Source organism: Miniopterus schreibersii (assembly GCF_964146895.1).
Source record: "Miniopterus schreibersii genome assembly, chromosome: X".
Classification (NCBI taxonomy): Eukaryota; Metazoa; Chordata; class Mammalia; order Chiroptera; family Miniopteridae; genus Miniopterus; species Miniopterus schreibersii.
Window position 1 is genome coordinate 57,302,577 of NC_138104.1, and position 111,748 is coordinate 57,414,324.

A 111,748-nucleotide genomic window follows, 5' to 3' on the forward strand; every position below is an offset into this window, starting at 1 on the left:
TCTTGGAACCTTCAATAGTCTCAGGCACCTGATCATTGATTGTCTGGACTATGTAAGTTGCCATTCAGCCATTCATTGTCCCCTGTCCATTGCTGCTTTTGTGGGAAGCTGAGGAAATATGTCAGAGGCTGGAAGTCCTGGTGTTTCTGCATGAACAGGGATGGGGGCTCTACTTTGGGATATTACCAGCTCCTCAAAGCACTACTAGGAGGCAGGGTCAAGAAACCCATAGTCCTCTCTCTCTTCCCTTTACCAGGGTGATAGAGGGTGGAATTAGAACAGATGGCCCACCTCTGCCGTGGCCACATGAGCTCTTAGAAATCAATGTCCTTTCTTTGCCTTCCAATCCATCCAAAGGCCAAGTCTTGGCTAGAGACAAGTGCTGACAGGTGCCAGACCTCCAAACAGGTCCTTCTTCCAGGCACATGGCAAGACTACACTTCCCGTCCCCAACGAAGTTAGGAGTGGCCGTGTGGCTTGCCTTGGCCAATGAAGCTTTAGGAGATAATGTGCAATTCATCTCGTTTTCATCCTACTGCTTCAGTGACCATGAGAGCATGAGCCAAGATAAGGCCACCAGCAGCCTGGGTCCTTGAGTGACTACTGTGAGCCAAGCTCTCGCTGACCATGTTGAACGGTCACTAATGTGAGTGGAAAATAAAGTTCTGTTTGGTTAACCCTCTGGAGCTGGGGGATTTTTTCATTATCACAGTATAGCCTTGTTTAGCCTACACTTACAAACTTGGGTCTTATCCGGAGCTCTCTCTCCTAATCAACCTCTTTATTCATGTGGCCACAAGCGGTGGAGCCTGAGCTTCCTCACTTCAGGCATGACCTTGCATAACATGGACTCTGGCCCCAGCCTCATGCCCTTTGCCTCACTTGACTCCAACTGACCTCTGCTTTCCCATGGTCTACTCTGGGACACTGTATCAGTGAGGATGCTTTTGGCTGCTAGTAAAACAAGTAAGTGATAAGAATTTGTATTCTGTCACTTCATAAATCCAGAGTGGTCCCACAGCTTATTCAGGAGCACAAAGACTGCATCAAGGACCCCAGACTTTTTCTATCCTTCAAGTTTGCTAAGCATGTTCACATTTATTCTCAGGTTTGTCACATCATAGCTATAAGATGGCTGCTTCATACAACCATGTTCAAAGACAAGAAGCTGGGGGGGGTGGAGGGGACACTTCTCACCAAGTTCTCTTTTAAAGCAGGAAACCCTTTCCCTGAAGCCATCCAGCCAATTTCTGCTTATGCATCATGATCCAGAACTCAGCTATTGTACATGGCTACTCCTACCTGCAAAGGAAGCTGGAAAAGTGAGTACCTGATGTTTCCAAGCTCTGTTGTGGGAGAAAGGCTCTTCCAGTGGGAAAGAAGGGGGGGAGCATGGATGTTAGGCAGACAACCAACAGTCTTCCAGAACCACCATCTGGATATCCTGCTCCTTCCCACACCAAAAGTGATCCCTTGATTCACTCTGAGTTGTGGATTTGCTTCTTCTGCTCCTTCCCACACTGCCAGTGAGATGACCACCTGGGGTATGGCACACTTGAAACACAAAATGGAGTGTGACAGTGTGACTTGTAGCTTAAACACCAGTTGAAGGTTGAATGGAAGTCCTTAGAGAATTTTGATTCCTCTAACTTTTGTGATTGTTGGAGGGCCTGGCATTCCTTTGAGGCAGACAAGAAAGATAGGGTTACTTTTAGGAGGTTTCCCACACACTTAGATGCAAAAGAGTTTTCAAAAGTGTCATGCAAAGCTTTGGTGAAGTACTTGCTTCTTACATGCAGGGATGGAAGAAGTGAGGGCCATACCTCTTGTAAGAAACTTGCTTCTCAGACTTAGCTTGGACAGAAAATTCCAGGTAGGAACTTGCTTCCCTCTTTCTCCCTCCAGCTCCTCCTGAGGGCTGTAGTAGTAATGTTCAAGAATAAACATGTCCTATTGGAGACCAGGGTGTCAGGAAGCCTTAGGAGGCAGGATACAAGCGAGGAGAGGAGAGAGACCCCAATATCTTCCTTTTGGTCAGAAACAGGGATAAATGTCACCCAATCAGAGGAGCTCAGCCCTCTGGCTCCGGGGGCTTGTGCAAGATAAAGAGCAAGCTTTCTCCATGAGGGTCTTTGCTAGTGGGTCCAGTCCAAGCTCCCAAGGGTATGAATGGCCAGTTCGCAGGATAGCTAGGGCTATTGGAAGTGGAAGGGTGTAGAGCAGGGCAACTGTTTCTTTGGAGGCCACCTAGCCCAGCAAATGAGTAGGATTTGTGTCAAGCCAGCATTTGAATCCTGACCCTGCCACTGATTTGCTGTGTGATCCTTTCTGAACCTCATTTTCCTCTCCTGCAAAATAATAATCCCTGTTATAGCAGCATTATTAACAATAGCCAAAAGGTGGAAGCAACCCCCAATGTCCACTGAGGGATAAATAGATAAAGTGTAGTATAGGTATACAACGGAATATTATTCAGCCTTAAAAAGGAAGGAAATCCTATCACATGAAGAACTTTGAAGACATTATACTATTGAAGTAAACCAGTCACAAAAAGACAAATATTGTATGATTCCACTTATATGAGGTCCCTGGAGTAATAAAATGCATAGAAACAGAGAGTAGAATGGTGGTTTCCAAGGGTTGGGGGTGGGGTGGGAGTTAGTGTAGAATGGGTACAGAGGTTCAGTTGAGGAAGATGAACAAAGTTCTGGAGGTGGATGGTGGTGATGGTTGCACAAACTTGCGAATATACTTAATGCCACTGAACTGTACAGGTAAAAATGGTTAAGATGTGAAACTTTATGTGCATTTTGCCAGTTTTAAAAATTGTATGCCAGCTACCAGAGTAAAAGCACTTAGATTAAAATACTAAGTGTCTAAATTAAATAACTCAAAACAAAGGCTCTGACCCCGTGTTGACATACGGTTCTTACTCCACCTTATATTTGTGGGGGAGAAGGCTGAGAGTCAGACATAAAATGTAACAAACAGTGTTTCTTCCTGATATTTATAATTATTCTAAATAATCTAGCACTTTAAAGTTTACAAAAAGCAGCTTCAAAGACATATCCCATTTTATCTTTTCAGTATACAAAGAAAGTTGTTTCTTTCTGAAATTATTTGGGATTTTGAGGTTAATGTGATGTTCTATATGTGAAAACTACATTGCCTATCATAAACATGTACCTATGATTCCTTGTCCCAAAAAAATGGTTAAAATGGTAAGTTTTATGTTAGGTATATTTGCCACAATTTTTAAAATGAAAAAACAAAACAAACAAACAAAACCCCAATAATGCCTGCCTGATTTATCTCCCCAGGGAGCTTGGGGGCTTCAGGAGACATGGGTAAGAAAGCCTTAGAAAAGACCCCATAGAGAAAGGAAGGAAGATTCCTTTTTGAAAGGTCCAACCTCAAAAAGGTTTAGTCCACCCTTTGTGAAGTCTCGAAAGAGTTAGCTTGAACCTCACATGTACATTTAATACTTTGGCACCAAAAGCATTGGCTCATCCTAAAGGCCAACTTCTCTGACTTCTCTGTCCATCAGAGAGTCAACAGGGCTGCCAAGACACCCCTCCCTCTGGCCACATTCTGGCCTTAGCAGTCATGGCAGGGTTGCTCCATCTTGCTGGGCCAGAAGAAAGTAGATGCCACTGACCAGTGGGTCAAGATCAAGGACTTTTCCCTTTTTTATTCAATAAACAACACCTTCTCTTTCTTCCTGACAACTCTTGGAAGCTCTCTGCTGGTTCCCTATGTTCCCCTAGCCCTGGCCCTATAGTCTTCGTCTGGGGCCTGAGGCTTTTGAACATCAGTGGCTCCAGAGATGCTTTCTGCTTTCTCTCTGCACCTCACACTTGCTGCATCCCCCCACCCCACCCCCGTAGGTAGCCAGAGTTGCTGACATTTCCACATTTGTTATTATCTCACTGAGATGGTCAAGAAGGTTAATTATTAATGTCAACATTACGAACTTTGTTACTACTCTTAAAGATAATGCTCATTAACAGCTGTATTTTGAAATTCTCACTGCTTCAACACTATTGTCTAGTGATTTTCCACTCTTGCTATGCATTACAATTACCTGGAGAGCTCTTGAAAACCATCCATATCCAGACACCCTCTGTGGCCTAATTAAATGAGAAGCATAGCACAGTCGTTACTCTCCATCAGACGTAATTACCTCTCCATGTCTTTGCACCAGTGGAGCCCAGTCCTTGACACACAAAAAGAATCAGCAGGAGAGTTTAGTCAATATTCATCCCGTCCTTCCCATCCTGAGGTGGGCTTGACAACTGTAGTACCTTTAAAATTTTCAAGAAGTTGTTTCTCCACCCTCATTCTTTCTAAAAGCTCATTTTTCTCAAATCATCATTTTTCAAAGTATGCCATGATAGTAGGGGTTGTATAGAAAATAAGGTAGTTAGTGACTGTGGTTGGCTGATAATGGCTCCCAGAGATCTATCCAGTCCTAAACCCTAGAGCCTGTAAATATTATCTTATTTGGAATATGGTCTTCACAAATATGATTAACTTAAAGATTTTGAGATGAGGAGACTATCCTGGATTATCTGGGGCGGGGGGGAGGGCTAAATGCCATCACAAGTGTCCTTATGAGAGAGAGGCAGAGGGAGAGTGGACACACAAAAGCAGGGCAGGGGGGTCATATGAAACTGGAGGCAGAAATTGGAGTGATATGGTCACAAGCAAGGCATGTCAGCCATCAATCACCAAAAGCTGGGAGAAGCAAAGAATGGATTCCCCTAGAGTTCCGGGGGGAGTGTGACCCAGCCAACACATTGATTTTGGACTTTGGGCCTTCAGAACTGTGAAAGAACAAATTTCTGTTGTTTAAACCACGCAGTATAGTAATTTGTTATGGCAGCCTTAGGAAGCTGACACAGTGACCAAATGAGTTTGGTAACTGTTATCTTTACAGCAGAACTTCCCAAAACCTTTTCTATGCTGACAGACATTGTTTCCCAAGCATAGGCCCTGGACAATTGCTCTCCAGACCCATCTGGTGCTAGGTCATATGCTAGTCAGAAGCTATGACCCAAATTCACAGCATTGAAAGTTGTATGCATACAAAACCTTTATGTATGAGAGTTACATATATATATGCCATGTATCTACTCCTTCAGAACCTACTACCAATTCCTTTATGAACTCATTCAGTAAATACTTATGAACACCTACTATGTATCAGAAATTATTCAAGGCATTGGGTATACAGTGATTTAAAAAACCAAAATCAGCCCAGCCAGGCATGGCTCAGGGGTTGAGCATCGACCTAGGATCCAGGCGATCGGGGTTTGATTCCTGGTCAGGGCACATGCCCGGGTTGTGGGCTGCAGCCGATCAATGACTCTCTCATCATTGATGTTTCTATCCCACTCTCTCCCCCGCCTTTCCTCTCTCTGAAGTCAATAAAGATATATTTTTTAAAAAAATAAAATAAAATAAAAAAATAAAAAACCAAAATCATATATCTTGTGAAAAGTATACTCTAATGGTGTATTCAATAAACAAATAAGCAAATAAAAAGCAGTTGATAAAGAATGCTCTGAAGAATATAAAACAAGCTGATGGGATAGAAATGGATGGGCAGGGGTGGCTACGTTAAAGTGAGTGTCAGAGAAGGTCAAGCATTGCACCAGGTGATTTACCTAAATTAATCTCATGTAATCCTTCCAACAACAATTTCATTCTTATCATGAGGTAGGTATTACCTCCACTTGGCAGATGAGGAAACTGAGGCTCAGAGAATCAAAGTAATTTGCCCAAATTATACAGCTACTAAGTGGCTAACATAGGAATGAAACCCAGGCCTGTCAGACACCAAACAAAGCCCATTTACTACAGCATGCTACACTGTTCCTGTACTCAGTTGGACTCCCATTGAGATCCTCCAGAGCCTGCCTTGGCCTTTCTATACTTGTTCAATGATTCCCAGTGGAATGAATGGTTCTGAGGGTAAGAAGGTTAGAGGCAGGAGATCATATGGCAAGAGATGCTTCTAGGCAGAAACTTGCCCTGCAGAATTACTTCAACCTATTTCTATGTTGGGAAGGTAGGCATAGGGTACTGAAACTTCCTGCTTCCTTCTCTGGGGCTTCTCACATCTCCTTTCTGTCCTGCCCCATCACCTGAGACCCTCAGAGCAGAGCCAGTCAGTGTTCAGCTAAAGGGACTTTTTTTGTCTTCATAGCTCAGAGCTGCACCTCTGAATCCTGAAGGGTGTATAGGACTCAGAATAGCCAAGCAGTGGAAACTTGGGGTATGCTTGCAACAGCATGTGGCCCAATTTGGCTGGAATCAAAAATGTGCAAAACAGAGTGGAGAATCAGGCTAGGCAGGAAGCTGGGGCCAGACCTTGGAAGGTTTTGAAGGCAGGCCAGGAAAACAGCCTCCATCCTCTGGGCTGGTATTTGCCAAAATGTGTCCTGCAAATAACTCATATTTTGGAATAATAACAGTAACAGGAAGGCAGGTTGTGTGAAAAGTAAAGGCTCTTTGTCAATAAATTGGAGTTGAAAGAAGCTAAACAGATCCCTTTTATGCCAGACTTCCCAGACCTGACATGAGGGCAGAGGGAGACCCAAGAGGCCACAGTGGATGCCATCCTCAGATTGAAGATAGATGGAGACACACTAGAGGCAGACTGGGCTGGGGGTAGCCCATCAGTGCTTTGAATTCCATCTCTAAATCACCTTCTCTCTCCCCTCCCTGCTATCCCAACCACCCCCATTTCAGCTAACCCTGCCCCTCCTTCTAACTTGTCTCCGTGCACCTACCTGGCCCCAAACTATCTGCCTTCTTCCAGCTCCTTCCTTCCATCCACCTCAACCATCCCATCCTGTGCCTCTCCATATACAAGCATTTCTCTAGATACACTACAAGTTGCATTAATTTATAAATACTTTGGATAGTTATATGAAAGATCACTATTCACTAGCAAATACACACACACACACACACAAATTCATCCAAGTTTCACAGAGGGTTTGTCCTAAACCATCCTCCAAAAACTCTAGAATCTTTAAAAATATAATTTGGGTTTGTTGTTTTTTTAGGTACAGGCAGGCTCAGCTTTGAGCTTTACTACACTGTTGGTTTCCATGGTAACTATCCCTAGTTCCTGACTCCAGTCCTTCCCAACTGTGGAATGCCTAAAGAGCTCCCTTGTTGCAGGAAGGGGCCCTGCCCCTGCACTCGCTTCGTCCAGGCGTGGGGATTTGCATAATGAGCAGCACACCCAGGCAGGGGCAGCTTCAGGCTCCTTTGTGCCTCTTAAATTCACACGATGGCCTTTTCAAATCCAGACAGTAGAGCAGGGTGGTTAAGAGTGTGGACTTTAAACCAGACTGCTTGGTTTGAACCAGACTCTGTCACGTATTAACTGTTTAACTGTGGGCAACTTACTTAACCTATTTGAGTCTGTCTCCTCATCTTTAAAGTAGGAATAAAAATAGAACCTATCTCAAAGACTTGTTAGGAGGATATGTATATGTAAAAGTGCTTCAAACAGCACCTGGCACATAGTGAGTGCTATGTAAGCTTTACAGATTAAGATTATAATTGTTGTTGCCCATTCGTCAGATCATCAACAGACATTTTGGCTGAGTCAGCAATCAATGTGGTATTCTATGAATGAGAAACTTGTGGGTATCACAGGGGAAAGCATGTTTTTAGTTCAGAGTCTCCTCAAGCTCTTATTAAGTCCAGCTTCTAGACCCAGTCCCTTTTGCACCTGCATGCAGAGTGCATAGCCCACCCAGCTGAGCTTGGTCCCACCCCATTAGCCCTGATGACTTGTGCACAGGACTCAAACTGGCATTCAGGCCCCACAGCCAAAGGCGGCAGTGTTTTGACCAATTCTGCGACTCAGATAGGGCCCAGGCTTAGGCTCTCCAGTTGAGGTGTGCTACCTCAGGGCAAGTGAAGCTGCCCCATGGGTGTGCCCAGTCTTGGGAGGGCCTCAGCAGCCACAGTGAGGAGGGTAGCTAACCATATAGAGCACTGACCACATGCCAGGCACTGTTCTAAGCGCTTTTACTTATACGGTGGATTGACTCTTTTCATCCCGAAAGAGAGAACAAAGCACAGAGTGATGACATCACCTGTGCACGATCACACAGCTAGTGACATTTCAGAGTCAGGAATGCTATATGGACAGCCTGATACAGAGTCCACGTGCTTCTCTGCTCTGCCTCACTGCTTCTCATGCGTGGGCCAGCTCAGCTCTGGCCAGAGAAGCAACTGTGCCTGCACCTGTACAATTGACTTAATGCCTAGTTGGGGAAATGTGGATTCAACATGAACAGGAGGTAAGGCTTGGCCATCGCAGCCCAGCTCAGGACACATGGACAAAGCCCCCAAGGCCAACACCACATGATGGTAGGATTTTAGGAAATTCCTTTGGCTGGCTGAGAAATTTTCAAAGAGGCCAGAGAGTCCAGGAAGGTAGACTGGAGTCAGGCCCATCACCAAGGGGCCTCATGCAGAGTCCCAGGAAGGCAGCTTAAAGCACAACTGGGTACCTCCCAAGGTAAGGACCCATAGAGGGACACTTTGCAGCACATTTTTCTCAGTGGAATACCTTTGGGATGGGCACTGTGGTTTCCAGGGTATGCCTTTTCTTTTTCATGGGAACCCAGCAGCAGCCAAAGACCCCAGTGCAGACTGCCTGCCCCTCAGGGAGAGCGACCTCCTGGCAGGGGCCTCCCCTGCTCTGCAGGCCCACTTCTGCCTGGAAAAAAGAACTCCAGGCGCTTAGCTGGTGACACCCTCTGAAGGACACAAGCCCCAATCCCTTCTCTTAAGCCAGTCTAGGCCAAGGATGGGGTCTCCCTGAGAGACTTGGGCACAGCCTATATTATCTCAGAAGTCCTGAGTGGCTCAGAGAAAGAGCTCTTGGGCTGCTAATGCCTTCTACCTGTTGAGCAGGCAGCGCCTTTCTTCCAGGTTCAAAGTTTGCAGGGAGAGTCAGAAGGAATTCAAGGCTGAGAGGTTGGAGGTAGCTAGAGAGTGGGAAAAGGAAATCAGCCCAGGAGTCCAGAAGCAAAGTGAGTCCACTGGGAGGAGAGGTGGGGACTGAATTGTCCCCAGAGACCACAGACAGGGACCATTTATTCCCAGGCAGCCTTAACCCCAGCTTCTTCTCGCAAGGTCTCTGAGCTGGTCCTGGGAATAACATCTGACAACAAGCCTATTGTGCATGAGAGATATTCTTTCAGTAACTTTTATTTTGATATAATTTCAAATTTGCAGGAAAGTTGCAAAAATAGTACAAAGAACTCCATTATACCCTTCCCCATATCACAAACTATTAGCATGTTTCCCCATTTGCTTTATCCTTTCTACACTCTCTCACTGCAGGTTTTCCAAGTCACATGAAAGTAAGTTGTCAATGTGATAGCCCTTTACCCCTAAATACCTCAGTGTGTATTTCCTACTAAGAAACACATTACCTTACGTTGTCAAAATTAGCAAAGTAGCCTGGCCGGTGTTGCTTAGTGGTTCAGTGTCAACCCATGACCCAGGAGATCGAGGTTCAGTTTCTTGGGTCAGGGCACATGCCTGGGTTTCGGGCTCAATCCCCAGTAGGGGGCATGCAGGAGGCAGCCAATTGATGATTCTCTCTCATCATTGATGTTTCTCTCTCTCTCTCTCTCTCTCCCTCTTTCTCTCTTTCTGAAATCAATAAAAACATATTTTTTTTAAATTTTTTAATTAGTAAAGTAGCATAGATATAAGGTTTTTATCTAATCCTCAGGCTATATTCAAATTTAATCAATTGTCCCAGGTTTTTTTAAAAGATTTTTTATTGATTTTTAGAGAAGGGAAGAGAGAGGGAGAGAGAGAAACATTGATATGAGAACAAAACATCAATCAGCTGCCTCCTGCATGCCTCCCCCGCCAGGGATCAACCCAGGCATGTGCCCTGACCAGGAATTGAACCAGTAACTGGTGCATGGGATGGACACACAACCAACTGAGCCACACAGGCCAGGGCTGTCCCAGTTTTTTAGCCTAATTTTAATTTCCTTTTTGATGGCTTTTTAATCACACAGCTAATACATAAATATAGTTTCCATGTAAAACATTACAGATAAGGGCAAAGTAGTCCTCTTTGAACACTACGCTCCATCCTGGTCCCTCTAACCTTAACAGGCATTACAGTGTACTGGGAAGAACATGAGATCTCTGCCACTTGCTGGCTGGGTGGCTTCTACTGAATTCCTTAAACCTTCTGTGTTTCTGTCATCTATAAAACAGGAATGAATGATAATAGTAACAAGTCATAGCCACTACATAGTTGTGGGTATTAAATGAATTCATCCCAGTAAAGTTCTTAGAATAGTGCCCAGCATGTAGTTATCAGTAAACGTCAGCTGTTATTATCCTGTTTGGCTTCACTCTGTGGGGCAACCCAAGGGAATGCAAGAAGCAAATGTTGGGCCTGACAATGACTTCATTTTAGCTGAGCAGTACAGGGGGACAGCCTCCACCTGATCACTGTGGGAGCAACTGGAACTCAAGAATCCATCAAGGTCAGGCTTCCATAATCAGATTTTTGTGCACTGGCAATGTTGCCACCTGCAACTCTGGAGAGTCTGGACAAGCCTGAGCCAAGGTGGACTCTCAGGTACAGGATGGAATGGGAACAGATGTGTGCCCACCCCAGAGGTGGGGGAATTCCCCAGCCAGGCCTTCAGGAACCAGCGTGCAATGAGCTGGAGACTGCTGGGAGCATTACAGACTCTCCTGGGGGCATTGCAAAAGGGTTCTGGCGCTTGGCAGAATTTTGCTTGGTCCTCCAGGACCCTTGTTCTAGAGATTCTAACATTTTTTTCTCCCTGGTAAGCAGGGAAGAGCAGGGATAGAAGGATGGGAATGCAGTGAGGTTTACCAAAGCTCTCCCTATGGCACAATGCTGGGTGAGCACCTGCCCTCACACAAGATGCCTAGTTGGGTCCTGTGGTGAGTCAGGCATGGCTCCTAAAAGAACCAGTCTTTGGGCCACAGTATTTTTGCAGGGAATGAGGCAGGTGTCTCCAACCCCAACAGTCAATATAGCACATTAGAAAGCAGCCTGGATAGGAATCTTCCCAGAAATCCTACTGGCTGACTAGCCTGGGAAAAGTCATTTCACCACTCTGAATCTCTATCTCCATTTTACAAAATGGATACAGTAACCTTTGCCTCCCCAGGTGGCTGGAGAGTTTAAAAGATACCATGTGTACAAAAGTTAAGGTTTGCTCAATGGAAGCTATTTTTTATTTAACAGTTTCCGGGCCCTTCTGAGGACAGAATGACAAGAAGGTCATAGTGCTTGGTGGCAGGGCTTGGGTCTTGAACTACTCTCCAATCCCCTCTACCCTCCTGCTCTCACATGTACCTTCTTTTCCAACAAGACTAGCTGCCCCTGCGATGACAAGCTGTTCCTTGCTTCCTTGCCTTGGCACCTGCTGGTCCCACAGCCTGAATTGCCTTGTCTCCCTTTGCCACCTAACAACATCTTCTTTCTCTGGTACCAAAAAGAATGAGTGCTTCATAGCTTGGGAACTCACCCTCATGGGCCTGGACTGGCTGGGCCCACCCCATGGCCCCAGCACTTAGAAAGGGCTTGTCTCCCAGTAGGGCTCAGAGCGTCAAGAAGAGGGGCAGAGGAGGGGGTGGTCCCCAGTCCCAGGGCCTTCCGTGACTTAAGCTCTCCTTCTCTTGGGAAATTCAGGGCAGGCAGAAGGAAGCCCAGAGTTCCATCACAGTCTGGGACAGACCCACCCTCCTTCTAGGGACTATGACTCTTGTTGATTTCATGAAAGAAAGGCTCTGCCTCAGCCTAGGCCACTGCCTGAGCCCCACGGAAGCTTAGGTCTCACTGAGCCTGCTTCTCTGACAGCCTGGAACTGATGGCTGAGTCCAAGTGTTTTTGGAGCAGGCTCCAAGAGGCATTCTGAGGTGCTACAAGAGAGGCTGTGAGGCAGCAGACACTGAGAGGGAGGAGGAGGAAATGGCCCCCTTCCCTGGCTGTTCTGGCAGACAGCTGTGGAGGCCCTCTTTCCTGTGAGGGACTGGGCCCAGGGCTCAGACCTCCTAGCCTCCTAGCCTCTCCCCAAACCACAGCCCAAAGGTGTGAACAAAAGAAAAAAAACAGGGGGAGGGGTTGCAGAGAAGAGACAGGTGCACATTTCACACCTTGACCACAGGTGGGGCCCGGAGCAGCTTCACTCTGACTAACTTCCTCCTCAAGCTTCCAGGCTGGCTGCTCCAGAGAACAGAAACAGGCAGCACCTCTACAGAACTCAGAGCGCAAGCCCCCAACTAGGGGTGTCTCCCCAAGGTCTGGGTCTGCCTTTGGCCTGGTCTGAGTGCTGCTTGGGACAGGAGAGGACCAAATTAGAGGGCCAGACAAGGGCTTGGCTCAGCACTGTGACACAGGCACCTTCCAAGGCACCTAGACTGTGAAAGACCACAGAAGCCCACCACACACCTGCCGTTTTGAGGCACGGGAGGGGAGGAAACTGCTGCTCACTGGGCACCTACCCTGTGCCAGACATGTTCCACCTGTATCACTTGCAGTCCACAGAGCAAGCCAATCACACACGTACTATCTCTTTCCCTTTTTTTTAGATGAGGAAACTGAGGCAAAGAGGTGAAATGATTTGCCTGAGATTACACAGCTGGGAAGCCAGAGCATTAGGCCAGGACTGGCCAAACACTCCCACCTAAGGGGCTGGGCAGCCTTTCTGGTGAAGTCACCCTCAGGTCAAACCCATGCCTGCCCGCCCCACAGAGTAGCACACTCCCTCCCAGGGATCCCCAACATGAAGGCTCCCAGTAACTCTAGGTCTATAGCCACTAGCCCTCCCACTCAGCATTCTCAACTGTGCACCTACGAAGTGCTGAGCCTTGTGCCAGGGGCCTTACTGCCTTGGTTATCTCAGTTTATCTTATAACAACCCTGCTGAGACCAGCTCAAAACAGTTATGTCATTTGTCCAAGGTCCCACAGCTCGAACAGGGTGGAGTCAGGGCTGGAGCCAGACAAGTTCAACCATCATGGCCACCCAAGGAACTGGGAGAGCAGCCCTCAGCACTCCCCAGGTTGGCCTATCAAGATGCGACATTGAAACTCAGAAAAGAAAGCTCTCTGCACCTTTGCAAAGTTCTTGCCTGATGTGCTCTGTTTCTCCTTCCCAGCAGTCTGGGAAGGTGGGGATCATTGTCCCCATGTGACAAATGTGGAGACTGGGGCACAGGAAGAAGACCAGTGGTCCCTAGACTGAAATTCCACATGGACCAGTAACATTCCAACATATATTTGGAGGACCCACAGTGGGTTGTCAACTTCTACCAACAGGAGATACTTCCAAAGCCATCAGTTATTTCCACCATAATCTCATAAAGAAAAAAATCCTTTTAATACCAAAAAGGTGACGAAGGACAAACTTGAAGAATAGAAGACCTTCCATTAAGTTGAACAAATAGAGCATTTTGTTGGCCTCATTTCTCTCATGTGTAGAAGCCCAGTGAACGGAAACTTCCTGTACCAGCATCAGGAAACTATGATCCTGGCTCCCACCTCTCCTCCTCACCTTACAGGCAGTCATTTGCCAAGTCCATCCTAACTTCCGTGGCTTCTGGAATCCTCCCAGTCCCCTCCACTTACATTGCTCCTGACCTCTTCCAGGCCCTCAGTTCCTTCTGGCCTGGATCCTGCAAGTGACAAGCTGCTTGGAGCAAGAATAGTCAAGTCTTCTGTCCACAGAAGGCAGGAAAAGGTCTTGGGGCTTCACAAGTGTGCATCTTGTCAATAACTGTGAACTGAATCCCAGGTCCTGGCTCTTGTGAAACGTTCTGCCTGAAAACTGGATCCTAAGACCATGGGCTAGCACTGACTCTGTCTCTCCTTTTCACCTGGGGGGAGAGAGAGAAAGAGGAAACTGCTTGGGAAAGGCAAGTTAAGGGCCACCTTTCCCCACTGTTCATGAGAACAGGGTGATAAGGAGGGGAGAGGAAGGCAGGGGAGAGCTGGGGGCAAAGTGGGAAGCAGAACTCCACACAGTGGGCAGCCAAAAAGGGACTGATTGATTCCACAAATGCTGTTTACAGCTTTTCCTTAAAATCGGGAGGTCCCCAGGCGCTCTTCCCCAACTCTATTTCCCTTCTTCTTGCCCCAGGAGCAACTGCTCTCATGAATTTGTGATATCTCCAGTCCCTCTTAAACTTTTAGAACAAATAGCTGTATCCAAAACAATATGGTATCTTTTTTTGTGTGTGGTTTTTAGAATTTACGTAAGTGATGGCAAACTATGCACACATTCTGTAACTTGCCTCTTCTACCACGTGGTCATTGGCTTTTCCAGATGCATCCATGTTAAAATATAGAGCTTTAGTTCACTTGCTTTTAACTGCATGAATACATCGTAGTTTCTCTATTTTTAAAAAAACAAAAAACTGAAGGCGGTGTGATTAGTGGTAAAAAGAAAGTCAGAGAGCCATAGGTCCAGCCTTAGCACCCACCCTTACTTGCTGTGTCTGCTGAAGACCTTTCTCCTTTCTGGATTAGTCATAAGGATAACCCCCACCTGAAGAGGGAGTTGTGTGGTTGGAATGAGGCAGTGACAGGGAAAGCACCTAAAGCAACATCTGGCACATAGCAAGTTCATACTAGTAATTCCCTTTCCTTGCCCCTGTTGATTAGCACGAACGTGCAATAGTAAAGGATTAGATTTAATGTAATGGATTTCTTTTAAGTATTTTGATTTTTTTAAAGAGGGTTAATCTTCTTTTATAGGCTCAAAACATTTAGCAATCCAGTCTACAATCAGGCAAAAATTGACTTCAACCCAGGCAAATGAGCACATGTTCTCATTTATTTGAACATTGACTACACCAGTGCAAGAGAAGCAGTTCTTTCCCTGGCAGCAGGCAGGGCTGTCCTGCACTTCCCACCTGCTCTGCTTCTCCTTTAGTCCTCTCCCCTCTGAGGACCTGCTTCTGCCCTTTCCTAGGACTCAGCCTTTCTGGCCCCAGGCTTGTGGTCAGCTCCTCCAGAGCAGCTTCCCTGGTCAGAAGAATGGTGTTGGGTCTAGGGAGTTCTGGTGTAGATAACCCCATGGAAGAGGAGGCGGTCGAGAACTGCATGAAACCCTCACTTCCTCTGTGTAGCACAGGCTTCCAACCACAAGCACCAAAGCAGAGGAGCAGGCAGCACGCGCCAAGCAGTCTGAGTACCAGCCAAGCCATGCTCCCTGAGGTAAGTGCTGCTGCCCAGCCAGGCCAGACTACTTTCAGTATGGAGAGCCCAGGACACTAGGGGACCAGCAGGGCTGGCCCATGAGCCAGTACCACCAGAGGGTTGGGTGAGTAGGTAGACAATGCAGGGGTTGTGTAGAAGGGGCACTGGATGGGGAATTCAGAACCCACCTTGGCCACTGACTTGTGAGAATGACCACTGGCGAGTCACATTCTCTCTCTGGCTGATGCCTCATCTGTAAAATGCAGGAGGTAGAGGCTCGCTCCTGAAAGCCAGCGAGGCTCCCTTCAGCTCTGACTTGGAACTTTGACTCTTCTGTCTTGGACTGAATTGGCACTGGGGAGGCCTGCAGCTCTGGGGTGGTTTGTAGGACAAGGGGGGAATGACTATTTCTGCTAAAGCTCGGTAGAGGAGCCCCTAGTGGGTGGCAGTCCTTGGTGTAAGGGCAGAAAAGAATGGCAAAAAGCATGCATATGGGGGCACAGTGATTTGTAGAGGGGCCCCATGGGAAGCAGGAAGTTGGGATCCCCAGACAAGGCTGAGGAGTGAAGAGGAGGGCCATTGACTGGGAGAGGGTAGGGTGGGGTGGTGCCTGGGGAGGAAGGTGGTAGAATTAGGCGTGGCCGGGATACTGAGAACAGCAAGCCTTAAAGGAAGAGAAAGGAGAGAGAGGAGAGGCGCAAGGAGGGTTTTGCGCAGGAGGAAAGCTTTCCGCCAGCCCACAACCCCTGGGCTAAAGGAATGGCCCCAAAAGGTGAGTGAGAATCAGCCTTTGAAAAGGAAAGTTACATTCCAGCGCCAAGGCTGGGCAGATGCAGTTCAGGAGGTGTGGCCTTGGAAGAAAGGTGGGGACAATTACAGGGTGTGGTCCAGGCCTCAAGGCCTGCCTTACAGTGGGGCTGCTCTGAGAGAAGCTCCTCAGACTAAATCTCGGAAGGAGTCTGTTTACAGGGTCTGTTCCTTCCTCCCCTCCCTCCCTCCACAGATCAGTGACTACCTAGAGCTCCTAGGCTCTGATTCTGCCTATCTCCTGGAAAACTATAACTCTTCCTTTGACTATGGAGGAGAAAATGAGAGCGACTTCTGCTATGACTCCCCACCCTGCCCACAAGACGTCAGCCTGAACTTTGACCGGGCCTTCATGCCAGCCCTCTATGGCCTCCTCTTTGTGCTGGGGCTACTGGGCAATGGTGCTGTGGCAGCTGTGCTGCTCAGCCAGCGGGCAGCCCTGAATAGCACCGACACCTTCCTGCTCCACCTGGCCATAGCTGATGCCCTGCTGGTGCTAACCCTCCCCCTCTGGGCAGTAGACGCTGCAGTCCAGTGGGTTTTTGGCTCTGGTCTCTGCAAAGTGGCAGGTGCCCTCTTCAACATCAACTTTTATGCAGGGGCCCTCCTGCTGGCCTGCATCAGCTTTGATCGATACCTGAGCATAGTGCATGCCACCCAGCTCTACCGCCGGGGGCCCCCAGCCCGTGTGACCCTCACTTGCGTAGTTGTCTGGGGGCTCTGTCTACTCTTTGCCCTCCCTGACTTCATTTTCCTGTCAGCCCACCAAGATGCACGCCTCAATGCCACCCACTGCCAGTACAAGTTCCCACAGTTGGGCCGCACGGCTCTGCGCCTACTGCAGCTGGTGGCTGGTTTCCTGCTGCCCCTGATGGTCATGGCCTACTGCTATGCTCGCATCCTAGCTGTGCTGCTGGTCTCCAGGGGCCAGCGGCGGCTGCGAGCCATGCGACTGGTGGTGGTGGTAGTGGTGGCCTTTGCCCTCTGCTGGACCCCCTACCACCTGGTGGTGATGGTGGACACCCTCATGGACATGGGGGCTTTGGCCCGCAACTGTAGCCGAGAAAGCCATGTGGACGTGGCCAAGTCCGTCACCTCAGGCTTGGGCTATATGCACTGCTGCCTCAACCCGCTGCTCTATGCCTTCGTAGGGGTCAAGTTCCGAGAGCGGATGTGGACGCTACTTCTGCGACTGGGCTGCCCCGGCCAAAGTGGGCACCAGCTGCAGCTTCTGTCTTCCCGCAGGGATTCGTCCTGGTCTGAGACGACAGAGGCCTCCTACTCAGGCTTGTGAGGCTGGGCTGAGGACAACCCTTTTGCCATGCAGCCTGACTCCCCCCACATTCCAGGCTCCTCCCTCCCTCTCTCCTGGGATGGCTCCCCAGATGTACACTCCTGGGATTTCCTGGCAGCCCCAGCACCACCATGTCTCCCACGGAACCACCCTCCTGGCTCTGGGGACTTTGCCATTGCTGCACCTTAGTTGCCAAACCCCATTCTGCCGATTCAGAGTTGGCTGCCTTCAGGCCCTTCTTCCCTTGGCTGTCCGGAGCCCCACTACACTCTTAATTCAGTAACTAGACCTTGGCCTTCCCCATCTACGAAGAGCATGAGGCAAACAGCATGGTGGAAGATGTCCCCCTGGGGCTTTAGCCCAGGCCTCCAGCCCAGCAGTGATTAGTTATGGTCCCCAACACCTCTGTATTTGCTCACTTTTATGTCTAAAATTCTGCTTAAAACCTTTCAATAAACAAGATAATGAGGACCAAGGTGTGGCAGTGGTGCATCATTCCAGCCAGCCCCACCCAGGCTCCAGGATGCACTTCCTGCTTCTCCTCGCCTGTCCGTGGGACTGAGCTAACTAATGCTGCCTGTTCATGTTTATGTCTGGCCTCCTCTCTGCCCTCCTGGGCACTCGTGTCACTTGCAGGGAAGCACCTAGGTACATGGGTGCAGGATAAGCAGTCAACTGGCTGGTTGGACATTGTATAGGTATACTTTGGAGAAGGGGCCGTCAGACATAAATAAGATGTAGTCTCTGTACTCCAGAAGCTTAGGCCAGCAGGGAAGATGTGGTGAGAGGTAACAATACCAAGCAGTCTAGGCCACGAGGCAAACGTGGCACACACAGTGAACCTGGGGCTCAGAGCACTATGGCTAGAGCCATTTGGGACGGCTTCCTGAAGACAGAAATGAGCAGACCCTAAAAGGCAAGTAGTATTTCCCAGGGCAAAGAGAAAGACAGTCTTTCCAGAAAGGGAGGGTAGAAGCAAAGATGAGAAGGCTGAAAATGGCAATGCTTAGTGGAGGAATTCTAACCGGTCCAAACTGGCTAGAGTTAAGGATTCAGGTAGGAGACAGGTTGAAAATAAGACTGAAAGTTAGTTTGGGGTCAGGTGATGGTATTCTAGAGACCAGTGAGAAGGCTGTCATGGTTAGTCAGGTGATACAGGCTTTTCATAATGAAATGGCAGTGGGATGGAAAACAAGGAACGAGATCAGATGATTAGCCAAGTCATTAGCACAAAGATCATCTAGAGGCAATGGGTGGGCTCTGAGGAGCTTTGTCCCATGGCCATTGCTAGGGTGGAAGTGAGTGGAAGAAATGACCAGGGCTCCCCCAAAAGGCAGGTGACAGGGTTACTGAGTTAAGGGAGAGGCCCAGACCCTCCCTTTGTAGGGGCAGAATCACTGCATTGTCAGCTCCCCCTAAGTCACCAGTGTGTCACGATCCAGTTTTATAGGCCAGCAGTGCCTTTAATGAGACCACAGATACAGCTGGAGGTGCAACTGGAGAGGAGGGATCCAAGGATACAGCTGGGGAAGCTCGTGCCATGCTGTGTACACACCCAATCCCATCTAAACTGGAGGCTAGGCTTCCATTTGTGGCCACTGAAAAAACACTAAGCACCTGCCAAATGAAGGAAGGATGGAAGGAGGGAAGATGACAGAACACATGCAGCTTCTAAACAACAGTAAGGCCAGACTAGTAAAGACATGTGTGGCAGGCTGAATAATGAGTTCCCAGAAATGGCCATACGCTAATCCCCAGAATTTGGGAATATGTTACCTTATGTGGCACAGGTTGTTAATCAGTTGACCTTAAAATAAGCTTTGGTATTATCCAGGTGGGCCTACTATCATCAGAGGGGTCCCTGAAAGTGAAAGAGGGAGGCAAAAGGGGAGAGAGTCAGAAAAGCAGACGTTGCTGGCTTTGAAGATGGAGGAAGGGGCCACGCAGCCCAGACTGCAGCAGCCTTTAGAAGCTGGGAAAGGCAAGGAAATGGGTTCCCCCTGGGGCCTCCAGAAAGGACTGCAGGCCTGCCCACACCTGGATTGCAGCTGAGTGAGGTCTGTGCCACGCTTCCAACCTACAGAGTTGTAAGATACTTGTCACTAAGCTTGTGGTAACTTGTTATAGCAGCAATCGGGAATGAATACAACATTGGCTCTATCTACATCCCAGTTAGCTCCCAGAGGTGGGGAGGCTGCTGGCATACTTCTGAGCAATCACAACAATCAGAAAAATCCAGAACAGAGAATGCTCTCTCCGGAACATCCCGGAGAGCTTCAGATGTCTGGGGGGCCTGGACAAAGACCTGAGGGCTTGTTCGGCTCTCAGCACAGGTTGTCAATGAACAGACTGCTAACAAGTGAATTGCCAAAAACATTTTATTTTTTTATTTTATGAGCAATTACATTGGCTCAGCTAGCAAGAGACACTAAATTCATGAAACATGTTTTTTATTTCTAGGTAGGCGTTACAGGTTACATCTGCCAGCAGCCCTCATTTTGAAATACTGGCTTTAAAACGTGTTCCCTTTCCAGCACTACTCACATCCTCTCCACTAGCCACTCTTGAAACTGTATTTTGCTTTTGCATTTCCTTCTACACGTCACAACTCTGGAGTGTAAGACACAAGGTGGGCCCAAAGGGCTTCGGAGCACTGTAAAGGGCACAACATGCTGGACAATAGAACCCTTGGTTAAAGAACAATCATCAACAGTATAAAAAGGATTTAAATTCTAATATTCATAACTTCATAGAAACAAAGATATTTTTCTAAAACTTCTTCACCAGTAGATGGCTCAGCTCACACAGCTACCCTCTCAGATAACCTTAATGGTTTTGCTTTTGTTTACAGATAAAATAATCCTTGCTGAGTGTTCTCATCACATCCCCGTGGGTTATGCCTGCAGTCTGCTGCCTAACTAATCCGTAATACTGCTTCACATACTTGGCAAAGGGTCCCACATGGGGCTTTATGGGGGACCCATCTTTCCGAGTTAATGGCAGCAGAACCAGAGGTCCCTTGCATTCGGCACAGACAAAGCGCTCGATGTTCAACGATCTGGTGTAGCGGCCAACCCTAAGGAGGAAAGGCATACCACACAATGAAGTCACTGTAACTCGGCCTCTTCTCTGTGCTGGCCTTGGGCCCAAAGCCAGGTCTTCTGGGGGTTCTCAGAGAGTGGGGCACCAAGCAGCGGCAGTGGTCAGGCCGGCTCAAAGTAGGGGAGATTGGAGAAAAGAGGACATGGAAAGGAGATGTTTTACTCCTCAAATCAGATAGCCATGTACTTACTAATTTAGTCACTAAAGAGCCACTTGGAGGCCATAGTAAAAACATAATTGGAAAAAGTCTGAGAAGGGTCTTACCTGGTTTTGCACCGAGAACACTCATAATAAATCTTGTAGTTAATCTTGTAGTTGTGGCAACGGGTGACCAAGGGCAGCTCTGGGTGCACCACATTACATTTTCTGGCATAATATCTCCATGCATCACCATGAGAATCACGGATGCCATCAAGCAGCCAGGAGGCTGCGTGGCATAGTTCATGGATCAAAGTATCCCGGATTCGGTCTTGGAAGAGGAATAAAAAGAAACCATGGGCACTTAAACCGAGTCTCTTCCAGTCACTACCCAATCAGCCCCACCACACAGAAAGCCATCTTATATAAGCATGTGCTGATGGGCGTGAGTGTGATCTTCCCCGGATTCTGAAAGTGAAATTTCTACCCACTTCAACCCAATGTGGCAAATGGCAGAGCCTTGAGTGAGTCTTTTCAGAGCAGCTTCAGCCTGCTCATCTTTTTGTGGGACTCTGCCAGAAATACATCTGGCCAAGACCTGGTTCCCGCCCTCCAGGAACATAAGTGGACAGAGTAGGGAGCAATCACCAAGACCATACGATGAGGTCAGGAGAAGCACCATGGAGAAACTGCTATCTGAGCAGGGCCCTTAACAATTGACTGGATTTGCAAAATTATAAAAGCCATTCTAGGTGTGAAAAATGTACCAAAGGTTGAGGCTAGGAAAGTGTGTGGTCCATTCTGAAAGCCAGTGGGAAGCCAGCCTTGCTGGAGCACAGGCTAGTGGTGGAGCAAGGGGAGCCAAGCCTGGCAGAGAGGCACAGGGGCAGACTATGACAGTCTTGAAAGCTGGGCTCTGGTACTGGCAAGCCCCAGGTTTCTTGGCAGGAAAGCAATGCAGTGGTGTGCAGGAGACTGAATGCAGCAGGAAGAAGAGTGAGGTGACAAGGGCCCATACCTGGGCAGAGGCAAAGATGGAGAAGAAATGATAGGAGAGTCATTATGAAGATTTGGTGATTGGCTAGATATCGGGAACCTTGAACCTCAGTTACTGGGAGAATGAAGATGCTGCTGCTGGCAATAGGAAGCTGCAGAGAGAAAGTTAGGCCTACTGGAAAGATGGACATGTAGGACTCTCAGGGATAGTGAGACATCCAATAATAATGTCCTCTAAGCAACACACTGTAGGCTTGTGCAGGGCTGACACAGGCTGCCAGAGAATACCAGCACCTAAGAGTAACTTAACAGGCACCGTGTCAGAAGAAAAGAGCCCACTGGGAAAGCTGCCATGCTCCTGCCATCACCTGCAGAGTCGCAGACTTTCAGAGAAATCTCAATCTTAGTGTAACGCTGCTTTGGGTAATGAAATAGGCCAGAGCTACACAAGCCAGCAGTTCTCAGCATTTTATTATTCCAGCGGATATCCAGTCTCTCTGGCATCTGAGAAAGCAAGGAGACAGTGAATCACAAAGCAGTTCTAAACATACCAGAAAATATTAACTCTAGAGTTTTTGCAAATCAAAACATTCTAGGGAGAATAAAAGGCAAGTTGAAGCTCAGGAAAAGGTGATTAGCAGGCCATCAGGATGCAAGGGAGGGAGATTGCTGAGACCCTGGCAGTGCAGGGTCTGTGCTCCCACGCATGGAGACCAAGTCAGGGGCAGCCACAAGAGAAGGACAAATGAGCTGAGGTAGACATGACCTGTGTGTGAGAGGAGTGAGACACAATTGAAAATGCAACTCAAAACTTAAGGTTCTGCTAATCAGTCATCTGATGTGACATCAGGAAGGGCATCAAAAAATGGGGAACCTTTAGAATGACAGAACTTTCCCTGCAGACAATAAGGTCTGAAAAACCTAATGGACAATGGGTCTCTCTGCCCCGAGATTCTCTCCAATTTAGTCAGTACTCCTGCTTCTGACAGATTCGTTTCTTTCAGCAACCACTTCATATCACATCCCTGTGCAGTGATGCCTACTGATTTCAATTTAGGCCCCCCAACCTGATTCCCAAGGCCCTCCTTTATCTAGTGCTATGCTATCAAAAAAAAGCTACCATGTATTGCTGACTATGCCATAAGTCCTGCTCTAGGCACTTCAGGTGTATTAACTTACCTAAAAGCCAGACAATAATTCCATGAAGTAGGAGGTACAGTACTATGATTGTCCCCATTTTACAGATAAGGAAACAGAGGCAAAGAGGGCTCAAGTAACATGCCCAAGGTCACCTTATTCTACATTAACCTCCTCTTCCAGATAGTCAAGCCTCAACACATGCTCTCACCCATCACTGATTTTTTTTCTCCACTTAGCATCCTTCAAGAACCAGAACAAGTCTCACTTCCTCCAGGCAATCCTATTTCCTGACCACTCAGGTCTCAGTGATTTCTCCCTCTCCTGGTCTCCTGTGGTAGTAACAGTCTGGACTGTATATTATAATCCACAAACATGCTCTGTTTCTTTCACATAAGCATGTCTCATCTCCCCATCTAAGCTGGTACTTCTCAAGGACAGAAAATACACTATTAGCACATCTGCACACCTCACAGCACCCAAGAGTGCTGGGCACACAGCAGGTATACTCAATCAGTGCTTCTTCACTGATTTTACCTTGTTCTCAAAGACAGTGTTGTTAATCAGGGTGTACAATTTCTGAATAAGTTCATCCTTATTTTTCTTGAAATTCCTTCCAGAATACTGCTTTAACTTTTCAACATCACGCAAGAAACATCCAGGTATATTGCAATCAATGTTCCTGCAAAAACAATTCAACTGAGTCTTGTGTAGCTAAACAAATAAATAGAAGAAATGCATCTATACAGGTCAAGAGAGACTTGGAAAACTTGCTGGCCCTTCTCTTTCCAGCTCCTTATATGAGGACATTTCCCGAGGTTCTATTCATAGCCTTTTTCTCTTCACTCCTTGCATATACTCAACAGGAGTGATCCCACACCTATATCTTCAGTCTCAATCTCTCTCCTGAAATCTAGTTCTGAGTTGACAATTAGTTGTCCAATGCAAATATCCAACTGACTGACATGAGCATGTCTCCAGCTCAATGTGTTTAATTATCCAACTTCTGTTATAACAAGCTAAAAACCTCAAAGACATTTCTTGATTCATTTCTCCCTTACCCTATATTCAGTTAGGCACAAAGACAGACCGCTATCTCCTTCCCACTCTTTTCCATCCTTTCCACCTTACTGTCACAACCCTAGATCAAGTCCCTGTTCTCCCCTTTATGCATGGATATTATAGCATCCCTGTGTTCCTTGCCTCCAGGCTCTTTTTCTTAATGTAACTCACAAATATACCTCCAAAATAATTTTCCTATGCCATATTTCAATTATGCCCCACTGACTTCTTCGCCCAGGTCAAGCTAGTCCTGACTTCTATTTCTTTCTTTCTTGTTTTTTTAATCCTCACCAGATGATATTTTTTCCATTGCTTTTCAGAGAGAGTGGGGGGGGGCATCGATCAGCTGCCTCTTGCATGCCCCCTACCAGGGATCAAGCCTGCAACCTAGGCATATGCCCTGATCAGGAATCCAACTGGCAACCTTTTGGTGCATGAGATGGCGCTCAACTGAGCCACACCAGCCAGGGCTCCTGACTTCTAACTGCGATTCTCACTCTGGCCAAAGTGAGCAACTTAAGCATTCCCTGGATAGAAGCTGTGATTTCCCACAGTTCATTCATGCCTCAGTACAGCCTATTTGCCCAGGCCTAGAATGACCACATCTCCACTGAGAACAGCCTCCCGTGTAGCGCTTTATAATTTGCCAAGAACTTCCTTTTGCATTATCATAGCTAATCCTCACAACCACCCTCCAAAGAAACTATTACCAGTCTTGTGATCTCCACTTTGCAGAAAAGGAAACTGAAGCTCAAAGGTTGCGACTTACCCAAAGTTCACAGAGACACTGAATCTTCTGACCTGAGTCACATGATCACTATTGCTGCCCCATCTTTCAAGGCCTAATTAAAATGCACAAAGAATAGTGCTGAACACATAAAGGACTCACACTTGTATTAATTACTTATTGAAACTAAAGCATTTTTATCTTGGCTGGAACAATCCACAAGTCCAGAGATGAGCCCACAGAGCTGGAAAGATAAAACAGGAGCAAACACAGGGAAGTGAGTTTCTGACTTCATAGGACAATCATTAACCCTTAAGTCACAAAATAAACCCTATGTAAGGTGACTGGGGTTAGGGAGAAGGAAAAAGTACCAGACCAGCCAAATGCAGCTAAAGTAAGGTTCTTTGCCCCAAAGCCTGATATGACTAGCATTTCTGCCTCAAATTACTTAGTTCTGAAAGCAAATTTGCATCAGAAAAGGTGGCAGATGAAGACCAGAACCATCTGCAGACCTCAGCGGAGAATGTGACTCTTGCATGTGTTTGTGCTCACAGCAAGCAGGCTTTGTGGCTTAGCATACCTTCACCTCAGTGCCTGTGCCATTCTACTGCAGGCTGTGTCTCCACATCAGAGGAGTTAACAAGATCGCAAATGGGAACCCAAATTAGATACCATGACCAGTAAGCAGCCTCCACAGGAACAATACTAAGCACAACAGGAAGCCTACAGACTGAAACAGGAAGTACCAAGGCAACGGTGAGGAGTCCAAACAGGCTAGCCTCCTATATATGAAGCAGAGGACAATGACAAAGCAGCAGCTTCTTTCTTCTTTTGTCACACTCTCCAGCAAAGCAACCTGGGAGTGACCAAAAACACCCATTTCTATAGGCAAAGCAGCTTAAATATGTATCTAGGAATCCAGAGAAGAAACTTTGCTGGAAGGGGAGCCTTTAAATAGAGAACAAGCCAGACTGTTGTCAGCTGCCTCACCCGGTGAGAAGTGTGGAAACAGAGTCTCTCTGCTCAGGCCCAAATTGCTGTGTTGCCCAGTGCCTGACACATCATTCCTCTTCTCCCCTTAAGATGCATTTACTGGCCCGGCCGGTGTGGCTCAGCAGTTGAGCACCGACCTATGATCCGGGAAACCGTGGTTTGATTCTTGGTCAGGGCACATGCCCGGGTTGTGGGCTGGATCCCTAGCAGGGGGTGTGCAGGAGGCATCCAATCAATGACTCATCATTGATGTTTCTGTCTCTTTCCCCCTCTTCCTTCCTCTCTCTGAAATCAATAAGAATATATATATATTTTTAAAGATGCATTTATTGCCCCAGAATACAGGTAAAAAAATAAACATACAATCCTTCAAATATATGCCTTCTACTGTAAGATAATTCAGATATAAGTGTGCATCACTCCTGAATGCAAGTAAAAAAAAAAACGAAGAGAATTATGCTTACTGCATCATATTATTAAGGAAAAAAGTGAGAATTTAAATGAGAAAATATATTCATTCTTTGTTTCCTTTAAGTATTAACATGTCTTTGGTCTAAATGGCCTGTTGTTTTTAGTATCAATTATATATAGCTCAATAAGAATAAAGGAACTATAAGCAACCTATTTCACCCTAATGTTTAATAAAGCTTGAAAATTTTGCAAGAATATATATAAGTAGTAAGAGTAACTGAGTTCATGAAAAACCTGGAAGATAATCTTGCCTGCCCTCCCTCCAATTCTAGTGGACTGGAACATGTCAATTCTGCCTTCTCACCATTTCCACTGTGTTTGCTTTGGTTTAGTGTAAACTGGTGGCCATGAGGCTGAAAAAAAAAAAGAGTATCTTCTTTGGTTACACACCATTCTTTCGTCTGAGCTAAAGGGTAAAGGAAACCTCAGAGGCCTGAGCTGCTGCAGGGCAAAAGGGCTCCAGTTGCCCGGGAAACTGCAGGGGTCTTTGCAGAGTGCCACCCCAGCTTTGTTGGGGGAAAGGGAGGAGGGGAGCAGCCACAGCCTTGGCCTCCTCCTCCTGCTTATGCCTTCCCAGTTCAAGGATGGAAACTTTGCCCCTCTCCTCCACCAGACTCCTTCACCCTCTTTTATTCCCCCACATATGCCCAGTGAGCTGCTTAACATCTGACAATCATGCAATCAATTCCTGGTTGGTTGAACATGAGTGGTACGTACCTAATCTCACACTTCTTAGATCTCACTGATATGAGTTTCTTCTTTGAAGACTGAACCCGCTTTTGTCCTCTAACAACTGAAAAGATAATAGTTCATTTGTACCCCCAAAATTGGCACCATCAAGCAACTGGCAGAAACTCAGGAGGACCCCCCAGAGCCAAGCCCAGAGCAACATCTATAAGCAACAACTGTCTGTCTGAAGCCTGCATACTGCTCTATCAGTCAGTATGAAATATTTTACAGATGTGACAGAGCTGCCCGCAGAATAAGCTGAGTAGGATTGTCACAGGTACTGAGACTTATAATGAGGTCACAGGAGCATGCGCTGAGGTTGAACTGTGAGGGCAACTGAGGTGTGAGCAGTACAAGGAGTGGCATGGCATATCTCACATACTTGCTCTGAGGAAAGTGGTTTATATCCTTATGTGAAAGCCAAATCTTTCCACCATTGTCTAGCACCCATACTGCTAGTGGCTCTCACCAGAGACTTAGTATCAGGAGTGTCATTCATTTATTTAAAATATTTATTAAGCATCTGTTATGTGCCAAACACCAGACCCTGGGAGAGACTGAAAGATGAGTAACAGTCTTCCAATCAACAGGCTCAGTGTCTACTGGGGGAACAGATGCAGATGTGAGTGCTTTAATAGAGACAGGGTCTAAGAACCAGGAGGGAGGAGCAACTGACTTACAGCTTCCTATAAGTGACAACTGGACTGGGTCCTAAGAAAACTGGGATATCTGCAGAACAAAAAGTTCAGGGAGAAAGCACTCCAGGCAGATAGAGTGGTAAATACTAAGACTTGGGCATTCCTCCCCCATTCCTAGAAAGATCCTCTTCATTGGGATGGTGGCCTCCCTTGACCACTAGGCAGCTGCTGAAATGGCACAGGGTTGGTAGGCAGGAAAGGCAGAACTGACAAGACACACATATCCAGGGGAAAGGGCAAGGCAGGCATGGCTGGCACACTGGGTGGGCTACTTGGGGGAACAGGGATACTTGGCTTGACTGGCTTACCAGGTGTCACACATATATTTTTGGTTTTACATTTCCTTTTCCTTGGTTGCTCCACCACAGGTACAAGCTCTCCATCAGTTGACATATTTATATCTGAAATCTCTACTTCAACCTCAGCATAATTTGGTAGTTGGCAGAGATTTTCACCAGTATTATCAGATGAATTGCACTGGGAGAGCGCAAACTGCTCCATCTCCTTTTCAACTGAGACAATTTGGACCTCATCAGTTGCATCCTCTTCTATTATCACAGGGCCCTCCACATTACTATCATCGTCATCATCACTGATAATTATTGGAAACTCCTGGATCATAAACTGCTCGTCAGTATCAGATAACACTTCCAGAATCTCATCTGAAATTCAAGAGGCACATACACATATAGCAGACTTTCTCCATCCCATGCCCCCACCCTCCCAACCCCTGGGGACACTCAGTTTCAGAGTATTGAGCGGAAATTAAACAAGCAGGAAATCAACATTATGAATCACAGTTAAGAACTGGTTATTCTAGATTATTTTCCTTCTATTACTTTTTTTTTAAATCCTCACCCAATGTTATTTTTTCCATTGCTTTTCAGAGAGTGTAAGGGAGAGAGAGAAAGAGAGAAAGATCGATGTGAGAGAGACATATGGATTGGTGGCCCCCTGCACGTGCCCCAACCAGGGCCAGGGATCGAGCTTATAATCAAGGTACTTGCCCTTGTCTGAAATCGAACCCAGGACCCTTCAAGTAAGCGGGTGGGTGCTCTAACCACTGAGTCAAACTAGCCAGGGCTCCCTGTATTACTTTTTTACTTCACAAAGAGCAGTGACAGATAAAACAGCAATCCAAGTACAGTGGTAATTTTCAAATCACTTTCTCTAAACAGCACAATGTAGGTGATCAGAGGTTCCCAAACACAGGTCAGTAGACCTGTATATTTTCACTGGTCCACAGAAAAATAAGAGACAACAGAATAATACAATGTGTTTTTTCCCATCAAGTTCAATTTCTATAATTTAAAGGACTGTCCTTTATTTTGAGATTATGTCCTCACTAAACTTACAGCACTTTTTACTTTATGAAATCATGGTGATGATAGATAGTAGTTGGACTGTATTTCCATCATCAGACAAATTAAAAATTGGCAATTCTATGCTTGCTACCAAAATTTATTTTTCTAACTAGTGCGTAAGTGGAAAGCTCTCAGAACCACTGACGTAGGAGTGAGGAGTTAAATTCTGATGGTAGCACTGAGAGGCCTTGGGAACAGTCAGAATGTCACTGCCCTCAGTTGAAGGGCGCCTGCACCTGAAAATGAGGGGCAGCACGTCTAATACCACATATGCTCTGGAGTCTGTTCAGAGCTCAGCTTCTAGGTTTCTATGATTCTGGATGTAAAAATGTAAACTAGAGCAGAGGAAAGATGTGAAAACATATTCATGGTGCAAAAACTCTTAATTGTCAAACTGCAGATTTGGGAGAATGTATATTGAGACACTCATCTATTATTTAATTACCAAACAATTTTTATATATGCAATAAGGAAAGAGAAAGGAGTGTTCCTATGGTAAAAAGTCATGCTTCCTGCCCAGCCAGTGTGGCTCAGCGGTTGAGCATGGACCTATGATCCAGGAGATCACAGTTCAATTCCCGATCAGGGGGTGTGCAGGAGGCAGCAGATCAATGACTCTCATCACTGATATTTCTATCTATCTCTCCCTCTCCCTTCCTTTCTCTGAAATCAATAGAAAATATATTAATTTTTAAAAAGTCATGCTTCCCAGAAAATTTAAAGGTTTCCCACCTGCAGGTGAAATTTTAAAAACAAAACAGTGGGGAAGCACTGCTCACAATCCATAAACATGAACCTGTCCATTGATAAAAGTTAGGAGTGAGGTTGGAAGTATGTGTTAAAGCTTCTCAGGCCTTTTTTTTCTGTAAAATTACCAAAATTCATGTGGAAAACAGTAGAGACAAACAAAAACAGTCCTTTGGAACCTTTTCATCCCTCCATGATGAAAATGGATATCCACAGTTACAGTCCACTGGTCAGAGAGCTAAGGGCAGCCTGTGTTGGAAGTTCACCCTCAAAAGACTATGGATCTTCTGACTCAAGGAGTCAACAGCTGGTGGCCTATGGTGATAAACTGGTTTCTGGCTCTGTCACTCACACTCTACGGCTACCTCCAGGGATCCCTTTGCATTATAGCACCTGGACCCCTGTCCTACTCGGGCGCATGCACTCGGAGCTGGAGAAAAGGAGGGAGAAAAGAAATTCAAGTAGATAGGTGATAAAATAGGAGACTAGGGTTCTAAGCCACCTCTCCTTTCCTGGCTCTCATATTCCAGGTTAGCTAGGAAACACTAGCCAACTGTAGCTTTTGGGTAGTTACCAAAGAAGTAACCAGTACTTTAAGTAGGCACCTATGCATTATGCCCTACACCTTGTACTAAGCAACAAAGATGAATAAAATACCATCCCTGATGCTTAAGAAGCTCCTAGTCTTCCTATGTTTCACACCCATTGAGCAGGTTCTGAGCTGGAAGTAAAGCTCCATGCCTACCGCAAGGTTCAAGGGCCTCTGAATCCAAAGACGCAAGAATCTGCTGTGGGATACAGTGAGAAAAACAGGAATCTCTAGAAAATATTAAGGGAATAGCAAAAGGCAAAGACAAACATCTAGATGAAGAAAGCACTTCCCCATGAAGTCACTGCCTGCTGGCCCACGATCATCGTCCACCCAAGTCTCCATCAGGCAGAAAGAAGGAGCCCATGCCTCTCTCTCACTCCTCTTTGTCACTCCCAAACAGAGAGAAGAAAGAAGGGAAGAGGGGGAGGAGCAGAACAGCCTTCATTCTTCTCAGTCCCTGCTCTTCATTTGCTTCCCTCTGCTCCCTTGATGTAGTGCTACTAGGTGAGAACTCTACTGAGAGAAACACCAGGGTCTAAGGCAGCAGCAGGAGCAGTTGCTGCTGCATTAGGTAATCTACCAAGGGATGTAGGGAATCCAGCCATCTCCACATTAGGCGCATAGGAGGAAAGAAATGGTGGCACTCACTACTAAGTGAGGCAGAATACACCTTTGGCTGACTTATCCTGAAATGCCTGTGTGTGATGAGCCTGCAGAGCACAGCTGCTTCTCTAAGTTTGTGGTATACTTGCCTTTGCCACTCATTTCAGAGATCTTACTTCGATTTTCCTCAGGGAAGTGTTCATCATCAGACTCCGAGTCAATCACCACACAGCTGAGTGATGAGATAGGGAAACACCAAAGAGAAGTGTGAATGCAACATTCTTTCCATGACATTTTCTACAATGAACAGGATCACTGTGAAATGTTGTGTTGGCCTGTTTCCTGCAGTAACTCTGTACCCCTTCTTTGGAACTACTCAGGCATTATTCCTAACTTTCCACCTTTCTACTCAATCTTTCCATCTGTCTCAATCCTTTCAAAATGAGCTATCTGTCAAGTACTGAGAGTGAAATGGGCTGTCAGAGAGTAAGTATTCAAACAGTTTGGGACGGGGGATTGTTTAGGGAAATGTTCAGTTAATTGCCATTTTACTTTATCAACATTGAAATCCAGTTGCCTGAGAAGGGTAGAAGGCCAGATGGAGAGAGGTAGCCTTAGAGCAGGGAGGTTTCTCCACAGTGCCCAGAGCCAGTACCACTCTCCCTAACTGACAGGCTGCTCTAGCAGGAGTCAACATCAGCAGTACCCCTGTGCCACCTAAGATACTGGTGCTGAGCACCCATCTGGGGCTCTCATTCTCAACTGGCCCTGGTATTTGGGTCAGAGGTTCCAGAAGGTTGAAGTTCACTACCTCTCTGTATTTCCCAAATAGTGTACAATAAGCCTGATATACCTGTATGAGAACAGTTAGAGAACTTGTCTGTACCTGTTACAGATACAAATCCATTAACCCGTTTCTACCATATTCACCACTTTTAAGCTGCCAAGTTGCTGGGCCTTTGCTATCCCATTGACCATTCCATCCTTAAAATTCTCTCTTTTCTTGATTTCCAGAATACTGTTCTGTTTCAGTTCTCTTCTCACCTTTCCATCCACTCCTTCTCACTCACTTCTCTCCCTCATCATATTGCCAGAGTTTAGTCACAGCTCTTTCCTGCAAATCTAATCAATTCCTTGGGATTGGGTAAGCATTATCTATCTGCCCACCCAATCCATTCTATCCAGTCCAACTTTGCCTCTGACTTCTATCTCCTCAATTCCAACTTCCTCCCTAGATGTCCTGTGTGTACAGCTGATTTTTAGTCTGCATGCATAGGAATAGCCTTCCTAACTTTTGATTGATAGTATCTGTTCTGACCACTCAGGCAGCCATCCTGACTATCCCTGTCTGTATTCTTTTGGTAGATAAACATTTTGAATATCAACCCTGCCTATTGGTCCCTTAATTTCAACATGCCCTAAACTGAACTCATCACTTTCCTCCCCAAATCCACCCTTCCTACAGTATCCCACAGAGAGAATCCACCTGGCACTGAACCAAGGTCTGTGGGCACTCCTGGAAGGCCCCTTAAAACAGATTTTCTTTACATATTTAGTCTAGTAGAGGCAAGAAGAAACCAATTTGAAAAATTGGTTACTTTTTAATTTATCAAATAAGGACTTTATTATGTATAATATTGCAAACCAGGCTACTTCTAAGGATCCATGATAAACCATTTAAAATGTAAATGACAGTGATAGCAATATTCTGCTTCTTTGACCATAGTGATGGTTACATCACAGTATATGAGTTTTGTCAAAATTCATCAAACTGTACATCTAAAAAGTGAATTTTGCTGTACATAAATCAAACCTCAATAAACCTGACTTAAGTATAAATAATAAAACCAATCATTTCCAATAAATAGCTTTATATAATGCGTTATTTGGTTCCAAAATTTCAGCTGACTGCAACTGCTGACTTTAAATCACTTTTCACACACTGGTGTCAGGCTTTATGGCTTACATGTTGCAAAATAATCAACAGAAATAAATCAGAGCTAGCTAGAGAAAATGTTCCTGCTTGACAGCGCTATTTGGGTCGGTGGGTGGGGGGGGGGCAGGAATGACCAATTCACATTTCTACAGAAATTTAAGGAGTTGATGTGGAAACCATACTCATCTAGCACTGTATTTCAGATTTATTCCAGTAATTGTTTTAGCATCTCCTATAGTTTGGCACCTGTGCAACACTGTTCATCTAGCTCTGGCTAGAGCAGAGGGCTCCTTAATAGAAATAGTAGAAGATAATGCTGAAAGATAGGAGAGGGTCAGACCACAGAGGACTTTAACTCTGGAGTAGACTTGATTTTCCTATGACAAGCAATTGAAATAGGGGATCAATATGGCCAAAGCAGTGCCTCTGGAGATGAATCTGGAAGTGGGATACAGACTAGATCAAGGAGGAAGAGATCAAGGGGAGGAGCCACTTAAAAAATACTCTTGCACTAACACAAGAGTGAAAACTGATCAGGGCCTGCATAGTTGAGACTGGAAGTTAAGAGATAATTCACAGAGACATTCTGAAGAAGAACATGACTAATTATATAATGGGCCAGAATTAAGTAATCTAATATTTTGAACTTGGTTGTGAGATCAAGCACTCATTATGACCCTGAATATGTTGTTCACAGAGGAAAAGTAGCATCTATTCTGAAATATTCTTACCGAGAACATTGTTCCTTAAAAAATGTCAAATTTGCCCTGGCTGGTGTGGCTCAGTTGGTTGGAGCGTCGTCCCATGTACCAAAAGGTTTCGGGTTCGACCCCCAGTCAGGGCACATAGCTAGGTTATGGGTTTGATCCCCAGTTGGGGTGCATGCAGGAGGCACCCCAATTCATGTTCCCTTTCACATCGATATCTGTCTGTCTCTCTCTCCCCTCTTCTCTGAAATCAATAAGCATATCCTTGGGTGAGGATTTTAAAAAATGTCAAATTCCACTAATTCTCCTACTTACCCCATGTTCCCATTCTGCCTGCTCATTCCGGCCACACCTAGATTAGAGAAAGAAAGAGGGCATCAGAAAGCATTTGAATCATGACAAAATCTGGTGACCCATGTTTTTAACTCCCTAAAACTAAAGTTCATAAATTGGAGCTGGTTAAAATTTATGGTGGACTCATCATTTCCCATGAGAGAAAGAGAGGAAATAAAAGCAAGGAAACATGGAATGAACAAGATAAAGGAAGCAAATTAGAAAAGGAGCACATAACAGCAAGGACATTAACTTTGTTTCCCCAATCTAGAGAGAGCCCTAGAAGAGATAAACCCAGGACCAGCTCAAACCCAATGTCCCAAATCACATTTCAGTCACCACTACAAAGACACTGTTAAAAACACTTTACAATGTAAATTACTGCTTTGAATTGACTGTACTTACAGCACTCAAATTCTTCATCACTGCTCGAGTCCACAATAAGAATGCTATCACAAAAATAAAATATATATTGTTTTAAAGGAAGGCTACCAATCAAATGTCAAAAATCACCAATGAAGAGAATTCCCCCCAATCATAGTTTCTGAAATGCAAATTGGTTCTAAAGGCTTATGAAATTAGGATCACAATAGGGGACTGAAGAAAAACTAGAAGCAACTCAGTCTTTACTGCAGAATCAAAGATAGGAGAAGAGTGTAGTTGAGTATCATTAGCTATCAGTGAGAAGCCTGTTTTCTGCCAAATGATTTCTTCCTATTCAAAGATATGAAAGTGAATTCTGAGAAAGGAGCCACAGGGGAAAGGACTTAAGGATGAAGAGAATACAGTTAAAAATGAAAAGGGCAAAATAGGACATCTCTTGGGGCTTTACTGCTTGAAGAGGGCCTGCTTATCAGGACTACCATCTAGGTAAACAGACAAATGCTGGAGTCCATTTCTTGGGGAGCAAACAATGGGTAATTTCTAAGCTGCAGCCATTCCCTGCCCTGAGCCATGATGGTAGGGCCTCTTGCTTCTCCACCTCACAATTTGCCAGGGCCCTCATCATATCCATTCTTCCCTGCTTTGTTGCAGCATGAGGTGAGGCCACAGCACATTCTGGCTCGAGATCTCTCAGCTCACCAGATAGCAGCTGACTGGATATCCCATCCTCAGCCATGTACCATGTAGATCCCAAATCCAGCTTGGAGAAGTCATGCTGCAATAAGCATCACTTCAGCGCTACATCCTAGGACCTAATCATAGGTCATCTTACCATTAGTTATTGTGACAGAGCTCACAGAGGATACCAAAAGTGCTAAAGAAGGTGGACATAATAGCTATAAGGGTTTACATATATTTATATGGTTTAACATAATATTTATAAGGTTTTACATAATAGTTACACAGTTTTACATATAAAAAGGTAGCCTTAACCACTTCTTGAGGACTTTTATTTTAGCCTTGAGGTTAATTACTGGGAAGATACATGCTGGCTCACTCCCTTGATTAAATTTCCTATTCATTTATCCATCACTATACACTGGACTTACTGAGTAGTAGGCTTCAAGTTGTTTTGTTTTGTTTTGTTTTTTAAATCAAGAAAGAAAATTCTTGCTAGGTGTAAGGTTACCCAGGAATAGGTCAAAATGTGGCCTTGGCTATCTTGACACCTATTATCAATAAATATCACTGTATACAAACTAAACTATACTTCATCTACTTTCTTACATGTTTTTTCATTACACACAGACATATACACATCTTTTTAGAAGTCAGGCAAAAGGAATAAGGGATTAGAAACATGACACAATTATACAACAGAGAGCACACTCTAATCCCTAAAGACAAAATACCAAATTCCAGGTTGGATAGTAACCAACAGAAAAGGATCCATGGTCCAAGGAATGAGCTTAAGAAGAAATAAGTGGTCAAAAAGGAGGCAGGTTTTGTTAGATACCTTTTCCAAGTAAAATGCACCACCAGGAGTATAATTCCATAGAAAATATTTCAAAGCTCCTGTCACTGTTATGAGAAAATCTATGCACCTAGGAAAGGCCAGTCGACTTAACCAGAACTCTATCATGAAAGGACTCATAAATCACATTAGAAGACTGAAAATACAACAAACCAAAACCCTCAAAAACTATAAAGTAAAGGATCCAAAGAATATCTCCCCTTTAAAGCTGAAGCCAAAATCCATAAACATTGTATTTGCTTTGATATGACTACAGAGAAAGATCTAGAAGAACCAACACCAAATTATTAATAATTATTATCTCGAACTCTGTGGTCTTGGTGTCTCTGGGCCCCACCAGGCCGCTCTAGGGAGGAGGAGGCGAGAAGATGGCAGATGACCCCAGTGCTGCTGACAGGAATGTGAAGATCTGGAAGATCAAGAAGCTGATTAAGAGCTTGGAGGTGGTCTGTGGAAATGGCACAAGCATGATATCATTGATCATTCCTCCCAGCCCAGCCGGGCGTGGCTCAGCGGTTGAGCATCAACCTAGGATCCAGGCGATTGGGGTTCGATTCCCGGTCAGGGCACATGCCCGGGTTGCGGGTTGCAGCCGATCAATGACTCTGTCATCATTGATCTTTCTATCTCTCTCTCCCTCTCCCTTCCTCTCTCTGAAATCAATAAAGATATATTTAAAAAAAAAAAAAAAGAGATCATTCCTCCCAAAGACCAGATTTCACAAGTGGGCAAAAATATTAGCAGATGAGTTTGAAACTGCATCTAACATTAAGTCACTAATAAACCGCCTTTCAGTCCTGGGAGCCATTTCATCTGTACAACAAAGACTCAAACTTTATAACAAAGTACCTCCAAATGGCCTGGTTGTTTACTGTGGTACAATTGTAACAGAAGAAGGAAAGGAAAAGAAAGTCAACATTGACTTTGAACCTTTCAAACCAATTAATACATCATTGTATTTTGTGTGACAACAAATTTCATACAGAGGCTCTTACAGCACTACTTTCAGATGATAACAAATTTGGCTTCATTGTAACAGATGGTAGTGGTGCACTTTTTGGCGCACTCCAAGGAAACACAAGAGAAGTCCTGCACAAATTCATTGTGGATCTCCCAAAGAAACATGGTAGAGGAGGTCAGTCAGCCTTGCGCTTTGCCCGTTTAAGAATGGAAAAGTGACGTAACTCTGTTCGGAAAGTAGCTGAGACTGCTGTGCAGCTGTTTTTTTCTGGGGACAAAGTGAATGTGGCTGGTCTTGTTTTAGTTGGATCTGCTGACTTTAAAACTGAACTAAGTCAGTCTGATATGTTTGATCAGAGGTTGCAACCAGAAGTTTTAAAATTAGTTGATATATCCTATGGTGGTGAAAATGGATTCAACCAAGCTATTGAGTTATCTACTGAAGTCCTCTCCAACGTGAAATTCATTCCAGAGAAGAAATTAATAGGACGATACTTTGATGAAATCAGCCAGGACACGGGCAAGTACTGTTTTGGAGATGAAGATACACTAAAGGCTTTAGAAATGGGAGCAGTAGAAATTCTAATAGTCTATGAAAATCTGGATACAATGAGATATGTTCTTCATTGCCAAGGCACAGAAGAGGAGAAAATTCTCTATCTAACACCAGAACAAGAGAAGGATAAATCTCATTTCACAGACAAAGAGATAGGAAAAGAACATGAACTAATTGAGAGCATGCCCCTGCTGGAATGGTTTGCTAACAACTATAAAAAATTTGGAGCTACTTTGGAAATTGTCACAGATAAGTCACAAGAAGGATCCCAGTTTGTGAAAGGATTTGGTGGAATTGGAGGTAACTTGTGGTACCGAGTAGACTTCCAGGGAATGGAATACCAAGGAGGAGATGACGAATTTTTTGACCTTGATAACTACTAGGTAGTCGACATGGGTCTGGCAAAACGTGCCTCACCCTCCAGCATCCAACCCAAGGAACACACCCATGGTGGAATCCAACAGATCCCTGCCTTACAATTGGAACATTTCTAGAACTTAATCCATGAGCATTGCATATTGAAAAGAACACCGAAACAAAACCAGACCCAATCCTACACTTTGGTTTGTCATGGTGTCAGCGCAGCAACCTACAATTAAGTCCCTAAATGCCACTTTGGACTAATTTAAACAAGAATTCCAGTTTTTACCTTTACTTGACAGTAAACTGGTTGCTCTTGTATTTTATGAAGAAAAAATGATTTTTTTAACCTTCATACATAGAAGTAAAAATACTTTAACTGCTGTAAACCTCAAAAGTTAATAGAAATGAGATCATACTGATTTGTTTCTTATTTTGATGGAAAAAAATTAAATTGCTGCATTCTGCAGTGACCCATTTACATGGCATCCTTAGCTTACACTGCATAAGAAGAAATATATGTGGTGAAATGTTGGAAAAATAAAAAATAAAAAAAATTATTATTATCTCAAAAGAATGGGTGGGTGTGTATATATGAGGGCAGACTTTCACTTTTTACTTTAATGTTTCTGTATTTTTTATTTTTACTACAGGCCCGTATTCCTTTACCCACAACACTAATTCAAAAGAATATATGAACCCCTATGTTCATTGAAGCGTTACTTAGAATAGCCAAGATATGGAAGCAACCCAAAGGACCAGCGATAGACAATGTGGCACATAATATACAAAAAAGATGTGGTACATATATACAGTGAAATATTACTCGGCCATAAAAAAGGAATAACGTCTTACCATTTGCGACAGCATAGATGGACCTAGAGGGTATTATGCTAAGTGAAGTAAGTCAGATAGAAAAAGACAAATACCATATGATTTCACTTATATGAGGAATCTAAAGAACACAATAAACAAACAAAGAGCCTGGCCGCTGTTGCTCAGTGGTTGAGCATTGACCCATACACCAAGAGGTCACTGGTTCAATTCCTGGTCAGGGCACATGCCCAGGTTGCGGGCTCAATCCTCAGTAGGGGGCTTGCAGGAGGCACCTAATCAATGATTCTCTCTCATCACTGTTTCTATCTCTCCATATCCCTTCCTCTCTCTAAAAAAAAAAAAAAAAAATCAATAAAAACATATTTAAAAAACAAAATAGACACAGTCATAGACACAGAAAGCAAACTGATGGTTTCCAGAGGGAAGGTGGGTTGGGTTGGGTTGGGTTGGGTTGGGTTGAGTGAAAGAGGTGAAGTGGTTAAGAAGTACAGATTGGTAGTCACAAAATAGTCAAAGGGATGTAAGGTACAGCATAGGGAATATAGTCAATAATACTGTAATAACTCTGTGTGGTGCCAAGTGGGTACTGGAAATATCAAGGAGAACACTATGTAAAGTGTATGATTGTCTAACCACTATGCTATACACCTGAAATGAATATGAAATAATATTGAATGTAAACTGTAATTGAAAAATTAAATTTAAAGTTCTTTTTTTTAAAAAAAGTAAAGAATCTTGAGCTAAAAAAAGAAAGTACTAATTAGGCTTTGATTGATCAATGACAACCAGTCACCCACCCTCTGCATTATGTATTTCAGTAGCACTTCTGCCTTCAAACTGCCAAACCTCCCTCACTCTGTTAATGACTTTGTCTTATAAGTCACTGTGAAAACAGAAGCAATCTGACAGGAATGCCCTCATATGCCCACCAACAAATCTACTGACTTATCTGTAACTGTACCCACCTCTCTGCCTTCTCTATTCTCAACAAGAGCATAGCGTCCCTACCACTATCTAAGGCCAATTCTTCCCTTGTACTTTCTATCTCATCCCCCTCTAGCCTTCTCAAAGATTTTATTCCTGCAATTTTCTGTGCTGAATTATTGTCCCCTCTCCCTGGATCATTTGTTCTACTATTCCTAAATCCCATGTTCCCCAATTTTATGTTTCTAGCCTTTAACTCTCCACTGAACTCAGCTATATGTGTAACATCTTGGCCATTACTAGTATTTAGAACATAACATGGCCAACGAAGAACTCCTGATTTCCTCCCTCAGTCCTGTTCCTATACCAGTCTTACCCATCTCAGTCAGTGGCACCACTGTTCATCCACCCAGTAACACAAACCAAAAACTTAGGAGTCATCTCTTTCTCTCACCTCCCACATCCAATCCATCAGCAAGACCTGTTGGCTCTACCTCTAGAGTAAATTTCATCTAATCTAAAACATTATTATATGGCCCGGCCAGGCATCGCTCAGCAGTTGAGCATCGACCTAGGATCCAGGAGATCAGGGTTCGATTCCCAGTCAGGGCACATGCTCGGGTTGCGGGCTAGGCAGCCGATCAATGACTCTCTCATCATTGATGTTTCTATCTCTCTCTCTCTCCCCCTCCTTTCCTCTCTCTGAAATCAATAAAGATATATTTAAAAATAATAAAATAAAATAAAAAATAAAACATTATTATATGTACCTCTAAGAAAGAAAAAAAAAAAAAACTACCAAATGATGACATGCTGTCAGACATATAATGTATCCCAATTTCAGAAATGTTGAAATGTGAAAAATGTCTCAGGATTGATGTACTACAATATTCATCCAAATCTCTCCAATTCCACTATTACCACCCTACTCTAAGCTACTGTCACTTCTCACAAAACTTCTGCAAATCTAGTTCTTGGACCTCGACTGTAAGAGAACTATTTATCTCATAGGGCTATTGTGAAAATTAAACAAGATAATGTCTGCCCTCCTAAAGGATTGTGTACTTCTCCCCCATTACAGCCCTTATCGCACTATATTGTAATTACCTGTTTACATGTTTCTATCTTCCATCCCAGATGGTAAGCTATGCAAGGATTTGGTGGTATATCTGTTTCACACTGTTCAGTACAAAGTCAGTATTCAATAAATATTTGTTGAATAAGTGAATAAATGAATCTGAAAAGGTGGTTCCAAGGACCCCTTTTAATATTTTCTACCCTCCACCTACACCCTCATAGAACTTCGTTTTTCAAGGTTTTGCCTAACATATCTCACTAAGTAATAATTTTCTCTATTAAAAAAAATAATTACGCATACATGCCCACTTATGCAAAGGTTTGAGGTGTAGAGTCAGTCTGAAGTAAAAACAAACAAATAAACAAAAGACTAACATATTGTTTGCATTAATAAAAATACAGTGCCCAGATGCTGAGATGTAATGGTCCCAAATTGCAGCTAAGGTAGGTGGAGAGACTAGCAGTAGTTGTCCAGCCTTAAGGGTGATATCCCACCAGAAGTCAAGGATCTGGTCTTCATCTGTAGCTTCAGGAACTCAGGTTTCTCAATTCTTCATCAAATGCTAGAGGAGTGGCTCACATTAATCAAATTTGCAAGGCGCTAACTAATAAACACTCAGAGTGCCTGTTTACTTCTTAATAGAACATCCATCTGCCCTGGGCACTCCCTAAAATAGGCCAAATGACTGAGGGTCATACAGAGACTAGGATTTTACTTTGTGCATTTTTAAATCACACACACATTCATTTTTTAACTGAATGCTGCAACTAGAATCTTCGTGCGTTTAATTACTTTCATAAATTGAATTTTCCTAGGGTTGATTCCCAAAAGTGAAATTACTCAATCAAAAGTATGACCAATTTTATAGCTCTTGGTACATTTGCTTAATCGTTTCCAAAGCATATCGGTGTACAATGTCAGTAGCATTGATATAATAGGATTAAATATATTAAATTTGTACATTTAATAGGTAATTTTTTTTAAATGATTTTATTGATTTCAGAGAGAGGAAGCGAGGGGGAGAGATAGAAACATCAATGATGAATGTCAATGATCAGCTGCCTCCAGCACGCCCCCTACTGAGGATTGAGCCCACAACCTGGGCATGTGCCCTGACCGGGAATAGAACCTCCATCTCCTGGATCATAGGTTGATGCTCAACCTCTGAGCCACACCAACCGGGCAGGTAAATAATTTTTAAAGTAGCATTTCTTTTTATTACTTCCTTTGCTGCATTCTTTTGCTAATCTCTCCCCGTTTTAATGACTATTACACAATAATGTTTACCCAGTAGTTTTGTGACTGACAAAGGAAGAACACTTTGTCCTTGTTCTTCCAACAGTCCTACTCCCCAGAGATAAAGTGTATTTTATTTATTTTTCTAGAAAGTTCTTGCCCGGCCGGCCGTGGCTCAGCAGTTGAGCATCAACCTAGGATCCAGGCGATTGGGGTTGGATTCCCGGTCAGGGCACATGCCCGGGTTGAGGGCTCCATCCCCAGTCAGGGGCGTGCAGAAGGCAGCCGATCAATGACTCTCTCATCATTGATGTTTCTATCTCTCTCTCCCTCTCCCTTCCTCTCTCTGAAATCAATAAAGATATATTTAAAAAAAAAAAAAAAGAAAGAAAGTTCTTAAGCATATGCACATACCAGCACGAGTCAAGTGCATACAACTTTTTTTAAGAAAATAGTATTATGGATAGTAATATGGATTGTTCTGCAGTTTGCAGTTTTTCACTTTATATATCTTAGTAGTCTCTCTATTATCAGTGCATATACCTCTTATCACATTTTTGTTGTTGTTAATCCTCATCTGAGGATATTTCCTCCATTGATTTTTAGAGAGAGTGGAAGGGAAGGAGGAAGGGGGAGAGAGAGGAAGAGAGGGAGAGACACACATTGATGGGAGAGAAACACATCGATTGGTTGCCTCCCGCACACAACTCAAAGGGGACCAGGGATCAAACCTGCAACCCAGTTACATGACCTTGACCAGGAATCAAACTCTCAACCCTTCAGTGCTTAGACCGATGTTCCAACCACTAAGCCATACCGGCCAGGTGTCTTATCACATTTTTCTGGATGAACCACAATTTATTCACCTCCACCCTTAGGACATTTAAGCTCCTTCCAAATTCATGCTATTACAAACAATGCTGCAGTGAACATCCTTGTATGTATTTCTCTGTGTACTAGTAATTAAGCCATATATCCTTCTTCCACAGAACTGAACAAGGACCAAAACAATCTATATATGTCTACAGATGATTAAATGAACATGAGTTACAGGGAGAAGGGACATCGGAAAGGGAGAAGAGAGTCTGGAGAAAATAAGAGTGAACCACAAAAAGAGCCTATACGATATAACCACATTTACACACCTATGTGAGTATATGTATATAGAAATTAAATAAAATTGTTCTAAAAGTAAAAGAAAAAGTCCTGGTAGTAGAATTACTGGGTTAAGAAACATGGGCATTTAAAATTTTGATGTTGCCAGATTGCCCTCCAAAAAAGTTGTACCAATTTATAACCCCACCATGACTGTATGAAATTGCCTGTTTCCCTACAAATTTGCCAACTCTAGGTATGATCAAATTTTTAAAAATCTTTGCCAATCTGATATATGAAAAATCGTATCTCATTAAAAAGTTTTCATTTCTTTAAATACATAATTAAAAGTTGAATAAATTTTAATGTCTATGGGCCATTTGTACTTTTCCCTGAGAACTACCTTCCATATATTTTTACCCATTTTCTATTTGTTTTTTCACCTTTTTTAAAATTAATATGTAAAATGTTTTTTGTAAATTAAGGAAAATAGGCTTTTATCATGGGTAATGCAACTGTTTTTATGTTATTTATCATTTTTATGTTTTTAATATCAATCTTAGAAAGACATTCTCCACTCCAAAATTATTAGAAACAAAATCCACCTATGTTTTCTAATATTTTTAATGGTTTTGTTTTTATTTTTAAATATTTTATCCATGTGTAATTTGTTTTGGTATAAGAGTAGTGAGGTAAGAATCCAATTTTTATTTTTTTCTAAATGATCAGCCAATTATGTTCAAATTATTTGCTGATTAATCTAACTTTTCTCCACTGATTTGAAGTGTCATTTTTATCATGAACTAAATCTTTTTATGTATTTGGATCTATTTCCAGACTCCGCGTTCTATGGTTTCTACACTCTCCCATATCATACACTTACATGCTTGTCTGTGAAGGAGGAAAACAGAGCATTGTCCCAGGAGAAGACTTAGAGGAGATAAGACAACTACCTTAAAATACCTCCTTATCATGGAGAAGAAAAATACTACATCTGTTGTCTCTAGAGGGCAGCACTATAAATGGGGTGGAAGTTCATAAAGACAGGTTTGAAGTTCTTTAGAATGGAGAATGTTCTAGAAATCCCCTTGTACGCATATTCAACAATGCCATTGTTGTACATTCCTGGCCACTAACAGAGATGTTATATAAAGGATTAATGTATTGGGTAGGAGGCTGGAGTCCTATGATTCTAAGATCCCTTCTTATACTTCTCATTTTATAACTAAGTTTTACACTCTGCAGACTCTAAATAAAACAAATATGTACTTTTTGAGAAAGTTGTTTTGCCAACAAAGTAGGACTAAACTAAGAGAAAATAGAATTTTTCAAATCTCACCAATCATCATCATGAATCTTCGATTGGCCAGCCTTTTCTTTGGACATGTCCTCACCTGTAGTCAAGACAAATATACACTTTGTAAAGAAAACCAGAAGCCAGAACCAATAACATGTTTCTACATTGTGCATTTATCTTTCAGCAGCTTCTTTACCCTGATTTAAAGGCAAAACTTTGCTCTGTGAAATGAGAAGTATTTAAATTTACTTGTTGCAGGCTGCCTGGATGTAGAAAGCTATAGACAAGGAGTACCACACCCCTCTCCCACCTTGTCCTGGATCAATAAGCCCAAAGTACCTGATGTGAAATCACATCAACACCCATGCATTATGGAGATGTACAAGGAGATGTAAACATTCATTATGAGCTGCCAGATAACATTGTAAGGTTTTAGCATGCACTAGCCCCTACTCAGTCTCTGGACCAGTGCTCTCTTTCCTCCAAACAATTTCCTACCCTCCATACCAGCCCTCCACTCTCCCAATGCCTTCACTCCCCTTACTCCCGCCTCACCTCTAGGAAGCCTACCTATCAAGCTTCCAACCCTCTACTCTATCCTCCTCCACCCCTCCACCTCCCTACCCCTGCTCCCAGCCAGTCTTACACAGACTAGGCCACAACACACCCTACAGACCTCTATCCAACCACCACCCTCCCAATCCCCCTATCCCACCTCGTGCTGGTCTTATACCAATCAGCCATCCTCGCTCCACACCTCCATCTTCCAACTCCTGCCTTCTGCCCCAACCAGTCTTGCACTACTCAGGCCTTGACTCCTCCACTCGCCCCGCCCATGATCCCGCTTCTCTTCCTTGGGAGGTCTTACACTGGCAGGACTAGATTCCTCCCCACATTCCCGATTCCAGCCTCCAGGCAATCAGGCCTCAACTCCTCTACTCACTACCCCGCCATGCCAACCCTCCCACCTCTTCTCAAGAGATCTTACAGCCTCTTCTCCTCAGGTCTCACACCCACAGGCCTATACCCCTCCCTCACTCCCGCTTCCCGCCTAGAGCCAATCAGCTTCCATTCCTCCACTCACCCTCCCATCCCCCTTGCCCTCCCTCCCACCTCTTCACCTCAGGAGGTCTTACACAGACAGCCCTACGCCCATTCCTGCTTCCACCTCCAGCCAATCAGGCCTCCACTTCTCCACTCACACCCACCCTGCTCATACCCCTCACCTCTCCTCAGATCTTACAGCAGCTTCCCTTCGGGAGGTCTTACACTAGCAGGCGCAAAGCCCTCCTCCCACTTCCGCTTCCCACCTGCAGCCAATAAGGCCTCGACTCTTCCACTCAAACCCCCTCTCCTCCTCAGGTCTTACACCAGCAGGCCTAAACCCCTCCCCCCACTCTCGCTTCCACCTCCAGCCAATCAGGCTTCCACTCCTCCACTCACCTGGCCCCCCCAGGCCCCACCCCCCCGCTGATTCCCCTCCCACCTCTTCTCCTCAGGTCTTATACAGGCAAGTCTAAAGCCTTCCCCCCACTCCCGCCTCCAGCCTCCAGCCAATCGGGCCTCGACTCCTCAACTCACCCGCCCCCCCACACACACTGCTCCCTCTCCCACTTCTTCTCCTCAAGTCTTATACAGGCAGGTCTAAAGCCTTCCCCCCACTCCTGCTTCCAGCCTCCAGCCAATTGGGCCTCGACTCCTCAACTCACCCGCCGCCCCCCCCACACACACACTGCTCCCTCTCCCACCTCTTCTCCTCAGGTCTTATACAGGCAGGCCTACATCCCTCTCCCCCCTTCGGCTTCCCACCTGCAGCCAATCAGGTCTTGACTCCTCCACTCACCCTCCCCTTATCCTTAGGATGTCTTCTTCCAGCAGGACTACACCTCGCCCACCACACCTGCCTCCAGCCAATCAAGCCTCGACTCCTCCACTCAACCCCCCCATACCCCCTGCCCCCACTCTCGCCTCTTCTCGTCAGGTCACACAGCCGAAGGCCTACACCCCTCCCCCCACTCCCACTCCCACCTCCAGCCAATCAGGCCTCAACTGCACCACTCACCCCCTCACCCCCATGCCCCTGCTGCCCCCCCTTCCACCCCTTCTCAGGATGTCTTCTTCCAGCAGGCCTACACCCCTCGCCCCACTCCGGCTTTCCGCCTTCAGCGTCTTGCACCAGGCCTTGACTCCTCATTTCCCCCCTACACCCGCCTCTTGCCCCCAAATGAAGCATCGATTCCCTCCCCACCTGCCCCCACTTTCGCCCCCTATTCCCACTTTAACCAGCCAGCCTTCCACAGATCAGGTATCACCCACCCACGCACTCTCTACCCTGCTTCCCAATCAACCTCATTCCCCATTCTTCCATCATTCAGCCCAAGACCTTCTCCACAACCTCAGGCCATCTCCCAGACCTTTACTCCCTCATGCTCCCACTGCAACCTCCATGCCTCTCCCTTTCCCATCTTTGATTTAGCAGAGTTAATATCACTAGCAACAAAAATCCTTTCTTCCTTTCTGAAAAGTGGCAAAATATTTTACCAGAATCTCAGTCCCAAGGTTCATGGACAATCAGTGTCCACGGCGTATGGCGTCCTGAATTAAGTCTGCTCAACTAGGATGAGCTTTCTAGACTGTGCCCTCTTCAATACTCACCTCAACCCCTTCAGTAGCCTACCTGCTTCTGCCACCTCTGGAGTGGCCAAATGCTACCCAGCTCCCACCTTGGTTTGAGGGTGAGATCCTGAGAAACTATGAGGTTCACCGGCAGGCACGAATCAGCTTTTATAGAGTCCCGGCTCAGCAGAAGGTAGGATAGGACATGTTCCCACCCTCCCTGGACCCACCTATCACAGCCCTCCTTGTACCCACCTATCACAGCCTGGTTGTGAGGCAGATTTAAACTTCGCGGCTATGAACTGAAATTTGGCGCCCGGCCTCGTAGTACTTCTGGAATCAAGCCTATCACTTCCAGGGGGTATTGCTTATCTGTCCTGAGCGCACCATTTCCTGCAGAGTTTGTGGTTTGGCAATCCCCAAATTAATTTTTTGGGTGACAGGAAAAAATTTAGTTGAATCCTTCCAAAGTTCCATCCTTGTGAAAACTTAGGTAAGTGAGCCCTGTTCCCTGTTCGTTCCTTGCTTGAAAAGCCCAAACTTCTAAAGCTGTTTCCCTGCCTTCCAAAGTACTCCAAGCTGCGGGGGAGGGCACCTAGACCCCTAGATAAGAGCAAAGCAGCAACCCAAAAGTGCTTGGCAACACTGATGTCTGCTTCCAAAACCCTTCGAGGGATTGGTTACTTGAAGCTTTTTGGCTTCAAACACACCAAGGAAAACAAACGGGAAAAGCAAATGTTTTCTAGATTGTGCTTGTTTCCCTGGGAGACACCTGTACATTTCATTTAACCATTTGGCCAACAGAATACAAATAACACATCCCTGCATTTAAAAATATTAATAACACTGAGTTTATTTCATGCTAGACACTGTTCCAAGTGTTTTATGTAGATTTAATCCTTTACAACACTTTAAAAAGTAGGCAGTGTTGGCACTCTCACTTCACAGCCATCACTTACATGGCTAGAAAGTGGTAGAGCAGGGATTAAACTCCAGAAGCACTAGTTCCAAAATCTAAACTCTTAAGCACCAAACTGTCTACATACAGGGGTGGGCAAATTAGGTTTACAGTTGTTCATATGAAAAATACAATAATAAATAATAATACAAGAATAAACTGTTTCAAGTACTTACAACTGTAAACCTACTTTTGTCCACCTCTGTCTATAAAGGTACTTTGAGTTGATAGGGAATTGGATAAAAGACACTTATCATTATAATCTCTGTAACAAACTTAGAAGTTTACCTCTTTACAAGCCTCTTCTATAAAAATGGGGATGTGGTTATAGAAGTGTGTGTCCCAGAGGTTTGGGCAAAGAACCTGAATGTTAGCTATACTTAATAAGAGCCATGTGCTTCAAGTTAACAACTGGGTTAAGATTGGAATCAAATCTTAAGTTACACAAGTTTATTCAAGGTGCACATGCAATTCCTTTAATAACTGATGCAGATTCCTAACAAAGAAGAGAGTGGGAGTAAGAACTTTTATGAGTAGGCTACTGCACACCTTTCTTCTTCCCCCACTATCTTTTAGGAAACAAACTAATCTGCATTAGGGCTTTGAGGGTCACAATCCACAGAAGTTGTGAGGTAAATTACCTGAAATTTTATTGAAAAAGATTCTCCTCTCTGAGAAAACAGGCAGCTAGCAGCCTGTCCTGGTCCCTGATGCATTGTTTTGGTCCCTCTCTCATACCACATAGTCCACATAAAGAATGAGACCACAAGGGTAGTAAAGCCACAGCAGTCCTAAGCAAAACAGGAACAAGCATGAATGGGTGTGCTGGGTGATGCAGGGTCTGTCATCTTAAAGGATCATGTGCCAACCCCACCCCTCCATCACACTTGGCTGAGAAAACAAAATCATCTTAATATCATAGTTGCCCTATGGAAATCTGGTCGTTTGGAGCTGTTCAAATGTAGGCTTCATCATTAGATGACCAAATTATTCTGTCGAACACTCAATCTAACAGAACACAAACCACATCAGCCATATTAAGGGCAAATCATTCATTTATTATTTTAAAGATCACAAGACAACATCTGATTTCTGTAGCACAAATTAAATGTTTTACTTTTTTGATAAAGCAGAGCATAATAGAAAACAACAATTAGTTTCCAGTAATCTCTATATCTCTATTCATAATTAAGTCTTCCATAGACATGTTACCTGGAAACCAAAGCCTGTTACAATAAGCAAAGCTTTAACCAGAGCGGCTACTTTTCGTGCCAGGAAAAAGTTCATCCCTACAGGGGGAATGATGTGCTATGTAAAATGGCTCTAAGGTCACACAGCCTTGAGGGCACTAGAAGTATATCATCCTATTCCACATTAAGTAGTTTGGTGAATTTCAAACATCAGTTTATCTGCAACCATGCTGGCAACCTTTAATATTTCAATCAGGTAAAAAATAAATTAAGAAATCCCTAAACTGATGTTCCTTGATTTACAATGTTAAAAGATACACAGTTCATTCACATGTAATTCTGGCTAAAAATTATATTTGAGACTTCTTGCTCAGATTTTGGTTAACAGTAAGACTTTCAGAAATTCAAGTTCTTATTAATCAATAATTTGTCAGCTAGGATACATTCAGGCATCAGCTGCAACTACAGAATAGGAACACTGCCTTAGTGCTTTGGAAAGACACTATAATCTAGAACACTACTAGCAGACAAAAAAAATTATCTGTTACTGTTACTGGATAGCATAAGTGCAGTACAGCAAGACAAAAACATATACTCATATGTTGATTTGTTTAAGCCTCAAGTCCTCCATCATTTGCTGAAATTCAATAATTTTATTCCTATGGTTTTTTAATACCAAGAACTCAAGCTCCAGGTGGCCTAAAGTCTAATTTGTAACTCCAAACCAAATAGCAGTACAGTTTGCTACTACTACGGCTGAATCCACACAGACTTCAAGACCAAGTCCAGAAGACAGTTATTATACAATACCCTAGAAGGTCTGAAAAATAATTATTCATATACATAGCTGGTCCTTCAGAGCTTTTTACCTATAACATGTTTTTGATGAAAGTTATTTAATGTATTCACAATAACTTTAACTTAGTGATCAAATATTTGAATACTTATACTTACCTGGGATTCCATTTCTGCTGACAGAAATAGGAAGAACAGGACTCACTTAAAAAAAAAAAAAAAACTTAGAAAGGAAGGTAAAAATCTTATCACACACTATCACTTCAGGAAGCAGCATAGAGGGGCAGTCAAAGGTAAAACACTGGTGAAATAGATCAAACTAGGCCAAAAAAAAAATCAGTATTATCATCAATGATAGTATCACAACTGTGCCCTTCATAATTAATAATCATTCCTAAGAATTTTCATTTGGCACTAGATGATGTATTTTAGAGAAACACTCTGGGATGTTTTGAATCAGACTTGGTTTTGTTAGCTGAATTACAGGAGAAATTTTAAAGTAGGGGGAGAGAAAGGAAATGGACCAGAAAAAAATTCTGAATCATCATCTAAATCAAGAAAGCACTGATAGCTCCGACCATCAGATCAGACACTCAAAAATGACTGATATAGGCTCAAGTGGTTTATAAAACCTATAAAAAGACTACACCAGCAAAGTTCCCATTAATCTGTAGAGTTCGGAAACTAAAACAAGGAGCAACATTTTAGTTTAAAACCTTATCTCAAGAGAATCATATACACTTCACATGAATAAAATCACCTGAAACCAAACATTTTTAAAAGCTCCAATACCCAAAATATAAAGAAAAAATTAATTCAGAAGACTCAATCAAGCATTGGAGTCACAAAACAGCTGGACAATCTAGATCTCCCCTCTACACTAACCATCCCATGGAAGACCAAGGGAGAGCAGACCTTCCAGATCTATGCACCACCTGGTTGCCGCAAAATTCTACGGAGATTCCTTGTAGAACAGCAGTTTCCCATTTCTTGTGTCTCTTCCTATCATGCACAAAGCAACTCTGGCTGTGCTATTCTATTATCATTATGTCACCCATCTGCAATATGATACTATACAGATAAGTAAAAGTATATTATCTAGTTCCTTTTCCCCTGAAGGTTGAGGCTCAGGTAGAGAGAGGGGTAATTCTCCTGTGCAGTCTTTATTTAGGCTGACTCAGTGACTTCGGCAGGCTTAATCATGTGATCGGGTTTGTTGCCAGCTGCATAATGCTCCCACATCTGTAGATAGAGCCGCTCTAGTTCCATTGTGTACTGCTTGGTGTTGAACAGAGGGCTAGATATTCTCTGCTTCCAGACTTTGCCACGAATTTTCTTCAGGCTGAGTAATTTAAGAAGAGAGAGAGAGGGAGCCAAGTTTACAAACAGCAGAAACTCAGAACTAGCCTATCTAAATACCTATCCATCTTTGGCAAAATACAGGATGAAACTTCACCTTCCCTCAGTGCTGAAAAAGGGAAGGGTCACATCTAACATAATGCTAATACTTATAATCGAGTTCACATCCTCTGAAAAAATTTAGTTCTTTCTTAAACAAGTATATACAAGAGATACCATGCTTTCTCTATTACATCTCATTTTTACCTTTAAAATATGACACATGTCTACTCCTACATACCACTGGTTAGAATGTAAACTGCTCACCCTTTTGGTAAGCAATTTAGTAATGTGTATATTAAGAACTTTAAATGTTCATAACCCTCTGGCAATCAAAAACACTTTAAAATATATTCAAAAGAAATAATCAGAGATATAGACACACCTAGCCATGCAAAGATGTTCACTGAAGCACCATTTACAATAGCTAAGGCACATACATAATACTAAACGTAAACTGTAATTTAAAATTTTTTTAAGAACCAACAAAAACAAAATGAAAAAAATTAAAAATGGCTTTAATGTTCGTTGTGACGAAACTAGTGAAATGGCTGGTGCATATCTATCTCTGTTGGCCTCAACCCAACCATAACCATATTAATGTTTTTTTTAAGTTCTGTATGTCAACAATGAGAATAAACTGTGGTACATCCATACAATGAATACTGACACAAGCCAACAACATGGATGAATCTCAAAACATTAGGCTGAGCCCTAGCCAGCTTGGATCAGTGGTTAGAGCATCGGCCCATGGACTGAAGGGTCCTGGGTTCGATTCCGGCAAAGGGCGTGCACCTCAGTTGCAGGCTTGATTCCCCAGCGCTGGTCGGGGTGCATGCAGGAGGCAACCAATTGATGTGCCTCTCTCACATCAGTGTTTCTCTCTCCCCCTTCCACTCTCTCTAAAAAGCAATGAAAAAAAATATCCTTGGGTGAGGATTAAAATAAAAGATTAAAAAAAAATTAGGCTGAGTGAAAGAAGCCTTTAAGAATGGATACTGTATGGTTCCATTTGTAATAAGGTAAAATTAGTTTATGGTGGGGAAAAATTTCAGAGTAGTGGGTCATCTGAGGGGACTGAATGAGAAGAGGCATGAAAGAACTTTCTGGAGTGATGGTAGTTTTCTATATCTCATTAGAGGTATGGGTTATAAAGGTATTTCTCAAAACTAATTTAAGACTTGTGTATTCCACTGTATTTGTATATCCTGCCTCTAAAGAAAAAATAAGAAACATTAAACACGAAACTCTAATGACATATTCTGAAGTACTTAGGGAGAAGAGTACTGATATCTGCAATTTACTTCAAAATGTATCAAATAAGATGGACTGCTGTATGGATAGAGGAATAAATAGATGGACAGATAGCAAGCATAGTAAATTTAGTGGTAGAATCTTGACAGCAGGTATATAAGTGTTTATTATAAAACTAATAGTTTTCATTACAAAATACTGAGGAAAAATATTGTATGAAATAAACTAAGTTCCAAAAACTAAAAAAAAAAAAAAAGGACACTAAATTTGCTGTAGTTATATCTGGGATGATGGACACGAGTCTTAGGCTTTTTTAATGCCAGAGCTCAAAATTTTCACTCATTTTCCTGAGATATATATGATGCTCAATGGAGAAAATTATGAAAATACTTAACCTCTGTTGAATGCTTACTACATACTAAGAACTGCTGTGTTTTACATGGAACACCTTTTTTAATCATCACAACATCTCTGCAAGGTAGGTACTATCAGTCATCCCTGTTTTGCAGATGGAAAAACCAAGGCACACAGAAACTAATTTGCCCGAAGTCACAAGCTTGTAAGTGGGAGAGCCTGGATTCAAAACCAGGCAACCTGACTCAGAGGGTGCTTCTTTAAACTTCTATATAACATGCTGCTTCTCAAAAAAACACAAAGAAAAAAATAACCCATAACACACAAAGAAAAACCTCAGTTAATAAACACTTTTACATTGTATGGATAAAGAACCATTTAAGCATCACCCCTCTATTTCCTGCCCATTTGGGGCATTTAAGGTATGCTTTTTTTCCTTCTTATGCTATAGTGAAGATGTGGCATTATTAGGGTCAAAGCTCTGGCTTTTTTTTTTTTAAGGATCTTATAACTTTGAGGAAGGGTTGTACCAATTTACTCACCAATGTATGAAAAGGCCAGCACACCTCAATGCTACCTCATCATGGGTGTCATATTAAAAATCTCTCATTTTATAGACAAATAATGGGTATGCCTCAATGTTATTTTAATTTACATTTCTACTTCAGAGTTTGAAACTTTGCCTTATTAACCATTTTATTTCTACTTCAGTGAGTTGTCTGGTCATTTCCTTGTTTATGTTCCTATTAAGGGATTTAAAATGTAAATGTGCTTCAGTCTTTATTATAGCCAGGCTATTAATATTTGACATAAAAAACAAAGATTTTTCCCTCTTATCTGCCTTTTAATTTTTTGACTTATTTTCATTCAGCCATTTAATCTTTACCTAGTAAAACCTATCGATCACTTCATTTATGAGTTTAGAAAGTTCTTCTCCCATCCAGAGACCACACAACTAATTCATCTATTTCATATTACTCTTATTTTATTATTTCATTTTATAGCACCTATAGTCTCTCTAAACTTTCCTGATTCCCTTCACTTTATCATATTATTTGTTCATGGAAAAGTTTACTTACTATTCTAGATCAGTTCCCAGTTTCACAGCTATGTCTTCATATTCTTGTCTATTTTTAGCAATAAGCTCAAGACAACCTAAACAAGTGAGCTGGGAAGCAGCAACTCGAGAAGCAAGAGTCTCTCCTGTAATAAGAAATTTAGAAATTACTCATGAGAATGCAAACAGCACATGGCTATTAATGTTATTTATGTTAGGTATCCACACAACGCAGATGAGGGCAATGGAGCCAAGTGCTCAGAACAAGTCTTAATTTTTTTTTATCATCCTCTCCTAAATGTTGCTTGCAGTATATACAATTTCACCTGGAATTATCTCCCATAAAAGGGATTCTAAAAAGAACAAGGAAGAGCTCAATGATTTATCAGCAGCTTACCTGGCATAGTCACCATGGGTGTTCCAGCCCACAGGACATCCATTCCTGTGGTGTGCCCATTACAGAGTGGAGTGTCCAGGCAGACATCAGCCAGCTGGCCTCTCCTGACATGTTCCTCTTTAGGAGCAACAGGTGAAAAAATTATACGGTTCTGGGGAAGGCCCATGTTTTGTGCATACTGTTGAATATTAGGCTCTCCTACTGCTGGAAAACGCAACAGCCACAGCACACTATTGGGAACACGCTTCAGAATCTAAAATAGGGAAAATAGTAATTAGTAACAGCAGCTCTGCCCTTCTTAAGAAAGGTTCCTATAGATCTCTGATAATTCAACCACATTCTACTCTTTTCACCCAGATAGCAGCAGCCTACTGTGAACTTTAGTCTTTCCTTCACATAGATGAATTAGATCAACTGAATTGTAGGTTCCTGTTCTGCTAAGCTGTCCCCAAAGAGAGTTAAAAGAAAGAGAAGACTGATGTAAGAAGATACAAAACAAGATGCTAATTGGCAAAATCTGAGATAGTGATTTTGTAGAGGACAGCAATTTTTCACTTCAAATTTTAAATCTCCCACCATGACGTAACACTAGCTCACACTTGCCTAACTCTATTTGCCTAATCTAGATCAGGTGTCAGCAGACTTTTTGTAAAGGTCCAGAGACCAAAAATTTTTGGCTTTGCAACCACATGGACTCTGTCCTAACTTTAGGCTCAATTCTCCCTTGTCACTGGAAAGAAACCATAGACAATATATAAACAAGTAGGTATAGTTGTGTGTCAATAAAATTTTATTTACAAAAGCAGAAAGTGGGCTGAATTTGACCCACAGGCCACTGTTTACCAATCCCGGATTTAAATCCGCATCTACCCAATGTACCACACTAGTTCACCATCCCTTCTCTGAAAGCCATAGGAAGAGATGTGTTTCAGAATTCAGAGTATTTCAGATTTTTAAAAAGTTGTACAATGCATGTGTATTACATTACACCCTCAGCAGCAACTCCCTGTAAATAAACACATTAGTATCTCTGCATCGAGATGTCACAATATTCACACTAAATGGGATAAATAAAAGACCATAACTAGAGTAGTTCAGGAAATTGTGCTGCCAAATAAATTTGCCACAAATGAACAACAAAACTTTTTATCCGATTTTTTTGAATATTGGGAAGTGAAGATTAAGGAATAGTAAACCTGTACTCATCTGCTTCCTCTTCTCCTCCACCCTCCCCTCTCCAAAGGAGCAAAAACAACAACAAACCCAAACAAATATTAATCAGAAAAGAAAAATCAACCAAGAATCATCTCCATTTTAGCTCTAAGGAATAAGAACAAATTATGGAGGGTCCTGGCTGAGTAGCTCAGTTGATTAGAGTGTTGTCCAATACACCAAGGTTGTGGGTTCAATCCCCAGTCAGGGCACATACAAGAACCAACTAATGAATGCACAAATAAGTGGTGCAACAAATCAATCTCTCTCTAAAAATTAATTTTAAAGAAAGAACAAATTATGGATACCAAAGGTTAGAACCTTCAGAGGTACTCCTTACGTAAGCAAACTGGTCTGATGAGCTGACTGAAAGGTAATGGAATAAAATGAGTCCTTCCTGGCTATACCTCTACAACACTGCAAGAATGTTAAGCACAGGTGAATAAGCAAGACAACATGTGCTGTTAGTTTAGACCATGGGTTGGCAACTACAGTCTGTGAGCCAAATCTTGCATGTTACCTGTTTTTTGTCAATCAAATTTTATTGGAACACACCTACAGTCATCCATTTAGGTAACATCTATGGTGTTTTCCTGCTACAATGGCAAAGCTGAATAGATGGGACAGAGAGTATGGATTGTAAAACTGAAAATTATAACCATCTGGCCCTTCAAGAAAAAGCTTGCTCATCCCTGGTTTTGAATACATAAATTTAAAAGGATCATAAGGTGTTATTTAGACACTGGAAGGAGAAATAAAAAATGGCTGAAATAGTTACAACTCTTTTGAAGATTCAAAATGAGCACAACAGACTTCTAGTCAAGATAGCAGAGTAGGTAAATTCTGAGATTCCTTCCTCCTACAACCATCATTGAGAACTACATGAAGACTAGCTGAACAGAATTCCTATAACTAAGGATGTTAAGAAGCTACATCATGACTGGTAGAAGGGACAGAGACGTAGACCAGACAGACCCTACACCGATGGTGTACCAATTAAGAAATAGGAGGGATATCTTGGCTGTGGAGGTCCCCAATGAGGAGCTAAGGGTCCAGGCCCACACTGGGCTCCCCAGCCCAGGACACCAGGGATAAGAACTCCAAATAACATCTCGCTGTGAAAACCAGAGGGATTGTGTCCAGATAGATAGGGCTACGGGAGGCTCAGACAGGCTGCTCTTAAAGGGTTGGCACAGAAACTTGCTCACTCTAAGCTCCAGGGCAAGGGTAGCAGTTCAAAAAGCACCAGGGACATATGAGGAGGAGCTAAATTGACAATCTTCAGGGTGTGGGCTGGAGGGGCAGCGGTCGGGGCAACTCTCCCTGGGGATGGAAGAGCTAGCAGGTACCACTGTTCCTTTGTTGATCTCCTCCCACCCAGCCAGCCCAATGGAGGCAGGTGCCAAATCTGTGCTCTCCTTTAACCTGGCTAACACTGTTCATCCTGCCTTGGTGGTTGCCTGAGAACCTGCCCCAGCCAAGTCTTTTAACCAGGTCCAAGCTTCTTCCAGTGGTTCCTCCATAGGCCTGCCTCAGCTCATACTGCAGACTCACTCAAAGGTCCACAAAACCCACACAAGTGGTGGCTGTGCTAGACTCCCACAACAGACTCTCTCCAAGGTACACAAACCCCATACAAGCAGCAGCTGGCCTTGGCATAAATTGTAGCACCTGCCAAGCAGCCTGAAACCCTGCACAATGGTGGCTGTCCTTGGCCTGCACCAGAGCCCCTTCTAAGAGGCTCCAGTAACCAACATACCCAGTGTCCTGCTTCAGAGTGCATTAAAACCCCACCCAACCAGATCCAGAACAAAACATCCAAGGGGTGGACTCAGCTAGAATAAGAGTCCTGCAAAAGCAACTTATACTCCATGGGGTGAGCCCCCACACAGCAGCTCGTCAACAGTAGACACGGCCAGCCCTCACAGCCAGTCAGCCTGAGGGTCAACTCCACCTATTGACATGCCAGCACCAATCGAGGTATAACTACAAGAGGGGACACACAACCCACAAAGGAAACACCCATGGAGGACCCAGCTCAAGTGGCCAGAAAGACTGTGAAAGACTGTGAGACTGAGCCCCACAAGACACTTTCTATATAAAGCCATTCTTTCAATAACAGGAGACAGAACAGATCTACCTCATACATAGAAACAAACACAAGAGAGGTGGCCAAAATTGAGGGTTAAAGATAAAGAGAGAATCTTAAAAGTAACAAGAGAAAATAAATTAATTACCTACAAGGGAGCTCCCATAAGACTGTTAACTGATTTCTCAAAAGAAACTTTGCAGTCCAGAAGATATTGGCATGAAATATTCAAAGTGATGAAAAGAGAGCTGTCCAGGATGTCCGAGGAGAAGGTAAATGTTACACTTACCTCCTCCCAGAACCAAACTGGAATTATAACTAAAATACAGATCAACCTGAATAACCAACTGGAAACTAGCTGAACAGAAGTCTTATAACCAAGGATTTACAGAAGTAGCAGCCACAGTGAGACTGATAGGAAGGGCAGAGACACAAAAAGGGCTGGCCCTGCTTCCACAGGCAACAGCTGAGATTCAGGATGGATATCTCAGCTGAAAAGGTTTCCTCTGAGGAGCGTGGGGTCTCTGGAAATATATATGAAGAAACCCAAAACACTGATTTGAAAGAATATATGAAGCCCTATGTTCACTGCAGCATTATTTACAATAGCCAAGATCTGGAAGCAGCCCAAGTGTCCATCAGTAGACAAGTGAATAAAAAAGCTGTGGCACGTTTACACAATGAAATACTATTGAGACATTAAAAAAAAAGAAGGAAATCTTACCTTTCGTGACAGCATGGAGGGACCTGAAGAGTGTTATGTAAGTGAAATAAACCAGTCAGAGAAAGATAAGTACCATATGATTTCACTCATATGTGGAATCTAATGAAAAATAACAAACAAAATAGAAACAGACTCATAGATACAGAGAACAGACTAATGGCTGTTGAGAGGGGGCCTGGGTAAAATAGATAAAGGAATTAAGCAAAAAAAAAAAATTACTCACAGACACAGACATCAGTGTGGTGATTACCAGAGGAAAAGAGGGGTGGAGAAATGTAGGAGAGTGTAAAGGGGGCATAAATAGTGATGGAAGGAGACTCAACTTTGGGTGGTGAACACACAAATACAATATATAGATGATGTATTATAGAACTGTACACTTGAAACCTATATATTCATTAACCAATGTCACCCCAATATATTCAAAAACAATTTTTAAAAATAGAAAGTAAAATACATGATAAAAACTAAAAAAAAAAAAAAATTTTTTTTAAAAGAAAAGACCTACAACCAAGTCGACTCTACCCAGCAAGGCTATCATTTAGAATCAAAGGAGAGAGAGAAGTGTTTCCCAGACAAGAAAAAGCTAAAGGAATTCACCACTAAACGTGTATTACCAAAAAAGTTAAAGGGACTTCTTTAAGTAGGAAATAAGAGATCAAATATAAATAAGAAAAAACAGAAAAGAAAAAAATCTCACTGACAAAGGCAAACACTTAATAAAAGCAGTGCATCAACCAATTACCAAGCTAGTACCAAGGTTAAAAGGCAAAAGAAGGAAGATCATGTGTAGCTACAGCAATAAATTAAGAGATACACATAAACACACACATACAAAAGTAGTAAAAAATAATGACGAAAGCATAAAAGGTGAAGGGGTGAGTAAAAATTGCAGTGAATTTAGAATGTGTTGGAAATTACCCAACCATCAACTTAATATAGACTGCTAGCCCGGCCAACATGGCTCAGAGGTTGAGCACTGACCTATAATCTGGGAGATCGTGGATAGATTCCCGGTCGGGGCACATGCCCAAGTTGTGGGCTCGATCCCTAGTTGGGGGAGTGCAAGAGGCAGCCGATCAATGATTCTCTCTCATCTTTGATGTTTCTATCTCTCTCTCCCCCTCTCCCTTCCTCTCTCTGAAATCAATAAAAACATATATTTTTTAAAAATTTAAATACATTAAAAAAACAGACTGCTTTAAACACAGCTTGCTATACATCAGGCACATGATAACAACAAACCAAAAATCTCTAAGATATATACAAAAAATAGAGAAAGGAATCCAAACATACACTATATAGTCATCAACATCAAAGAGAGCAGGAGAATAAGGAACAGAAAACTATAAAAACAATTCAAAAACAATTAATATACCATTTGCAACAGCATGGATGGACCTAGAGCACATTATACTAAGTGAAATAAGTCAGTCAGAGAAAGATCAATACTTTATGATTTCACTTATATGTGGAATCTAAAGAACAAAATAAAAACAGGCACAGATACAGAGAACAGAAGGGAGGGACTAGGGGGCTGGGTGAAAAAGGTGAAGGCATTAAGTACAAATTGGTAGTTACAGAAGTCACAAAGATGTAAATTACAGCATCGGGAATACAGTCCATAATATTGTAATAATTATGTATAGGGCCAGGTGGGTACTTGAAATATCATTTTGTAAAGTACATGATTGCCTAATATAATACTGAATGTAAACTGCAACTGAAATATGAAAACAATTAATTAAACGGCAACAACTATTACATACCTATCAATAATTACTTTAAATGTAAACAGATAAATGATCTAATCAAAAAACATAGGGTGGCAGAATGAGTTAAAAAAAAAAAAAAGACAGACTCATACATATGCTCTAAACAAGAGACCCACTTCAGATTGAAAGACACACACAGATTAAAAGTAAAGAGGTGGCCATGGCCCGTGTGGCTCAGTTGGTTGGGTGCCATCCCATGCACCAAAAGGTTGTTGGTTCAATTCCTGGTCAGGGCACATGCCTAGGTTGTGGGCTCAATCCCCGGTAGAGGGTATGTAGGAGGCAGCCAAACTATGTTTCACTTTCACATCAATATTTCTCTCTCTCTCCCTTTCCTGTCCTCTCACTCTAAAAATCAATTAAAGCATGTCCTCGAGTGACAATTTAAAAAAAAGTAGAGTTCCAGTCAAGATGGCAGCGTAGGTAAACGCAGTGCTTCCTGCCAATCACAACCACATCAAAATTACAACTAAAATACAGAACAACCATCATTCAGAACCACCTGAAATCTAGCTGAATGGAAGTCCTACAACTAGGGAATTAAAGAAGCACAAGAGACTGGTAGGAGGGGGGAGGGGGGACAGCACAGAATTGCAGAACTGGCTGGTCCCACACACACGTGGCACTTTAAAACCAGGAGGGATATCTTGGCTGTGGAGGTTTCCCCGAGGAGTGAGGGGTCACAGCCCCACACCAGGCTACCCAGCCGAGGGTTTCAGTGCTGGGAAAAGAAGTCCCCAGAACTTGATATAAAAACCAGCAGGGACTGTGGTTGAGTGAGGCTGCTGGTCCCAGGCAGTTCTTCCTCAGCATGGACTCACTCCCTCTGAGCTCTAGTGCTGGAGCAGCACCTTGAAAGGAACCTGGGACATTCAGAGAGGAACTGACTTATCTGAAATCAGGGCTAGAGCTGGAGGGGCAGCTTACTCCTAGACAGAAGTGCGGGCAGAGGTCACTGTTCCTTTGACGAGCCATCCCCACACAGAGCCGCAGGCAGGGTACTATATCTGAATCTCCATCAACCTGGCTCACACCTTTCGCCCTGCCCTGGTGATTCCCTCAGACCCTGCCCCTCCCTACCTGCAAGCTCATCCAAGCCATTTCCAGTGGCTTTTCTATGCACTTGTGGCCTCTCCTGCCTCATGCTTCAGACTTTCCTAAACTCTCAAAAAAGCAGCAGCTGGCACCAACGTGTCCCATACCTCTCAATAAGTGGCCTCAGGCCTGGCACTAGCAGCAGCCTGCATTGATTCATAGCTTGGCCTCTCCTGGGCACCTTCAAGCCCAACACAAGTAGCAGCCATCTGGAGATTGATTTGTAACTCATGCTGGGTGGCCACAGGCAGTGGCTGACTTTGCACCTCCAGGGAGGATCCAGAGCCAGTGCACCCAGTGGTCAGCTTCGACCACACCTGATTACATCCCTACCACCTCCACGAGTGGCACACTCAAAGGGAAGACTCAGTGAGCACCAAAGCCCCAATGAAGCAAGTTCTACTCCACAGGGTCAGCTCCTGCACAGCAGCCAATCCTCCCAACAGATTGGCCTGGGGGGTCAATCTCTCCAAGTGATGCCAACATCAACCAAGGCTCAACTACAACAGGACAGTGCACACAGCTCAGAGAGGGGAAAACCTGGAATGCCCAGCTCAGGTGACTGGGGAGGCTGAGCCACTGGGCCCCACAGGACACCTACTACACAAGGCCACTATACCAAGTCCGGGAGACATAGCAGATCAGCATAATACATAGAAAGAAACACAGGGAAAAAGCCAAAATGTGGAGACAAAGAAACATGTCAAAAATGAAAGAACAGAGAAAATCTCCAGAAAAAGAACTAAATGAAAGAGAAGCAAGAAAACTACCGGATACAGAGATCAAAACAATGGTTACAGGAGGCTCAAGGAACTTAGTGAGAACTTTAAAAAACTTAGTGAGAACATCAACAAAATAAAAAAGGTCCAGTCAGCAATGAAGGATACACTAACTGAAATAAATAATTTACAGAGAATCAACAGAGAATAGAGGACACAGAGAGTCAAGTCAAGAATTTGGAATATAAGGAGATTGCAAGATTGCAAGATGGCAGCAGATTGAGTGGAGCTAAACTAATACTCTCCCAGGACCAAACTGGAATTACAACTAAAATATAGAAAAACCATTCTGAATAATCAACTGCAACTGAAGAAGAGCGGGAGAGCACCCTCATAACCAAGGACGAAAAATGGAGATGGCATAGAGACTACTAGGAAGTGCAGAGGCACAAGAGGGCTGACTGGGCTCCCACAGGCAGCAGGTGAAGATCCAGGGGGATAGCTCAGCAGTGGGGGATTCTCACTGAGAACTCTGCAGTCTAAACCCCAGCTGAGATTCCCAGCTCAGAGCATCAAAACTGAGAAAGGTGTCCACATAACATATGGCTGTGAAAAGCAGCAGGGTTTCTGTCTGCCAGGGAGAGAAGGCTGGAAAGGGAGGCACCCTCTTAAAGGGTCAATGCACAAAGTTTCATGTGCAACCGCTCACCTAGGGTTCTGCCAGACAGAGGGCAAAGTGGAATAGAGCTGTGTGAGGAGAGTCCAGGATTGCTGGCTCTGGGGTGTAGAGCTCAGAGGGCAGCCATCTGGATTCCTGTGCTAAGTCATTCCCCCACACTGCACAGGACATTGTTCTCAGGCAGACATTTCCCCTCCAAGCAGGTTTTGCCTGGGGGGAAAACAATGGCCCCACACTGCTAGAAAACCTCTCGCCTCACCCTGTGGAGTTCTCCAGCCTGAGGCTCATTAAGAGACTGAATAACAATCAGCCTCTGGGTGCTTTGAGTCTTTGCATGCTTTGCTTCTAGACCCAGGGCTTGTAAAGGCAGACCTTGGTGCATATCTTGGTCCTGTCCAAACACACCCAGCCCCAACAGAGGAAATTCACAAGCTGTGGAGTGTGGAAAGCTTCAAACAGGGTACTCAAGGCCAGTCACAAACAGCATCTGACATTGGCCTGCACCAGAGACCATCCAAAAGACTGGGAATCTTAACAGATCTAACTAATACATAGAAACAAACCCAAACAGGCAGTCAAAATGGGGAGACAAAAAAACTATCCTCAAATGAAAGAACAAAAGAATTCTCCAGAAGAACTAAATGAAATGAAGATAAGCAGTCTATCAGATATAGAATTCAGAATACAGATCATAAGGTTGCTCAACAGCATGAGAAAAGAAAGAGAAACTATGAAAGAAATTAAGAATCACATAGAAATTTTTTTTAAATGAAAGAAATAAACATCAAATTAGGGAAGCTGCAGACTGGATCAACAAATTAGAAGACAGGATAGAAAAAAAAATCAGAGAAAAAGAAAAAACAATTTAAAAACAGGAGAGTTTGAAAGAGCTGTGGGACAACATGAAAGCAACAATAGTCACATCACGGGAATCCCAGAATATCTAGAAAGTAAGCAAGGGTTAGGGAACCGGTTTGAAGGAATAATGGCAGAAAACTTCCCTAACCCAGTGAAGAAAAAAGTCGCACAAGTTCAGGAGGCACAGAGAGTCCCAAGCAAGAAGAACCCAAAGAAGCCCATGCCCAGACACATCATAATTAAAATGCCACGAATTCAGGACAAAGAGAGAATATTAAAGGTGGCAAGAGAAAAGCAATCTGTTACCTACACAAAGGAACTCCCAAAGGCTGTCAGCTGATTTCTCATTAGAAACTCTGTAGGCCAGAAGGGAATGGTATGAAGTATCTAAGGTAATGAAAAGCAAGAACCTGAAACCAAGACTACTCTATCCAACAAGGCTATCATTCAAAATAAATGGTGAAATAAACACCTTCCCAGACAAAAAAAGGCTAAAGGAGTTTATCACCACACAACCAGCATTGCAAGAAATGTTAAAGAGACTGCTGTAATAAGAAATTAAAACAGAAGAACCACAAGCATAAAGAAATAAAATTGCAATAGTTAAATACCTATCAATAACCACCTTAAATGTAAATGGGTTAAATGCTCCAATCAAAGGACATAGGGTAGCTGAATGGATAAGAAAACATGACCCAAATATATGCTATCTACAAGAGACCCACCTCAGAACAAAAGACTCACACAGGCTGAAAAAAAAAGAAAAAGAAAAAAAAACTTCTGGAGGACTTTAAAGGAGAGATTGAGAGCCATAGTTATAGTAGGGGACTTTCACACCCCACTGACACAATAAAGGTTACTACATGATACTAGGGTTACTACATGATACAGGGGGTCAATCTAACAAGAGGATATGATCCTGGTAAACATAAATGCACCCAATATGAAAGCACTTAAATATATAAAAAAATTATGAAGGACTTTAAGGGAGAGATTGATAGCAATACAGTCACAGTAGCGACTTCAACACCCCAGTGACTTCACTGGATACATCTTCCAGACAAAAAAGTCAAGGAAACAGTGACTCTAAATGACACACGAGATCAGATGGATTTAATTGACATTTACAGAACATTTCACCCCAAAGCTGCAGAATATGCATTCTCCTCAAGTGCACATGGCATATTCTCAAAGATAGACCACATGTCTCTACAAGTTCAAGAAGATTGAAATCATATAAAGCATCTTCTCAGACATTTACACCATGGAATATGGTGCATCAGTAAAAAAGAAGGATCCCTTACCCTTTGAGACAGCATGGTGAGTCCTGGAGAGTATTATGCTAAGCGAAATAAGCCAGGCAGAGAAAGACAAGTATCACATGATCTTACTCATACGTGGTATCTAATGAACAAAATAAACTGATGAACAAAACAGATCCAGAGGCACAGAAGCATGGAACAGACTGACGAATCTCAGAGGGAAAGCAGGGGAGAGGGTGGAGAGAGATTAACCTAAAAACTTATATGCATATATGCATAACCCATGGACACAGACAATAGTGTGGTGAAGGCCTGGGAAGAGGGGTACAGGGTGGAGGGTATCAATGGGGGGAAAAGGGGGACATCTGTAATCCTTTCAACAACAAAAATAAATTTTAAAAAAGAATCTGGAATATAAGGAAGCAAAAACAACCAATCAGAACAGTAAAAAGAAAAAATAATCCAAAAATATGAACATAGTATAAGGAGCCTCTGGGACAACTTCAAGCATATCAACATTCACATCAGGAATGCCAGAGAAGAGAGGGAGCAAAAAACTGAAACTGTATTTGAAAAAATGACAGAAAACTTCCCTTATATGATTAAGGAAATTGATACACAAGTCCAAGAAGCACAGAGTGTCCCAAACAAGATGAGCCCAAAGAGGCCAGCACCAAGACACATCATAATTAAAATGCCAAAGGTTAAAGACAAAGAGAGAATCTTAAAAGCAGCAAGAGAAAAGCAATTAGTTACCTACAAGGGAGATTTCTCAAGGGAAACTTTGCAGGCCAGAGGGATTGGCAAGAAATATTCAAAGTGATGAAAAGCAACGAACTACAACCAAGATTACTCTACCCAGCAAAGCTATCATTTCGAATTGAAGGTCAGATAAAGAGCTTCCCAGACAAGAAAAAGCTAGAGTTCATCACCACCAAACCAGTATTACATGAAATGTTAAAGGGAATTCTTTAAGAAAACGAAGAAAAAATATATAAAAAATATCAACAATGAAATCTAAAAATCAAAATAAACGAACAAGCAGAACAGAAACAGACTCATAGATAGAGAACATTCTGACAGTTGCTAGATGGGAGGGGCACTGGGGGAATGGGTTAAAAAGGTGAAGGGATCTACAAGTACAAATTAAGCATACCCCATGGACACAGACAATAGCCAGGTGAAAGCCTGGGATAGGCAGGAAATGGGTGGAGGGGGGCATAGAGAGGAAAATGAGGCAAATCTGTAATAGTCTCAACAATAAAATAAACTTTTAAAAAAGGGACCCCCCCACAAATCATAAATAAAAAAGATGTAATAAAATTATTCATGCAAATTGAAATGAATAAAAAAAACTGGGATAACAAAACTTATAACAGACAAAGTAGACTTTAAAACAAGGTCTGTAACAAGACACAAAAAAGCCATTTCATAATGACAAACAGATCAATCCAACAACAGGAAAGAACTCATAAACATCTATGCACCCAACAAAGAAGGGCCTATATATATATAAAGCAAACATTGATGAAAATAAAGGGAAAGATTGACAGTAATACAGTATTAGTAGGAGACTTTAACACCCCATTGACATCAATGGATAGATCATGCAGACAGAAAATGACACATTAGACCAAATGAACATAATTGTTATTTTCAGGACACTTCACCCCAAAGCAACAGAATATATAGGGTATCCCCCTAAAAATGTATGCACACACTGTGAGTAAATATAAAGGCATTGTTTATGAAAACACATTTTCAAAATTGAGCTATCAGATGTTAAAGTGTGTATACATTTTTGGGGGATACCCTGTAAATTTTTTTCAAGTGAATATGAAACATTTTCCAGGATAAACGATGTTAGGCCATAAAAAAAATCTCAATACATTTAAGAAGATTAAAATCATATCAAGCATCTTCTGTGATCACAATGGTATGAAACTCAAAATCACAAGAAAAGTGAAAAACACAAACATGTCAAGGCTAAATAACACGCTACTCAAACAATGAATGGGTTAACAATGAGATCAAGGCAAAAATCAGAAGATACCGCAAATCAAATGAAAATGAAAACACAAGAAACCCCCAAAAATCTATGGGACACAGCCAAAGCAATTCTATGAGGGAAATTCATACCAATACAGGCCTCCTTCAAGAAACAAGAAAAACCTCAAACAATCTAACCTTATACTTAAAGAAACCAGAAAAAGAACAAAGGCCAAAGTGAGTAATGGAAGGAAATAATAAAGATCAGAGTGGAAATAAACAAAATAGTCTAAAAACATAAAAACAATACAAAAGATCAATAAAACCAAGAGCTGGTTTTTTGGGGTGTTTTTTAAATCTTCACCGGAGGATATTTTTTCCATTACTTTTCAGGGAGAGTGGAAGGGGGAGGGAGAGAAATATTGATGTGAGAGACACATCAATTGGTTGCCTCCCTGCATGCTCTCCAACTGGGCCAGGGATTAAGCCTACAACTGAGGTACGTGTCCTTGGCCGCAATTGAACCTAGGATCATTCAGTCCGCGGGCTGACGCTCTAACCACTGGGTTCTTTGAAAAGATGAACAATATTGATGTACCTTTGAACAGACTCATCATGAAAAAGAGAAGAACCAAATAAATGGGCAAGATGTATAAGTGAGGTAAACTATAAAGAAACTAGTAAAAGTGATTATATAAAAGACAGGCTAAATGGTTACTTTTGGGGGGGACTTGGGGGACTTAGGGGACTATGATTGGGAAGAGGCACATGGAAAGACTTATGGGCTGGCTGGCAGAGTTTTAGTTGTTGACCTGGGTGGTGACTACAAGGATGTTTACCTCATAATAATTCAGCAGTCTATATATTTACGTTTTGTGTTTTTCTGTACCTGTGTTTTATTTTACAATAAAAAAGCATGACAAGTATTCCTTTACCTGGAATAAACAGGTTTTTTTTTAAAAGGAATAAAAGAGAAGTAACCAACACCACAGAACTACAAGGGGATTATAAGAAAATATTACAACCAATTATATGCCAACAAATTGGATAACCTGGAAGAAATGGATAAATTCCTAGAAACATATAATCTTCCAAGACTGAATTCAGAAGAAACAGAAAATCTGAATGTACCAATAACTACTAACAAAATCAAGTCAGTAATCAAAAAACTCCCAACAAAAAAAACCCTGGACTAGATGACTTCAGATGTGAATTTTATTAAACATTTTCAACACCTATGCTTCTCAAACTATTCCAGAGGAGGGATGGCGCCTCCCAAATTTTATAAGGCCAGCATTACCCTAATAGAAAAAACAGACAAAGACACTACAAAAAAAATAAAAATATAAAAATTATGGGCCACGATCCCTGATGAACACAGATGCAAAAATCCTTGACAGAATATTAGCAACTGAATTCAAAAATCCGTTAAAAAGATAAGAGCCCATGATCAAGTTGGATTTATTCCCAGGACACAAAGTTGGTTGAATACCACAAATCAATTAATGTGATACACCGCTTAAAAAAAAGATAAAAATCATATGATCACATCAATAGATGCAAAGTGGGAATAGAGTGAACATACTTCAACATAACAAATGCCATATATGACAAAACCAGAGATAACATCATACTCAATGATGAAAAGCTGCAAGCTTTTTCTTTAAGATCAAGAACAAGACAAGGATGCCCAGTTTCACCACTTTTATTCAATATAGTATTGGAAGTCCTAGCCATAGCAATCAGAAAAGAAAGTAAATAAATAAAGGCATCTGAATTGAAAAGGAAGAAGTAAAACTGTCAGTTTTCAGATGACATGATCCTATATAGACAGATCCCTAAAGAGTCCACCAAAAAACTATTAAAATTGATAAATGAATTCAATAAAGTTGCAGGATACAAAATTAATATTCAGAAATCAGTTGCATTTTCATGCACCAATAACAAACTACCAGTAGGAGAAATTAAGAAGACAATCCCATTTACAATTGCATCAAAAACAATAAATACCTAGGAATAAATTTAACCTAGGAGGTAAAGAACCTATTCTCATAAAACTGTGTCATTGAAGAAAGGTACTGAAGAATATACAAATAAATTGAAGCATATACCATATTTGTGGATAGGAACAATTAACATTATTAAAATGCCCATACTTCCCAAAGCATCCTACAGAGTCAATGCAATCCTTATGAAAATACCAATGGCATGTTTCACAGAAACAGAACAAATAATTTAAAATAAACCCATGCCTATATGGTCAAGTAATCTTTAACAAAGGAGGCAAGAATAGAGTAAAGAAAGTCTCTTTAAAATATGGTTTTGGGGGAACTGAACAGATACATAAGAAAAATGAAACTAGACCACTTTCTCATACAAAATACAAGAATAAACTCAAAATGGATTAAAGACTTAAATGTTAAGTTCCAAAACAATAAAATTCCTAAAGAAAAACATATGCAGTAAACCCTTTGACATTGCTCTTGGCAATATTTTTGGGAATACAGCTCCTCAAGCGAGGGAAACAAAGGAAAAAAATAAACAAATGGGACCATATCAAACCAAAAGTTTTTACATAGAGAAGAAAACCATCAACAAACAAAAAGACAACCTAATGAATGAGAGAAGATATTTGCCAATGATACACCCAATAAGAAATTAATACCTAAAATATGTAAGGAACTCATACAACTTAACACCTCAAAAAGGAAGCAATCCAATTGAAAAACAGGCAGAGGACCTGAACAGGTATTTCTCCAAAGAGAAAATACAGATGACCAACAAACATAAAAAGATGCTAAACATCACTAATCACTAGGGAAATGCAAATTAAAACCACAATGAGATATCACCTCACACCTGTAAGAATGGTTATCATCAATAAATCAACAAACAAGTGTTGGCAAGGATGTGGAGAAAATGGGAACCCCCATGCACTGTTGGTGGGATTACAAATTGGTGCACAGCTCAGCCGGGCGTGGCTCAGTGGTTGAGCGTCGACCTAGGATCCAGGCGATCGGGGTTTGATTCTCGGTCAGGGCACATGCCCAGGTTGTGGGCTTGATCCCCAGTCAGGGGCGTGCAGGAGGCAGCCGATCAATGACTCTCATCATTGGTGTTTCTCTCTCTCTCTCTCTCTCCTTTTCTCTCTCTGAGATCAATAAAGATATTTTAAAAAAAAATTGGTGCACAGCCGTTAGAAAAACAGTATGGAGGTTCCTCAAAAACTTTTAAATAGAACTACCATATTACTCAGCAATTCCACTTCTGGGTATTTTTCAGAAGAAATACAAAACACTAACTTGTTAATATATATGTACCCCTATGTTCACTGCAGCACTATTTACAATAGCCAAGACATGGAAGCAGCCTAAGTGTCCATCAATAGACGATTGGATAAAGATGTGGTATAGATCTAAAATGGAATAGTACTCGGCCATTAAAAAGGAATGAAATCTTACCATTTGTGACAACATTGCTGGACCTAGAGGGTATTATGCTAAGTGAAATCAGTATGACAGAGAAAGACAAGTAGCATATGATCTCACTTATTTGTGTAATCTAAAAAACAAAATAAATGAACAGAACAAACAAACTCATAGACACAGAGAACAAATTGATGGTCACCAGATCAGAGGAGGCTGGGGGAATGGGTGAAAAATTTGTGAAAGGGGTTGAGTAGTACAAATTGCCAGTTACAAAAACAGCCATGGAGGTGTAAAGCACAGCACAGGGAATATAGTCAAAATTGTAATAACTACTTGGGATGTCAGGTAAGTACTAAACTTATAGGGGTGATCACTTTGTAAGGTATATAAACGTCTAATTACTATGTTGTACATCAGAGATAATAATATTGCATGTCAACTGTAACTGGAAAATAAATTATTTTTATAAAAAAAGAAGAGCTCTGGCCGGTATGGCTCATTGATTAGAGTGTTGGCCCATGCATCGAAGGGTCACAAGGTTCGATTCCTGGTCAAGGGCACATACCTGGGTTGCGGGTTCACTCCCTGCCCCCTGGTAGGGGCATGTGCAGGAGGCAATCAGTCAATGTATCTCTCACATTGATGTTGTTATTTTTCTCTCTCTCCCTACCCTCCCTTCCACTCTCTCTGAAAAAGCAATGGAAAAAAATATCCTCCGGTGAGGATTAACAACAAAAAAGAAATGAACACAGCCGATCATGAATGAGAGTGGGAGGCAGCCTCAGGCAATACAACCTGTACACAAAATCTTTACCAGCTTCTAGATATTAATAATGAATCTATATATACTCACATTTGCCCACATCTGCAAAGTAGAAGGATCAATTTTATATAACTGATTAAAGTTACAATACACAATGGCATCTTCTGGTAAACCATACTGAGAACGTGTGGTTACAATAATGGTTCGGGGAACCTCCTCTCCAGTGGCAGCCTTATTGTTGATCTAGAACAAGAAAAAGAATACGATGATTATATTTAAAGTCAACATAGTCTGATTCTTTTTTTAATCAGTGAAGAATCCTTACATGCAAAATGGTATAGCCATTAAGAGTCACATCACTAAACTATAAGAGAAAATATTCATGACATATTAAGTTAAAAAGTTACAGCATTATCGTAATTAATTTGGGGGGGGGTGCACTATAAAACTTCTCACTCTGGGCAAGAAGTTATCTTCAAAACCCTATTAATCACCCAGCCGGTGTGGCCCAGTGGTTGAGCATCAAACCACGAACCAAGAGATCACTGTTCCATTCCTAGTGAGGGCACATGCCGGACTTACAGGCTCAGTCCCCATTAGAGGGCGTGTAGGAGGCAGTCGATCGATGATTCTCTCTCACCATTGAGGTTTCTCTCTCTTTCCCTCTCTCCCTTCCTCTCTCTGAAATCAATAAAAACATATTTTTTTAAAAAGCCCTATTAATCCAACAGCCATGTTTTGCTCACTCTTTTCTTCATGAATGAAATGTCCTCTTCTAAATCAAACACACCCTCCCTTCAAGGCTAAACTTAAATTATTCCTGCACACATTCTCTATTAAGACTGCCTCGCCCGGCCGGGTGTGGCTCAATGGTTGAGCATCGACCTAAGATCCAGGTGATCGGGGTTCGATTCCCGGTCAGGGCACATGCCCGGGTTGCGGGCTCGATCCCCAGATCAATGACTCTCTCATCACTGATGTTTCTATCTCTCTCTCCCTCTCCTTTCCTCTCTCTGAAATCAGTAAAGATATACTTTAAAAAAAAAAAAAAAAAGACTGCCTCTCCTCACATTGATAATTACTGAGCACCTATGTACCAAATTATAGACTTATCTTGCAATTCCCACACATGTAAGTACTGCCTTACATTGTTATGTAACTTATTCCTTGTGTGTAAGGCCATTTCATACATATGGGCATTGTGTTCTACACTCAAAATTCTGTCACTGCGCATTTCAAGAACTATACTTTAGTGTGGTGATTGTAAGGAGGGGGGTGGAGATGGAAGAGGGCATAAAGGGGTTAAATGATGATGGGGGGGGGGGGAGAACTAGCCCTGGATGATGTGACTCAGTTGGTTGAGCATAGCCCCATGCACCTGAAGGTCGCTAGTTAGATTCCAGGTTAGGGCACATTCCAGGTTGCAGGTTCAATCCCACGTTGGGGTGCGTACAGGAGGCTACCAATCGATGTTTCTCTCTCTCTTCCTCTTTCTCTAAATCAATAAAAGTATTTTTTAAATAAAATAAATGTATTTAAAAAAAAAAAAAAAAACCACTATACTTTAGGTCAAACATGTTTGCTCTATTGTTTCCAATACCGGGTAACCAGGGGGAAAAGAGCACAACAGTCTTTTTAGCCCAATACACAATGAGCAATTATTATTAATTCCTTTACCTCCTATTAAGGAGCTGGCCTGTGAGCAGAGTTCATTTTAAGCACCCTCGGTATAAAATGTACAAGTAAAAATTTTAACTCCTAAGTGGTCAGAGATCTTTGCCTTATGATCTTGTGACAGAGCTACATATTCACTTATTCAAGTATGCATTATATATTTATTGAGCATATACTGCATTACTGTCACTAAGGCACAGGTCTCCAATTCAGTGGAGAATACAAAACCAAGAAATTATGTGTTACGCCTGGATGTAAAGATATATCCCAAATGTTACAGAAGTTACAGTATACAATGGGATCAGAGAAATCCAAATTAAAACCACAATGAGATATCACCTCACACCTGTTAAAATGACTATTATCAATAAGTCAACAAACAAGTGTAGGTGAGGATGTAGTGGAAAAGGAACTCTCATGCACTATTGGTGGGATTGTAAATTTGTGCACCCACTGTGAAAAACAGTATGGAGGTTCCTCAAAAAATTAAAAATAGGACTACCACATGACCTAGCAATCCCACTTCTGGATATTTATTCAAAAAAAATCTGAGGATAAAAAGATTCTTGGAGGAGCTCTCTGAACTGAAAGTCTTAAAGATGAGTAAGAATTAACTAGGGAAAGAATGAGTTACTCACAGGACCAAGTTCATCACTGTTAAGAGTAAAGCCACAGCAGGAAATAAAAAGATATAAACACAGTAGACTCTCACTAGTGTAACCTGCTGGCTGCATCCAGATTTTAAAATCAGACAAACCTATATAAGATGCCAATTTCCACTAAACTCATTTTCTCATCTACAAAACAGGGATAATTATGCTTACCTGCTAGAGTTACTATGAGATTTCAAGGAGCTGAATGTATACTTGGTGGCATTTACTATGCTCTATTATTCTGTTCTCACCTGGGTAGTTGCCAGTCCATTGCTAATACTGAATCCATTAATTGTTATCTGAATTTGTCCTCTGTTAATCATTTCAATAACTGCTTCTGCAATAGTATTCATAGGAATAACTGGCATATTAAGAGCTGTATTACTGCTGTCTGCATTGTCTCCTCCATCAGGACATTTCATCTTTAAAAAATAGCACAAAATGCATCATTAGAGAAAAAATCCCAAATGCAGATAACTTTATTTCAATGACAATATTGACAGGTTCTGACCTTAACAATTTTCACATCTGGTAAACTATCAAGAAATGCTTTGAGGTCGATGCCATTCAGAACAATCCGATTGTCATAAATGTGCCCATTGGACTTAAAATCAATGACTGCCTTTTTCTAATGGGGAAAAAAAAAATTCAGACATGTCTTTTAGGATGCATAGGGACAATAGCAAGAAAATAAATGATTACAGTTCTTTGCAATTCCCTCATAGCACTGTTTTTCTACCTACCTTCAGATGAGGAAACATATTAGCATGATCACCAATAAAGAAAGTATGGGGCATATAAGCCAGTTTCTCAGAATACTGCTCAGCAACTTCAGCTGGTGAAGTTTCCTGATCCGTGATGATATAATCCATGAAAAGCGCCCCACTAGTTCCAGGGTATCCCAGCCACATTGCCTAAGCGGAAAAAAAACCCAAAAAACTGACTAAGAACCTTCATCCAAAGGGTCCAAAATTAAATAAGTAAACAAACAGGGAGGATTGACTGTGTTAGCCAAGAGCAATCAAATAGTATTTTAGACTAGCATTAAGTGCTAAAATGTCTTTCCAATCAACAAGACAAGACAGAACTATTTATACCCAACTATGAAATGCACGTCTTTGTATACATGTACTCTGGGCATTGTGTCCTACACTCAAAATTCTCTATCCCTGTGCCTTTTAAGAATTATACTTTTTTGCCTTAAGTGAGGTGTGTCTGATCTATTGTTTCCAATGCCAGATAACCAGAGGGGGGGAAAACACATTACTGTTTTTTTAGCCCAATAAACATTGTGAGCAATTATTAATTCCTTTACCTGAATAGGAGCTGGCCTGAGAGCAAACAGTTCATTTCGAGCACCCTTGGTATAGCCATTCATATTTACAAGGATATGTATACCATCCTGATGAATGCGATCAGCTGCTTTTCCATTGCATGGAATCTATGGAATAAAAAACTAAGAACTCATTATATATAATCTCAGACTCATTCAACTACTTTTATTGGCATTAATCAGAATTCAGATTCCCAGATGCAAAAGTGGTAAGAACACAAATTATATTAATGCAGGGTAAAAATACGGTTAAGTGCCATTAAAATGGGCCCAAAGCATTACAGAAACAGAATATATTTGACCCTTGAACAATATGGGTTTGAACAGTGCAAGTTTTTTCCAGTGAGTATACTGGAAAACATTTTGGAAATTTGTGAATTTGAAAAAACTCACAAACGAATCACATAGCCTAGAACTATTGAAAAAAATTACAAAAAAGTTATGCCACAAATGCCTAAAATGCAGATACTGACTAGTCTATTTTATCATTTACTATCATAAAATGTACAAAAATCTATTATAAAAGTTAAAATTGATCAAAACTTACACACTTACAGACCGTACATGACCCCATCTGCAGTTGAGAGAAATGTAAATAAACATAGATGTGGTATTGTATCTTAACTGCATAAAATTAACTGTAGTACATACTGTACTACTGTAATAATTTCATAGCCACCTCCTGTTGCTACTGCAGTGAGCTCAACTCTTGTATCTGCTCAAAACACAGTGTGATGCTAATCATCTCTGCGTGAGTTCATCTCTCCAGTAAATTGTGTATGGCAGTCAAAAGCGATCTTCCATGGTTCTCATGTACTTTTCATGGTGTTTAGTGCAACACCGTAAACCTTGAATAACACGGGACCCAGAGAAAGTGCACTAGTGATACTGAAGGTGCTCCAAAAGTCAGAGAAAAGCCATAACGCTACAAGGAAAAGTTGAATTGCTTGGTATGTACCGCTGTAGATTAACGTCTACAGCTGTAGCTGCCTGTCACTTCAAGATAAATGAATACAGCATAAGTACCATTATAAAAAAAAGAAAAGGAAATTTGTGAAGTGTCTCAAAACACAGGAGAAGTAGCTTCTGTCAACTAATAGGTAGCAGACAAGTTCCCAGACGACATTAAAATCATTGAGGAGAAAGGATATCTGCCAGAACAGGTTTATAATGCAGATCAAAGTACCCTATTCTGGCGGGGGGGGGGGGGGGGGGGGATGCCACAAAGGACATTTATTAGAAAGAGAAGCAAGCAGCAGGATTTAAGGCAGGAAGGGATAGGCTAACTGTTTTATGCAAATGCAGTTGTGTATATGATCAAGACTGCCCTTCCTTATCTATAAAGCTGCTAACACCCCCATGCCCCCACTCATACTCTTCCCACCAGCCCTGAAGGGAAAAGATAAGCACAAGCTGCCAGTCTTTTGGTTTTACAAGACATGGATAACAAGAATCCTAAGTACCTTGCCAGTATGGGACTGTCTTTTAGGTTCTTTTGATATGGACAATGCCCCTGGCCACCCAGACCCCATGAGTTCAACACCGAAGGCATCAAAATGGACTATTTGTCCCCAAACAAAATGTCTCTCATTCAGCCTCTAAATAAGGAAATCATAAGGACCTTTAAGGCTCATTAAACATGGTACTCTATGGAAAAATTTGTCAACTCTATGGAAGAGAGGTCCAATTGAGAGAGCATTGTGAAAGTCTGGAAGAATTACACCACTGACAATGCCATTGTTACAGAAAAAGTCGTAAAAGCCATCAAGCCTGAAATAATAAATTCCTGCTGGAGAAAACTGTGTCCAGATGTTGTGTGTGATTTCACAGGATTCACAATAAAGCCAATCAAGGAAATCACGAAAGAAATTATGGATATGGCAAAAAAAAAAAATGGGGGAGGTTTGAAAGGTTTCGAGATATGGTTCTTAGAGAAATTGAACAACTAATAGGCACCAAACCAGAGGAATTAACAAAAGATGACTTCATGAAGAAGAGTGCTTCTGAGCCAGTACCAGACAATGAGAAAGATGTAGAAGCAGTGCCAAAAAACAAATTGACATCAGGCAATCTGGGTTCAAATTATTCAAAACTGCTTTTCACTTCTTTTACACGAACCCTTTTATGATACGGTCACTAAAACTAAAGCAGAGTAGGAAAAAGGTTGGGTACCACATAAAACACTTTTAGAGAAATGAAAAGGCAAAAACTGCAGACAGAAATTACAAATGTATTTCTGAAAAATTACAAGTATGCCTGCCTCTCCTACCACTCCTTCCAACTCTACCACTGGAGACAGCAATACCAACCCATCCTATTCCTGTTCCTCCTCCTCCTCTGTCACCGCCTACTCAACTTGCATATGAACATGAAGGCCTTTATGATGATCCACTTCCACTTAATGAATAGTAAATTATCTTGCTGTACAGTTAATAATGACAAGCACTGCGTAAGATATTTTTGTGTCATCATTATCTCCTACATATTCATCAACATAGAACATGGTGTACAAGACCTGTATGGAAGTGGATAGCCTATAAATAAATAGGTATAAAATGAGGGCTATTTAATATTAAATTAAGAAAGTTTTCTTACTGTTTTATAACTTCGCTTTCAAAGGATTACATTATCAATTCTGGAAGACAGCAGTGGATTCAGTAGAAACTACACTGACACTCTTTCAGGACCAAACTGGAATTACAACTAAAATATTTTTTTAAAAAAATTTGAATAATCAACTGGAGAGAACCCTCATAACCAAGGACATAAAGTGGAGACCGCATAGAGACTGGTAGGAAGTGCGAGGCACAAGAGGGCTGGCTGCGTTCCCGCAAGCAGCAGCTGAAGTTCCACAGAGAAATCTCAGCTGTGGGGGATTCCCAATGAGAACTCTGGGATTTAAACCCCAAAATGGGCTTCCCAGCCCAGAGCACCAGAACTGAGAAAGGTGCCCACATAATATCTGGCTATGAAAGTACCAGGGTTTCTGTCTGCCAGGGAAAGAAGGCTGGTAATGCAGGCACACTTTTTTTTTTTTTTTTTAAATCCTCAACAGAGGATATTTTTTCCATTGCTTTTCAGAGAAAACGGAAAGGAGAGATAGAAACATCAATGTGAGAGAGACATATCGATTGGCTGCCTCCAGCACTCCCCCCAACAGGGGCGAGCCTGCAACTGAGATACATGCCCTTGGCCAGAATCAAACCAGAGACCCTTCAGTCTGCAGGCTAGCGCTCTAACCACTGAGCAACACCAGCTAAGGCTACAGGCACACTCTTAAAGGACCAACCCACAAAATTTTGTGTGCAGCCACTCACCTTGGGCTACAGGCAGAGAGAGGGCAGAGTGGAACACAGCTGTGTTAGGGAAATCCAGGGGTACTGGCTCTGAGGACAGAGCTCAGAGGGTAGCCATTTGGAATTCTGTGCTGAGTCATTTTCCCATATGCAGAGGACATATTTCTCAGGAAGACCTTTACCAGGCAGATTTTGCCTGGGGGAGAAGCAATTGCCCCACCTGTTGGAAAACCTCTCACCCCACTCTGTGGAGAATACACCTTGCTGTGGGTCTACAGCCTGAGGCTCATTAAGAGACAGAGAATAACAATCAGCCTTCAGGCAGAGGTGGATCTCTGCGTGCTCTGAGTCTGCCTGATCTGCTTCTGGACCCAGGGCTTGGAAAAGTAGACCTAGGTGTGCATCCTGGTCCTTTCCAAATGCATCTAGTCCCAGGTGAGGAAACCACATGCTGTGGATCACTGATCGCTAAAAACAGGGTACTCAAGGCCAGTCACAAACAGCATCTGACACTGGCCGGCACCAGAGACCATCCAAAAACACTGGAACTCCTAGCAGATCTACCTAATATGTAGAAATAAACCTAAACAGGCAGCCAAAATGAGGAGACAAAAAAAAAAAAAAAAAAAAAAAAAAAAAGCCCCAAATGAAAAAACAAGAGAATTCTCCAGAAGAAGAGATAAATGAAATGGAGATAAGTAATCTATCAGATATAGAGTTCAGAATACTGATCATAAGGATGTCAACAATATGAGAAAATATATGGAAAGTATGAAGGAAATTAAGAGTGATATAGCCGAAATAAAAAACACATTGGAAGGAATAAACAGCAGATTGGAGGAAGCTGAGGATTGGATCAGTGAATTAGAAGACAGGGTAGAAAAAAGTCACTCAATCAGAGATCCAAAAAGAAAAAACAATTAAAAAACAGGATGTCAGTCTAAAGGAGCTGTGGGACAACATGAATGTAACAATACTCGCGTCATAGGAATGCCAGAAGGTGAAGAAAGTAACCAATGGATAGAGAACCTGTTTGAAGAAATAATGGCAGAAAACTTCCCTAACCTAGTCAAGAAAAAAGTCACACAAGATCAGGAGGCACAGAGTCCCAAGCAAGAAGAACCCAAAGAACCCCATACCCAAACACATCATAATTAAATGCCAACAATTCAAGACAGAGAATATTGAAGGCAGGAAGAGAAAAGCAATCTGTTATCTACAAAGGAGCTCCCTAAGGCTGTCAGCTAATTTCTCATCACAAACTCTAAAGGCCAGAAGGGAATAGCATGAAGCACTCAAGGTAATGCAAAGCAAGGATCTGAAACCAAGACTACTCTATTCAGCAAGGCTAGCATTCAAACAGATGGTGAAATAAAGAGCTTACCAGACAAAAATAAAAAGTTAAAGGAGTTTTATCACCACCAAACCAGCACTTCAAGAAATTTTAGAGGGACTGATGTAATAAGTAGAAATAGAGAAACAGAGGCATTTAAAGAATTAAAATGGCAATAGATAGGTACCTATCAATAACCACCATAAATGTAAATGGATTAAATGTTCCAATCAAAGGACATAGGGTAGCTGAATGGACAAGAACACATGACCCAAAAATATGCTGTCTACAAGTGAAGGGATGGAAAAAAATCTTCCATGCAAATGGAAATGGGGAAAAAAAAAAAAAAACACACGCAGGTGTACCAATACTCATATCTGACAAAATAGACTTCGAAATGAAGGCCATAACAAAAAACAATAAAGGTCGCTACATAATACTAAAAGGATCAATCCAACAAGAGGATATAACCCTGGTAAACATGTATGCACCCAATGCAGAAGCACCTAAATATATTTTAAAAACTTCTAGAGGACTTTAATGGAGAGATCAACAGCAATACAGTCAAAGTAGGGCACTTTAACACCCCACTGACTTCACTGGATAGATCTTCCAGACAAAAAAGTCAACAAGGAAACAGTGACTCTAAATAACACACTAGATCAGATGGATTTAATTGACATTTACAGAATATTTCACCCCAAAGTTGCAGATTATACATTCTTCTAAAGTGTACAGGGGACATTCTCAAAGACAGACCACATGTTAGGACATAAAACAAGTCTCTACAAGTTCAAGATAGAAATCATATCAAGCATCTTCTCGAACAGTTATACCATCAAATACTATGCAGCTGTGAAAAAGAAGGATCTCTTACCCTTTGAGACAGCATGGATGGACCTGGAGAGTGTTATGCTAAGCAAAATGAGCTAGACTGAGAAAGACAAGTATCACATGATCTCACTCATATGTGGTATCTAATGAACAAAATCGATGGTCAAAACAGATCCACAGACACAGAAACATGGAACAGACTGACAAATTTCAGAGGGGAGGCGGGGGTGAGGGGGGAGGAATTCACCTAAGAACTTATGTGCATATATGCATAACCCATGGACACAGACAATAGTGTAGTGAAGGCCTGGGGGGAGGGGTGCAGGAGGGAAAGGATCAATGGGAAAAATAAGGGAACTTCAGTAATACTTTCAACAATAAAGATAAATTAAAATATAAAAAATAATAAAAATAAAAATAAACAAAAGAATTACATTACCATACAGTATACCTATCAGCCTATAATCATAGGTAAGTGGTTTTTAAAAAATGTAACAATGTTTCCAATACTATGTTATGAATACCACTGTAATACTGCATGCCACACAAAAATTTTATAACGATTCCTTCATGAGTATATAGGCTAGGCTAACATGAAGCAATCATATCAATTACAATAGGCTACCATAAAGTAATCATACTGCTGTTTCTTCATTATCAATGTATGAATCGTTATACCTGAAAATAAATGCATATTTATTTTTCACATTATCTTTTCATTTTGGATGTCTAGTGTTAGTAATACGTATAACAGTGTTTTGCATCACATAAGACAATACTGACGTAGGTTCTGACAGATGATTCATTTTATAAACAGGCAATGTTATGGTGTTAGTACGTACAGTACTATAAATGCATTTTCTCTCCATTATGATTTTCTTAACATTCTCTCTAACTTACTTCAATGAAAGAATACAGTATATAATACATATGACATACGAAATACGTTAATTGACTGTTTATGTTATCAGTAAGGCTTCCAGTCAACAACAGGCTAATAGTAATTGTTTTCAGGGAGTCAAAAGTTACACATTGGTTACTGACTACATGAGGATCAGCATCCCTAACCCCTGCACTGTTCAAGGGTTAACTGTACAGAGGAAAAAGAGTTTACTTCTAGATTGAATGTATGAATAACAAGGCTTCATACAGGAGTTGGTATTTGAAATGGGCCTTCAAAGACAGAAAGGAGTTTGACAGAGTTGGCCAGAATACAAACTTGATAGAGAACAGTAGGAATAAAGAACCAGAGTCAAGCGTATGGTAGGTTTAAAAAATGGTAAGTGCCTTAGCCAGTTTTGCACAGTGGTTAGAGCATCGGCCCATGGATTGAAGGGTCCCAGGTTTGACTCTGGCCAAAGGCACATACCTTGGTTGCACGCTCAATCCCCACTAGGGACACAGGAGGCAACCAACTGATGTGTCTCTCTCTCATCGTTCCTCCCTCCCTCCCTCCCTCTCTCTCTCTCTCTCTCTCTCTCTTCCATTCTCTCTGAAAAGAAATGGAAAAAATATCCTTTGGTGAAGATTTAAAAAAACTTTTAAAAAAAAATGGTGAGATCAGTTCCACTTGGCATAGGGTGTACATGAGGGTGAATGGCGGGTGAAAAGTATTGGCAAACAAGGTTGTGAAGGCCATGCTTAAGAGTTTAGACTTCAGTCAATAAGCAGTGAGTGTCTGAAGATCTCAGAGGTGGAGGGCAGTATGATTCTCAGTGTCCAACCCTACATCCAAAATGGTCAGGTATATTTCTGAAGCAACAGCTATCTTGCAGAAGATGTTGGTACATATTATTTATTAAATGACAAGTCTCACAATCCTCCTGCTAAGACTTCAAAGACTCCTATACAAATTACTAGATATACTATATATTGCATATCACTATTAGTCACCAAAGTGGCCAATAAAATCTGCAAAAAATAACTCTTGTCTACATCCTCAGTAAATTAATTCTGTCACAGGTTTCAATCTTTTTTTTGTTTGTTAATCCTCACCTGAGGATATTTTTTCCATTGATTTTTAGAGAGAGTGGAAGGGGAGGGGGAGCGAGAGAGAGAGAATAAATATCGATGAGAGAGAGATAAATCAATTGGTTGCCTCCCACACACACCCAGACTGGGGGTGGGGATCAAACCTGCAACCCTTCAGCACACAGGCCGATGCTCTAACCATTGAGACATGCCGGCCAGGGCTCCATCTTAATTTATCATAAAACTTAGGCTTCCAGAGGAAATAGCAATAGAGCGAGTATAGAAATAAAGATAACCAAAGGTCAAGACCTATGAAAATAGATGAAGCTTATTTTGGTTAATCCGCACCAGAAGATATTTTTTCCACCTTTTTTTAAGTGAGAATGGGGGGAGGGGGAGAATAGAAACTTTGATATGAGAGAGACCGATCAATTGGTTGCCTGCAGCACGCACCCAGACTAGGACTGGGGATCGAACCTGCAACCCAGGTACATGCCCTTGACCAGTAATCAAACCTGCGACCCTTCAGTGTGTGAGCCAACGCTCTAATCACTGAGCCACACTGGCCAGGGATAGTGGAATCATTTTTTAAATGACATATTTATTCTTCTCCCAAGCCACCATTTCATTCAATTTATTCAGTTAATATTAAGTATCTTCTGTCACAAATGCTGGCTCAATCCTCAGAAAAGTTTTATGTACAATTCATTTGCAAGCTCAGCAAAATCCATGCCAATTATAAATGTCAACAATCAAGGAAATAAGATCAAAGCAATTGCCCACAGGTAGTAGCTGAGGTTAAATACTTGTCATAAAAAATATAAGCCATATGCCAATAGTTTTATTCACTATTTGCTCAAAACAAAAAGTTGGAAGTGTGTTTCACCTACCTGAGAAAGATCAATGAAATGATTGGCTTCTGCCATCACTTTCACTCGGAAGTTTGTGCCATCATCTGGGCTCAGGGCATAACAGAATACCTGAAAGACAGCACACAGTATATTTAATAACCTTGTCTCAAATCTTTCCAAAAGACACTGGGCTTAACACCTAATGGTGACAATAAAGCCACCACTGTGGGTTTATTTGTTTTGTTTTATAAACAAATAGTGACTCTAGGGAAACACTAATCTTACCTCGAATTTATCAGGATTGTGCATGCCTGGAATAGACTGCATAAGGTGAGAAGTAGGATGATTCCCAAAGTCAGAACTCACATATCCTACACGCAGTCGACCATCACTAAGCTTCAAATCCTTTGGATGTTCATATGGTGGTTTATGAAGGACATTAATCTACCAATGGAATCCAATGCTTGTTAGAAATTTTCATCTAGAAAAAAATTACTAAAAACACAACACCAAACCTGCACCTCACTCCTGCTGGGAATGGTTTACCCACAATACTTCATTTAATTCACATAGCCAGTTCAATGCAACCTTAGCAGTTTACATAATATGCTTCATACTTTCACCTGTTCCCTGAGAAATAGCCAGGGCAAATCTAAAACTTGTAAGAAGGAGACAGTATAGACAGAGCATGACAACTCCTACATTTTAGGAAATTCTGTAGAGAAGCATTTATTATTATTATTTAATCCTCCCCCAAGGATATTTTTTTTTCATTGCTTTTCAGAGAAAGTTGAAGGGGGAGAGAGAGAGACATATCGATTGGTTGCCTCCCCCACATGCCCCGACCAGGGCCAGGGATTGAGCCTGCAACCAAGGTACGTGCTCTTGGCCGGGATTGACCCGGTACCCTTCAGTCTGCGGGTCGATGCTCTAACCACTGAGACAAACAGGCTGGGGTTGTAAGGAAGCATTAAAAAAAAAAAAAAAGGGCAAAATTATACTTAGCAGTCCAATATATTCTGCCAAGTAAATTCCTACCTTTGATCAAGTATGTAGTGCTCTAATTCTCAAGGGTATAAAATATCAACACTTTATTAAACATTTTGGCTTTCTTTTTCTTTTAATTCTGCCTTATTTGGATGACATTGTTTAATAAAATTATATAAATTTCAGGTGTACAATTCTATAATACATCATGTGTATATTGTTTTGTGTTTACCATCCAAAGTCAAGTCTTCCATCACCATTTATCCCTTTACCCTCTTCTACCTCCCCTCACCCCCCCTTCCCCTCTGGTAATCACCATACTATAGCCTGTGTCTATGAGTTTGGGGTTTTTTTTGTTGTTTTTTTGCTTAATCCCTTCACCCATTTCATCCAGCCTCCCAACCCCCTCCCCTCTGACAGCTGTCAGTGTGTTCTCAGTATCTATGAATCTGTTTCTATTTTGCTTATTTATTTTGTTCATTGGATGGACCTGGAGAGTATTATGCTAAGTGAAATAAACCAGTCAGAAAAAGACAAATACCATATGATTTCACTTATATGTGGAATCTAATGAACATTATGGTTTTCAAATGAAAGGAAAACATCATCAGTCTATTGTTAGTATTTCATTTAAGAATTCTACCTTGCCCAGCCGGGCGTGGCTCAGCAGTTGAGCATCAACCTAGGATCCAAGAGATCGGGGTTTGATTCCCGGTCAGGGCACATGCCCGGGTTGCGGGATAGGCAGCCGACCAATGACTCTCTCATCATTGATGTTTCTCTCTCTCCCTCCCCCTCCTTTCCTCTCTCTGAAATCAATAAAGATATGTTTTTAAAAAAGAATTCTACCTTGTGAGACGGACTGGGTTCTAACTGAAACAGGAGACAATGGAAGGGACTTCTGGAGTGGTTAACAAAGTTCCATTTCTCAACTTGGGTGGTGTTCACCTTACAGTAATTCACCAAGCAACACGTGTGATTGATGTAGTTTCTGTATGTGTTTCACTTTACAACAAAAAGATTAAAACAAAAGACTCGCACCTTATCCAAGCACAGGTTCCCATGCCTCTCAGCAATGGCCTTCCTAAAGCCATGAGAAAGAGGATACAGCATACTATGATGAGGATGCACAGAAGGCAACCTATTCTTCTCTAACTGGTCAGCCACAATGCTGACCAACTTCTTCATTCGCTCATCATAGTCTGTCCAATCACAGACAATCTAGAAGAGGCAAAAAAAGAAGTTATGTAGAAAACTATATTCCAAGATTTAATATTTTATATGTCTTTGGCCTAAAGTAATGTCAGATAACCTATTTAAAAAAACACTGTCTCCAGGCAGGCTTTGATTAATGTGGCACATAACAATACAAAAGTCATTACATTCTGGAAAGCCAATTACTGGCCTGTTATTTTTTACCTGCAGGCAATGAGCCAAGTTGCAATAAGCATCAGGAAAATCAGGTTTAAGTTTCAGAGCAGTACGGTAAGAAGCTATTGCTTCTGGAATATTTCCCGAATCCTGGAAATAAATAGAGTGGAATGGCTAATTTTTTTCCTAAAATCAAACATTAGGTGCTAAGATACACATATTACAATAAACAGGAGTACCTTGTGAATGGAAGCCAGATTGCTGTGTGCATCTGCAAATGCAGGGTTAATCTGAATGGCACGAGTGTAACACTGCAAGGCTCCCTGGACATCCTGCATCTCCTTCAGCGTGTTTCCCATGTTAGAGTAGGCATCAGCAAAGGTAGGACTGATTCTAAAGGACAGGATATGGGTTTTATTTATCAGGTACAAAAAGTTTAAGCCCCTGTAATGTGAATTTAGTCTGTTGTTGTCAAAAGCCATTTTTGCACATGCCAAATGCCAAACATTTAAAAAGAAAGAGAAAAAAAGAAGGCTGTGAGTCTCTTACCGAATAGCCTCCTTATAATGCATCAGAGCTTCCTGCAGTTTTCCCTGCTGCTGCAGTACACTTGCTAAATTTGAATGGGCCGCAGCAAACTCTGGGAAGACCTATAAAGAGTCAAGAAAATTGAGGTTTGTAAAAAACTGCTAAGCCCAGCATGGCTCAGCAATTGAGCATCGACCTATGATCCAGGAGATCAAGGTTCGATTCCTGGTCAGGGCACATGCCCGGGTTGCGGGCTCGATCCCAAGCAGGGGGAGTGCAGGAGGCAGGTGATCACTGACTCTCTCATCATTGATGTTTCAACTCTCTCTTCCTCTCCCTTCCTCTCTCTGAAATCAATAAAGACATACTAAAAAATAAAAAAAAAACCTGCTAAAACAGCAGTGATGACTTACCACAAGAACTTTGTTCAAGTACCTTTATATCCCTGCACTTCTCTCCAGCTTCTCCAAGCCCAGTCATTCTCCAAAGCCAAGTAGCTCAACTTCTACGTCTTCCTTTATTTTATACCTCTCCTTGTTTCGAAACATGAGATAGACCTTTCTTCATCTTAGTTTATGCTGATCACTCCAGCATCTCTCTTCTAAAATCTCTCACTTCCAAACTCCTACCACACCTACTAACCACTATTACAGCCATTAGGCACTGAAATTATATACTTATTGGTAACTTCTCTTGAAGTGTAGCTTACTGTTCAATTTTTCTGTGCAGATCTCATCTACCCATAAATTAAACTCAATGTAGGGATTTTTTTTTTTTAAATATCTTTATTGATTTCAGAGAGAGGAAAGGAGGGAAAGAGAGATTAAAAACATCAATGATGAGAGAGTCATTGATCGGCTGCCTAGCCCGCAACCCAGGCATGTGCCCTGACTGGGAATTGAACCCCGATCTCCTGGGATCCTAGGTCGATGCTCAACCACTGAGCCATGCCTGGCCGGGCTGTAGGGATTTTCTTAAATGTCACAAAGGACCTCATTTATACCTTAGGTATTCAATTACTGGTTCAATGAATGATGTTCAACCACTACTTTTACAAAAGAGGTGGTTAACATGGCAATCTTACCTGGCCTCCCTCTACTATTACACAGACAAAAATACCCAGCCACACCACCCTCAACATACTTCTAATGCTTTACGATACAAGCGAACTGCTTCTTCGATGTTTCCCTGTTCTCGTTTGATATTGGCTAAGTTATTCAGAGAGTCTGCATGGGTGGGACACAGCCGGAGAGCTGTATTATAACAATCTTCTGCTTCAGCAACCTAGAAAACAAAGCAAAGTATTCAAAACCTATAGAGGAATCACAGAACCACCGATATTACTCTAACAATTGCTTAGTTAAGCCTAATGGCTGGTAAGATCCCAGAAAATAAGTATTTTTGCTATTCTTTCTCTCAACCAAAACTTTGAAGGAAAACAAGTTATCACCTCAATACTTAATACAATATGTACAAAAAAAAGACTTTTTTAATCATACAAGGTAACAAGAAATAGACTGAATAAAAATCCTTACACTGCCCTTCTCTTTGAGAGCATTGGCTAGGTTGCAGTAAGCATCAGGGAAATGTGGTTGCAGTTCAATAGCTCGCCTGTAGGTGTCTATTGCCAGATCTATTAGGCCTTGCTCATAGTATACACAAGCCAGGTTGCCGTGCACCACTGCATGATTTGGACTCAAGCTTAGAGCACGAAGGTAAGCTGCCACAGCTCTGTAAATAAAAACACACACACACAAAATGCGACTAACTTTTAATGGATGCTTTGTTACAATTAATTCATGCTATACTATACCTAAGTATATCAATTAATTGTAATTAGTTACAATTAATTCATGCTATACTATAGTTAACCTCAAATCAAAATTGCACCTTTATAAAATATATTTTTACACTGGAAAGTTTTCTACTGCCACATAAGAAATAGGCTTTCCTTTGACAACAACCAAAAAAGTTAAAAGTCAGGATTTACTTAGCTTTCTGAATCAGATCAAAGGAATAAGTTAGTCTAAAGGATAACCATTTCAATATTTGTACAATAAATAAAATTTCAACTAAACTCCAATTTCAACTAAACTAAAATTTCAACTATAGTGACGATAATGGCTTTGTGGAAAGCCAACAATGAAGTCAGGCAACAATACCTATAAACGAAAGGTAACAAGCACACCTGATCAGGGAAAAGCAACATATTAGAAAAGGAAAACGTATTTCAATGGACCATTGTCATAATTTCAATCTAAACTCTCAAGTGTCAATACAACAAAGACTCAAAATGATCAAACAGAACATTCTCTCACCTGTCAAAAATCCGTGCCTCTTTCAAGACATTTCCTAAATTGATATAAGCATCCAGAAAATTGGGATCAAGGGTGACAGCCTGAAAGTTACAAGACAGTTACTTAGAGCAAGTTAGGATTTCAGATTAGCTTCCCAATTAAAAGTTCTTATTGAGGTCATTTTAGACCTCCAATTACATTTTCTAGTATATTAAATCTTCTTTTATTTTTAAAACCCAGTTATTTTAGTGCCTACTCGTTATTCACTATTCACAAATCTCAATGTTATCAAACTAACTTCTCATGTAATATAAGAGCAAAATATATGCTGAAGGGAAAATTTTTTAATTGGGTCTACTCCAATTTCATTGAGCTGAATACTTCTAATGGTTTGCCTTATTTTATTAATGATTAATCAGCCTAATTCTTCTAAAAAATGGCAGGAAGAAGCAGCAAACTCTAACTGAAAAAGAATATATGTATCTCAGTAACTACAATTGTTAAGACCTCAGTAAGACCTTAGCAAGCTATGTAATTAAGAGTTGTATACATTACTTCAAGAGGAAACTAACCATTAAATAGTTTCATCCAGATAGTTCTGAAGTTGTCTTAAAATATGCCAGATATATCTAGAGCAGTGATTCTCAACCCTGGCAGTATATTAAGAATTCACCTCCTAAAAGGTGCCTGGGCTTCATCACAGGCCAGTTAAATCAGACCCTCTGAAGATGGGGCCAGGACATCCATATCTTTTATAAGCTCCTCGTGTGCAACCAAGGTAGGCAATCACTGAGCAAGAGAGGTGTAATAACTGCAAACCTTAACTGAAACACTGAAAAGGTAAAGGTAGTAAGTAACTGTGAATACATTAAAGATTCATTAAGAACACTTCCTTTTCACTTAGATGCCAACTATATAGTAAAGACAGCTTGATGCACTTAACTTAGATTGTCTATAGTGATAGATGTCCACCCCCAAAACTTTTAACTTTTTATTACGAAAAGTTTCAAACATATACAAAAGCAGAGGAATATAACAAACCCCCAGGTCTCCATTATCCAGCTTCAATAATTAACCATGTCCAGTCTTTTTTTTAATTGATGGGAGGGAGGGAGGGAGGGAGGGAGGGAGGGAGGAAGGGAGGGAGGGAGGGAGGGAGGGAGGACTATTTGTTGTTCCACTTATTTATGCATTCATTGGTTGCTTCTTGCATGTGCCCAGACCAGGGATTGAACCCACAATCTTGGTGTATCAGGACGATGCTCTAGCCAACTGAGCTACCCGACCAGAGCTAATCATGTTCAATCTTATTTAGTCTATATTCCAACCTACCTCCCCCTCTTCCCAGATCACTTTGAAGCTAATCCCAGACATATCAGTCCATCTGAAAATATTTCAAAATGTATCTCAGGGACTAGACAGAATACTTTTTCCTCCCAACATAACCATAATACCAAAATTACACCTACAAAACTGACAGCAATTCCTTAATATCAAATATCCATTCAGTGGTACCATTCCCTATCAACTTGGATTCAGGATCCAAATAAGACCCATCCAATTTGTCAACATGACTTCATCAGTTTCTTTTAATCTTTTATATTAAAGGTTTCACTTAAATCTCTATTTTTATTCCTGTAATTGGTTGAAGAAATCAGATCACTGTCCTATACAGCTTCCCATGGATTGGATTTTGCTGACTGCATCCCTACAGTATCCTTTAACATGTTTCCCTGTACCATGTATTTCCTGTAAATTGGTGGTTATAACTACAAGCTTAATCAGATTTGGGGGTTTTTCTCTTTTAGCAAGGCTACTTCCCTAGTGTAATTGTTTACTGCTATCACAAGACACACAATCTGACTCTCTTTTTTGCCACTGATAAATTCCTAAATCTATTAATGGTGATACTCTGATTCCATCATTCCTTCTTCATTTATTAGCTAGAATACTTCTATAAAGAGAAACCTCCCCCTATCAACTACTGGGTTACCCTGAGGTTCAGTTCACACAAGGGAGGGAGAACATACGCTTTATTCTTCCCTTTTCAACCAGTTTCCAAAACGAGTTGCCCCTTATCTTTCAAAAGTGACCAATGAATTTCTTCTGAGTATAATTATGAATTCATGGATTTAAACATATTTGACAAATTTCAATATATTTCAGTTATTTTTCCCACTGATGCTCAAGTCTCATCTTTAGCCAGTGGAAGCCTCTTCCAGTTGCCTCTTGAGTCTTTTTTGACACAAAGTAACATATCAAAGCTTCCTTGCTTTCTGGTAATGACAAGGCACTCCAGATTAATTTTGTACATTCCCTGCCCTAGTTCTGGAATCAGCCTTTTCACCAAGAAGCCATGCTTCTTTACAGTAAAGCTGCCCATATTTCTTTAAAAAGGAATTTTTTTATTACTAAAATATATTTTCAATGTAAAACTGGAAACTACCATATCATATACCACCTAGCAAATGCTATAATACTGTCAGGGAACAAAGATATGTGACTCTTTAAGTAAAGGCATATTCTTTAGTTCTAGTAAAAACATCTTACACACATGAGCACTTCATAAATACCAATTATTAATTTAATGACTAACCTTTTCAAAGTGATGAATTGCAAGCCAAATTTCCCCTTGTGCATTGAAAACACAGCCAAGGTTACTCCAAGCTACTGCAAAGTTCGGTTGCGTCTCAATTGCTTTCAAATAACATGCCTTAGGAGGGGTTAATGAAAGAAGATGGGAGGGGAAGGAGGTAAAGGGAAAGGGGAAAATTTGTAAAGGGAAAAAAAAAGATTGGGGGAGGGGAAGAAAGTGATATCATTATTCCTTCTCTGACCAGCCAAAAGTGACCCTGCAGCATAGGCTCGCTTGCGCCAAAACTAATGCGCTGCCACAGCTGGCTGCTCCTGCGCCTGCGCCACCAGAACCCAAGTGCAAACCACCATGTTCAGTTCTGCCAACCAATGACCAACCCTTACACTAGGACTTATTCAGTTACCTTAAGACTCTATGCTAGACTTCTCTTAGCTGAACACCTAAGGGCTCGTTACCTTTTCAAGTGATTATCTAAAGGGTGCCCTTTAATTAAGGCCAAGCCCCCCCCACCCCCACAGTTTCCCAAAGTGTGTTCCTGAGGTATTAATAGGTATCAATGGAAAAAAGGATTTCATGATCAAACCACTTAGAAAAACAGGTTTCTTCACTACAAGGTTTCCCTAAGCCTTTAATAGTATATATGGGGTTCCCTGATCTCAGTTGATCATGGACCTCTTCTTTCACTGGGCATTTTATTAGAATACTATAAAACACATTTTGGGAAATGCTGCTCTAAACAATAATGTTCCTCACTAATATCAAAACTATGCTGAGGAGAAAAATGTTTTTCTGCCAAGTCAGATATAAATCCACGGTATAAGTTACATCCTTGCAATGTCCCTATCTTCCAAGGGGGACTAAAGCCGAAACCTCATATGACAGGATTGCACCTAGGTTGAGGTCCCTGTAATGCGAGCGCAAACATCGCTTGCGCAACCTAACAGCATCGCACTGCGCAATCGCTGCGAACTGCTGCGCTACATAGAACACCCCTAGACGCAGCAAACGGCCAACCAGATCCATTAATCTACTAGACAGGCCCATAGAGAATATTTGTTTAATTAGATTAGTTGGACTTGAGGTATGTTAAAACCCAATTTTATCCAAAAAGGCTACAGAATAGGACTGAGGGAGCCAGTCAATCAGATTACTCATCTAGTCAACCGTTCACAGGGGCTCATTTGCACGCACTGCGCATTAACGCTGCGCAGCCTTTGCGCTACTGCAGGGTCACAGCGCATCATCAGAAGAGCAGAATGCTGCAATCCAAACAAAGAAGAAAAAAGGAAAAAATGAACAACAAGAAGAGTTAGAAGCTTTTACTAGTAAATTATCTAATAATTTTTAATATCAATTAACTTTTACTTATCTTTGACAGAATTGTGGCTATAGTTTAAAACATTCTCTTACATAACTTGCTTGTAAATAAAATTATTTTAAGCTGTTTCTGAAGCCACAAGACAGAAGATTCAGGCATGGAGGCAAATTGTTTTGCTGTGGCAGTTACAAACCCGTTACCATATTTCTCATCATGTGACTTTTCGGTGCGTTCCTTGCTGGAAGAGGAGGAGGTGTGTGTCTGCCCTAGATCCAGGCCTCGAGCTCCCTTCAGCGAGGCACCTTACGCATGGAATAGGAGGTTTCACCCACCTGAAACCTTCTAAATACAATATCAATGGTGAAAAACCAAAAACAAGAGAGAAAATAAAAACAAGATCATTAGTAAAAGTTCAACAAAGCAATTGAAATTCTTTGGATGTCTATTACATATGGGAATGAGGACAGTCTCAAGTCTGTAACATGGGAAACATGCAGAAGGGAGAGGGTTAATCAGGGCTATTGCATACAGCAGGGATTTTTGCTGGAAGAAAGGCTCTTCATCTTCTATAAAGACAACTTAAATTTGCTTTATCTACTAGGAATATGCTGGCTTGAATTTTCAAATGCACTGATTACAAAAGAAATACATTGCATTTCACTCAAGAGTATTTTCTTGTTCACTAGTTCTCACAAAAACAGAATAACATTTTTCAAACTAGGTGTCTCCAGAGCTCTGAAATAAAGAAGTCAGCAACCTAAGGCAGGCGCAATGTCTCAGCCTAAACCGATCTCTAAAGCTGCAGTGAAGTGCAATTCATGTTAGCTGTCCGCTTGGTGGGGTGACAATTAATAGGAGCTTATCAAATATTTGTTCTATAAATTACCAATTGGATTTATCAGCTAAGATTGGAATCAATTATAATTCATTAGCTGGAAACCTACATAAGGTTAATCCAAAGTGTCAGCAGAATTTATGAGCTATGCACTTAAAACTAGTGCCTTTGAACATGAGATGGTGCTAAAAAGCCTTCTCCCTCCCTGGATAAAGCAGTCAAACAGACAGCTACGCTGCGCATACACTCCACGCATTAGCATGCGCGTGGGGCTCAGAGCAACAGGTGGGAGTTTCAGAAGCATTCTGGTTTCTCCCCACTCCTCACCCCTGCAGCGCGGTTGCGTAAGGTGGCTTGTAACAAGACAATCTCATTTATAAATTTAATTTAAAATTATACCAAATGCTTTAATAACCCAACCTGGTGTTCAAATTCATTATTTGGAAACACAGAATGCTAAAAGCCACCTTTCCACTTTGGCAAGTTTTCTTTCGATCAGTCCATTTCCCAAACAAACCAGCTTTGTCCTTTTTTTTTTTTTTTTAAGGAGGTAGGGTGGGGAGGAATAAAAGAAGGAAGTAAAGAAGAAAAGAAGGTAGGCAACTAGGATTGGAAAAGAGGAAAAAGGAACTTGGAGGAAGGAGTGGGGACAAGGGGCAGGATGGTCCAATTATTAATTTGCAATCATTTTAACAGCCTTTCTTCCACTGTAAAAAGGGTGAGGAAGATGAAGGGAGGAAGGTTAAATAAGAATTTAATGCCAGTATTACAGGGTAACATTTGGATGAAGTTCTTCTCCACTTACAAGCCACAAAGGACTTAGAAGAGCAGCACTTTCAATGGCACCTGCATCATAAGGAGTCTTGAGCCAAATCACAGGCGCTCTGCTTGTCACCAGCAGGCAAGCCTCAGATTTGAAGGAATGTTATTTATTCCCACAAAAGATCATGTCGGAGCCCATTGTTATAAAGATGATCTAGCTCAGCAGAAAGGCTCCAAGATGTTCAGGTTCTTGCTTTAGCCCCAGATTTAGAACAGATATGCCAAAGCCTGGCCCTGCTCTAGTCTGAGGCGATTCATGCCGTCAGTTTTCCTCAGTTTCTTAGGACTGTTTTGTGAAGACAGCTCAATGAAGAGTTGAAGACTTGGCAAAAAGTACAAGTTTTCATAACACTGATGTTTAAATGTGTTCTATCAAACACCTACCTTGGCTTCTTCCAAGCGACCCAGGGCTTTGAGCAGGTTCCCCAGGTCACTGCGAACACAGTACAAATCCTAGAAACCCAGAGATACTGTCATTAATTATACTCTTTCCCAACCAAAAATAACTTGAAATAACTTTTATGCATCTAGCTTCCTGTCAATTTATTCCATCAACTAAAACTACTGCTTGACAAATATAAGTACAGAACCACAATCCCTCATCCTCAATTTCAAATTCCAAAAAGTTCTGAAAACTCATTTGATGATTAAACCTGACCTGAACTGGCACAAAGTTATTTATAAAATTTACTGATCCCGTTTAGTGTGAATACTCATACCTTTTGCTTCAGAAACATGTGTTTTACTAGGAGGTGCTGTTCCAGACCCACCTAGGAGTTTTATATATGGTATTATCTTTCTAAAATCCTAAAAATTCTTAATTTTGAAATGCATTTGATCCCAACAGTTTCATACAAAAGACTATGGGCCTTACTATAGCTTCTCCTCTCCCCAAATGTCAGTCATATTTAAAAAGAAAATCAAAAGTTTGCTCAACTATTTTGTTCATGGTTATAATGAATCACTCCTATATGAAGGGCCAAAAATTTTCCATAGTAACTAACAAAAAGTATTTAGCCATGATTAGCTATCAGCAAACCTATCTCTAGGCTGTCAGGCAGATTTAGAAATCCTGACTTCATTTCACTGTTAGAAGGATTACCATTCAACCAAAGCGTCAATCCTGGCACCTGCCACTAGATTACTCATTAGTATTAAGTGCCATTAGAGTTGAGTGGGTGAATAAATGAAAAGCAGTTGAATCTGCTTTTTATTAGCAGAACAACTGTGTTGCTAATCATCTGACTCACCAGTCCATTCATCAGTATGAAAAGACACATTGTCAGAACAGTGAGTTTAAATTTTTATACATCCTTGTTTGCCTTTGTCAGTCAAATCTATCAGTCAACAAGCAAAGACAATGGCAATAGGGAGTAGGCTCATCATTCCAAACTGTTCCATGGATGGAAGAGCCTTAAATTAAGTCCTAGAGAGTGAAATTTTGTCTACTGTGCCAAAGTATCATCACATATACTATTCTATGTGCAACTGTATTAGAATCAAGTGATTAATTTTCCTGATAAACAGCTTTTGTGATTAATATCCTACATCAAGTGAATCAAAAGCCAGCCAGCAAAGAATAGCTTGCTACACAACACCCTTATGGTTGGCCATACTGGGTCAATTCCATGATCTACCCTATCTGTCTGTCCATGAAGCAATGAGTGGTATTTTAGGAGAGAATGGTTGTCTCCAATAACCTCAGGCACAAAAGGCTGATGCTGATTCTCAAAACATTATAGATATCATTGATCTTATTACAGATTTATCCTTCTCTAATGAGTCTAAGTACTTTTCTTAATCCACAACCAAGGATATGTTTTTATTGATTTGAGAGAGAGGAAGGGGGGAGGGAGAGAGAGATGAGAAACATCGATCAGTTGCCTTCCATATGTGCCCTGACCAAGGATGGAACCTGCAACCTAGTATGTGCCCTGACCAGGAATCAATCCCACAACCTTTTTTTGGTGTACAGGAACAACCTTTTTTTGGTGTACAGGACAATGCTCCAACCAACTGCCCTTAGGCCAGGGCAGTCTAAGCATTTTTTTAACCCTATTTATACTCTCACAAGTAACAAATTCTATAACTCCCTATCTACTTTGTATGATTTTCCCCCCCTAAACTTTAAGGGCTACCCTTCTGATATCTAATCTGTGCATACAAGCTCCTACTACACCTGATTATTGTGGTTATACATAGCTTTGGTCTTTTACCAATTCCTACGTCTTTTCTGAGTCATAATAATCAGAAGTCTTGCAATAATTCTCCAACAATGACCCTAATGGGCTATACATCGCAGCCAACTGTTGCATAATTTTACCCTCTAATTTCTATAAACTCTTGGATAACTGCCATTTAAGTCTTGACTATGTATCTATTATATTTAGTTATATCATCTAGATCTATTACAGCATACTAAATCAAGTTAGCCCAATGACCGTAGTTAAAAATAGATTATCTTCAAGATCACTATAAGATAATCAATAAGGCAGTTTTAGAAAAAGGTAAAACATATATTAAATGTAACAGTGAAATCTGATTCTCCCACTTTGAGGATCCAAACCTTCTGCATGAAAAGTTAATTTTCAGAAAAGTCAAGGATACCACTCTTCTCCCCCAAAGTTCAAAACCTAAAACATCAATTCTGCCTCATTTACCAAATCAAAACAGTGTCTGCTAAGAGAATACACTTCTAAAACCCAGCCAATTTTATCCATTCCCAGGTTATTACCTTTTATGCAAACCTTTATTCAATTCAGTAATATGCCTGGAACTGTAGGGAAAAGAAATTAATAGAATCCTTACCCTAGAAGGGATTGCAATCTTTGTGGAAAGACAAGGCACATACATATTAAATGCCTACACAGTGGTAAAAAATTTTAGATAAATGAACTCAAAAAAGAAATTTAAGCTGGGCCTTAAAGGATGAGTCGGACTTTAATGGACAAAGGAGGAAGGCATTGTAGACAAGGGAAAATAGTATAATGTTAAGGAGATGGAAATGAGTAAGAATTTCCTGCATATCCACCCCTCCTAAGATAGCATCTATTTCCTGCATTTCCTCCTAGGACCCTCCCACCCCACCCCACCTCCACCATCTATATACACACATGAAGTAAAATCAGGTTGAGAAAAACCTACAGTTCTCAACTGCCTCTCAAATTAAATTCAAACTCCTCAGCTTCTCTACTCTTTCTAAATCTTCCAATTGACTCTCCTCTACTACACTCACTTCTTATTACTACTTGACTCACCACTTCAGCCAAGGAAGTCTACTTGCTATTTACCTTCCTACAGAATGCTTAGGTTATAAGCACCCACTCAAGAAAATCTTGATTAATACTCTCTAAAGATAATCATCCAAGGAGCTTACATTTTTTATCTTTTATGGGTCAGATCCTGTCTCATATTATAATCCACAACTTTTCCTTCCAACACATCTCCCCAAATCCTAACAAAGCATTGTACACACAATAAGCACTCAAATATTTATTTTACTTTTTATTAAATTTATTGAAGTGACACTGATTAATAGGATCATATAAATTTCAGGTGTGGATTTCTACGTTACAAGATCTGTATGTTGTACTGTGTGCCCATCACCCAAAGTCAAATCATTTTCCTTCACCATATATTAGGCCCCTCCTCCCCCCTCCCACCCTCTGGCAGCCACCACGCTGCTGTTTAAATGTGAAGCTTGCATGGCAAATTTAAACAGAAAAGAGAGGAATAGAAATATATAGTTTCCTATAGTGTAGCTAGCGACAGTAATAATAGTAACAATTAACATGATAGTAACACACGATGGTCATGACGCCTGTAGCTCTCAGTGCTGTGCATTCACAATCAAATCAGAAGCAGTGGTTCAACCACCAATGACTCAGAAACAGAGTTCCTTAGAGCAACTCAGGATTATAGATAGCCATGTTACAGAGGACAATTTTATACATAATTCATAAAAGGGATGACCAGGTATGGGCAGCAGCTCTAGTGAGCCATCATGTGAAAATTACCAGCTACAATAGCACCTTCAAATACGATGGACTAAAATTTTAGTGAAATTATTAAATTATCCAACATTGCAAGAAACAATTCAAAATGTAAAAATATTAAAACAGCTCTCTTAAAAGTAATTTCTATAATCAAGTCACAGAATAACTTCTAAATTGACATACCATTAACTTAAAAAGATAAACACTGCCCTGGCAGATGTTGTTCAGTGGTTAGTGTCGGCCCAAGAACCAAAGTGTTTTGGGTTCAACTCCCAGTCAAGGGCACGTACCTGGGTCCAATCCCCGGCCCGGTCAGGGCACATGCAAGAAGCCACCAATCAATCTGTCTCTTTCACATCCATGTCTGTTTCTGTCTCTCTCTCCTCCCCTTCCTCCCTCCTTCCCACTCTCTCTAAAAAAAAAAGCAATGGAAAAAATATCCTCGGGCGAGGACTAACAAAAGAAAAAAAGATAAATACTACTGAAAACAGGTTACCGAGAATACTTAACATTTTACTTTTTCACTGCTGCAAAACCAAAATAACCTGAGTTTCTTCAAATATTTTTCATAGAATGCCAAATACATCTATGATTCTGGCCAACAATGCACTGCCAACAAGAGCACAATTTAGGAACAGACTCAAGATTCTGTCAGTACTGAACTGACAAAGGCATTTGATAGCAAATCTAGTTAAGACCAGATATCCTGAAATACATTAAAACATGATCACTATGGTATATTTAGGTGAAATCAAGGCAGTCTGTACTAATCCCTTTTTCATTCTTACTGGTAAAGATAGAGAAATAAAGCAGCACTTTCCACTACTAGAAGCAGACCCAGATGGGAATGCATAGCTGTTCAATGCCTTCCTCCCTCAATGCCTTCAATGGGTTGTCCCATGATTTATTTTAGTACTATCTTACTTCTTTGGAAGGGCATAATGATAAACTTCCTATTAACAAGTTAGATATTGAAAAGCATGGTTCTGTCTCCCACTTCAGTTTTCCCTCTTCATCATACCCCTCCGGTTTGGTATACTTTGAGCAGCAATGACTGTTCTGCTCCCCATGTAACTGGAAACCTGAGTCAAGGGGATCAAAGTTCAAGATGTTTGGAGCCACAGCTGTGTAAGAGGGCACAAGTGAGCTTACACTCAATAAACAAGTAAAGGGTGAAACCAACCCTGACTAATAAAGGGAAAGAACTTAACTGTGACAACTAGGTGCACAAGTGAGTCCTGAGCCTTGGCAAGAACAGGGTCTAAGCCCCAGTGGCAGCACATACAACAGGGTTCTCCAAAACTTTTTGTGGGTAACTAGCTGGATACTACCGAAATAAATATTACAAAATGCGGGGGGGTGAGGGGGGCTGAGAGTTTTTGTACATGACAAAGGCAGATACAAATAAAATGTGAATTGTCCTTTAAAAAATTACAAAATGCACTCAAATTTACATATATATGCATTGAGTATTTCTGGAAGAATACATAAGAAATTGGTTTCATTGGCTACCTCCAAGAAGGGTAGGCTGGGAGACTTTTCACTGTATTCATACAAAAGCAATGAATTTAAAAATTTTTAATTTTACTCTCAAAATTAACTGAAAAAATAATTGTTAATAGATGTCATAAGAAAAAGTGATTTCAGACCTTTGCGCAAACTACTCAATCATGCTTGTTTCCTGACCTGCAAAATAGGGATTAAGGGAGAGCAGGATATGGTCCATGGTTTTCAAACTGTGCTCAACTGGGGCTGCCTTGAGGGATGCATGCCCTCTGGGCACATCATCCCCTTTTTTATCTTTTCTTTCTTTTCTGTTGAATATTTGCTTTCAAGATATTCAGGCTTGGGTTTTAATATCCCCTTCACTATTACTGGCTGTGTGATCTCCCCCAAAATTACATAACCCAAATCTGTTTTTTTAAATTGGTAAAATTTACAATAACACCACCTATTTTTAAAAAATATGTTTTTATTGATTTCAGAGAGAGGAAGGGAGAGGGAGAGATAGAAACATCAATGATGAGAGAGTAATTGACCAGCTGCCTCCTGCACACCCCCTATTGGGGATCTAGTCCACAACCGGGGCATGTGCCCTTGACCAGGAATCGAACCGTGACCTCCTGGTTCATAGGTCGATGCTCAACCACTGAGTCACGTTGGCCAGGCAATACCACCTATTTTGAAAGCTCATTGTGAGCATTAAGGCCAATGTCTGAGGGCTGAAGCAACTGGCAGTGTCTTGAGCACAGAGTAGACTTTCAATAAATGGTAGCTATAATAGTTCATTATAAACCACTTCCAGGGCTGCTGCAAAAGTAAATGTTGACAACGTAGCCTGGAAATATATATATATATTTTTTAATCCTCACTGAAGGATATTTTTTCCATTGCTTTTTCAGAGACAGTGGGGGGGGGGGGGGCATCAACTGGTTGCCTCCCACATGTGCCCCGACTGGGGCCGGGAATCAAGCCTGCAACCAAGGCATGTGCCCTTGGCTGGAATTGAACCCAGGACCCTTCAGTCCATGGGCCAATGCTCTAACCACTGAGCAAAACTGGCTAGGGCTGGAAATATATTCTTAAAATTTTCTGGATTCCTTCCTTCCCTCTCTTTACCACTTACCTCTTAAGTTTCTATGTTCTATCCCTAACCACATCAAAAGTTCTGAGAGCAAGTCTTACTCTTGGGTATCTTTCAGAGACCCTAACATAATGTGAACTTAATGTCTGCCAGCTGGGTCCGACCTGTTCCCCAGAAAATATCTGCAATTTTTACCAAAAAAATTTTTAAGAACTATTCAAAAGCCTGGTGTGGATACTATCACCTCAACTCTACCACTTCTAATTATGTTTAAAGAAAAGAGAATAGGATATTGAGGAACAAATTTTGCAGCCCAGTTTTCATGTCACTGATCCATATATTGGCATCTTGTTGTAACTATTTTATATTACAGATTAAGGCCCTCCATCCACTATTCCTTGAAAACCAATTAACCATTGTAAACACCTATTAGAGTTTATCCAAATTTAATCAAAACAGCCCCAAAAATGTCATGTGTTCTATACTGTTACAGGCATTATAAAAATAGACATCATTTCTTGCAATAAGGTTTAATTTTATGCTTTTTAATGTAATTTCTTAGATAAAACAGATTTTAAAAAAACATGATGCAGGCCTGATCAAAGCAATTTCACCATTTTAAGTAGACAAACGTTTCTAAATCTTTGACTTTATTCCATGCAAAAACCTATTTTAGTGTCTGAAGTATCAAACTATGTTCCTTTCTGGGCTTTTGTGAAGGGAAAATAATAACCATTAAAATTGTACTCACGGGATTGTACTGAAGAGCAGAGACGTAAGCTTGTACTGCCCCTTCCATGTCACCTGCTGCTACCAATGCAGCTGCCAGGTTAATATAACCATCGATGAAATCTGGCTTGAGACGCAATGCATGCCGATAATGCTCAATTGCTTCCTGCAACTGTCCTCTTTCCTTGTACACATTCCCCAAATTTGAATAGGCTTCTGCCAGAAGGGGGTTCTGTTTAATTGCCAGAGTGCTAAAGTGAGCAGATCTGGAAAAGTGTTGACGCAGGGGTATGCATGTTAGAGAAAGAAGGTATGGCCTATGCACAACTGAAAACAGTTTTTGAAGACCCTGCGCTACTGCTAACAATAACATTTTAAACTAGTGCACAGGAAAAACTTTGGAAATCAACGTTTTTCAAAAGTGGAGGTATTCCAGACTTCAAATTGGAATGGTGTTTTTCCTTATGAGATAAAATTCTCACTAGAGTCTTATTATCAAACTGCCGCATTGTAAACCATGATCATTAAGATCAAGAATGAAAATGCTATGTGCATGAGTCTCACTTTCCATTTGATGATAAGCCTTAATGATGCACATCTTTAAATGTCTTAATAAACCAGAATGACAATTTAATAAAAGGATAAGAACACAGATTCTTCCCTTTTAATTCAACTGATTAGCTAAAGTAACATATCATAACTTAATGATGGTCTTTACAACTAGAATCACATATGCACCTCCTGCCACAGCATATACACCATCATTTCTGAGTATTCTATCCCTCAAATGGCACATCTTACAAAGGTGAGACTGGATGGTCAGATGTATACTAAGAATATTTATTACCTGAACAGTTAAGAAAACAGCAGACTTACGTGGTAAAATCTAGAAAAGGTCTCTAATCATACTGATAATATAACCACCACCACAAAAAGGAGGGAGAAAAACTGGCAGCTGGGCATGTCACAAGTGGACAAGACAGCAGATGTGCATTGGTGGTTCTTGAAACCCAGTATTGGAAACATTTCAAGTTCAAATACTTAAGTATCATTTTTTAAGCTCAGCACCCAGAGGCAGCAATCACCAGAAGGTACCCCCACATCTCCTACCTGTCCAGCCTTCGACACTGGAAGTGTATAGACGAAAGTAATAAAAGCACACCAGTATTGTCTGGCTCTTGTCTCCAGAGCTGCATGCAGTGTCTCTCAGCTGCCTCAAAATCTCCTGCCTGATATTCTCGATGTGCCAACTCAGCTAACCCTTGGAAGGAAAGCATACGTTTCGTTGGTTCTGGAGAATCATCAAAACATTTGAGGGAAGGAGGGGGGAAAACAAAAAGTTAGAAATGCAAACAAAAAATGTAAAAATATGGTCTATTAAACTTAAAGATGAAAATGCTTGAAACTATGTAAAGCACTAGAGTGTTCTGCACATTATTTATACCCCCGAGTTAACATCAGGTGCAGAATTGGCATTTTAGAATTGATCCATTAACTCTTTCCCAGACTACATAGAAATATTTGCTTCCAAATAAGATTACATTTTATGACTACAAATACTTTGTATTTTTAATTTACAAATCAGAGGTAGCATCTAAAGATTCACTAAACATTCTTTATAGTTAACATATAGGAACAAAATATAAAATGTGATTTGCAAGGTCACAAAGGTTTAATAATATCATAATAACCTCCTGGGAAACTTAATACTTTCTCCCATGTTTTAGGTTGGATTGGGAGGGGGTAGTACTGGTAACAATCTATTTCTTAAAGTGCGTGGGGACACAAAATGTGTTTTTAAGTCAAAATTATATTCATATCACAACTTAATTTGTTTAAATTAAGGGCAATACCAGAAACAAGCATAAGGGGGAAAAACTAAAAGTCAAGGTGCTATTTTTAAAACAGCTGATAAACAAGATGAACTCATCTGTCAAGAGCCAAAATATTTAAAGGGGTCATCAAACATTTTAAATAAAGACCCAAGATTATATTTCTCCTCTACCCATCCCAAACTCACAATGAAACCAAATTAGCTAAATCCCACCCACACTGGTTTAACACTGGCATTTTCAAAAAGCTCTGACACTGACTAAAGGATTAAGACATTGCAAACAACCCTATATAAATCAAGCAGTTACCTACCACTGCAATGATTTTTTTAAAGAATGGGAAAACAAAATATAAAATAATCTGATAAAGTGCAACAGAATGAATAATAAATGAAAGCACTTTGCTGTGTCTACTAAGTGACTTAACTCAGATACATAAAGATAAAGGATACAGCTAAAACCCACAGAAGGTTAAAAAAAAAAACAGCAAAAAAAACACGCCCAAGTCTCAACTTAATACTTTAACTTAAGTAGTGATACATTGCTGGAATTTCACTAGATGGTTACAATGGGAAACCACGTACAAATTACTTAAATTCTACCAAGGTCACAGTAACAGCTCAAATTTGAGCCAAGCTCCCCAATCATTAGAGTTGGCAAGTGATCTGTATGCTCAGGTAAGCAAAGTAAATTTCCTGAACAAAACACACAGCTGACCACTAACACAAAGCAAAAAGACTTGCACCCAAATCTGGGAGAGGTTATATCTCTAACAGAAACTAGAAAATTACGTTTTAGACAAGTCTCTGTAAGCTCTTAGCTCCTTATATTAACACATTACTTTATCAACTTTTCAAAGCCACTTATCTGTTCTAACACTTGAAATGACAACTCCCTCAAATAAAGTAGCACACATTAAAAAGGGCAAGCTAGTACAAACCTTTACTCTTAAAAATCCCTGGAAGGGAGGAGAACACTAGTTATCAATCCCACTACCTACAATCATAGATAAAATACGATTGAAGATTCACCTATTACTTACTGCGCAATGTCCAAAAACAATAACTAAAACCCTGGACAGATCTCAGTTGAGTAACAACAACAAAAAAAGAACCTCATGGGAAAGCTTAGAACTGCAGCCCAATCCCCACCCCCCACCCCCCGCCCGCCCCAAACAGCCTCAATAGGGAAAGGCAGCTGAAGGGCATTCCTATAATTTTGGTTGTTTTCTTATTTTTAGTACCAAAAGCTCTCGGCGGATGAATTGTCTAAAAGGGCAACCGCCTTGCACTTGTGCAGCCAACACTCCAGTTGCTTTACAAACTCTTCAAGCAGGGATGAAAACTTAAAAAAACAAAATAAAGCAAAACCACAACCTATGAATAAAGAGATACCGAGCTCAAGAATGGGGATGGAAGACCCAGAGGCGGCGGCGGAGGAATACAGGGAGAAAGTAACACAAAGCAAGACTTCGGCCCGCAGGGTGGTCAACAAGAAGCACCAGCACCAGGGTGGTTTCTCCCCAAGGGTAGGAAGTAGACGTTGGGCTGGCAATGTCGCGAAGGAAAGGGTGTGGTTCCCCGCGGGAGGGGAGGGAGGGCCGGGTGGGAAATCCAAGCTGGAGCAGCTGGTGGAATTGGGCGCTGGCAAAAGGAACCCCTGGAAATTTCCAATCTAAACTGGGGACGCTCAACCAAAAGAACACCGGCAAGGCGCTCCCCAGCGGGGCGCTGCTCAATATCCCCTCTTGTTAAGGTGACGTGTAGCACACCGAGAAGCTTTTGCTCATCCTTGGGTGATGCAAAGTGAGGATATGAATACATCGGAAAGGCACCCCCGCCCTAGACTGACAGAGGACCAAATCGGGCTAAGGAGAAAGGACAGGAGGGGGATGAAGAGGGATATGCAAAGGGGGAAGAGGAAGGACCCTGAGCTGAATTTGGGAAGAAAACGGTAGCGAAGGAGCGTGAAAGGACAGGGATTCCAACGCAGTCCATTCCGAGATATTCTAAGCATGCACGGGTGACAGAAGCGTCCCGAGAGAGTGGAAAGCTAGGACATTTGTGAGACTGAAAAGCAAGAAAGGAAGCAAACAGCAAGGGAAGCAAAAAAGAAATGTTTGCGGAGCAAACCACAGCGGAAAACCTGATCAGATGCCGGTAGACGACAGTAAGCCCAGCAATGCCACTGATGTCATGGGGATGGCTCGAGGGAAGGTAGGGGATGATGAGAGGCAGAGAACGGCGCGAGACCCCAACGGGGCGTCTACCAAAGTAGAAGGGACACCGGTACCTGTGCTGTCGGCCACGTTGCCCACGGAAGACGCCATCTGGAGCTTCTTGAGAGCGAGAAGGGTGTGATTGAGTCCCGATGTGCCACCACTGCTTGCAAGAACGTTGCTAGAGGTAGGAATGAGAGGGCAGCAGCAGTACCAGTGCTTTGGGAGGCTTGAGCGGCGGCAGCACTTACAGTCTTCGAACCTTAGGAACTCTGGTTGGCCATCTACTCTCACGGTCTTGAAATGGCGGCGACGGCTCCTCCACCGAAACAACACGGACCGGAACTACTTTCTGTTACAATCAAGTACCAGCGCGGAAGGAGCAGAGCTACAGCGCGCCTACAAAATGACTAGGAGCTCTAGGGTAACCTTCCGCGCAGGGCCCTTTGCGACAAACAGGATTGTGTCGAGGGCGCAATGGAGTAACCATGTCATCTCTGCCCAGGGTTATGGCACTGTCTAGGGCAGGAGTGTCCAAGTTTTGGTTTTTTTAACAGTGAGGCGGAAGGTTAAAAAGAAACACACGTGACCAATACATCTTTGCCAAAGTCGTATAGTCTTATTACCTAGCCAAGAATGTACACGTTAACATAAATGCCAAAGGCGTCTACAAAAGTTTAATTAACTTTAGTCCTACAAAAACGGACAGTTACAAGCCCGATAGGTAAATTCTGAGCAAGTAAATGTAAAATATTTCAAAGACTAAGCTGTTCGAAACGATGGGGGGAAATGTTCCAATTTGAGCAAGTCTTAATTCTGACTTCAGCTATTGATTTAAGCACTTTGATGAAAAAGACTGGTCCTTTAACAGGGTCAAACGAACCCAAACATCTCAGATTTTGGCCATTCAGCCCGAAATTTCAAAATTGTTTTGGTATTTAGATAGTTCTGCCCACAGTATTAAGGCAAACGCTTCCTAACTCACGGACGTGCTGAGAATTTGCACTCCAAAGGCAGCCATAAAAATGTTAAGGGTGATTCATATTCGTCAAAATCCATGACTTTTTTCTGAGTCGTGACTTCATTTCCATCAAATAGTTTTGCAAATCCTCACAATCCGATATTTCATTTAGCTCAAGGCAGTGCAACAGTGATAAATTGAGTTCACTTGCCTGTCTACCTAAACCACGCCTCCAGAGTGAATCGGAATTGCCTCCACTTCCTTGAACAAATTAGCTCTTATGACCTCCTGCAGTTTCAAGTTCACTGTGTAGACATTTTGTCAGATTAGTATTTATACTTCATCTCTTGTTCCAGAAAGGTTTAAGGTAGCTTGGCAGATCAGCAAGAAATTATTATAAACCAAGGGAGGCAACAAGTTGAATCTCTCAGAATCTTTTTATTTCAAAAAGTCCTTGATCTAGAAAACCAGGTCAGTAACTTTATTCAAAATGTTTATACTACCTAGCCGTGTGACTACATTAAAAAAAACAAAACAAAACAAAACAAAAAAACACCCAAGTCCTTAAGTTCTGCTTCAATTTCTTTGAGACAGTTCACAAACTTAATAATGAATGTGAGCACAGGGAAAATGTCTAATATTTATAATTTTGTTTCATCAACATACACTACACAAACTCTCCTGGAAACTGGGCACCAACCTCTTAATTTTATTTCACTGGTAAAGCACCCCCCCCCCCCCCCCCCCCCCCCCGCACACACACACAAGTGCCTCATCTGTGGCGAATAAACTCAGCTTTTCTTTTAGAACAGACTTCTCAGATTCCACTGGCAGATGTTTAGGCCATACTGATTAGTGGATGCTAGCTAATTAAGTTAAACTGTTGTTAAATGCCAGGTCCTGTTCCCAGTCAGGCAGGCTATTTGGGCTATTCATATTTGTCGTCCTTATCCCAAGAGAAGAGTCCGAGAATGTTATGACGCATTTTGCTGCCGCGGAAATATGCATGGTGGGGCTCGCAGTGGTTTAATAAGGAGAAGCCCCTGCTCGAGTCTCAAGAACCACCTCCAGTTTCCTTTCAGGAACAGCTCCTGGAGCTTTACACCTCCTTTGGCCAATCAAGTTACATCTACGTCTGTATGTGCAAGGCACTGTGGAGGTCACAAAAATCAACGAGACTTGTCCTCCAGAAACTTGAAGCCCAATTAGGTACAAAAGGCCACTAGAACATAAAACAGATGAGTATCATTTAGGTGATAAAATACATTACCGTCTATTAATATCTGGGGAGGGAAGAGTCCCTCATGCTGGAGGACGGTGACGAAGAATGCCTGACCTGAGCATTGAAAGAGATGCTTTTGTGTGTTTAACGCCGATTCTGTCCCCCTCCCTTTTATGTGCAGCAATTCTAAATTCAGAATCATCTGAAATAAATCAGCTGCTTCTTCAACCCCAGTCCCAAAGTTTGCCACCATCATAACACCACTAGCGGTGTATTCATTTTCTGTTACTGTGTAACAAGTTACCGCAAATGTAGCGGCTTAAAACAACCCACATTCCTTAGAGTCGGGCCTCCGCTGGACCAGCGAGCAAGAGGGGACAAGCTCTGGCCGCCGCCGCCGCCGCCGCCGCCGCGGGCGCCGGAAAATGGCTCCGAAGGTTAAATGAAGCTGGAAAAATACATGCATGTAGCACCGCAGTCTCTCCAGATGTTTGGGGACAATATTCCAGAGATTTATGCCTCCGGATTAGGTAACTAGGCTTAACAAAGAAAATTAGTCTTCAAACCTTCCAGAAATCTTTGAGCGTGGGTAAAAGTAAAGAAGAAACAGATTTCATGGTAGTACAACCATCACTAGCTGGTGAATTTGGGGAGAATGATTCCTTATTTGGTAGCTGCTATGGTGAAGATGTGACCAGCTGTGGCATCCACAGTGAAGATGAAAAAGGTGGAAAATAGCCCAGCCAGGCGTGGCTCAGTGGTTGAGCATCGACCTAGGATCCAGGCAATCAGGGTTCGATTCCCGGTCAGGGCACAAGCCCGGGTTGCGGGCTGCAGCTGATCAATGACTCTCACCATTGATGTTTCTATCTCTCTCCCTCTCCTTTCCTCTCTCTGAAATCAATAAAGATATATTTTAAAAAAAGAAAAAGGTGGAAAATAAGATGAGAGAGTGAAAGCCTAATGGGTAGTATTTAAAAGGCAGCTTTCTGCAGAACAAAAGCAAAAAGGCAAGAGGAGCGCCCCCTCTGGGAGCGCTGCCGGATGGAGACAGCCTTCCCCTCCCGGCACCAATAATCTTTCAAGATGCAAGAGCTCAAAGCTCAATAAAGTCCATTTCCATCGCGGTCATCACTAGCGTCCTACCCCTTGGCCTCTTGACCTACAAACTCTGAAGAGGCCATATCAAAAGGGAGGAGGTGAGAGTCAAAGCTTTGCTTTATTCTTCCAATCCAAGTCCAACACGGAATGATGTTTGAAAAGATTGTCACCATCTTCAGCCTGAAACTGTGCTCCAAAAACAAAATAATTCATTAAGGAGTCAAGACTCTCAGAATGGAGTCTTGAATCTTCACCTCAATGAAGGAGTGCTGGGGTTCTCGGACTTTCGCCTGGAGACTGCGTTTGGTGTTCTGCGCGGGCACATGAAGGGATGTATCCTCTGGAAGGATCACCCAGCTATTTCCGGTCGGTTGCTCTCATGGAAGTTTCTGCAGTACCTTCTCAAGTTGGAGAGCTCTTTCTCCGAAACAATAATCTGTTAGACCAAGACTTAGTTGTTGCCCCAGAGATCTGTGTGGATCACTCAGTAGCTTGTTCATTGGCACCACAGGTGTCACATTACAGAACCCAAGAGCCAGTCATGGTTATGTCCCTCCATGCTGGCCATTGCTACCTCCAATGCAGAACAATGAAATCCAAAGGAACCTCAGTGGGCTCACCAGCACAGATGTCCATGTGGCTCTTGGGATTGCAAACAGTTTATGACTCAATGGAAAGTAGTGGTCTTGGGGTTGTGACAGGCCTTACAGGGGAGCTGAAAAAACTTGCAAAATAAGGATGGTACTGGAAACCAATCACATGCTGGGAGGTGGAAGGGTAGCTAGTAAATGTACCGGATGGTTCTTTTCTTCTTCAGAATAGTTCTAATGACTGTTATCTTTTTTTTCTTTAATATATCTTTATTGATTTCAGAAAGAGGAAGGGAAAGAGAGAGAGAGACATAGAAACATCAATGATGAGAGAGTCATTGATCGGCTGCCTCCTGCACACCCCCGACTGGGGATAGAGCCGGCAACCCTGCCTGTGCCCTGACCAGGAATCGAACCACAATCTCCTGGATCCTAGGTCGATGCTTAACCGCTAAGCCACGCCCCACGGGCATGACTGTTTTCTTTATAAGCTCAAGCTTTCGCTCCCATGGTAAAACACTTCACACTAGAATTGAGGACTCAAATGGTAGGTTTCACTTTTATGAACAACCAGATGTAGATGGAAAATTCACTGATCTAATTAAACATTCAACCAGGGACTCTGAAAATGGATCTTTTTGTTATTCAGTGTCTCCGTCACCTGAATCTGCAATTTACCAATCAAGTACCACCACCATTCATGCACGTGTGATCTTTGCAGTACATGCGTCATTTTACTGTATGTCAGTATACCAGAATAGACATTTCCAAAATGGCCTTTGCCAAACAAAATGAACCATTACTGGCAGGAGAAGCATTACTGAAAGATTAGGAGAACCCTGCGTCTTGCACTCTGGGTTCAAGATAAAGATATTGAAATATAGTTTACATACTTCCTTTTTTTATAGGTTTTTATTGATTTCAGAGAGAAGAAGGGGGGGAGAGAGAGTTAGAAGCATCAATGATGAGAGTCATTGATTGGCTGCCTCCTGCACGCCCCCTACTGAGGATCGGGCCCCAAACCGGGGCATGTGCCCTGACTGGGAATCGAACCATGACCTCCTGATTCATACATCAACACTCAACCACTGAGCAACACTGGCCGGCTGATTCTTTTTTTTTTACCAAGAGTGGAAGAGGGAGAGAGAAAGAGGAGGGGGAGAAGGGGGGCAGAAACAGGCAGAGAAAAACTGATCTGTTATTCCACTTATTTATGCATTCATTGGTTGATTCTTGTATGTGCCCTGACTGGAGATCAACCCACAACCTTGGGGTATCAGGATGACACTCCAACCAACTGAGCTACCTGGTCAGGGTCTAAATTATTTTTAAGATTGTGCTGATATTTTGTAACAAGTTGAATTTTTCTGTTGCCTTCATTTTCATCTAGTGGTTTCTGTGTGTGTGTGTGTGTGTGTGTGTGTGTGTGTATTTTTTTTTTAATGAGATGGAAATGATGCATTTCACAGCTTAATCTTCAGAAAATTTTATTTAGCTATTGTATAAAATCACTGAGTAAAATCACATGCGAGCTAAGAACTATTAAATATTATATTGCAAAACAGCTCTGTTGGCATATTTAATGTATATATTTGTAAATATGTGACATTAAAAAATCTTAAATAAATGTATACCACCAACTTAGAAATTGTTGCCTTTAAGTCATTAAACTCTGATACAAATTGGCATAACATATAAAGGCCTATGGAACTAGAACTATTATTAAAGGAATATTACACTATCTTAGATTCCTATGATAGCAATTTTTGTGTTGTCTATACTTTCTTTGGCAAATATTTTTCTCAACTTCTTCACCTTAGTCAACATTTTCTTGGGTAGAACGTGATTGCACAACTAATTTTCACAAATGGGTTGGATTCTCTTGAAACATAAAGTTTTAGATTGATTTAGATAAAAAGAAAATATTGTAAAAGCATGGTACACAGAGGTTTTTGGACTGTCCTGAACCTCATTTTATCATGTATACATAGCTTGTTCCCCACGTTTTCCTCATATGTTACCATGTGTATAAGATCTAGCTATTTAGTGCCAGGTTAAGATTATTCTGAATTTCATCTAAATATATTTTTAAAATTTATTTTGCAACCCAAGCCATTATGCTCAATTAATATTTGACAAAGGAGGAAAGAGCATACAATGGCGTAAAGGCAGTCTCTTCAATAAATGGTGTTGGAAAAATTGGACAGGTACATGCAAAAATGTGAAACTAGACCACCAACTTTCACCATACACAAAATTTAACTCAAAATGGATAAAAGACTTAAATGTAAGTAGTGAAACCATAAAAATCCTAGAGGGAAACATAGGCAGCAAATTCTCAGACATCTCTGGTAGCAATATGTTTGCTGATACATCTTCTAGGGCAAGAGAAACTAAGGAGAAAATAAACAAATGGGACTGCATCAAAATGAAAAGCTTCTGCACAGCAAAAGAAACCATCAACAAAATGAAAAGGGAGCCCACTGTATGGGAGAACATATTTGCCAAGGACACATCTGATACAGGGTTAATATCCAAAACATATAAGGAACTCATACAACTTAACAAAAGGAAGACAAACAATCCAATTAAAAAATGGGCAAAGGACCTAAATAGACACTTCTCCAAAAAGGACATACAGATGGGCATGAGATATGAAAAAATGCTCAAAGTCACTAATCATCTGATAGATGCAAATTAAAATGACAATGAGATATCACCTCACACCTGTCAGAATGGCTGCCATCAACAAATCAACAAACAACAAGTGCTGGTGAGGATGTGGAAAAAAGGGAACCCTACTACACTGCTGGTGGGAATGCAGACTGGGGCAGCCACTATGCAAAACAGTATGGAGGTTCCTCAGAAAATTAAATATGGAGCTGCCGTTCGACCCAGTGATCCCACTTCTACGAGTATATCCTAAGAAACCCAAAACACCAATCAGAAGGAACTTATGCACCCCTATGTTCTGCACCCCTATGTTGTGTAATAGCCGCACAATTTACAATAGCTAAGACCTGGAAACAGCCCAAGTGCCCATCAGTAGATGAGTGGATAAAAAAGCTGTGGGACATATATGCCATGGAATACTACGCAGCTGTAAAAAAGAAGGATCTCTTACCCTTCGGGACAGCATGGATGGACCTGGAGAGTATTATGTTAAGTGAAATAAGCCAGAGAAAGATAAATATCACATGATCTCACTCATATGTGGAATTTAATGAACAAACTAAACTGATGAACAAAATAGATCCAG

General features: G+C 41.7%; 3 protein-coding genes, 1 long non-coding RNA gene and 2 pseudogenes across 7 annotated transcripts; 3 read left to right on the plus strand and 3 right to left on the minus strand.

Moving 5' to 3' along the window:
• Positions 1-15,200: 15,200 nt before the first annotated feature.
• On the plus strand, positions 15,201-17,817 carry CXCR3 (C-X-C motif chemokine receptor 3). The gene is made up of 2 exons (XM_081125513.1): positions 15,201-15,267; positions 16,253-17,817. Exons 1-2 carry the CDS (start codon positions 15,256-15,258, stop codon positions 17,348-17,350), a joined length of 1,110 nt encoding a protein of 369 aa, XP_080981639.1. The 5' UTR covers positions 15,201-15,255; the 3' UTR covers positions 17,351-17,817.
• Positions 17,818-19,711: 1,894 nt separating this feature from the next.
• Positions 19,712-29,934, minus strand: GCNA (germ cell nuclear acidic peptidase; the record flags this gene model as incomplete). Its single annotated transcript, XM_081125383.1, has 7 exons — positions 19,712-20,426; positions 20,717-20,921; positions 21,955-22,090; positions 23,261-23,405; positions 26,694-26,769; positions 27,712-28,065; positions 29,925-29,934. The coding sequence occupies 7 exons, from the start codon at positions 29,932-29,934 to the stop codon at positions 20,177-20,179; spliced, it is 1,176 nt and encodes a 391-aa protein (XP_080981509.1). The 3' UTR covers positions 19,712-20,176.
• A 931-nt stretch (positions 29,935-30,865) lies between these two features.
• Positions 30,866-44,043, minus strand: LOC308551147. The gene is made up of 4 exons (XR_013997982.1): positions 43,989-44,043; positions 34,091-34,134; positions 33,668-33,704; positions 30,866-30,941 (listed from the first exon to the last, which is right to left on the minus strand). It is a non-coding gene; the product is annotated as an uncharacterized lncRNA (long non-coding RNA).
• LOC308551656 (eukaryotic peptide chain release factor subunit 1 pseudogene) lies at positions 35,972-37,603 on the plus strand (annotated as a pseudogene). Its single transcript has 2 exons — positions 35,972-36,068; positions 36,296-37,603. The product of its transcript is annotated as a eukaryotic peptide chain release factor subunit 1 pseudogene (transcript).
• Positions 44,044-48,554: 4,511 nt separating the features above from the next.
• OGT (O-linked N-acetylglucosamine (GlcNAc) transferase) lies at positions 48,555-104,933 on the minus strand. Of its 2 annotated transcripts, none has more exons than XM_081125494.1 (22): positions 104,690-104,933; positions 101,676-101,826; positions 100,588-100,831; positions 93,642-93,710; positions 90,283-90,399; positions 87,708-87,787; positions 86,925-87,120; positions 86,533-86,673; positions 85,411-85,511; positions 85,101-85,254; positions 84,910-85,011; positions 84,532-84,711; positions 82,789-82,947; positions 82,543-82,632; positions 74,201-74,326; positions 73,629-73,799; positions 73,397-73,513; positions 73,137-73,307; positions 70,649-70,801; positions 53,966-54,218; positions 53,591-53,714; positions 48,555-50,847 (listed from the first exon to the last, which is right to left on the minus strand). In XM_081125494.1, exons 1-22 carry the CDS (start codon positions 104,724-104,726, stop codon positions 50,673-50,675), a joined length of 3,111 nt encoding a protein of 1,036 aa, XP_080981620.1. In that variant the 5' UTR covers positions 104,727-104,933; the 3' UTR covers positions 48,555-50,672. The 2 variants fall into 2 exon arrangements, with proteins under 2 accessions (XP_080981620.1, XP_080981621.1); XM_081125495.1 differs by having other exon boundaries at positions 101,676-101,856.
• Positions 104,809-109,313, plus strand: LOC308550973 (suppressor of cytokine signaling 6 pseudogene; annotated as a pseudogene). The gene is made up of 3 exons: positions 104,809-105,039; positions 107,750-108,751; positions 108,987-109,313. The product of its transcript is annotated as a suppressor of cytokine signaling 6 pseudogene (transcript).
• The last annotated feature ends 2,435 nt before the right edge of the window (positions 109,314-111,748 follow it).

What these genes read in the sequence shown, in the direction of transcription:
- OGT (XM_081125495.1), bottom strand. Translation starts at nt 104,726, where the DNA reads ATGGCGTCTTCCGTGGGCAACGTGGCCGACAGCACAG. An exon ending in CAGTGTCGAAGGCTGGACAG is followed by an intron (nt 100,832 to 101,675) that starts GTAGGAGATGTG and finishes ACACTTTTCCAG; the next exon opens with ATCTGCTCACTTTAGCACTC. An exon ending in CATTATAAGGAGGCTATTCG is followed by an intron (nt 85,255 to 85,410) that starts GTAAGAGACTCA and finishes CCTGTCCTTTAG; the next exon opens with AATCAGTCCTACCTTTGCTG.